The sequence below is a fragment of the Opisthocomus hoazin genome, chromosome 22, assembly GCF_030867145.1.
Source record: "Opisthocomus hoazin isolate bOpiHoa1 chromosome 22, bOpiHoa1.hap1, whole genome shotgun sequence".
NCBI classification, from domain to species: Eukaryota; Metazoa; Chordata; class Aves; order Opisthocomiformes; family Opisthocomidae; genus Opisthocomus; species Opisthocomus hoazin.
In genome coordinates, this window is record NC_134435.1 from 11,071,242 (window position 1) to 11,215,420 (window position 144,179).

General features: G+C 42.8%; 3 protein-coding genes across 4 annotated transcripts; all 3 read right to left on the reverse strand.

Moving 5' to 3' along the window:
- Positions 1 to 1,229: 1,229 nt before the first annotated feature.
- On the reverse strand, positions 1,230 to 40,105 carry NSG2 (neuronal vesicle trafficking associated 2). The gene is made up of 5 exons (XM_075441764.1): positions 39,895 to 40,105; positions 39,282 to 39,432; positions 24,995 to 25,114; positions 4,714 to 4,824; positions 1,230 to 3,194 (listed from the first exon to the last, which is right to left on the reverse strand). The coding sequence occupies exons 2-5, from the start codon at positions 39,408 to 39,410 to the stop codon at positions 3,003 to 3,005; spliced, it is 552 nt and encodes a 183-aa protein (XP_075297879.1). The 5' UTR covers positions 39,411 to 39,432; positions 39,895 to 40,105; the 3' UTR covers positions 1,230 to 3,002.
- Positions 40,106 to 49,401: 9,296 nt separating this feature from the next.
- On the reverse strand, positions 49,402 to 57,805 carry C22H5orf47 (chromosome 22 C5orf47 homolog). Its single transcript, XM_075441637.1, has 5 exons — positions 57,544 to 57,805; positions 55,859 to 55,947; positions 54,292 to 54,394; positions 51,720 to 51,769; positions 49,402 to 51,337 (listed from the first exon to the last, which is right to left on the reverse strand). Exons 1-5 carry the CDS (start codon positions 57,803 to 57,805, stop codon positions 51,311 to 51,313), a joined length of 531 nt encoding a protein of 176 aa, XP_075297752.1. The 3' UTR covers positions 49,402 to 51,310.
- An 8,159-nt stretch (positions 57,806 to 65,964) lies between these two features.
- CPEB4 (cytoplasmic polyadenylation element binding protein 4) lies at positions 65,965 to 110,369 on the reverse strand. Of its 2 annotated transcripts, XM_009931122.2 has the most exons (9): positions 107,417 to 110,369; positions 97,340 to 97,421; positions 80,530 to 80,553; positions 78,348 to 78,521; positions 75,916 to 76,005; positions 75,170 to 75,288; positions 74,139 to 74,253; positions 73,747 to 73,928; positions 65,965 to 70,391 (listed from the first exon to the last, which is right to left on the reverse strand). In XM_009931122.2, the coding sequence occupies exons 1-9, from the start codon at positions 108,536 to 108,538 to the stop codon at positions 70,164 to 70,166; spliced, it is 2,136 nt and encodes a 711-aa protein (XP_009929424.2). In that variant the 5' UTR covers positions 108,539 to 110,369; the 3' UTR covers positions 65,965 to 70,163. The 2 variants fall into 2 exon arrangements, with proteins under 2 accessions (XP_009929424.2, XP_075297771.1); XM_075441656.1 differs by lacking the exon at positions 80,530 to 80,553 and having other exon boundaries at positions 107,417 to 110,368.
- Between the last annotated feature and the right edge of the window lie 33,810 nt (positions 110,370 to 144,179).

The following is a 144,179-nucleotide window of genomic DNA, read 5'->3' on the forward strand; positions in this document are numbered from 1 at the left end:
AAGGCTTTTGAAATCTGAAATAAGAAGAAGATGTACTACAATTTCAATTTACTCTCTCTCTTTGTTACTGTGATTAAAAGACGTGGTTGATCTTGGAAGCTCTACTGCAGCTTGCACAAAAAGTGTAATAACAACATGCACAGTAATGGAACTTGCAGCTGGAGTTGGGTTGTTTGGTTTCTTTTGCTCTCCCATGAGTCTTCCTTGGGTCTTTTTTTTTCCATTCTGCGCCATACAGATTTTGATCTTTCCTTTATTAAATAGGAATGGTTATCCCTACTGACTCACTTGTCTAATAATAGCTAGAACCTTTTAATGGAAATGATTTGATTCCTGGGTTTTTTAGATTTAAGTAAACATATGGTTAGAGTATTACTGGGAAAATGGCAATAGAAATACCATGGTCAAATTATCCTGTGACTCAATTCTGCAAAGCGTGATGAATCCTTTTTAATACATTTCACAAGTACTCGGTGGTGACCTCTAACACCAGAGTGGTTTCTCCCCTATGGCAGCTCAATTTCACAACTCTGAATACACTTCTTTTTTGAAGGAAAACCATCCAAAGGTTTTTATAAAACATTCTTTAGCCTTTGGGAATGAGCCAATTTAATGCCAGGGTATCACTCCATTTCAGAGAGTTGAAGGGTTTGAGGAAACACAATCTGCTTTCTGAACAATGTGAGATGAACATAGTTGTGGGCTTGTTAGAAATCAAGCTGCAGAGTTTGGATACAGAGGTCAACTTCTTCAAAGTTCAGACACGGCTCTTGGTCTGTCACCTGTATTTCCCTGCAGCGCTCCTTTTTGTAACAGCCTTCTTATGGAGCCTGCTCCAGCATATATGAACACTTCCACCAGGAGAAGATGACAAAGGAGACATTACTGCCAGCCAAAGTTTCTATCATTTGTTGGCCTTAAAATGGGAAGGGAGGGGAGGTGCCTCCATAAAGTCCAGCATCACCGATAGAGTATCAGCTTGGTTTTACTTACTGTTCATCTATTTGCAATTGAAAAATGGGCAGGAACTTAGGCAATAAACCCCCAGCCATTAAATGGGAAAATAGCAAGCTCTGAAAATGCCTCCTGAGTCACCTGGGGTCCCGTGCAAAGGCGCAGTCTCCGCTGCAGCCACACTCGGCAGCACCAGGCATGCACACATCACCACTCACCACCTCCCAGCCCATGGCACGAGTCACCAGAAGAAACCTGCTGGAGCCACAGAGACACTCAGTCACATCTAGCTTTATTTTAATCCCGTCAGAAAAGTTCAAGAATTACACCAAAAAATACTTCAGTCTCTTCTACCTACTGACAAAAAATACACCACAAAATTATAAACTGTTCAGTGGTTTGCTGGAGTTCTGATTGTTGGTGGAGGGGGTGGTTTGTACATTTTGAGTGAGAAATGAATTTACAGGTGGAAGGAGAAGGAAGGATAGGAAATCAGACAATGGCATTTGGCACTACATTTTTAGCTACACTATACAGTTATTTATCATGATGCCTGTTAGGACTGAGGAGTTCTGCCCTCATTTACACCCTCTAGTGTCTACGTATGCGAAATGGAGGACAAAACTGCCCAATGCGGAGGAAGAAGGGGCCAGTTACTAATTTCCATCCCAGTCTAGCCACAAATCTGAAAAAGCAGCCTTAGCCAAACGTGAACCTGTGCACTCTGCTCCTGCTGCTCAGTCTTACCCTGCCTGCGCTGCCAAGGAGCAGAGCTGCTTTACAGCAACGGCTTACAGCTCTGAAAAAAAGAGAACCCTTTTTTTTAAAATCCCACCAGTCTGCACTAATTGCACACACCATTTCTGGGGAGAGGATGTTTTACATTGGCCAGGACTGGATTAAGCTTGGGGTCTGGACTGCGTTTGCAAGCAGAGATTTGATGGGACCCTTGTACTCTGAGAGCATGCTACGGCCATCCCTCTCTAATTACCTAGAATGACATTAAATACTTCAGTACCTGAAGCTAAAGCAGGGAAGCAGGAGCATCCCATTTCATGGGTGAGGGAAAATTAGGGGCTAAAAAGTTAGGGGCTCAATAATGCTCTATACCATCAGCACTCTTGAGAGGCTCCTCAACTCGTAATGGTATTTCTTTGTCTCTTGGTGACCCTCAGGAGAGAGGTCCCAAAGGATGAAACCTCACATAACTTGCCAAAGATCATGCAGGAAATCTGTGCCAGAAGCAGAGATAAAGCCCGGATCTCCTGACTCCTAGCCCTGTGCTCAGAAGTATATTCATGATTTCACCATAGCAGCCTCTGTCTGCTTCCATCCTGCTCCATATCCAAATAGCAAGCAGGATTTCAGGCTCAGAGCCCAGCCAAGCTCACCAGTACAGTGGCAGCTCATTATGAATATCTACATCTTTCTGGATTTACTTAGGCCACTGCGCAGGGGAGTGTGTGCACATGTGTGTGCACGTGTGTATGTCTGAGGGAGGAGGGGATGCTTGTATTTCTCTATCAGCAAACAAACACTGAGGCTAGATCCAATTTGACAGCAAAATATCCTCCCTTTGGCAAGCTAAACACCACCACAATGTCTTTGTATTGGGTTCTTTCTACCCCTCTCTTGAAAGCATTTCAGCTGTTGCTTCACTGCACGTTAATCCTCTGTCACAGCTTTCCAGCAATGATAAAACTTTGCAGGATTCTCTGTGCTGCTTTTATCCTCTCTGGCTGTTTATCTAATTTGCTTTTTTTGTTTTTTAATTTCTTTTTCTAACAAATAGTTAAGCAATGATTTAAAAATATTTTTACATCGTAAGGTACAGTCAACATCAAACATGCCTTTGTACAAGAGCTCGACTCGGTTACAAATCAACAAGAACAATGCACGAAAAGAAATATCCATTAAGATGACTCCTGCACTTGGGTTTTATTTATTCCTGTTGTGCTGTTAGCACAGCACCCTCAGCTAGAGCAACGCAGTATAGACACGGTGTTTTCCCCCCACCCTCCCACTTTGCCCATCACCACTTGTTAAATTTAATGACCTTCTGTCTTGGCAGCCTTGGCTTCATGGTTTACCGATCCTGAAGACAGCCAGGGAGATACGGCCCGGGAGCTGGTCTGCTTGGCCATGCTGTAGTGGCTGATGACGGTGTAGAACCTGCCCCGAGAGTTGGAATCCTGTGCAGAGTAGTACGCATCCAGCGAGGCTGGGATGCACCGCTTGTGCTGGAAAGGGGAAGAAAGCAAGAGAAGTAAAGAGTGGTCCCATCAGCCTCAGGCTCTCACTCTAAAAATCTCAGCTTAGCTGTTTGCACGGATGACGTTTGACTCCGACTTGCTGCAGTGAGAGCATCTGCGGTGCAGCCCCGACTGCCTTTCAGCGCCATGGGAATGCACAAAGTTTAGAGTCAGGCAGCAGCCTTCAAAACCTGTTGCTATTGGCAACCCTGATTGCAGGCTGATTTCATCTGTGGATGGGAAATGGGGACTGTAAAATGAAGGTCCGACTGCTTGGGTACGTTACCGGCACTCACAGAGACCGAGGCCCCTTGCTGGAGTCCTAGCAGGGCTGGCCGACCAGCTCTTACCACATGCTGGACTGAAAGCTCTGTAGAGCGAAGTCCAGAGTTAATCTCCAGGCAAGCAGAGAACGGGCAGAGGCGGAGTAAACTGCTTGCTGCTCTGCTACAGCGTCTTAGCTACGACCTGTAGGATGACCGCCTTGGTCGGAGATGGCAGGGAGCGCAGCCCAGCTGGCCAGCCCCTGTCAGAGCTTCCTGCCCGTGCAGACACTGCCCCTGCGCCTCCGCTGCGCTAGCGCGGACACTTGTGTGCTAAGAACTGCACAGACAAAAAACAACTCACTTTGCAACAGCTGTAAAAGAGCAATCAAACGGTAACACATGACAAAGGGCCCCAGTAAAATTATTATTAAATTATGAGATATCCCAACTCCCAGTTCAATGTGACTAGCTGAAATCTGAGTCCAAAACCTTCCATCTTTTCAGAAGTTCAGGTTTGGATCTGATTCTGAACTTCATGACTCCGTCCTAACTTCATTTTTATATAACCTAAGAGAATAATTCACGCTGACTAATATACATTCTTACCCTATTTTCCACCCCACAGACCCCAGTGTGGTCAAGACTCCTGTGAGTTTCTGAGTTTATTCACAGTAAGGAGTCAGTGAACTATTTTGCAAACTTTATTTTTTTTTAAATCTCAACAGACCAGGCAAACAGTTGCCAGTGAATATTCCATATAAAATCACTGGGCAGCAGGGTTTTAGCAATTAAGTTACGTGGGTTTGTTCCTGACAGAGGCTCGAAAGCACCTAAAAATTAACTACATGGCCAAATTCAGATTTCTTTCACAAAGGACAGAAGTGCCAGCACTCTGGAAGTTTGCTTTGCATTAAAATGTATGCCAGTAAACCTCAGTCACTTAAACGTGTGGGAAGCAAATGCAGGATTACAGCGGCAATAAATCCATTCACAAATATGACAGATTGTTCCTGAACATCTGTCTGTAGTGTTCACCAAATGCTAATCCCAACAATTACAGTGTAACAGTAGCTGATGGAGGCAGATGCAAGTTCACATTTCCCATAACGCTTTTCCTTTTTCAACACATTCTTGCCAAATGTTCTGTTTGGCCTGGTCAAACAAGCAGACTAGACTGTAACCATGTAGTCAATTAGAGTCTATCATTATCTCAGGCAATTCATCCGTCTGAAGTTTCTTACCTTATAAACAAATCCATCTGGGCAACTGTGGTCATAAGTAAAGGCTTTGTATACCACAAGAAACACTATGCAGGCAAGGAATGCAAGAGCCAGACTTATGAGAATAGTGACCTACAAAAGAAGGATAATGTTACTCTACATATGTTAAAATGGCATATGAGCGACCTCGTAATTAAATGACTCATAGTAGCAGCCATCCTAACAGACTGCAGTCTTCACTCCACTGTGCAGTACTTAACTAAGCATGGTAATTGAATGAATGCTAGATCCAATAGCCCTGAATTCTCACATCATTTCCGTCTCCCCACAGACCTTCAGGAGTGCACATTCCTGTGTTTAACCCCTTGTAAATGTATGGATTTTGCTGAGGCATTTGATGTTCTCGGTGGCTTTGTGTTTCCATCCTCTCAGCTGTCCAACCAGCATCACCATCTGCTGGCCCAGCAGGATCTGCCAGCGGTCAGAGTCCGCATCCAGGGTTTAATCTGGGCAAATAAGGTGCCTTACAAAGATGGTGAGATCCTGCTTTTCTGATAGCAGAGGTAGGTGAGCAAGCAGGAGGAACGAAGCCTTTGTAACACACATCCTTTGGGCCTTCTGGGCAATGTGACAAGGATAAGCTGTGCCTTGGAGAAGGGAGGGCGGGAGAAAGGGAATCCTGTATTTACAAAGCTGTAAAAGGAGAATACCCCAACCACTGACAAAGGCCAGCATGTAAATCCTGCAGCATGTCCAGGAGCAGATGCTGCTGTTGAAGGTACCAGACACAACACCTTCTTCTGGGCCCAGTTCTTCCCCCTCTTCTCATTCCCAAGCAGGGAATCCAAAGTACTGCTGCACCGTTCTGTTTCTTTGTGGTCACTCCCTTCTCTCCAGCCCTTCCAGGTCCCTCATAAATTGGTCATTAAACAGCATCTCCTGGCCCCATTCAGACGTCTCGACTGAGGCCCTGATCCTTGATTTTAGCCAAGCTGTGTCCTCTGTAAGGACTGAGCAAGGGTCCCAAATGGACTCTCGTTCTCTCCTTCCCCAAAGCTTCCTTGGTCCCAGCTGGTAATTCAACTAATGCAGCATAAAAGGCTGTGGACTTCTACTGCCTAAATTACAGCAACCCATCCTGTCGAGACTGCTGTCTCGCACTGATCCGGATTGTCATGAAAAAATATCATAAACCCTGGGGCTGCAGTGTTTTTGTGCTTGGTGAGCCTACACAAGAGCTCACGTTGAGGAAGCTCCTACGGCAAAAGTTTGAGGTCAGGCATGGCTTTACAGGAGGGACAGTGATCAACGAGGCTTTTTCCTACCCACAACCTCAATCTGTTTGCTTCAGGATCCCACTTTCCCATCACGGCACCAGAAGCTGAGACCAGGGCTGCACATTCTCCCTGGTCACATCAAAACCCATCCACTGAGAGAACCGCAGTGGCAGGACGTGGCAGCGACTGTTTGCCTGCAGGCATGCTGCCACCATACCATGCATGTGCTCATCCTCCCAGACCTGCTCCTGCCCCAATACCAGGGCTGCACCTACCTGTACTGAAGGTAATCATTGTCATTTACTGCCCCAGCAAGGGAAAAACACAATTTTTTCATCTCTGTCTAGTCCTTCAGGGTTCATCCACCCTTTTTTTGTTACAGTTATCTAGCTCACAAACCTCTTTATTTTCTTGAATGGGTGTTCAAAGAAATTGAAGAGTAGGTACAGGCAGAAGTTGTTCCTTACCTAATGTATAGGAGACTGGGAGTGGTAGAAAGTGGGGAAATACAGAGGTAATTCCTACAGTACAGTGGACAGACTTGTCAGGAACAGCAGCTAATAAAGAGCAAGCTAGCCACGCCTGGTAATTCATCACTGTACGATTAGTAATATTGTATCAATAAAGAGATACTAACTGCTTAATATAGGTTCACACTGAATTTTGTTCTAATTCTCTCCTCCAGTCATCGCAGCAGCTGTAATTCTGAGAACCTGTATGATATGCAATCCCTGCAGACTCAAAGGGGCCACTGTAATTGCTTGCAGCGCAGAAAAGACTTCTCATCCTCCTCAATCCTGCAGAAAGATACACTGCCTGGTGAGATGTATCCCTACATCTCACACAGCACATTAGGACTATTACTCAGAGAAACTAAAGCAGCCCTGGCAATGCCACCTGCAATGCTGGAAGATCCAGATATAGAATTTTGGTGGCTGTTTTGAGACAAAAAGCAAGAGTGAACATAAATCTGCATGTATGGTGTTAAATCTCATGCAACACATCCAGCTCAAAACTCAGGAAAGAGAGAGGTGTGGAGAGTATAACTATAACTAGCAGCAGAGATTCATAAGTTCATTGTTAAGTCAGAATATTTTAGAATAAAGTATAAAAAGGTACGAAAATTGGGGCTAACAGGCTTCTCCAGTGATGATCAGTTCACTGAGGCCCCGACCTGCCTTTTAGAGTAACTGCTCATATTAACCTCCTCCTTGGGGCCTAATCTGCTGCAAAATGGGTCAATTAAGCAAAAGGCAGCTGCAGAGGGAGAAGCACTTACTATGGGACCTCATCAGCGAACATGTGTAAGACTTCTGGTGTGCTGAAAAGGTAGCTGGTAGAAAAGGAGTGCAGATGTATGAATTGCACTAATCTGACCAAGAAAATACGGGCTCCACCTCCTCTCCATCACAGCACACTTGCCCACAAGTTTGAATGGAAATATTTCAGATCAGCTTTACGGCAGCCCATGGGTTCCCAACCTGGTGAAGCCACATCCCTTTTCATAGTGTTGAAGAATAATAAGTCTTATTTGGACTTAAGCGAGATGGAAATGAAATTTGCCATGATTTGTGCCCCGAAGAGAAGTCCTATCACACCTAAAAAAACTGTTCAAATGTCACTTTGAAAAAGTATAGCCAAAAGGAGAGACTTTGTGGATTAATTACACTAACACTTTACTTTTTCTAGTAGGAGACCTGGAAGAAAACCCTCTCCAACAACACCCATCACAACCCAGCTCTGGCAGACCAATGTGGAAGAGCATTTCCCACTGGAGAATAAATGTCCATCAACTGTTCTCCATTTAAAAGAGGAACATATTAGGCCTGGTACTTCCTTTGATAACAATTTACACAGTAGTGCAAAGGCGACAAAGACACAAGTCCCCTTTGAGGTTACTTTGAAAACACTAAAGCAAGATGTACATCTTACTCTACTAAAGCCAGTTCTTAGAGAGCAGCCCTGGCTAGAAATTCAGAAAATAAGAAATGCTCGGCTCTCCAGCTTGGTTGCTCTGTCATAAATATAACGTACAGTGAAAAAAGAAATCTTGCTTAGGTTAATCTAAAGGAACAAACTTGTGCTCAGGGCAAAGGAAGACACAAAGGGCAATGAAATTACACCAAACACCACCTGGGAATGCATAAAGCGTAACTCAGTGAGAAAGCACCTCTCGTTCCTGAACAATAAGAAGCTGCTCAGCCTCTAGCTTTCGTTAGCAAATACAACCTTCATCATCAAGGCTAGCAAGAGCTTCACACCAGCAGGACGCACACGCCCTGCACACATGATTCCTCCTGCCCGAATGTCTACCTACTTCCTTTCTGCCCCTCTGCATCCCTGTTTCCTCCACCCCAGAGGGATCCCTCAGGGCTGACTACACCCAGAGAAGAGGCTGTGAAAGGGAAACACCCCTGAGCAGTGGGATGTGTCCCTCACCCAGAATGACTCTGTGCCTGCGGTCCCCAAGAGTTGCCATCAAAGCTGCTTTGAAGGCTCCTCACTCCGAGCCAGTTAAAATGGCGAAGTTCTTCCTTCAGCCTTCAGAAACAGAAAGCACCAAGTTGTCTGGAGCGAGAATGAGTGTCCCTTGTTTTGTTAAATCCCACATACGTGCACAGCCTATGGAAATGACCATTAGTAATGTGATTTGACTGGTTCCTTTCCTCTTGTCTGCCCACTGAGCCCCTAAAAATAATAAATTCCCCTCTGCTCTGTCACTCTGCTCCAGCAAAGTGCAGACATCCAATTCATTAGCTCCCAGGAGCAGGTCCCTCCGCTCAGCTCCACCCTCCCTCCAGGGTGTAATTGAGCCCATTCTCACCTCTCTCCTGCCGTTTCATGCACTTGCAAAATTACAGCGTGACACAGTATTACACATGATGATACATAGTGTAAAATTGCTCTGGGATGAAATGTCAGGTAAGATGTTAAAACCCAGAGGGAAGGGAAAAAAAAATCCACCATCCCACCCCCCCCCACCCCTTTGCCATGCCAGAGGTAGGATCCACCTCTTTAGCTATTTCAGGGCATACAGAGCTTCATTAACATTCAAACACCAAAGAATCACAGAGCTGCAATACCTAATAAACCTCCACTTTTTTTTATGATTAACATGAACCTTGGCAGTCTCTAAGCAATATAAACACTCACAGAGGGGAAATAAAATTTAGTGAGCAGATAAAAACTAGAAGTGCTGCAGGCATGAATCTGTCATGTGTGACTGCTCGAGTGGGTAAAAGCAGGGGGGATTCGCCCACCTCTTCCCCAAACTCTTATATGGTTCCCAAAGGTTCCCTTAAGAGGGGAGTGTCTGCTGGAATGGAGAAGAGAGAACATCATTACCACACCAAAAAACTCCCCATCCTCCACAAAACATGGAAAGAGGCCCTTAACATCCGTGAAAGATGATGTCAACCTCCCACCAACACCAGTGCACTTGGCTTGGTTCCTCCCCACCTTTCCCACAGATTTAGTACATGTTGCATTTTCACAACAGCACAGATAAAAAAAAAGATACAGCCTCATCAAGCAACAGGACATCAGTTGCCACTAGGTTTTGTTCCAGTGAGATCATATCTAATTGCAATGGTGTTCCAGTTAACCTGGATTTCATGGTGTCCATTGAACCACCCTTCCTACTCTCTTTGATTTCAAGAGCTGCCCACGATTTTTCTTTTCATCAAATATTCCCTTTTTCCCTCTCTAGCTACAATGAAAAGCCTTATTGAAAAGCAAACCAGAGAACAATGCCACATCCAAACAGCAGGGCATTCTTTTAATAGCCTTTTCCATTGCAAGGTTTCTACATTTTTACTCCTTATTGTTTTCCTTGGCAAAAATTTTTGAGCTTGTTCCCTTAGTTTTCAGAGAGGGGGTGCACCCTTCACACTCCATGGAAGTCCACACCAGCAAGGAGCTGCTGGTCCCTCCAAAAATCGAGCCTGAGTAGCTTTGACAGCAATACTGAAAACCTGCTGAGCTACAGAGCCTGGAGGTAGCTTCACACCAGCGCTGGGCTGGTACTGCACATAAACCAGAGAGGCATTTCGGTGCCTTAGAGTTCTGGGAAACCTGAACTCTCTGGAAATACCTGGGGGAAAAAAGGAGGTGGAGAAAGGTGGATTCTGAACGGAGGTTGATGGGAATGCTACTGCGCAGAGCAGATATTCATAAGGAAGGATTTTCAGGCAGCGCATGTGGGGGAAGGGTCCGTCAGCAGATGGCAGTTCCCTCAAATTTATGCACTGTTTGAACTGAGTTGACAAATATTTTTTTTTCCCAGTGGGGACTGGATGCAGACGGCTCGCTATTAGTATTCAGCATCCAACCTGTACTGGTGAGTTGTGGGGGGTGTGGTTTTGTTCCCACTCAAGCCACATATTACTTGCGCTAGCAGCTGGAGGAACATAACTTATAATCATGGCCCTGGTGACTGGGCTTGTCATTCTACCTTTATGTTTTGTTCACAGGCTCTGCTGATGGTGGCACACACTGCGAGGACTCAGCATAAAAAATGGTATTAAAAAAATTGGATAGGGAGAGAAAATAACATGGGCATTCAAATGCAAGCCACCTCACAGTGAAATACAGAAGACATCCTACAAAACTAACTGCAAAGCAACACCTTTTGAAGAAGGGTTGTTTTTTCTAACCTAAACCACAATTAGTCTATGAAATTAATCACAATTAATCTAACAAATTTACTCTGTACACCATGGTTGGCAGAAGGAGCTCACTAAGACTCCAAAAAGATTAGACATTCATATGGAGAACCTCCACATGGCTCGAAGTAGGGCTTAAGTCAAAAGGCACAGTCCCCTCTTCCCCCACTGAACTGACGGCACGAACCAGCCATTCACACCCAGATCCACAAAGGCAGTCAGGTGTCTAAATCTCCTTTAATATGCTACAGGACACTAAAATCAGTAGGCACAGTTTTTAGGCTCAGATGTCTACAGACGGGTAAGACATCATCCACTTCGGGTATTCACACATTGCTCTGACACATCTGCCTCTAAAATGGGTTTCCAAATGAGATGGTCAGCTAGTCTGGTACAGCTCTGCAATCCTTGTGCTCCACTCAAACCAGCTCAAACCTATCACTGCTCATACTCAAGCAGCAGCCTTATCTTCTGCTGTCTAAAATTCACTTGGAAAATCATCGTGCTGCCCTTTCACTGGGGGGAAAATAGCTGCATTCCGTCCAGCTTTGGAGGAACTTGGCAAGAACTGCCTGCTGTTTGTGGATGAAGCACAAGCCCCAGGTGCCCAGGCATTTGAAATCACACTCCACTTTCCCCGTAAGTGGAGTAATTCTCAGGATGAAAACAGCTGATGTGATCTCTATCAATCTGCCTGAAGAAAACAGTGCAGAATATCTCTTCTCTGCTCATGCAACCCTTGTGAGAGGCTAGCAAGCAGGGATTGTCATCATCGTGGGTGGCACTTCTTATATACCAAGCATGATTTTTTTTCTGAACCTGGCAAATAAATGTTTGATTCTGGACACCTTTCCCACTGCTCAGAGCACACAATATATATGCTTATATATGCTCAAAATAGGAGCACAGCCAAGAAGGTGCCACAACCAGGAAAAGCATTGCTGTCTATAGAAAAGAACAGCCAGACAAGCAGCACCCAGAGAAGAGTTAATGCTCTCAGAGTGTAGAGTTGAGTGTTGCTGTGAAGGAGATCAGTTTAATTCTCAGGTAAAGATCATTTACCATGGAAAAATCCCTACAAAATTCTGCACAGTTTTCGTAGTCTTAGCAGGTGTAACGGGAATAAGGGACCTCAGAAGCCAGATGCCTCTGTCCGTTCCTGCAGTCTCACCCTCTTCACATTCAAGTTTGTCAGCAAACGATGTCACCGCTGTCACCATGTCTGGTTTTCCAAGATACCTTCAATGTTGCTAGGTAGTGGGAAATCTTACGACCTTTAACAGACAATTCCATTGAATAAACTCTCTTGGTTTTAACATTTTTTTGTAGAAGAAGAAAGACACTGAATGAGGCAAAAATTGTTATAAACAAAATTGGCAGAAATTGTTATTTTCACACAAGGGCATAAGACCTATGCTTGGATACGCAACAAGGGTCTTTCTGTAGATAATGGCAATGCCATTACACCTGGAAACCTATCAATCCATTGACAACCTAGTCAACTTCTATGCGAGAAAATAAAATATCACAAAATCATCAATCCATTTGCCACAGGGCCAGTCCCAGAGGTCCTGCTGCTCAGTAGAAAGGTTTCAGCTGTAAAGGCATCTCTGTATATGTTCACACACTCATGATCTCATTATAAGGATTTCAGCTTGACCGTGAAAAATTCAGGAGGGTAATTTTTTTTCCCCTTCATCCCATAACTTCTTCCAGCTGATAATTAGATACAAGACTGACAACACTAGATCTCACCATGAAAGCTATAGCTAAAGTGAAAGACTCAGAAGCACTTCCCAGCGCCCAGATCCAGCTGTCTATCCTGGATGCCTCCTACCTGTATGCCAGGATGAAATCCAAGTGTGAACCACCCCATCATTCGAATCCGGGTTGATAATGTAAGAAAACCCAGGCGTGTAGGCAGAGAGGGAGTCACAGGCTGACAGGTCACTCAGATGGATCCACCAAGGGGATAAGGACTCTGGAACACTGCAGGAAGAGCTGCCGCCCTGCTCAGACTCAGTCTGAGAAACGGTACAGTGTGATGCCCAGCACCCTGTTACATAGCCCGATCTGCTCTGCAGTTGAAACTGATTAGGCTGCATTTTATTCGAAAATGGCATTTCACTCCTGATTTTTAACAATCTTTTTGTAATAAGTTGCTGGTTTTGCTGATTTTATGGCAACAGCTTCGCCTCCAAAATTTTGGAAGGCTAACTGGAAAAAGTGACACAACTGGGTATTTGTATTTGCTTGGTACTGTTCAAGAGGATACAGGATTTGTCCTTTATTATTGTAGCACAGCTTTATTCCAGATGGTTTCCAGACTCTTAAGTAGCATCTCTTAGGATGCTACTCTTAGGATACTATCTCTTAGGAGATGCTTTGTTGTCATGAATAGGTGATTTAGATCTCTTAAAGAATCACCATCAAAGGTATTAGCAAAAGTGGTTTTAACATGATGTTGTAAAAGTGCGACTTAACAAAGTTCGATGGCAAGGTTCACTCTATTACTGTACAGCACAATAATTTGAACAATGATTCAAAGGCACCAAGGCACAAACCAAAGTTACGAAGAGAAAATCAAAATTACGGAGACACAAGTCAAAGTTACCATACTACAACGTTATGCGTGATATTGGTAGCTTACCAACGATCTGCCATTGGTAAAAGGTCTCTCTGCCTCGAGGAGCAATCTTGAGAGGTGTCAGCTCAAGAGACCACCGTCATGCAGTCAGGCTGCTTAGCCACGAGAGCTCAGAGAATGCTCACTTGGCTGTCATATTTATGGAGTAAAGTGGTTCACTTGTAGCCAAACTGCATGTGATGGGAAAGGTATGCATGAGACTCCTTGTACCCACAACTTTATTCCTTGATAAATGAGCCTTGGAAAAGCCACCCTCTATTCATGTGTTAATCGCATGATCAGTGTTCCAATCTCATACACATCGATGCTTACAGTGTCACTCTGCTCCTCTGTGGGTTTTCATAGAACAGGTTGAAACTAGAGGAGTTGTTGGCCCATTTACAGCTTAGGCCTTTACATCCTTTGGAGCCTGTACCAAATTACCACTAGTTTGGTTAAGGGGTTGAATGTATCCGTCTCATTTGTAAGAGGGAAATGTCCTTAGCTATGTACCTAAATCTTCAGAGCTATAGGAAAATACTCCTTAGTAATGCATGGCTTCTTACATAAAGCTCAAGGTTTGGGGTTTTTTTTGTCCTTTATCTTAGAATCCATAACCATAAACCAACTGGGTCCCAATTCTCCTAGGAACACTGAACACCATCCATGAGGATGGTATCATCTTGTGGTCCAAAAACATCTCACATTTGCTCCACTATTTCCTGGGTTCCTTTCAGCCCACACAGCTCAGCAATCAAAGTCCAAAAGACTCGCAGAACAGAGACAAAGAAAAGAAAGAGCCATTTCTCCAACTACCCTAAAACCTCAAAGGTATCCACCTGAAACAGCACTAGCTGTCTCTGAGCCAATTTGCTATCCCAGCCATGTCCCTGTTGGCTCTACCCATCTCTGCATACACCACCCCACCATGCCTACACGAGTGAACCTCTCCAGGTTTGCAGATCTTAAATTTAAATAAAAAGAGAAGTGCCTGTCTTCTGAGATGACTACTCACCCACCAGCAAGTCCTCTGCTCTGCACCTTTTAATACTGTGAGTGCAGCACAAGTGTGGAACAAGAACACCATGTTTCTAAGCAATTTGTCAAATAATTAAATTATGCACACAATAACTAGCTGGCTCAATTATATTAGCCAGTCTCCATCATGTAATATAATTTCTAGTGGCTGTTTAGGGACTAATAGCCTCAGATCTTTTTAACTGTGTCTGGTGCCAGCTGCGGTCTGCATCACATCTTTCTGTGCCAAGTCAAACCCCTTGAATGGAAAGTTCACGGCTTGGTTTCCAAGCCCCCATTCCTTATGGAAGTTCTAAAACGCCATTTTCAATAAAGATGCTTCCACCATTAAATATTAGTGAATTTCCACTTAGGTAAATAAAAAGCTTTTTTTGGTTTGCTTTTTCTTTTCTGCCATTTAATGCCATAAAAAAAAAATATATTGAGATGCTATAATATTGCTTCCAGGATCACCAAATAAATACATGGCCTTTTTGGCAAACCATACAGATGTTTAAAGGTCTTTTCCCCCTTCTCCTACATGAATATTTTCTTCCTTTTTCAACTGTCATAAGCCTTCCCTCCTTATTTCTGTGAGTCGGCTACCTTCAAAAGAAAAGAAGCAAAACCCCTAAACGAAACAAGTGGGCTGATTCAGGAACACTTCTTATAAAGGTGCTTTTCTTCCCAAACCCATGGTCCTAATAACACCCAACACACCATTTCATGAGCTGAGCAATGCTGGAAGAGGCTTCCTTCTAGATCACTAATTCGAGATGTTTTTTCAATTAATCAGGCTGCAGCAGACAGATACATCATCTCCACAGCTACCTCTTCATTAGTGACACGCTGCAGTTTCCCACTGCATTGTGCAAAGCCTTGACTGTGACAGTTCCTCCCGGTCACTTCACGTGGGACATGACAACGGATGCCTCAGCTCATCAAGGGCCCTTTTTAAATGCATTAAAAGGAATACAAGATAAACCAAGTCATCAATAAAATGTCTCCTTGCCTACCCTTTGCCTGCCACGAGTCAACCTCTGAAGAGTCTCCTACATGTCAAATCATCCCCTGTCCCCACTTCCCTCACATCGGGTTTGGGGCAGGGAAAGCATTAGAGGCCCTGAATAAGAACAGGTCCAGGGATCAGCACACAGCAACAGACTTGGGAAATGCAGGTCGAGTTCTTTGCTCTGCTGCTGCCTTTCTTCAACACCTGACACATGCTCAGGCCCAGCTCGCTCCCCACTGGCACTCACAAACACTCCAGCAAGATCCACCCAAAGCTGCAAGCATCTCAGTCCCCAAAGGCTTGGCTTTTTCTGGGCCCGTGTGTGCAAAACACCCAAGCACCAACACCATCCCACAGCCAAGGATCAGACTGATTCTAGGGGAGAGCTGAGGTCTGTTTGCTTTATGAAATTACCACAGGGAGGGTGAATTTCAAAGCAAACTATTCAGACCTGAGTATCAACGTACTGGGCTAAGGCACAAAATGGTATTCCTCCAGGCATGTTTTCTTGTGTATTTGCCTCTCCCATCACTTTCTTGTATTTTGATTTTACATGTGACACTACCATTTTCTTCATCAGCCATCAACAACAGAAGACTGGATTTAAAAATCCTCAGAATAATTTAAGCTCTTTATATGCCAGGGCACAAGATAACTTTCCCCTACCACTCCCCAGTCCCACAGACTTCTTAGATAAAATGAAGTTGAAGGTCAACCTTGCACAAATTAAAACACTTTTGTTCAGTGCATTCTTGTGGTTAAGAAAAAAAATCAATTAGAAGTTCATTCCTTCAGGAAGGTCAACATATTCACACATATTTCAGCATCTATGTCTACCATCATGGGTCAGGAAATAAAGCCAATAATACGGTAGCATTCATGGTCCAGTACACTCACTTCTCTTAACTTGTTATGTAGGTGCTTCATACAAGGACAAAGCGAGGACTTGGCGAGCAAAGTGTCCCCTGGGTAATTTAAGAATTAAAAGTCTTTCTATTTTAAATTAGAAATGTGAAGCTTTATTGCTGCAAGTGACTTATAAAAGCCACTCTTTTAAAAACAAACAACAAAAATGAATAATCTAGATGATTATGATGACTTCTAAGGCGTGAGGCCAGTTCCATTAGCTGTGGATCTGACCCAACAGGCTTAATACACCTGCCAGTACTAGCAAGAGGGAGCTCAGGTCTGTTTAACATTCAATCAGCAGCCTGTGCTGCTTTATAAATAGAGAGAATGAAACATTCCATGGAAAAAAAAAAATGTATGAGTGAAGCGTTTCACTTCCCTGATTTTTTTTTTTAGCATTCTGTGGTTTGGCTACAAGACTCAAAATGCACTTCATCACAGTTAATGAACTTTGCCTTGGCTTCAGTCAGCTGAAAACTCTTTCCTCCTCCATCCCATTTGGTCCCTCTTGCTACATTAGCCAAACTAGCGTTAAGCATATTCCATTCCACCTCAAATGCTGACAAGAAAATTACCCAACAAATAGGGTTTACCATGGGGTGGCAGAGGTACCAGAACGACACAGGTCACTGTGTTGTTGAAGAGAAAGATGCAGTGTAAGAAATCATTCAGACTACATGGAAACTGCGATTACATTTTGTAGTTAGCGGAACGGGTATCTCCATGCAGTCGCTGATGAAAATATTTTTCAAGCATTTTGTTCCAAAGCAAAGGGTCAGTCGAGGTTTCTGCTCTGCATCTCCTTTCTTCCTCCAATATATCATGGTTTGGAGAATTTAGATTCAGCAGGTCTACCCCACAAACCCTTAGTCATGTGAATATTCTTTGTGACTTCCATTTTTAGACATGCTCTGCATAGCAATTAATTTTCTTCTCTCCAAAAATCAATTAAAGGAAAAAAATAACCCTGAACAAATCTCTTCAGCTGACTAGTCTGTCAGTGCTCACAGATGGCAAAAAGAAAATGTATTTGAGGTGATCTTCTGACTTTGCAAAAGAGTATGTGCATCCTAATACAAAATAAGAATACACTTTAAGGAATGATCCATTTCATACAAAAGCCATGTCTTTTTTTTGTTTTCTTTGCTTTGCTAGGGGGTCCCTGAGCCAGTCATATAGAGCATTCTAGTTAAATCAAAATATACTTCTCTTGTTTGTGTTTTAGCCATGGACAGTCTGCCTGGCTTACCTTTTTGGGATCTACTCTGTACCAGAAAGTCAGGTATTTAGCTGGGAACTCTTACAAAAAATGCAGACTTTTACCCAAACAATGGGAAACCTTGCAGGGTTTATAGTACCATACCTGGGGATGTGATCAGAAATATCTGTTTTCTGGCAGCTGAGCCACAAATCCACGTTCGGTTCATCCTCACAGCTCCGAATTGTCACTGATGATCACAAAAGGCTCCATCAATCTACCTCTGTGCAAGCTGTGAGACCAGCTAGGACAGATATGACCTATCCTCTTCTTTTCCCATTACAGCCAGAGGAAGAGAAGAATTATTTCTGAGCTCAGGCAGAAAGATGATGAGCAACATTTCTCACTTTCTTTCATACACACCATAAGCAAGAGTCTGAATCCATGCAGTTGTTAGTTTGCGTCAGACGTAAGTAGACGCAAGGCCAGGCAGGGTTGGGCAGCGGATTTTTGAGAAAGGAGAAACTGTGACCCTCTGCATCGCAGTGGAAAATATTCAGCCTCCAAAGACAAGGCAAAGCCTGGGTTCCAGAGATAAGTCACTCCATCACTGTCTGGAGGAGACTTCAGGTGTAGTGAGAGCTGCCTGACACCCTGCAAGAAGAACATACCCACCGCACCTCAGCCCACTGGGAAATGAGATTGCCTGATGATAGTTGAGAATTCCCAAAGGAAGTGATAAACCTCCAAATAAGTCCCTGGAGACTGAAATCAACCCTTTCACACCGACACCTCTCCAAGCCCCTCTTCGAATGCAAGGCTCCACAGGTAACCACCATACCATCCCCGATGCTGGTGCCAGTGCAAGATGTCTAAATGCTACTGCCACTGCTCCCCTGTGCCTGCCACCTTTCTGATTTTCCTCTGTTTTGTCCCTTGTTCTCCTGGATCACACAGCTCATCTGAGTGCTGTGCAGCCTGGAAACAACCTCAGACACATTAGCAATTATCAACAAAGTGAGAAAAATCTCTGTGTATTAGAACGTGTTCCCTCCCTCGAGCACCACTCACATTAGTCAGTGTAATGGGATCTTTCAGCAGCCACTCTGCATCTTCCAGATAACTGATGTGATGTGGCAGTCACCATGGTAACATTGTTATTGTTCGCATTAAAAAGCAGTAAGGAAAATTGTCCTGCTCGCACTCAGAGGAGTCCTTTCTCCATGAGTTACTCCTGCCCTGTGGTACCTTAACAATTAAAGGAACCTTGAAATTTATTTAGGTATTGAACAGGCAGAATGAAAAGCCCCGTGCTATTTTTCAGGGATTGATTCCTTTGCAGGTTAGAGGAAGAACTATGAGCATAAAGCAACAGCCTACAGGTGAAAACAGAACATCCTATGGAGAAGTTTGCAGGAACCGTGGCAGAGAAGGGGAGTTTGGGAAGGGGGAGTGGGGGGAGCAGAAAGAGAGGAATGCCACGTTTGGGGCTGGGTGTGTGTGCAGCAGATCAAGGGAGAGTTGCCAGCCAAACAGCTGCAATGGTGACATACCCTTTAGAAACAAGGGCAGAGCGGCAGGTAGATAAACCAACGCATTCAGGGAAATGAGGTGTTTCTCAAAGCTATGCTTATGGTGCAGTCATTTGACAATCCAGAGGCCACACAGCGATTCTCTGCACCACATTGTGCAAGACACCTTGCGCTCACATCTCAGTGGCTCTTACCCACAGAAATAAAGTGATCAGGACGGGCTCCCCACCTTCCTCCACAAGCATACAAGCCTGGGACTTTCCTTTCCTCTGAATTGCAGTGCCTGTGACACAAGGATCCTTCCACCACAAGGCCTAGCTGAATACTCTGGGTACTTGATGGGTCAGATTCTAGTGGTGCAAGCAGGGGAAGCATCGTCCATTTCAGCAAAGCTGTTACCAGCAGGAAAACAAGCTCTGGCCCTGGCCCAGAAAAGTCTTTCTTAATTAAGAGCCAAGCATTTCAGATACTGGCTTGTTTTTGATAATGAACAATTATTGCATCAATGCCTGTTTTGTCGGGTGTGGCTGGAGACAAACCGATTTTGTTCTAAGTCCTTCACATTAGGTCAGAGGAGAATAATTGTTTCAGTATGAGCATTTTAATAACAGAAACCTTTGAATGGGTTCCACTATATTTTAAGAACCTGATGAAAACCATGGTGAATAGTTACATCCACTGGATATTGGATCTACATGTATCAGAGCCGTTTCAGGGTGGAGGGATGAGAGGGTTGAGCTAATGGTAAGAAATATATTGTCATTGCATACTCAACAGGAACAGATTACACAGCCAGTAACTCTGAAAACAGATCTAACCAACTTGTAGCAAAAAGAGTGAAGTTCCCAGTCTTCATCAGTGAAGTAATGATCAATACTTGCAGATTATTTTTCCAGGTAGATAAATTGCTCACAAGAAAACATCTTAAATATCTCATTTTCTCCCACATACACCCACTCCCAACTTGGTCAGTTAATGACAAGTAGATAGTTTAATTATAGTAACTCTGAAAGACCGGTAACTTCAGCTTTCTTAAGAAAATGATCCATGAAAAGGAAAGAACTGTGGAAGACTTGAGAAGTCAGAAAACTGTGGTAGGTAGCTATCACCCAGCTAACAGCCATTAAACCATTGTCTCCCTGAAAAGGCAGCAATGAATAGCTCTACAGCACTGAGTGATAACAGAGGTCAAACTGGTTGTGCGTAAACTTACTTGTGTAATAAATAGAGGAATTTGCACAAAACCAGTGACTGACAGGCAGTTACATGTTTCAACCCAATGCTCTATGTCATAAGCCTACGCTGAAAGGCCACTCCAGTACCTTTTCCGGTGCTCTTCAGAGATAGAAAAATCTGGGCACACTCAGGGCTAGCACAGGTCTACCTACACTCATTGGGTCTGACTGGATCAAGCACAAAATCCATCAACAACTATTCTCCAGCTTGCTTCTTCTTAAGCAGGGTGCTGATGTCTTGAACACAAGCTCCAGCTTGTGACAGTCAAGAAAGTGGGTAGAAACCCATTCTTCACCTTATAAATGTCTGTGTTACCTGGACTGGTTGAAAGACAAAAGGAGTCACTGGACAATGTGTCCTCCAGATGTAACAAGATTCTTCATTCAATGGATAATCTGCTTGAAAAGCAAAAGAGCATTTGATCTCATTTCAGTATTGACAGAAAGAAATAAGGGCAGAAACTCACAAGAATGAAGATACTTGCATATGACAGATTGTTCTTAAAAGCTGTAATGTAGGATATCACTGGCAAAAAGCAGCAGCACCCACCTCAAATGCAAAGGGTGAGATCTGTTGCCCCACAAAGGAACATGATTGTATGATAGAGTCATTACATTTGCAGACCTTTTCTAATGCACCTCAGTGACGTAACTGGATGGCAAAGCATGGTAACATGCACTACCTTCAGACCACACAAAATGGAAGGCAGACACCAGACACTGTTCCCCTCCAGACTGAGAAACCTCGATATACATCGTTACTGCAAAATAAGAACTTTGCAGTTCCAAAACTTCCTAGAGGGACACACTCAAAAGGCATAAACAGTCTGGAGGAGGCAAGGTCTAAATTCACTGCCAGTCAGCTTAGAAAAAAAAAGTTGTCATTGCTTTTCTGTGGAGGAGTAAAACAACAAAAGAAATTTCTTTTGTGTATGGATGGCTCAACCATAACACTATTTTAACATCATTTTGTTGTAACCCATCTACACACAACTATTTAAACATCTGCTGTGTGTATGAACGTATGAATGTATGGGGTGACTCATCCAGCTGAAGAATAAGCCTAATTGGTCAAACTTCCAGGACACTGTGTGCTGAGCTACAGAGAATCATAATCTCATCTATTAGGAGATGTGACAAGTTGCAGAAGCTATCTAAAATTCCTGGAAGAGATAGTGTCAAATAAGAACCGTTGCCTAGGGACGGTCTCATCTTTACGATAATTTAAGAGCTCAGATCTGTGCTGTTCTGGACGGATGAAAAATATGCATGCATAAGCTTAGATTGTGGCTTTGGCTTGCTCATGCAAGAAAGTTGTCTAATAATTCATTAGCCTCTTCAATAAAAGATACCCCAAAGGCAGAATAAAGGGCATCCGTGGATTTGACTGTCATGTTCATATGGTCCCAAAATCTCCCCCAGAGATCCTGCTCTTCTGTATAATGCAGCTACATGACTCAGAAAAAAAACACAAGAACTTGGAAAGAGTTTCCTTCTTCCCTGAGAACATTCCCATACCAAGGGACCAGAAGCAGAGGAAAGAAAAGCACGTCATTGATTGAAACAGGCATGTTAAAAACCCCTTCAGAGAGCTCATTAGTGGGTGGGGAGCACAGTCATAAACATGGAGTCCCAGCAGCATTCTTCCACAAATACTTAGTAATGACAGAGATTCACTTTGCCATTATTTCTGTTTGAATTGACGATAATTCCACTCTTTTGCTGAAAAATAAAATACAAGACATCTCACTTTGTATTCTCCAGGATGCCACAGTAGTGCAATAGCAAACAGGAAAGGACCTCCTGGCTATTTCTTTGCACCCTCTTACTGTCCTGTCGCTTTCCCCAGCATACAGGTACCACATACTGAGATATGTTGCTCCTCATACACAGATTAGTTGAGCAATAGTAGCAAAACTGCTCCCTATAAAAACCCTTGTATTCAAGCACTGCTGTGGAATCATACTAGTTGTGCATGCATCTCCCATACAGATCTCACATATTTGGAGTGCACTAAACCAATGGACCACCTAGACTTGCATGGACTTTTTGCCTTTCCCTCCATCATTTCACTTGCAGAAATCAATGGGATGATTTACTTTCTTCTGCCAGTGTATAGCTACCAACAGCCCGGCTCAAGCATAGATGAATACTTTGATTTTAATCAGTGTGTCAGCAAGAAGATGTGGATGATATTTCCAAGGCACCACATACAGGAAGGCTATACAGAGCAACCAGCCAGCAAAAGAAAATATGATGATCTCATTTATATTATCTTTTTTTAAGCTTTTAATAGTGTAGGCAAACTCAGATAATAAAAGTTAAGTATTTACTATGACTTCCTCTTACAAAAAACAAATGGAAAATTATTTCCTCTGTACCAGATAATAGGCCTGCTTATAACCAGAGGGCAGTATTTTTAATAACTTCACTAAAAATATGCACTGGTATAAAAATGTGGTGCAATAAAAAAAAAAAAGTACAAAAGATAATGAAATATTACCCATTATCTCAGCACATTTTTGTCAGGAAATACTACTACAAACTTAATACAATACATGGAATCCTTATGAAAATCAGGCAGGGAGAGGCTTATAGTCTTATCCAGTATTAGAAGAGAGGCTGAGTGATTAATAAGTTGACACTGAAGAGCAGAGAATGGAAATCCTATGGACTTTAGGGAAAGGAAATAGCTTAAAAATGAAACTGTCCCGCTGCCAGGCTGCATGGGAAGAGGCAGAGCTCCCACAGCCATCCCCACCGCGCAGCGAAGGGGAAAGCAGCTCAAACCCCCACCAGTGCTGCGCCCGCAGCCGAGCTCCCGGCTGCCCCGCGCCTGCTGCTGTGCGGTCTTTGTGCACGCACAGGTGAGAGCAATGGGAGAACTGCACCGAAAACTGGGAGGGGAGAGGAAAAAATACAACAAAAGGAGAGGTTGGAACGCAACAGTAAGTTGAGGGTTTGAAGAATGGGAAAAATAAGATACTCTGTAGAAGGAGTAGATGAAAGGAGATTTATCCATAGCAGTGGATGAGCTATATCTCTGACTTACGGGCCTACCGCATGCACAGTGTGGAAGGATGAGAAGTTCTTGACTGCTTTTTTAAATAACAGAGCCAGATCTTTCGATGGGATTAAAACTTCATTTTACACTGACCTTAACAGTGTTCAGGGCTGCAGGATTAAGTTTTAAATACCCAGTGAAGCACCGTTTCTTACAATATAAACAATAATGCCATTTATTGCGGGTCACAAGCCAACACTACACTTCCAGGAGACTCTACATTTACTGTTGTTTCTCAGGCACGTTGTCTCTGGTTCCAATTTGTACGTTGCTCACACTGGAAAAAGTCTGCTGCAGTTTCCAAGACTGGGGATTTAACTGTGGCTCATTTGCTGTTTACTTTACTAGTGGTACCAGCAGAGAGGTGGTAAGTAGGTACTACACACTCAATAAGATCTGTGAAGAACTTGTCAAAACCAACAGAATGTAAGCCCCCAGCAAATAGTTTAGATCAAAACATGTGATGTCCACTGAAAAAACCCCAAGAAGCTGTAAACACTTCTTCACAGACCTCTTAAGCATAAATGATGGCTTTAAATATCCTGGATGAAAGCAACAGAATTGTCCTTGTGAAATCTATGTTAGTGAATTTCTGGAAAAAACAGAAACAGTGGCATTCTACAGTGCTTCAGAAGAGAGCAGCTAAACATTTCTCCTTTCAGTAAGTTGAACAAGCCTTATCTTGAAGTTTACCAAGGATGAATGGGAACAATCTTTCCTGGATCACACTGCAATTTTAAAAGTGATTGCTTTCTTCTAAATTACTAAGAAAACAATTATAATGAAATTTCTTATTTCTTGCAAAACTAAGAACAACTGGGCCAAATGAAAGACAATTCAGTTCCTTGAGTCAATACCTGTTAATTGTCGAGGATGATACCCTTTCACAAAAATTTATAAGCCCAATCCTAGCTTTTCAAGGAGCACGACTACAGCTGGGCACCGCCTAGCCTCTGTGTTTTCTACTCAAATTGATATTTCCTCTGAGTTTGGAAATGTGAAATGAGATCTCAGATTGTTCTCACTCCTGTGCTCTGCGGTTTAGGAAAAGCACTGTATCTTCTCAATGAAAAGGGAGAAAATACTAGCAACTACATGCTTGGAGTCTAATTTTAGGAGGAACTGAGCCATTCTGATATGCTGCAGTCAACAGGAACTGAGGGCACTCAATAATTCATTAGGTTCTTTCCATGTTTGAGTACAGCCTGTTGAAAATACCTCAAAGGAACATTTTTTGTCAGAAAATTCCAATTCCTGTGAACCAAAACTGCTTAAAGGACAGGATATGCTTGGATATGTGTCTCATATCTCTTTTTTTAATCCATGTTGAAACGGCTTTTAATCTATAATAATATAATTATATAATAATAAAATATTATAAATATGAAAAGGGTTGTTTGACTACAAGATAAAAGAATTTTTAAAAGGCAAAACAAACTGGTTCAAACAATCTTCACTGATTTTTTTATTCTTTTTAAACACAAATGTTTGAGAATAAAAAAGATTTGAACTTGTTTTACTTGGGCTGGAAAATATTTTTAGAACTTTTCCTGGAAAAAGGAAAACATTTCCTACTTTAGATCTAGTTATGAAGGCATTTTCATGCCTGACCTAAAAAAAAGCTTTCATATTCATGCAGATAAACCTCTCTTTGACCCTAACGCTGAGTGGAGTGTTAAAATTGTTATGTCTTTACCTTCACTTTGATTCAGTTATTTTAAAATGAATGGCATTTACATCAGAAGGCAGCAGAATAACCATTTCTTACCTTTAGTCTTTCTGTTACACCATCAGTGAAACTGACTGTGAATTCAGCAATTTTGGGCACTCTGAGTTTTCCTTTGTTCTTCTGGTCAGGCTGATATTCTGTTCTTGTTTTCACAATTACCTGGAAAATAACAACAATTTTAAGGTTTCTGCACACAGCATATATTTTTTGTTATCTAAGCTTTTCTATTAAAAAAAATAAACATTCCCTAGACCTACACAAGTATCTTCGAACAATAAATTAACACAAACTCTTCATACCCTCAGGAACTATGAGAGGTGGATAAACAGTCAGGCACATACGCAGACCTAGGACAGTGAGCTTATCACACGGAGTCTTAAAATAGCTGACAGCAAAATGTTCGACACCCGCTTTTGTTTAGGAAGAGGCATATAATTTTTATGTCATATTCAACAGGCAGAACACGCAGAATAACAGCCCATCCTAAAGAAGAGCCTCATTTATCAAACGTCCCATCCTAACAAGTTCCACTGAAGCCAATTTAAATTTAGGCCATTTGGTGTCTCATTTATTCAGGCTCCGGGTTATCAATATTAATCTCATACTATCACCTTGGGTTTTCGCCAGAAGTCCTCAGTGTCATTTGCTGACTAATCCAGGTCATACTAATCTTATAAAAATGAGGTGTCTTACGGCAATGGAGAAGCCATAAGTGGCTTTTAAAAGGGTACAGTCAAATTACCAAAATTGCATTGTCAATCTACATCAAATTTATTTGTAATCTACAATGATCGTAAATATTTTGGGCAAAATGCACCCACTGCAAACACAGAAAAGGTTACACCTAATGCCAACTGCTCCCAGAGGGGACGACCATCGGAGCTGCACCGTGAAACTAACAGCCCTTCAGTGGAGTGTATCCATCCCATCATACACGAGAATCTTGAGACTACCCATCCATGAGCCTATGCAGCTAAACAGCATCGTGAGAGCATGCCACCACAGCCACACCATCTTGCTACAGCTCAAAAACGCAAGAGAAGACAACATGGCCCTGTCTTCGGCACTGGTCAAGAGCCGGAGCTCATCCCTGGAGAGGGGACTGTGGCTGCCAGCGCACACTCCCACTGCGCTTCTGCACAGGATTCCCAACTCAGGGACCCGGTCCATAAAGCATACAATGGTTTGGTGTGCTTTGCAAGGTTTGGATAGTTTAAACACAAAAGGATAGGAAGAACATCGAAGCTCTCAATCTCAGGGCCAACACTTCCACTTTTTGGCCTCCCATTCTGAATCGCATGACTACGCAGCCGACAGCCTTGCCAAGGTGAAAATTAAATACTCCAGGAGTGGTGACTGGTTCACATGAGAGTGACAAGAGTGATCCTGAAGCTCTTTGTTAGGAACAAAAATTCACGAAGGATTGAAAAAATCAGGCGATGCACAAGGTTGAGGTACCAGCTAATGAAGAACTTATTTCCAAATGAAGATAGCAAAGTCTGGTTCGGATCAGAGAAAACCCCAGGTATTTAATCCTCCTGCACTTAACGCCATGTGAAATCAGAGTGAGAGAAAATCAGCGTGGAGTCATAAGCCAATTTTCTGGATTCAAATACAAATCATTAAAAACTGATGAATATTTACATCCTTCAGTGAATCCCTCTCAATAACATTTATTACAGTAGCATTTGCAACATTAAGACTCGGCAAGAAGAGGGGACAAAAAGCCACCCAAACACATTTACATTAGCATTTTGGAACTCAGGATTTCTGACGACACAACAAAGATGATGGGAAATGGCACACGGGGACAAGCTTGATTCAGCGGGTTTGGGATGAAGCCTAACCCTGCTCTGAACTTGCCATTGAGTCAAACCCCACTGTGCTCTGAAATGCAGCCCAGCAGACTGTGGACCAAATAACGCACAGCTCCCTCTCCAGCCAAGACAAACTGGCCCGGGTTAGCTCTGCGTTATGACCAAGCAACAAGCTCATTTTCTCCCTCAAAAGGAGGCAAGCACACTCAGGATTCCATGCAGCTGGCCCCTAGCCTTCCAGTCTCCTTGCTGGCCTTTTGTAAACCTAGTTCAGTACATTACAGAATGTCAGCCATCAACACCTGCCAACCAGTGTTCAGAAATTGCACTCATTCTGTTTTCAAACCTACGAGTCACAGTATCCAGGTCTCCCAAATTCATGCTTTCTGCTTCAGTTAAATCTGAGCTGCAGTCAAAATTTTTAAATATACATGAGGGCTTTTCCACAAACTCTAACGTTAGGTCTTAATGAAGGACCATGAAGCCAGAATATAAGAAAAAAAAAATTTAAAAGCCTTACTTTATTGTAGATATAATTTAACTTTCTTCCACTCTTTCTCATTAACACCAGTTTTCCTGTAGGTATTTTTTAACTGTTATTATATTCAACCAATATTCTATAAAGCAGGAAAGCTTGAATTATGCTGTCTACAGGGACACAGTATGAGATTGAAAATGAACCCACACAGCCCTTCATACGGCATTAGATTCAAGTCCAGTAGCAATGTCTATCACATCTAAGAATAAATAAGTAAGCTCAGTCCCCAGGCAGATTGGAAGCTACCTGAAGCCCAATTTGCTGACTGTGCCCGCAGTGAACCGTGTGCGCACGCAGAGCCATAGTCATCCTGCTGGTCAGTGCTGTGCAGAGAAATTTTGCAGAGGTATCAAAAAGCTTTAGTAAAGGAGCTAAGAAGTACCTTTGCTAAATACCTTTTGGCATTGCTAAGCTAAATATCTGCTCTCCAGAAGTATCTTTGTCAGACACCTGGTGGAATTACTCAGCAGAAGAAAGACAGGGCAGTCAGTAAGGTCTCATCTTTAAAGGAGAGCACAGAAATAAAATGACAAAGGACAAACAGAAAACTGAAAACCTGTAGTGTGGGGGTAGCATTCAATATTGTGGCAGTAACGATAAAAATGCAATTTTGCTGAGAGCACAGGGTGCGCATTTAGAAGAAACGAGCTACCTCTTCTTCAGTCGCCTACAGTCTAAACAAATAAGCCTGAGCACAGATCCCACGCCTGCAGCAACGTTCACCCCCTCTGCATCCACCAAGCTGCCATCAGGATGCCCACGCGAAAGCTTCCAGAAATTGAGTTGTGTTCATCACACTCCTCGACCTCCTGCGCTAGTGAGACCACCCCAGCCAGGGCTGCCCTGGCAGCAGCCAGGGACAGGAGTGGGCACTGTCAGTGACAAGACACAGATACACACACACACACACACACACAGAGTTTTTAGCGGAGCATTTGCTACGGGGACAGCCTCCCATCCATGTGTCAGTTCTGAGCGTCTCTGAAACAAGTTTAAATGAGAGCTGGTCAAAACCCAGAAGAACTTGCCTAAATCACAAAGTATTTATCTACAGTGCAAATTTAGAAAAGGAATAATTAATCTTATGAAGATTTTTTTCTAAAGTTTTAGCATTATAGGGTCTTTGCTATTATGGTTGGTTGTTCTGTTCTCCTACGAGGAAAGGCTGAAGGAGCTGGGCTTGTTCAGCCTGAAGAAGAGAAGGCTGCGAGGGGACCTAATAAATGTTTATAAATATCTGCAGGGTGGGTGTCAGCAGGATGGGGCCAAACTCTTTTCAGTGGTGCCCAGCGACAGGACAAGGGACAATGGGCACAAACTGAAGCAGAGGAAGTTCCGTCTGAACACGAGGAAGAACTTCTTCCCTCTGAGGGTGACAGAGCACTGGAACAGGCTGCCCAGGGAGGTTGTGGAGTCTCCTTCTCTGGAGATATTCAAGACCCACCTGGACAAGGTCCTGTGCAGCCTGCTGTAGGTGACCCTGCTTCGGCAGGAGGGTTGGACTGGGTGACCCACAGAGGTCCCTTCCAACCCCGAACATTCTGTGATTCTGTGATTCCAGCCTTCTGACTTGGGTTGGGTGGAAAAGAAGATTTGCCTTCCCTTGTTCCCTGCCATCACTCCTTTTTCACCTTTTCTTTCCATTTTGTCACTGAGAAAAAATCCCTGGCAGTACAGTCTTCCAGAAATTACAACCAAATTGCTGTTGGATGTACAGTAATAAATACCCCACTGACTCCACAGTCAGCGCAATGATCAGTGTTCATTTATCACCCGCTGCCCCAGAGCAGTTCCATCAGAGCTCAGGATCCCACTGTTTCCATGCAAACAAGGTACATTCATCTCACGCCAGGACAGGTTTCCTGGGAGAGCTACTGGCGTCTATTGCAAACCACAGCAAACAGAACGATCCCCATTCCCTCTTCTTGTCCGTTTTGCAGCTTTGCTGACTTTAGTAGAGGTATTCTTGATTGAAACCAGTGAAAGGGAGTATAAAATTGGGGTCCTGTGTAGGCTGCAATTCAAAGCAAACTGAAGTGAAGGAAACGCTCCTCTCCCCTTTCCCTTCTCTGCAACGCTGTTAGGGTGGAAATGAACTGCTGTAAGGGGACAACTTCCAGAGCTGGCAGCACTGCTTGGCTGTGCTCTGGCCTCATGAGCACAGACAATCAATGCAAACAAGCAAACCAGTGCTTAAAGGGACAAGCAGTCTCTTGAATACTCCCCCCAAAAAGACAACTAAACCCCTCTCCACCCCCACTGCAGCGCTACCATTCTGCTCATTCTCTGCCCTTGCCTCCTTAGTGCTCGCCTCCTCCTGCACGCTCCCTAAGGCTTGTCTGAACTCACAGTCCTCACGGGGAGAAGGATCTGGCTGTTTTCGGATGGCATCCCTAACCATGAGCTTACCGGGGCCGAGAATAATAATAATAATAATAATTATTATTATTAATCTCATGAGGCAACCTGCACACCTGCAAATGAATATTAAAAAGCAGGAACAGTCCCCTCAGCTTTTTGGATTGTCTGAACCTCTGCAAGTGCTGGATGAATACCCTTTGAAATTTTTTGGACACTTGTCAGCCTTTGTGTTCCGCTGTCTAGACCCGGATTCAGCACCAGCTTATGCCCTTGCCTCACTGTTTGCATTGTGACCATCCGCCACAGACAGCAGCCTCCCTGCCAGCTCAGTCCAGCCTAGCCATAGCTCTTTAAAGCCAGTACTGTGGACGGAGTCTAGAAGAATACTAGCTCACGGGATCTCCCTGCAAATTATGCTGCTGCTGTAACCTGTTCTTAAAGTTTTCACACCATTTCCCAGAGACCCTCCACCTCTAAACTGCAGAGACTGTGCTGTTTGTGGCAGATGCAATAAAGGGGACACAAATAAATCCTGGGACTTTCTCCATTTTACATCAAAAACAAAACTGTTATTTGAAAGTTACTTCCCAGCTGAAGTCTGCAGACTGATTGTAAGAATACAAGAAAAGAGAAAAGGGCTTCCACAGAGCAGCAAAAAGACACATCTAATTATGGGAATCCACACTGCCAGTCCTTGCAGCTTCCTCCTAAACTAAGTTTATCTAGCATTTGAGCTCATTAACTTCCAATTCAGTGAAGCACTTAAGTATGCAAGTAGTCCTATTACCATCAGCAGGATTAGTCAGATATTTAAAGTTAAGTGTGCATTTAAGCGCTTTGGCCAGATCAGAGCTTAGGCTGGCTTCAATCACCTTCCCACAGCCAGTTACAGTACTGATGCTCAGGCTCCTGTGGCATTCTTCTGCAAGACCTCTCAAAGTGCTCATACATACCAGCATGACCCCAGTATCCCCACATTACTGATGGGGGAGTAGGAAAAAGAAAGAAAGAAAGAAAAAAAGAAGCTTAGTAATGTGCTGAGTCACACCAGCAATCGGTGTTGGAGTCAGGAAGACAGACCATGGCTCGCTGCTCCTGACAGTGCACGGAGTTTTCTCGGGTCTTCATTCACTGAGTGGTAACAGTAGCTCCAGCATATTCTCCACATGAATATAACATTTTTGGGATTAGGGGCTAGCAAGAGATATGGCTGGAGTGGGTCATAAGTCAGATGCTCCATGGAAAATGGCAGCTCACTGCAGAATTGCTGTCCTCAGTCACCCTAGGTTCGCAGATGCAATAACACTCTCCATGTCTTCAAAGGTTTTTACTTTCTGCCCTCTTTCTTCCATCTTCTGCTCCTCATTCCAATCCCTCAAAAGCTTTTCTGCAAGAGCTCAGTAGCAGACTATAGGGAACGGCCTGTAAAAGTTACGAAAACCCAAACACGACAGGACAACAAGCCGTATCTATCATGCTGCTCCACACAAGCAAAATTTTTCTACTGAGGCTGCTTGCTAAAACATTTATTGAGTCCTAAACCTAAATGCACTTATTATTCCAGGCTTAAAGCTAGTGACACCACTGGAATCAATAGGAAACCTTTCCTCGGCTTTAATGAATGCAGGACCAGGCACCTTCTCTGGAGTGATGCTTTGGAAAATTATAGGTGTGCTGAGGTGAGAAACAACAGATGAGAGTCTGTGTACACCAGCAGGAAATCCATCATCGACAACCTTGAGAGAGTAAACAGCAGGAGAGTGCTGGGAAATCTAGAGATTTTGGATGCTGAAAGAAAAATGAAAGCAAGCTTCTAACCAAGTGGACTATATTAAAAGCATTTGCTTTCAGGAGGAAGGAGCAGAGTAGACGTGAAATGTGACAAAGCGAAAAATATCACATTAAGCATAGAACCTTAAAAAGGATTTTCCCTCAATGGGATGAAGTAAGTGTTTCAGAAAATGAACTGATATGAATTGAGTCTTGTCTCAGACTGGCTAAATGTAACATCATTTATTGCCACTTTATATTTGCGTTTCAGCTCTATGGTTTTCCCTGAAGAAATGACTAATAATATTTAACATAACTGGCATTGTGAAAACTTTAAATTATTCATTTGGAAAAGGACATGCAGCCCTGCTGTAATTCCCACTTCACTGCCACAGTGCATGTAATATATTGTGGTTCAGGTGCTGCAAAGTGCAAACCATAAAAATTTAAAATACTGCTTCCCAGGATTATTAATAATGAAGAGTCTCTCACCCAAAGCGTCTTTCAGATTGACAGAAGAGATAAACAAAATGTGTTTCTCCTACCAAGGAGAAAGATTTCCTCCAGGTTCAAAGCTGGACTTTGTAGTCCCACAAAATGGTTGTAACACACCCATCACTTTCCATATGGATTAGTCATGCTCACTTTTAAATGAAAATGAGACTCTCGGCTTCCAAAGTCATGCCTTTGCTCCTCGCACAGAGAGATCAGAAGATATAAACCCATCACTGGAGCAGACATCGTGATTTCCTTCGCCTTCATCACCCAACTGAGCATCAATAGCTGAGAAAGACCTTAGACTGAGTCCCAGTTGTAGCATGCTGTCCAGGCTACTGATGACAGCAAAATCGTGACCCTCAGTCTTGGCACTACATCTGCTGTGACTGAGCTGGTTTCTACGCTTACGTGCTACAAGCCAAGCGACAGCTAAAATTCACCACCTGCTTGCACACAAAATTCTCCAGTGACCTACAAGCTCTAATCCTCACACAGAGCCAGCTTCAAAGACCAAATGAAATGTGCACATTGCCAACAGTAGTTGAAGTTAAAATACTTAGCAGTAAAAGAGTATAGGAAAACAGATGGAAAAATCATGTTTCAGAGCTTAAAACAATCTCTTTGCAGGTTTAGGATGAAACACTCATAGACTTGAGCAGCTCCACGCCTACTGCAGCATCTCCTGTACCTCCTTCCGACTCTCGCACTTGGCTACTGCTAGAAAGAGGACACATTGGACTGGGTGGACCAGTAATCTCAGACTACCTAGCAATCACCATGCTGCAGATTTCCAGATTTTTAGACAATCAGGTCTTTGAAAATTCTCCCAAATAATTATGACTATGTCCCATCCCACAGGAGAGGCAGCTATGCTTCCAAATCTACAGGATGAACACATCTCAGCAGGCAGACTTCCCAGAGATTAGTACTAAAATTGGCATTTGGGATGTATGTAGCGGTAGCTCCCATGGCACCCTAGTCACTATCTGACTATGTGGAATGAAATGTCAAGCAGCAAAAAGAAGGGGGGGGGGGGGGGGAGAGGAGAAGATGCCCTGGGATCAAATCCATAGCCAATGGAGAAAGGCACAGTCAGTAGAAACGCTCTGGTTTTTTTTTCCTGTATCAGCTCATCTAATGGGTGTTGTGCTGGAAATTAGTTTCACAGAGGGTGGTAGAAAAAAAGTGGTCCCCTGAATCAGTGCCAGGAGGACATTCCAGGCATAAGGAACATCACAAAAGGACAAAGACAGCAAATGTAATCAGCCCTGGCATCACCGCTGAAAGGCAGCATAGAATGCAAAGGCTGCATTGGGAGCTGAAAGCAGCAGAGAAGGGAAAAGCATAGCTCACAAGCACAAAGGGAGCTTGGAAATTATGCAGCTAAGTCTCCCTACAAATCCCTAGGTGACCGTAACCATCAGGAGCCCGCAGGAGCCTGCAAAGGGGTGACAAAAATTGATTTCAGTAGGTCTAGCCAGGGGAGGGTACAGCAAAGCAGACAAAAGAATCAATCACTCAGCTGTAGTGATGGTTAATTGGCCAGTGTAAATTAGCAGAGCTCCACTGAATTCATCTAAACTAGACTGATTTACACTAGTCAAGAATCCTGCCCAGTCTTCCTTTCCAGACCAGTCAGTGACTGGTATGCGGGGTTCACACCACGGTCTTGCTGATAGTAACTTCCACCTGCAGCAACGGCTTTAACGTTAGAACAAAGAACAGATTGCAACAGGCTTAGCCAAACACCCAAACCCTGACACGCTTTTCCTGCGTCCATTTCTGCTGTTTCTGCAAAATCCAGCTCCAGGAATTGCAGTGCAGACGTAACTGGGTTTAAGAGAAGCAATGGAGCTCACAAAACCAGACAAGAGCTAGCTTTAAACAACCTAATTCAGAGCCTGATAGAAGTGCAGTCAAGGAGAGAAATTTCGGCACAGGCTACACAAATCCTGAGACTTTCCACGCTCGAGAGCTGCAAGCAGCAACGTGTTATCTGCATGCAGGCGAGGCAGCTGCATGCCACCCCGGGGTCTGCGAGGGCTGCGGGCACACGCCGGGACTGCAGCACGGCCCTGCCACGACTGAGTGCCCCGGCACAGAGGTGTTCAGTGGGCTGCAGGGAAGGCTAGCCCGACTGCAGCCATGTAGACAGAGGAGGATCATGAACTGCCGAGAGTGTCCAGAAGGGCTGTCCAAGACATGCAAACAAAATCAGAAAGGTTACCCCAGAAACCCTGCACTGCCAGAGTGAGCGTCGCTGCAAATATCTATTACAGCTTAAGGAGCAGAGGTGGTGTTTACATTCAAATACATCATTTAGAGGACAAATGGACTTGCAGAGTGTAGGAGGGGGACAAATGTCACAGAAGAGGAAGGCTCAGCCTTTGGTATTTGAGGGGATTAGGCAGAGTATCCCAAGTGGAGAAAGGAAAGGATGGCGAAAGGCAGCACAGCCTGCCCGTTCCTTCAAATTTGCAATGCTCTCTTTTTATTCCCTTCCTTTCTTTCATTCACGCTTTCTTCCCCTTTGCATCATCCTCCTCCCTTTCACTCTTCCTTCCTTCAACTGCCACGATTGCTAGCCCTGCCCCTCTCTCCTTTTGCCTTTGCTCCATTCCACCGAACCCACTGGCAGCGTGGGCAGGAGCACAGACGCCTGTCCCCAGCTGCATCAGGAGCCCCCCCGAGAGCGGCAGGGAAGGCTGAGCTGCCTCTGGCTGCACCACGCGTGGCAGCACCCCGAAACCAGCTCCATGCTGCCCGTGTGCCTTCAGGCTGGCTACGGCGGCCATGCACCGCGGGCTTCGCAGGCGCGGACTGACAGCAGGATTTCAGGACTGAGCCACAAGTAGTCCCCCAGGTACAAAAGCACTCATCCAGTGTACTATTAATTATGCCTGCTCAGCTGGCCAGGACAAAACATTATTTTCTGTTAAACCGATGGGGACAGGCTGTGAACACAAGGGACCCTCTGGATTTTCAGGAACTCTTTATTACTCTGCGTAAATGCGTGGCCTCAGACACTCAGAGCGCGGTGCGGCCAGGGAGAGCCAGAGGCAGGAGCATGGGGTGGGAAAAGCATTTGAAGAGAGCAGTGACTTTTTTTTTTTTGTTTCTTGGGTTGGATGGCAGGAATTTGTCAACCAAAGAAATTATTTCTCAAGACTCCAGAGGCATTCAAAATAAAGAACAATGGACCACATGATAAGCCTTCTGCAGCCTTCACCACAAAAGAGATGCCGGATGTTTTTTTTCAGCCCTGACAATAGCTTTCGTGCACTTTTGTGTTATGTAAAATTAGGATTTTTACTGCCAGAACAGAGGCATTTCCTGCTGGATTATACTGAAGCGAGCCTATGAGACCAAGGGGTCCCCAGTTGTCGGTCTCATTTAAAATTTCAGTGAAACAGTACGTGCCCTGAAAAGCCGCGTATCTTTTAGAATTATCCTTGCAGAGACAAGTAACAATTACAGCCAAAGCACTTTGTCTACACCTAGGAAAACAAATGAACAGCCAGCCTTTTCCCCTTTGGTCTTCAAAGAAAAAAGGCTTTTTTTTTTTTTTTTTGCTTTTTGAATACAGAAGAAATTAAATTCAGAGACATAAAAAGCCAGGTCAAGGGCTTGTCACCGGTGATGGCAATTACTCCTGTTACATGGATGGACTTCACCAAAAAGGACACGGAAAAATGATTTAAGAGCATCTGTCTCTGCCTCTGCAAATGCCGCCCCAGCAAGAGAACAGGGGGCAAGGAAAATGCTTGAAGATAGTCAATAAATATAAATACACAGCAGGCTTAGCACCCTAGGGGAGAAATTACTGTCCCGGGTACATTTCCCCCCTTGCAGCCATACAACTGCTGACAGAACAACGAGAATGCTGATGCGGCAGGAGGAATAGCACGAGCCTTGGGAGGAGACATCCTTGTTCGGTGGAAAAAGAAACAGTCAGTCCAGCGGCCAATAATTTTAAAAAAAGGTTGCTAAATTCCAGCCTCCTGAATTCCTGCCTGGATTTTTCCAACAGGATCAAGGTGGAAGTCAGGGGGAGCTGCTAAGCTCGCAGCGCTTCGAAAAACAAGCCTGTTGGGAAGGTGCTCCCAAAAGGACAGCCAGTAAGTTTAAGCATGGCTTTAAGAAAGTCTTTCCCCCTACCACACCCCACAAGATTCCATATAATCAAAGAACTATCTGAAAAGAGATGGGCTTCGGGTATTACATCACATGAGCAAAAGCCTTCATTTTTTAATTTTTTCTCTGTATCCTTTCTCTGAAAGGGGAGCCAGGCACAGAAAACACTTTGAAAGAGATGAAGCTATGGTGAAACACCTACAGAGGTTAAAGCTGACAGTCACTTCAAGTGACTCTCAAGTAATCTCAGTTACAAAAATATCCTTAAAATGAAGAAAAATCAGGTATTTAAAGCCCTTAAAACACTATTGTCTGTAGATTCCATAGGCTTTGTGGGGTGCTTTTAAGGATCTGCAAAGGTAAATACACTGATGAACAACAGGTTTATTTTCTTCAACTTGTATGCAGGTGTCAAAGACTCAACTGGAAAAAGCCTATAAATTGACCTTTGCCACACCATATATATGCACCAGGTGAAGGCATTATTGCAGGCTGGCAGTAACAGCAGCTGGGCTGCCCAGCACAAACCTCGTTTACTCTTGGATTGCTAGCCGAAGCCTGTACTACACCTCCCTTACCAGACAGACTGAAGCTAAGTACACAGCCCCACGCTGCAGTCAAACCTCCTTGCTCTGGTTTTGATGCACCTTGGATTGCTCCACACCCAAGGTTAGATCCAGGTTGAGAGCTCACATAGTCTCAGATGAAGATATCCTCTAAGGGTCAAGAGAAGCCCAGAAAAGGCAGTATTTAACAGAGGTTTTTTTCCTTTATTTTTCCCCCCTAGATTTCACTTACAGGAAAATGCCAGGGCGCAGCAGCTCTTTGTTGCGGTGGCAAAGGCGATGGAGTCGCAGCAGCAGCGGGGCCGGGATCATTGCCTCCCTGCGGTTACCAAGGAGCAGCGATGGCTTTGCAGTCAAGAAAACGAGTGAGCAAAGCCCTTCTGAGCTGTTGCACACAGACCCCGACACCAAACCTCATTTGGCTCTGGTCATGTATGTGACATGCCATGCACGAGGCACAGAAGGCACCTTGGCTTATGTTCTCACTCTCCACAGCTAAAAATCAACTGCTGGCTGGTTTTAGGAATAGATAGAAAAAAAGTCAAATCGATTTAGGGGTTTTTTTAACCCTGCCTCCTGACTGCAAGACAAGTCCAAACAAGAAAACACTCTGCAAGACTTGAAATCCATGTCTACTCTTCCTCAGGCTCACAGTCTGACTGAATTCAGTAGCAGCTTTGCTCTCCTAAGTACAAAGCTGAAATTTCCCCCTATCATTTAACCTTTGCCCAAGCTTTTCACCTGAGGCTCAACTCCTTATTAGAGGGTCTTTAAACAGACCCTCTGCCCTAGGGTGAACTCACCCCAACAGAATCTGTTCTACAAAAAGCAAAGGAAACAGACTGTGAATTATTTTGCTTTTATCACAAATAACCTGTACTTCTTGTAAAGGGATCGCCAGTCGCCGTTAACTCCAGGCCTACTGCACATAGGAGCTGAACCACAGCCTGCAGAAATCAATACCATTGACTCTAATGAGTTCTGAATCACGCTTAGCACTCCTGGAGGTACATCCCACTCTTCCAGCAAAGAAAAATACGGATGTCAGTAGATGCACTGACAGTAATGTATGCTAATGAAGGTAATATAACCTAACAACATGTGAATTATTGATGTAGGCATGTTTAAACAGAAAAATCAGCAAGGAATCACACCAGACCAATACACTCCACTGTTTGTTCACCAACAGGCAATTGGAACGTGGTGGTCACAAGAACACTCATTACCACTTTATTTGCTTGAAATGATTTTCGTTAGGTTATGCATGTCTCACCTGGTACATGAGTCATTTAGATTCCACATCATGTGACACTGCATGATGTCAATAAGCCATTTGTACTAGCATCAAATGAGCCACTTTTACACATCTATAGCTTCCTCTGAGCTTTTCAGACATTTGTGATAAATCATACAGCTTTGCCTCAATTATTTTGCTTAATCTGATTTATCAGAGTCATAGATAAGGGCCAGTTCAGTCTCTCCTTTACAACAATTCATGGAAGTGTAACTCTCCCGAAGGCAGTGAAGTTGCTCCCGATTGCCATGAGGCACATGGGGAATGAAACTAGCTCCTTTGTCTGGCACGGCTCTGGTTCCCAGGATGCCAAGGCAGTTGACTCAGCTGTATCATAAAATAAACATAGTCTGTCTATCTAGACAGTTTTATCACATCCATCATGATGCTCTCCTAACGTATTTAGAGAAAATTCATTTTGTACCACAGTAAAAACAGGATATATGTTCAATAATCATCAGTGTTAATTTTACTATTATTCCATTATCCTGTGAGATCTAATCATTCTGTCTGTACTTTCGGGTGAGTTGGCTCCATCTCTGTGATATCTGGGAACTACACTGCAGACAGGCTTTGTTTGCGTAAGGACTGTTGGGGCATACGGATTTTTACGGTCTCATCATGTCCTCACCAGGTTATATTGGTATGCATCATCACTGCATCGATACAGACAAAAGATTTCTTAGTACATGCTGCATCTAAAAAATCCCAACCACCACGCCGCAGCCAATCGTCAATGCACATTTCTGGACATTTCAGTGCTGCATTCAGTTCTGAGAGTGTTGAGTGGGCAGGGGAGAAAGCTGTCCCCTGGCTGGGGCCAACGGGGGAAACGAATCCCTGGATCGCTCCATCACCACCCCGTGCACAGGGGAATTCAGCCGCTCTCCTCAGAGAAAGCGGCGTCCTCCATGCCCAGATAAGCTTTGCAAAGCCACGGAGAAGAAAACAAGCCTTAACTGCGATAATTAAAATAGCTGCTTATTTCAGAAGAGTTATCACATTACTCTCGACGCAGGCAATTAATCTTACTGATAATAATGCATGGTAAACTGCTCCTCAGTTTCTCCAGAGCTCGCAAGAGAAACACACTAAGCCTTTTCCAGTCGTATTTATGAAGGAATATTTGGGGCTTTTGAGGAGGGAAGGAGTTGGGGGACAGCTGGGTGCTTATTTGCCGTGTTAAAACAGATAAGCACGCTACGAAAGATAACCCCTTTTTATTTATTGAACAAACACACTATGTGCCAGTTTGTACCATCAGCGAGCAGCAAGCCACCGCGGCAGCAACACCACGGGCATGCAGGTGTGCGCAGTCATGCAGGAGCACCGCTCGGGTCTGGTTTACCTTTTCCGGAGCTGGGAACTGCAGGTGATTTACTTCCAAAGGCGTGATCAAAGGAACTGTCTGAAAACCATCTTCGCTGGATGGCTGTTTGCTGGTCTTGTCGTTCAAATTACTCCCCAGCTTCACCATCCTCGGACCTTGCTTTCCAGACCTAAAGCCAGGGAGACGCCGGGCGTCACGAGGGGAGCGGGCAGGGGAGGGTTTGGCTCGGCGTCCCGGTTACCGGGGCGGTGACGCCGGGGTTCGCGGGCACCCGGCACCCGCCTTCTGCCTTCCCTTGCGCGGACAGACACCCCCCCGCCCCGAGCCCCGGCACGGCCGCTCCCACCGCCCCGGCACCGCGACGGCTGGCGGGCACGGGGCGCCCCTGCTGCTGGCCCCAGGGTGCTTTAGATCCCCCCTCCCCTTTTCCTTTTCGCAGCCCCCGTGAGGGTACAGCCACGCTCCCTTGCAAACCCCTCAGCCCGGGGGACCTGGGGATCCCCTCCTCCCAGCTCCCCCGGGGGCGGCGGGCCAAGGGGTCGCGCCGGGGGGGGGGGGGGGGGGGGGGGAGACGCCGGGGGCTGCGGGCACCCCCCCTGCGCCCCTCCCGCCGCCCGGAGCCCCTACTTACTGCAAACCACGCGGTCACCGGCGGCGGCTCGGCCCGGGCGCTGCGGCGGGGGGGGGGGGAGGGAGGGAGGGGCGGGGGCAGGCGTGAGGCGCGGGGGGCGGGGGGAGGTTTCCGCTAGCGTCCGCGCGCGGTGCTGAAGGGACAGCGCTGCGCCCTGCGCTCGGCTGCGGCTCCGCAAGCGCGACTGAGGGCGGGCGCGGGCGGCGGCTCCCCCTCCCGCCACCGCCCGCCCGCCCGCCGCGCGCGCGCACGCCCCGCGCGGCCTCGGGCACCCCCTGGCGTCCCCGCCGCGCACGGCCGCGCGCCCCGGCGGGCTGCGGCGCCCCCTGCAGGCGCCGCAGGGATCCCGGGTCGGTCGCCTCTCGCCGGTGCCCGCCCGAGCGGGTGCGGGCCGCCGGCCCTGCCGGGCTCCGTGCGGGACCGTCCTCCCGCCGCCGCCCCCGCCGCAGAGCCTGCCCCAAACCCGCTGCCGCCCACCAGCGTCCCCGGGCCCGCCGGGCCCTGCGGGGCGAGGCCGCAGCGCTCTGCCTGCAGGCGGAGGATGCTTCGGGACGACTCTAGCCCGATTTGTTTAGAAATACAGAACTGGCCTCCAGAGTTCGCAGCTTGGCATCTTGTTGTTGTCTACAAGATGGATGTTGTCTACCTCGACTTCAGCAAGGCTTTCGACACGGTCTCCCATGACATCCTCCTAGGGAAGCTCAGGAAGTGTGGGCTGGATGAGTGGTCGGTGAGGTGGATTGAGAACTGGCTGAATGGCAGAGCTCAGAGGGTTGTCATCAGCGGCGCTGAGTCTAGTTGGAGGCCGGTAACTAGTGGTGTCCCTCAGGGGTCAGTACTGGGCCCAGTCTGGTTCAACTTCTTCATCAATGACCTGGATGAAGAGTTAGAGTGCACCCTCAGCAAGTTTGCTGATGACACAAAACTGAGAGGAGTGGTGGATACACCGGCAGGCTGTGCTGCCATTCAGCGTGACCTGGACAGGCTGGAGAGTTGGGCAGAGAGGAACCTGATGAGGTTCAACAAGGGCAAGTGCAGGGTCCTGCAGCTGGGGAGGAACAACCCCATGCATCAGCACAGGCTTGGGGTGGACCTGCTGGAGAGCAGCTCTGTGGAGGGGGACCTGGATGTCCTGGGGGACGACAGGTTGACCATGAGCCACCAGTGTGCCCTGGCTGCCAAGAAGGCCAAAGGGATCCTGGAGTGCATTTAGTGTGGCCAGAGCTACTACCACCCCTCTACTCTGCCCTAGTGAGGCCCCATCTGGAGTCCTGTGTCCAGTTCTGGGCTCCCCAGTTCAAGAAAGATGAGCAACTACTGGAGAGAGTCCAGTGGAGGGCTAAAAAGACGATGAGGGGGCTGGAGCATCTGTCCTATGACGAAAGGCTGAGGGAGCTGGACTTGTTCAGCCTGGAGAAGAGAAGGCTGAGAGGGGACCTAATAAATGTTTACAAATATCTCAAGGGTGGGTGTCAGGAGGATGAGGCCAGACTCTTTTCAGTGGTGCCCAGCGACAGGACAAGGGGCAATGGGCACAAACTGAAGCAGAGGAAGTTCCGTCTGAACACAAGGAAGAACTTCTTCCCTCTGAGGGTGACAGAGCCCTGGAACAGGCTGCCCAGGGAGGTTGTGGAGTCTCCTTCTCTGGAGATCTTCAAGACCCGCCCAGACAAGGTCCTGTGCAGCCTGCTCTGGGTGACCCTGCTTCGGCAGGGGGGTTGGACTGGGTGACCCACAGAGGTCCCTTCCAACCCCTGCCATTCTGTGATTCTGTGATCTTTTGCAAGACCCAGATATGCTCCTAAAGGGCGTGGACTGAAGCCTTTCAGAGCTCACTGGTGAAAATCCATTCCCAGCCGTCCTTCGGCAGCGCGAGCGCCGAATGCTCGGGTTCGAGCCTGCCCGCAGTGCCACGGCTCAGTGTCCAGAGCAAGGAGTGCGGAGAGGCAGGCGGCAGAGGTGGGGCAGATAAAACTGCCTGCTACTAACGGCACCTCGCGTGGCCCAGTGACGAGCCTGTTTCCGACAGCTCCACCAGCTTTTAACGCTTGGATTGGCATTTTCTCTGTCACTGTTCCGCTTAAGGCCAAACTTCTGCAGCAAATTTCATCCAAGAGAGTTTTTCTGGTTTTAAGAATAAGGTTCTGCCATACAAAAAACCTGAACTTTGAATACACTTTTGCTCAGTGTTCAAAATTGTTCACAGGTAGCTTTTTTATGTTCTCAGAACCATCTGCAAAAAAAATCAACAACATCATAAGGTTTTGGGAGTGCACATTCAGGAAACTCAGGAAAGATTTCTTCAGCTGAGCAGCAGAGATCCCCCCAGATCCCACCCATCAGAGACACATTCGGCTCAAGACTCCACAAGATTTTCACTGTAGCTACAGCTCCAGGTTGCTGCAGACTGGACCAGGAGCAGACACCTACAAAGAGAGCTGGCAGGCTGCATCCCGCAGAAAAGGGAAGGTGTAGGACTTACACTCTCTACGTCTGAAGAAGCATGTAAAAACTCTCACTAAGGATGACTGATTAAATTACTACAGTATAATGTTTTAATATTGTAGCAACACCAGAAATCAACCATCTGTAGTAACACCAGAAATCAACCATCAATACCCATCGGGCTGGGATCTGTGCAAATGTATAGCAAGTTATAAAGCCAGCAAAGTCCTTTTCTTGTGCTCTGCGCAGAGGTGAATGTCACTAATATTTTGGCTCAGGATGATAATTAGGACCTGCAAAATGTGGAGGCTGTAAGAAAATCCAAAGCACATACTTTGCAAATGGTGACAGGAGCCCAGTCTCGTCCGAGACACTGCCCACCCTCCAGATCCTGAGCCAGAGTCCTCTGGCCAAAAGGGGCACTGGACCTGGCTCCTACCAGAGCATTTCGTATCATTCCTGTACAGCATCACCAGGGCTGCAGGAACCTCTGGAGACCACCCAGTGCAAACCCCCCGCCTAGAGCAGGGACAGCAACAGCAGGTTGCTCACGGCCGTGTCCAGCTGGGGTTTGAATATCTCCAAGGATGGAGACACCACAAATGCTCCGGTAAACCTGTTCCAGTGAGCAGCCACCCTCATAGTAAAATAGTTTTCTTATATTTAAATGAAATTTCCTGTGTTTCAGTTCGGGCCTGTTGCCCCTTGTCCTGTCACGGGGCACAGCTGAGAAGAGGCTGGCTCTGAGCCACCTGAGCCTTCTCCAGGCTGAACAATCCCGACTCTCTCAGCCTCTCCCCGTATGTCAGATGCTCCAAGCAAGAAAGTGCAACTGCAGCAACACTCTCCCCAACTTTCAATATTTTACAGATTATATCATCTGAAGTGATTTGACCATCCAAAGAGATTCACATACTCTATAATTATCTTCCGCTGAATGCATATATTTGCACTACTCTAGCTCTGCTGTCATCAAAACGGCTATTTTCAACTAAGGAGCTAGGAAATGTTATTGAAAAATGCAAAGGAAACATTGCATTGCAACTCCATAGAAATAGCATTGTGGTTTTCCACCTTTATCTGGTCATTACCAAGGGATGTGAGAGCTCTTTGTCGAAAAGCAAGGAGATGTCTTTCATAGCTTGCAAATGCATTCTGTGATCTGAAAACCAAATCATTTTCACGTACATCATCATTAGTAATGAATATCCTGCTAGCCAAAATACTACCTCAGCAACACCTAGGCAGATCCTCTGACTTAAGAGATGTCTTAAGCAACACTTCACAAACACAGTGATGTTAAATCTCCAGATTTACTTGTGCAAACCCATGGAAAGTCTGGTTACACAATGAAAAATAAGGTTACAACTAAGGTTATCTGCTTGCTCAGCATGTCTACTTGCAGAGTTCAACATATTCACTTTTGCTGGTTATACTTCAATACTCTGCAGAGTAACAGAGCTAAGGGACAAAGAAATCAATCCCATTCCTTCTTGTGCATTGCTACGACTGTAAAATACCTTTCCTGTAGCTGCAAATCTACTGACAACTGAACAGAACTAAATGCTGCTGGAGATACTCCATACAATCCAGAGAACGCAGCTCAGCGTTGCCAGCACTCGAGCACTGGCAGTGAGCAACACTTTTGCACTAGAAGACTTTTGGTTGTGAGTACCAGCAGCGAGAACCTGCCAAAAGTGAGTGGATGCTGCCCTTACCTTACGAGTTTTCAGGGTAGAAGCACATTTTAAGCGAGAATTTTGGCAGTGTGGTGCAGGGAGATGTGAGGAGACACGTTGAATCTCTCAAAGCCCTCCTTGGCGTTACATCAGGCAACTCCAATTCCTCCCTGAGACTGAACTAGCCCTGTAACTACCCAGGGTCACTATGCCCCATTTCAGTTTGAAAATACCTCTTTGCGAAATGCCTGTTTCAAAACCAGGTAAGCTACCAGGAGTAAATTTATGTAGCAGGATGCTCTATGGAAAAAATAGATGCCTAAAGTTGCCAGCAAGATCCTAAAACTGCACGTTCTCTAGGGACAACATCAAAGCAAACCCAACTGAATATGAGAAATCAGAGGGTAACACACAGATTGTCTTACGGAGCGAATACAGTCTGACATTTCCACCCACGCAGAGCAGCTCAGTGACTGGCAATGAGACAAAGCAGCAATGTGAGCAACATGAGACCCCAGAGGAATGCACAATATATTTCTTCTGTCAACAAAAATATATACCTCTTTTTATTATTTTAATAAGACTCCCACGATACATTATTTTCTATTGCCAGTTAAACAAATCAGAGCAGAATTACTGTTTTCATTATCAGTTTACACTTAAGATTATTGGCTGGCGTTAAGACGCATAATATTTGTGACAGGGCTTGGGTATAACATTTCACTGGATTGTAAATTCTGCAACTTGTAAACAAAATGTCAGTTACAGAATAGTTCAATCTCTACCCACTTCAAGCCTGAACATATAAATCTTCTTCTCTTCAATGTTAATGAATAAGACTTGCTTCTTGATCTATGAATTTCTTATGCTCATCTCTCATCATGTATTTCCTGCACATCATGCATTTTCCCCTATAGTGTTCTTGCTCATTATTATTTTTATTTGTTTACATATGTCAAAAGACTGGGATCAGGCTTTCAACGGAAGTATTTGAAAAGATGTGAACAGGCAATAGCAATTACTAGGAAGAGAAACAACAAAACTTCAAGGCACAAAGTGAGGAGAAAGTCTCAGGAAGTCAGATCGGTCACGGCAGTCAAGGTAGGGCAATCCTAGGAGGGACATCAGACACCTCAGACTCTTCCACCAAAAAATCAGGTTTGTTTCTCAAACATTCACATTAATTTCAAAATTAGCCTAACACAACAATGAAAACCAGTATAGAAGTTCAGGAGACATTTTAGGCCAAATCCAGCCCTGGTCTGAGTCCTGTGACTTCACAAATCTATACAGCCAGAATTCAGAGCTGTGTTTTCCTGGAGAAAACGCCATGATGTGGATGGAAATCAACATTCAGACAGAGCACATCAACATGGGAAGGAATCTCACCACAACCTCAACCTAACACCAAATGTGGGACTATTGCCACTAAAATGCTTGCCTTAGGGAACTGCGGACCCACAGATGTTGTGAAAGGACAAGTCTCTGCTCCCTGTCCATGCTCCAAACTGCTCCTCGCTGCTCATCCCCCGCTGATTTGCTCAGGCTGGGACAACAGAGTCAAGCAAGGAGGGCATTTCTGTTCTTTTCCTTGGGAGATCACTCACCTACAAATTAGCACCGTAGTCAGGAATTTTTACTCTACATGTAGTTAAAGGAATTTAAAATACTAAGGGATGTAAAAAGCAATCAGGTACATTTTAAGTTGGGGGTTAACTACTTGTAGTCATTGCTAGGAAGGATCTCATCCATTATACAGAATTACATCGGCGCCACTGAGTTCCTGTCACACACACATTAGCAACAAGAAAATAAGCACACAGCAGAACAGGAAAAAATGCCATGTTAGTTTATTATTCATTTCAAAATACAAGAGGTTACAAAGATTCTGGAAGAGAGAGAGCATTTGTCACTGCCTTAGTGAGCCTTGCTGCACAGCTCTTCTAATCTGCCTCCATTCTGTGTCTACGCAGGAATGCCTGGCATGCAATAAATTTTACACATTCCCAGCATGAACGTATTCTTGTCATGATCTCTGGGAGACTACACAAATCAGACATGTTCACAAGCAGCCCAGCAACATCCGCAGTTCAGCTGAACCGCTCGGATGAGACACACACATGGGTTCACAATTTAGAGAAAGGAGATCCTCTCATTAATATGTCCCATGCACACAGCACCGAAGAGGCAATAGAGCCCATTCTAAGAGGTGCCACAGTCAATGAGAGGTGAAAGTACTCAGCATCTTCCAGGAGGTACTCAGCCTCTCTCTGGATCAAGGAATACTCCCTTTTTCCTTAGGAGTCTCCATATTTTTTTTAACAAAATGAAACTGCACACATTGATTTTCCCTAGCTACAAGGCAGGCAGAATATTTCAAACATTATTTTTGTCTGCATCAGATCCAATGGCTGCAATGCTGTCACTAACAAGTGAACAACTTCCTGTGAATATTTGTTAAAAATTCACTGTGGCCTTAATACGCTTCAGTAAATTTTGCTCTTTTCCTCGTAAAGTAAGATTCCATTTAAGTGATAGGTTCCCCTGCTACTTCAATTTGCTGGAAAGCCTATAATGTTAAACTCATCAAAGTATGGCTGCTTTGTTTTTTATGCAAATTCCTATCATCATAGTTATGTAAGTGCTTATGCAATGTAAATATACATAATACACAAACCTACCCATGTCACTGAGAATTATTTACAAAAGCTATAAATCAAAGTCGCATCCTGTTTTGTTTTATATTTAAGAACCTAATGCACACATAAAATGTCACATATGCCCAAAATTTGCTTTCAGTCACTTACCCCCCAAAAAACCCCAAACTGAACTGCCTGCTAAAGGCTATTCTTTAGTCAGAGTCCATGCAAAATTGTATTAGAAGCTTTGAAGTTAAAACATGAACTTTGACTACCAGAGATGGCCCTAAAGACAAAGACATTTACTGGATGTAAATGTTCAGTGAAGACAAAGGTCACCTTATACTTTCCCGAAATCAGACCATGTTAGAAACTCCACATCCTGTTCTCAAGTTTTGGTTAAGAGTCGAGATCATTTCATGGAAGGAATTAGCAATGAAATATTATTAATTTTGGTGATTGATTACATTGTAATGGCCAAGTTATGATAACCTCACAGGCCATGGGACTGCAGAACCTCTGCTGTTAGGGCAGAGGGATGTGATTCATCACAACACCAGAGCAGATGGGGCACAAGCAGAAGAACTGCCTGACAAGCCAAGGCCCCAGTTTGCAGGAAATGGGACTTCATCTGAATTGGTGGCTTTGGTCCAAAGCAAGCAGGAAAGAAACTCTTTTGAAAATGCCCACAAACTGGAAATTCCCAGAAAGGTCACTTCAGAAACATCAAAACACATCCAAAATGCAATTGTCAAGTTCCCAAGCCTGCGGCCGACCAGTGCCGTAGTCTCTGGCAATAGCAGCAGCATCTACGAATGCCAGCTCCACACAGTAGCTGTGGGAGCTCCCAAGACCCTCTGGCTCCAGTGCAGCCTTGATGCTGAGGACTACCCCGGGAAGCCTGCCCAAAGTCACAGCTCCACGTCAGGGAGCTCCAGCAGTCCTGCTTCAGCCAAGCCTCTTAGCGCTTCCAGACATGGAAATCAAAGTGGTGTTCAAGCTCCCAGGACTGTCTCGCTTTTAGCTTTGCTGCAGGTTGGAAGTGGTAGCCCAAGATGACCGGCTGGCCTCTCAAGCCCCCAAGCCCCGGGCAGTCCTCAGTGCCAGTGAACAGACTACTCCAAGGCAGAGGAGGCTGCATTGCCTGGGCTGCCAAGAAGTGCTCCAGGAACCAGGACAGCTCAGTTTGGCAAGAACCCACCGAACGGGGTAACTTCAGTCAAAACACTTCAGGCCTCACAGATGTGCCTGTTCCAGCTAAACTTTGTTTTACCAGTAAATGTCTAACTAGCATGGAACAGCAATATAAAAAAACAAAGGCCTTACTCTCCATTGCTTAGCTTCATGTAGAGTCATTTGTATTTATGAAACCATGGTACTAAAGAACACTTACTCAGACCAACTCTAAGATCTCGAGACAGGCGGCTGACACTGTTATTTACAGATAATAAGAATTCAGCAGCTACTCTGTGTGCGCTTGACTGCTCCCTCCCACCTCTGTGCCACAAGGTACCTCCTCAGATCTCTTGGCAACTGTTCATAGGGTTGAGATGAAAAATTTTCAAACTTTTAGAATGAGCTAGAGTTTTTGTTTTATGTAGAAAGGTAAATCATGTACTGAGAACAAGGCAAAGCAAAGACAAAGCATGACCTCTACATTTGCACATCTGCTTCGGTTCACACTCCAAGTGAGATTTGTTATTAAAAACTTCAGGTAGCTGATACGCGTTTTGAAGAATGTGAAAGAACAACACTGCTTCCCAGGAACCACAGCGGGATGGTATGACACTTGCTTTTGGTTCTGCAGTGATGATTAAAGACTTCAGAGGAGGATCAGTTGTTTTCTGAATCTCAAGTATATGGTCTAGCGCCCTGAGGTTCCCTTATTTATTTCTCACTCCTTTTAACAAAGAGGGTTTAAATAAAGTTTTTCCTATATAAACTAACCCTTTTTTTTTTTTCCTTGTTGAAGATGTTACTTACTTGGATCATACAAGCATATTTAAATGTAACACAACAATTACTTGCTCTTCTGCAGTTTATGCTTAAACGGTCACATGAAGAAAAAAAAATAATGCATTACTACAGGGGTCTGAGCAGATGGTGATGGTATCTGTGTCAGCTGGTCTGGTTTGTATATCTTAAGCTAGGTTTTTCTCCAGACTCTTTTTTCAGCAGCTTAACTGCTCTGACCACCCTTGTTCACAACAGTACCTTTGAAATCTGGTCCCTACATTAACAAGCTAGACTTCATCACCCAAAGAGTTAGAAAATGAATATAAATCAGCATACATATTTTTGCCCCACTGCATTAGCTGTTCTGGCCCAAAGTGATTTGAAATGTAAGCCCTTTCAAAATACAGCCAACTGAAAGTTCTTGTCTATTAATAGATCCTAACCAACTAATTGTATCATCACCACCCCAGGGTTTCTGGGGAAGGGGATGCTGGCTCTTACTCGCAGTTTCACACACCTTGCAGGCTGAGAAGCACTGCTGCCCACCAGCCTCTGCTCTGGACACACACTGCATTCTGGAGTGAGCTGGAAGTGAGGCCAAAGCAGAACAGAGGCATGTCGGACAAGGGCTAAGACAAGTAGGCAAGAAGACAGATTTGCGGGGATTAATAAGGAAGACAGTAGTTATTTCTTTCTCTTGACTAGCAGGATGTTAAGAAGTATAAAGCCATATGGCAAGGCTGATGCTGCATAGGCCCTCCACCTCAAATCACAGCTGGATGAAAATGGAGCAGCACAGCACATAAAAGTCCAGGGGACTCCGTGTCCCCACCAAATCCAGCAAAGACGCTGAAGCTGGGCGATGCTGTGGCTAGACTATCACACCTCCCTGGTCCCTGAACACACAAAGGGGAAGCTACCATCCCTCCATTCCCACATGTGTACCAATAAAAGATCAAATCTGTTTCACAGGGCCTGAGCCTTCCCCTGCACCTTCTGGTCATTTACACACATGAAGTGGCTGCAGCAAGCAGGTGAAACACTATCTGGTAGCCCTGGCAGCTACTGACAACCACCCGTACAGACTTTTCAGACTGTAAGAGGTAAACGGGTAGTGATGACCTAGGGTCACATTTATTTTCTATAATTTCTTCCTTTTAAAATGATTTCGCATAGTCCCACAGAAAAAAAGGTCTATATTTATCCAAAGAATCTTAACGAGTTGGCTGAACTTCATTTAGAGATTTAGGCTAATGCATATCATCTATCCTGTAAAAGTAGCAATTATGCACCTGGAAGAAAAGCTTTGTTTCCAGGGCCCCTTAAGTCTGCGCCTGTAGAGCTACCAACTGCAGCTGTAGTTTAAAAGACAAGAAATATTACAGCAACAACTCTACAATTTAGAATCCAGGGATATAAACTAAATACTCTCCATGCAAACATTTCATTGATAGAACTGTGGGAACAGGGAGATAATCTCCCTTAGTACAAAAAAAAACCCAAAAATACATGTGACTCCAAACATGTATTTTGAAAATACCAAAGAACTATGACATTTTTGCTCTGCCAGAAAAATTATCACATCTTGATTGAATACTTTGCTTTCTCACTTCCTTTTCCAAGCTGAAATGTCAACTATTTTAAGTAAAATTGAAATATTACTGAACCACAAATCAGAAAAGAACCTTGATGCCACAGCTGTCATCAAAAAGTCACATTCCAGTTATACACTTGCAGTTTTACTATTAAGAAAACAAATTAAACCCTTCCAAATGTTTTGCTGCTTAATGGCACAATCACTAGCATGTTATTAAAGCTCAACACTCTGACATTCCAGCCATTATATCTGCAAACACTAAGACATTATGCAATGAGAAAACACTCCATTTATTGAAACCAAGGATGTCTAACTGTGACAGGTGAACGGTTTATCTACAGGAATGAAATCCATATATACACTATTTTTATGCAGTCTTCATGTTCCATTTACACAATTTGCTAGTCTGAAAGGGTTTAACAGTCAATCAAGAGTTCAAGTGTGAAAACTCGTAACAGAAGAAAATTACATTGTGTTATGGAAGTCAGCTAGATAAACAATACCTTCTGATTATGATGATATCATTATGTGCTTCACGATGAACAGTAAGACAGAAAACATTCACCTGGTTTCATATTCAAAGTACTTGCTGAGATTCATGTATAAATGGATGAAGGAACAGAAGGGTAATTGTGTATTATTTCGATATAATAAAGTCAAATTTATTCAAATCAGTAAGAAAAAAAGTGTTTCTTTATATCTTGTGTGGACTTCTGCCTTACTGAATTCGTGTTTGTTTACGATACTGACAAGCTACAAAAAAAACAGATACAAACACAGTCAAAGCTAAATGTGTCTCTATTCTTTTGCAAGAAAACTGTCACAATATTATGCTCATTAAAAAGCTTTTGAAAACTAATAGCTAAGTGAAACACTAGACTTAATGACTTGAAATAAATATCTTGCAACAGAGCTGTTTAAGCCACTGTAAAAACAAACTTGTTAAACAGTAGAAGCACAGATGCCAAACAAGCAAGAGAACCTCCGTCCACTGAAATCACCTGCAGTCTTGCCACCAACTTCAGTAAGAAGTGGATCAAAATAAAAACCTTCACTACTTTTATATTTCCTTTTGGATTGAATCTTCCTTTATCTTCTTGCTATACCCAGCCAAAGATGGATGACTCCTAGAGAAAAAAGATGACAGAAGTAAAATGGTGCATTCCCTTTATTATAAAAAAGTCAGACATCAGGTGTGACAAAGACTCTATTCACATTCTTCAGATTTTACTTTAGACCATAACCAAAGGATTTAGCTCAATAAAAAGGCAAAAATCCACCTCCCAGCCTTGGCAATGCACCAGCCCTCTCTGCTGAGAACAGAGCTATTCTGCTTCCCAAACATGACTGAAATCTTGAAAAACATTTGAGCTCAGTGTCAGTCATACTGAAGTATACAACTGGTACTTATTAATAACGTTAAACAATATCAGTGCGTCTTTTTATTATGATTATTTTGTTTATTTTAGCATTTAAGCCCGCTTGGCAATTAATGGGCTACATACATACCCTGTCCAGGTAGGATGCTTCATTCTGTGAACTTTGGTTCATATCATTGCCTGTGGGAGAACATTATGTGGAAGCACATCGTCATTATCAGTTACATTGAATCTAATTTTAATTGCAGGATCCAAGGATCAAATAGGTAGCATTAGACTTCAAATAGATTTTTGTTCTCACAAGAAAACTATTTATAGAGGCAATAAAATGTAGCATTAATTTTTTAGTTTTATTAATCTAGTAAAAAAAAAGATAAAAATGAACCCAGTTTGTTCAGATTTGTTGATCCATATCTAAATGTCTGCTAGAATTATTCCATTTGCTTCTTGTTTAATGAAAAATTCAGATGAATAGGAGACTTATCTCCTTGACTTGATGCTGTGCAAAATTTGCTAATTAGAAAGCAGGTATTTGAATTGATGGTTTTCACCTAAATAGAGCTTAATAGTAGATTCTCAATTAAAGCTCCTGAAAAATGAAGTACAGTTACAATTAAGGATAGAGCAAAAGCGGGGGAGGGGAGGGCGGTTTGGTCGGTTGGTTGGGCTGGGGTTTTTTTCAAGTCGCTGGAAATTACATAAAGATGATGCTGTCCTTCCAGATGACAAAAAGAAATAAGTATCTGAGAAGCGAATGGGCCCTGTCCATAAATTCAAGCTTGACAGAGCAGCACATTGCATATCCGTAACAAACAGAAAAGCAGATTAGCAGCCATTATGTTGAGATGGTAAATGCACCTAGGAGGAGATCTTCTGTATCAGCAGAATTCTTGACTTTGTACAATAATCAGAAATTTTGGAGGCAAACACATATTATAGATTTTTTTCTTGTATCTCATTTTCCTTTTTCTTAAAAGCAAGCAAATAAAAATCCTGGAAGACTTATTTTTTTCTTCAGTGACTGCTAAGTCCCACATATATACTAATAGGTGTGCACAAAATCTTCTGCAATGATCTAAGCTGCAGGAGAAAGTACGTGGAAGCTGCTACATCAAAACCTTGAGATCAGGCAGAGAAGCACGGTGTTACAACGGCTTCTGCAACAGGTGTTAGAGAGGGAAAAGTCCTGCGAAAGACACGCAGCCCCTCCACCAAACCTCTCCTGGCTAGGATGAGTTCAGGAGGAAGGGTACCTCAGCCCTGAGGAATGCTGACTTTTCACAGGTGCTCTCTTGTATAGGCATTAGTCAGATATAGTGTTACAGTTGCAAATAATTACTCTCATTACCACAAACAAATGAACAATAATATGGATGAACTCTGCACTGTATAGAGAAGTAGATAGCATTTTAATTGATGACGAAGATAAGGAAATAAGGATTATCAGAGCCGAGAAACAGTTTCCATCTGAGGAGAGATTTAGTAGACTGGAACTTCTCAGCTTCAGCAACAGAGAACTAAATGGAAATACGACAGAGGCCAATGGAATCACGATCGGTATAAAGAACATGAATAGCACATAATTAATACCCAGCACCTCATAATAACAGAATTAATCAGAAATTGGTTTTAAAGCAAACAGAAGAAGTGCTTTTCCCCATAATGCAGAATATTTGCAGAGTATGTTGTTGCAGCATCTTGTGGAATTTCTTCTGCTGTTCCAGTAACACCCGCTGTAGTTCGCAGCAGACATCCATTGGGGTAGACAGATTTCTGTTTTGACTGAGAATTGCACTTCTTTTGTTCTCATGAAGAAGATTTTTGAGGGAGTATTTTCTTGTCGTGGAAATCTAATCAGTATGCAACATAAAACGTTCTACAAAAATAAGATACTGGCAACAACAGACATACATTTTGGTATATACTCTAACATGCCTGCACATGGAAAACTTCCATCAACACAAATGTAAGTCAGGCAGAAGTGCTGCAGGTGAATATGCCATTTTTTAACTTGCCTAGTAACTCTTCATGGATTAGTATATTCTTTTTTCCTAAAAACTCATCAGACTGTGAGGCCAGAAGTTCCAATTACATTTGTAAGCATACACTGTATTATCTTAAATTGTGCAGCAACTACAATGTCTCTAATTGAAGTTGTCTCAATGCAGAGCACCAGTTTTAATTCCTGAGTCATTTTCCAGTAATGAAATAGCTGTATTCAGGACACAGTGTGAGAACATGTTCGATGGTTATATTGTGTTACAGCTACCTTTGGGAAGAATCTGATTTATTTACTTGTCTGCATGAAACCAACCACTATTTTTCTACGTGAAAAAATAAATTATTATTCACAGAAGTACTGCCTTAGACCCATCTGTGAATAATAGTTTAATTACTTATTTCATGTGTTCAGAAAAACTTGCAAGTATTTTATGTTCATATCTTTAATGTTAGACTGCAGAAAACACTTCTGCCATCATTTCACCAAATTAACACATAGAAGACCCTCGATGAAATGCAAGAGTTTTTCAGATATGGCTACAAGTGTCTAAATCATGCAATGAATTCCGTAACTTATGATTTGTAAAACCTACTACTCAAACAGCTGAATGGACCTTACACCTCGGTATCTTAAGTCAAAGCACTTGCATTAGTAATTTGTCTTCTCTAGTAAAATAAAACTTTATCAGTTCATTGCCTACCTTCTCCATTAAACTGACTGCAAGTCGAGAGTCGACTTCTGAACTTTTCATTTTCTTCAAGCATCTTTGAAATTACTTTCCAGACCTTAAGCCAGACTTTGGACTGAAAGATAAAACTGAAATTTCTTGGTGAAGCATACAAAAATTTGCATTAAAACATCTATAGGGCAGAACTCTGAACTCTCCAGCATGACTATGAAGTTCAGCTGGGTTTTTTTGTTGAGGATTGGGAAGGGGGAGATGTGGAGGAGGGATATACACGTGGGATATACTGCAAGAATCACCTCTATTTAAAAGTAAAAAATTACGGATTACTCCACGATTTTGCATACGAGATATCCTTCTCCTTTCTTGCCTACAACTCTTGTTTATCCAGGACTTGTGAAGTGCCCTTCTAGATAAGAAGAGCTTATGAAAACGTGTGTAGAGCCATTAAACTCTCTTCAGTCATCCAGAATGGGGTAAAAAAAAGATTTCTTGTTTTTGCAGGATGAAAAGCTTTCCCATGTAATCCCTCAACAGCAGCATAATTCAGACTCCATTCTCAGAGTCCAGAATAGCAACGGCCTTGCCTATTTCATATCAAAACCATATCAACCTGTTTTACAGATATTGATGACCTTTATTTCAGAGGCAAAAAGCTCCGTCTACCGTGGGCACATTTCAAACTTCTGCGCTGAAAATATTAAATTGGAACTGTTGACAAAGGCAATCGGACAGAGAGGCAGCCTAACAAATATAAATGGCTGTTAACATGCTAACGTTATGAGTTTTGCTGGACCCCATCTGTGAAACTAGTTTAAATCTAAAGATAATTCCTTTCTCATGGACATTTATTGCTAAAACATAATACATATTCCTCATTCATTTTGAAGACTATTTAATGTACTAGAAGAATGATATTATAGTATGTTATTAGCTGTTCCTCTGAAGTCAGTAGTATTGTGCTGGGTTTTGAATCAAGTATCTGTGACATTACCATATTATGGTCTAGCTGATTACTTGTACTTCACACATTACAAAATCTTACAATGAGTTACTGTTTTAATAAATGTGCCTTTTAAAATTTCAAGCGTTTGTTGAACTACTGAACAGGAACAGAAATGCATTTGTGAAACAGAAAGCAATTTCGTATTGCTACTAGTATGCTGTTAATACCTCTGATTCTTGCCTTCGCTTATTTGTAACCTGTGGGATTTCTTTGCTTAAAACATGAGCAGAAGAGGAGCTGCAGAGATTTCCCTGCTGGGTTTCACCCAGCAAGGTGTGCAGCACCCTGGCCCCAATCCAGGAAAGCATTTCAGTACAGGCTTTAAGTCAACAGCATATTCTCATTTTTCAAGGTAAGCACACGCTTAAGTGCTTTATTGAATGAGAGCCAGAATTTTGAAGCCTCCAGAGAGGGAAAATAGTACCATTTTTCTTTTCCCTAAGTAAGATTTTTGGTAACAGACTACAAATTCAATCTTTTAATCTCCCTCATGCTCTCACATAGACATACACAGAACAAGCAGGAAGCAATTTTCTCAGATGCAAAGGCAGCTAATTCAGCTCCCACACTTCATACCTTTTGCTTCTTTCGTTTAATTACTTTACCAACATTTCTTGAAGGGAAGGGAAAGTCAAAGGTGTCAGCCTTAGCCTCTTGAAGGTTCCCTAGGAAGAGAGTGCAGAAAGCATATTTGGGGTGTTTACAATGTATTTCTGAGGAAGTTGTAGATCTTCCAGAGGGATATTTATTTCTGGTCCCAGCAGGTTACAGGATATCAGTGCATAGTACTATCGCCTTGCTTATTTTCTCCATTATAACCATGGGACACGTGGGTGCCTCACAAACTCCACAAAACAGATTTCAAAACCATACAGCAACTAAAAATTAAGACAACAGGCTTCTGGGCAATATAAATTATCTTTTGAGTCCATCTTTTCCCTCTTGCTATGGCAGCTGCTAAAATTCTGCCTGAGCTCAAAGAGGAAATGGTGAGTAGACCGAGGCAAGAATCCAGACAAATCATCTCTGCTAGCACTAGAAACCAGAAGCAAGAAGGGCAGGTTGGTCTTGTGGGCTCAAGACGCACATCGCCACAAGGAGGAAGGACTCGGGTGAGTTCCCAGCAGGGTGAGGAGGGTGGATTTCCGAGGAGCTGCTGGACAGGCTGGCATGGCGTGCAGCTGAGCGAAAGGGTGACCTGTGTGGGGATGCTGAACGTGGCCACAGCCGTGGGCTCGTCCCCTGCCGCAGCAGGACTTTGGGCAAACCAGCCCCCTCCGGGCCACCACAGCCCCGCCACCGGATACCCCAGGCAGCCACATCACCGGAGCAAGGCTTCCAGTTCCCAACAGTCACCAGCTGCCTCTGAGCCGCAGGCTGGCATCGCTTAGATAATAACCCAGCAGAACTGGTACTTTTAATTACAGACTAATGTAACATTTCACTTTGTCATCTTTGGAAAAATGGCTTTTAGGAGGAGGAAAAAAATACAAGAAAATGAAAACATCTTCAGAGCAACAAGTTCATAAAATTCAGGACCACCCTATCTGTGTCACCCATCGTTTCCAGCTCACACCCCGGCTTGTCCTCCGGGAACCAGGTCACGTTTCTCCATCTTCACTCCACTCCATCTTGTGCAGCAGAGCTGTGTTTCATAACAGATCATGACCAGTGGAAAACCGCCTAATCTTTTTTGTTTTCTTTTATAAAAAAAGGCACCCACACCCATGCCCGTCCCAACTTCCTTTGGTCCCAGCCACAAAGAAAGAAAATTAAGAAACATCTTTGGGCTGCTGCAGCGAGGAGGGAGCCAGCAGCACAGCGGCTCTTCGGTCGGGAGGGCATCTCCTGAGAAGGGGTGGAAGGGTTACAGAGCAGCCCTGCCAGACGCAGCTCACAGCTGGCCTCACTGCTACCACAGACGCGGGAAGGCCGCGCCGCAGGCAGCCACCTCGCCTTACAGGGTGGAGACGCTGCAGCTCAACAGTGACAGAGTTTGGGGCGAAAATACTTCAGTCAGTTTTTCAGTCATCTGAGTTTAATGCCGTGTTCCACTTTCTGCCTAAACACGCAGACCGACCGTACCGGGGGCACGGTAACAACAACCCAGTGCCGCGTTCACCCCTCAGCGCGCACGGCCTGACCGAGAGGGCATCAGCAACCGCGGGGAAATGGCTTCCCGCCAGGAGACGTGGCGGGGGGCTCCAGCTCAGCCCTGCGCCCTCCCGCGCCCAGGGCCCGCGGGGCGCAGCCACACGCACCGCCACGGCGCCTGGCAGGCCTCGTCCCGCCGCAGCTCCGCGCCGCCTGCGCCCTCTCACCGGCGGCGGGCGGCCCGCGGCCGGCCTGGTCCCGCGGCGCGGCCCTCGGCGCCCCGGGCTCCCCCGCGGGGCCGGGCCGGCCCGGCCCCGCCCGCCGCCGGCCGCCGCCGTAGCGGATGACGGAGCCGCAGCGGTGGGAGCCGAAGCTGTTGACGTAGACGAGCGGCAGGCGCGGGCTGCCCCGGCCCCGGGCGGCCTCCATCGCGGGGCGCGGGCGGGCGCCGGCGGCGCAGGGCCTGAGGGGAGGCGGGCGGGGGCGCGGCGTGCGCAGGGGAGCTGCCCCGTGTCCCGGCGGGGCGGTGAGGGGGGCAGAGCCGTTCTCTGAGCCCGGCGCAGTGGCAGCGGGCCCTTTGGCCAGCGTTAGTTCGGGTTTAACACAAAACCTGCCGTCTGCAGGCATGCGTTGACAGATGTCATGCGCGTTATTGATAAAGCGACACAGGGGACTCCGGTCTGAAGGCAGCGACGTGTGGTCTGTCTCTGCCGCGGGCAAGGAACGAGCGGCCTCTCTGACACTTGTTGCTGTGCTGATACAAGGAGTTTTCACACCGGTGCTCCCGGCAGCTCACCGCCAGCGCACGCGTGGGCGGCTGCGGCCGCCTGCGCAACAGGGGCCGTGAAACTGCTTCGAACACCCGCGGTCACTGTGTCCTTCAGGCAGCAGCAAGCGTGCAGCTGCGCTGTGTGACACCCGGAGGACGCCTGTCTTGGCCGGGAGGCCTTCCCGTGAAGGTGCTGCTCTCAGGAGACGTGTCCTTCCCGTGAAGGTGCTGCTCTCAGGAGACGTGTCCCGCTGCAGCAGCGACTGGGGCCTCTCAAACTGCTCAGGAGCGCAAGTCCCATCGGTTTTTGCTTTGGCGCTCAAATTCTGCTCCGTATTATTCCCCAGAGCTTCAGCACACTTCGCTGCTCAGAGGAGGGGAAGCGTTACGAATTAGAAGGAATAAATTCTGCAGAAAGACTTCTTTTTTACTGTTGTAGCAGCCCCAGCAATATGAGCGGCGCTGACAACTCGTCGCTCTGGCGCACGGATCTGGAAAGACCCCGGAGCAAACCGGGGCCTTCCCCCAGCCTTCGGAGGAGGCGGGGAGGCCCGGAGGCCGTCGGGGCCGGGGCCGCTGTCCTGTCCTCGCTGTCCCCGGGGCCAGGCCGCCGTCCTCTCGCCGCTGTCGCCGGGGCTGGGCCGGGTGCGCTGCGGCGGGCCGCCGCCAGGTGGCAGGCTTACCTGCGGAACGGGCCGCGGCCGGGCGGGGCGGGGGGCCGGGCCGGGACGAGCCCACCGCCCTCGCCTGCGAAGCGTCCCAGGGTTTGGCGGTATTTCCTACGCCGTTAGCAAAAGGTGTTTTGTGTGCGCGGTTCACAGAATCCCAGCATGGTCGGGGGTGGAAGGGACCTCTGTGGGTCACCCAGTCCAACCCCCCTACCGAAGCAGGGTCACCCAGAGCAGGCTGCACAGGGCCTTGTCTGGGCGGGTCTTGAATATCTCCAGAGAAGGAGACTCCACAGCCTCCCTGGGCAGCCTGTTCCAGGGCTCTGTCACCCTCAGAGGGAAGAAGTTCTTCCTCATGTTCAGCTGGAACTTCCTCTGCTTCAGTTTGTGCCCACTGCCCCTTGTCCTGTCGCTGGGCACTACTGAAAAGAGTCTGGCCCCATCCTCCTGACACCCACCCTTAAGATATTTATAAGCATTTATAAGGTCCCCTCTCAGCCTTCTCTTCTCCAGGCTGAACAAGCCCAGCTCCCTCAGCCTTTCCTCATAGGACAGATGCTCCAGTCCCCTCATCATCTTTGTAGCCCTCCGCTGGACTCTCTCCGGTAGCTCCTCAACACACTCCTTTTGCTGAAATGCACGAGACTCGGTCCACACCACAAAATAACGCCGAACACACGCGCACAAACCTCAACAGCACCGTTCTCCCCCCGTGACTGTCCTCGCACCATGCGTGACCGCTTGCCGCTGTGTCTTCCTGACCAGGAGCTCCCTTTGCCAACTGGCAGGCTGCTTCCTTCGTACGGCCCCATCAGGGCTGCCACATCAGGGCCTTTCCTCAGCATCTGTATTTACGGGATATGCTTCTGCCCTGCTAATATCAATACACAGGCCCTGGGTGGCATGTTTTGTCCACTTTTCCCAACAGCACATTGCCACGACTTCGACTTCAAATGCAAATTCAGCTCAGAGCCCTTTTAGTATGGGTTGCTACTGGCAAAAATCAATGCCACCTAAAATCTGTGAGCAACCTGCGGAACTGAAAAATTCAGCTATTTCAGCTGCACGCTGGTCTTCATCCTCCGTCCCACACGTGTGAACTGACTGCCAGCTAGCCACTACCTCTGTGTTTGTCACTTTGAACAAACATCTGTTTTCCACCACATCTTCAACTTCGTTAAAAATAGACCAGATTCTAGCTTTCAGTCCGCACCTCATCATGCCATTTGTTTTGTATTCAAATGTCAGCTTCTCCATCTCAGAACTTGCATTGTTTCCTGAATTCTGTTGTTTCAGATTTACTTTGGTCAAGCATGCGTCGTCTTCTATTAACCCTGAATATTGTTTTAAAACGAGGTAGGTTTTGGTGGTAGCATGCCTACAGCTTACGCCAAGCAGAAGGAAGGAAGGAAGGGGCCGACGGGACATCACGGCACGCACGCTTAGTGATTCCCTGATTCCCCAGTGATTCCCTGCAAAAAGGAAACTCCTTCTGCTGTTGGAGGTTTGCTTTTCTATGAGGACTCTTTACAATGGAGTCAACAAAGTGCTCACATGATTCAACACAATTCGGGCAAGGCAGATTGCTTACTAAGTATTACATTGTCTTGATCAACTGCAAATTGTGACTACATCTGCAACACGAATCTTAACACTGTTAACAGGGATTTTTTACGTGAAAAGTATGCTAATTCTGACAACAACTACAGTCAAACCTTGTCAATTATACCCTCAGCAGTAGCACAAACAATTACTGTATCTCCTTCATTTTCACAGAATATGTAATGAGTCGCTGGAGTGAGGTATTTTACTGGAATGTGGTTACTTTACAGAATACACTGGGGATCATTTATTAGTATAACTAGGAATGATTATAAAAACAAAACTCACCACTTCTGGTAAATCGAAGCAATGCATTGTGCCTTCAGTTTTTGCTTACTTGTAAAATTTCGTAATTTACAATGGATCTCACAGTTAATTATGTAAGCAACAACAGAGTGCAGCAGAGAGATAAAATGGCCAGCTGCCATTTTAACACACCTGCATTTCATATTAATGAACCTGCATATCTCGGATTGCTTTACAAACCATACATGTGGGAATCACTTCGTCCACCCCACATAAAGAGAGGCATATTTTCCCATTTCTCCATGCTGCGCATAAAAATATTTAGCAGACTATAAACTAAGTTTGTTACATAAAAGCCCGAGCCTCCCCTTGAGAGATTTTGAAATCACTGAGAAGATCCATAGACTTTACAATCAAAACCCAAGTCAATGAGACTGAAAGCTTTGGCTTAGAAGAACTTCGTGTTACAGTATTTAAATAGAGATTGCCCATCTGAAATAAAACTATGGGGGAACTCAAAAAGGCAAAATGATCACTGAAAACAACACAGAATTAAACAGCCTTATTTCTGGGAAAGATTTGTAGTCTAGTCAATACAGCAAAAGGCAGGCAAGGACTTGTTTCTCCAATTCATTTTTCCACACAAATGTGCAAGTTATTGGTATTTAATGATGGCGTCCTTTGTTTGCAAATCAGAGAGAGTAAAACTTCACCTTGGCTCTTTCAAATTTCAGTCTGCAGGGACTATGGTATTGAATGTTACTACTGTTATGCTGGGGAATGAGCAGCTAGACCCTACGTGAACACACAGATGGGGAAGTTTGGTCCTACCTGCGATAAGTTTCCAGATACCGTTTTCTCATATCCTGGAAGAATACTAGTTTGGCACAGGATATAAAAAGCAAAAATTCCCCAAATCATCCTCAGATTCAGCAGTAACGTAGGTCTTCCAAGACCTTCTGTCCAAGCACAGAAAGCTCACATGTTCTTAGCCTCTCTTCTGGAATCTAACATGACCTCAGGCCAAAGTGTACCTGCAGGTCAACATACATACATCTGTCTGCGTAGGAGACAGTCCTATTTAACTACAGTCCAAATACCACTGACCATACTCATTCCTCAGCAGTAAGTCCACTTTGCAATGGCACTAGGGTCTTCACAGAACTGTTCCAGAACCTGAACACTCCTTCCCTCCCTGTCCCCAGACATAAGGATGCTGCCAGAAAAGGAACAGAGCAGGGCTTCTGTCTCGAAGGATTGCTAGCTCTGCAGAGAAAACTGAAGCAGTTACTGCTTTGTTCTGCCATCACATTCCTCCAAAGACATCCATCCCCCTGCAAAAGCAACCCTTGAGCAAATTTTCTTGCCACTGACTGAAGAGCTGAGTTGATTCTGCCAGTGTGCACAGAGCAACATCTGCCTGTTAACAGCTGGCCTGCTGAAGCAAAGCTGGGGGCTACTGCCTGCTGCTTACAATAAGAACGTTCCTCAAAAACCTAAAAAAAAATTAAAAAAATCGCATTTAACTCACTGAAAAAAAATTCAGAAACACTTGGCATGAACGTACTCCATACACAAACCAGTACTGGGCATGTGCTTAAAGCGACAAGAACTGTCTTGAAAAATGACACTTTGCTAAATTGACGACTTAATGCTTTCACATGCATAGCAAGGCATAAACAATCACTAAGCAAACGGACCCTGGCTCATGAGTCAGCAGCAGTGGGAGATGGTGATTTAGACTGAGCAAACATTTTCTCAAACGTTGGGTTGGAAGAGGTTGGCAGAGACTTTTTTTTTTTTAAATGCATTGCTCTATGTGTAGATTGCTACCCTTCCACAGATTACAAAACTGTGTGAAGAGTCGCTAAGGCACACAGCGTGTGTCAACTACCTCTACGCTGTCAGTCTGCCATTTAAGTAAAATCAACGTTCTTTACTCACATGAAAAGCAAAGCAACTCACCCTGCTATACAGTTTTGGAATAAAAAAGATGCCACATAGCTGAGCAATAAAACTAAGTCCACTTTAAACATTAAGATTAATGCAAAACCAAAAATGTGTTCTCACAGTTACCCTTTACCTGCATTGTGTCCAGAGGATTTAATCTCAGCTTTCGTGACTCACCAAAATTAAATTTCAGGAAGAAAAACACAATCAAACACAGACCTTACATATTTCCGTATTTATACATACAAGAAGGACAGACAACTTTTGCCTAGCAAATTTTGTGAAGGAACCTTAACAGAATAGCACCACTCTATGGTATCTCAAGCTCCATACACAAGGCGACTGAGGCAGCTTCCCTTAGTGATAAATTCAAATAAATTAAGATTTAGTATCAAATTGTCTCTCTGACAAGCCCTACAAAAAGTTAGCAAATTGTAGTTCATGTGTCATGAAAACAGGTGATATCCGACAGCATTAATCAGAGCATCACATTTCAGACTGACTTTCTCCCCATCTTAAACGGGGAGTTCAGTAATGTGTTTCGAGCACCAATTCAATCCCTCTGCCTGCTTCAATTTCTATGACTGGAAAGACAGCTGCAAGTATATTCTTATCCCAGAGGCTGTTTTTCATACTGACAGACTGAATCAGCTTATTTTACACAGAGGAAGAGATGTCAGTGTTTCTTCCTCATCTGTCCTTTCTGAGGCCATTATTTGCCTCTGATTTCCTGTAGGCAAGCAATGTGCATTTTGGACTGTGGCTGAGCAGGCTTTCATAGCACTAAACAGCAGTTGGAGAATCAGGACAGACAGCAGAAACTGTCCAACAACAACATGACAGCTAAGAGACTCTCTTTAAAATGTACCTTAGCCTTTAAATCTATACTAGATGGGTTATATCCATCTCCACCCAAGTGGAGTTTCTTCACTGATGTGGAACGTAGCAGCTCATTTAGTGAAAGTAGCACCCAAGAGAAAGCTGGTGGCTGACTGTGCTCGACGAGCAGTTTGCGCTGAAAGAAAATAGTTGAGATTCATGTACTGTGGAAATTCTGAAATTCCACCCAGCAGCCATACTTCCATCTTCTGGAGTCTGCCTGTAGCACTTACAGTTTCAGGACAAACCAAAACCCGAAAGGGATTAGTTATATCATTTTTCCTAGAAAGTTACTTCTCAGCAATTCAGAATCAGCCAAGGCCATCGCTACCAAGAGTGAGCTATTTTTAGTTTTGAACACTCCAGACTTTTGAGGTGAATTTTTTAGATTCTGCCTATGTAGGAAAATTTCATTTATTAAACATTCAACAAAGTATTTTGCAATCCTCAGAACAGGAGAATTTTAGAATGAATACACACAACTCCAGCTATAATTCATGTATGCTGTATCTTGATAAACGCCTCAAAGTTCATATCATTTTAAGTTTAAAATCAGTCAGGGAATGCCTTGTTTCTGAAGGATATCACTAGTTCCACCACCATGGCATCAAAGGACTTGCACTCCCCATATTCCAGGACCAAATTTCAAGCCTATCATACTGGTTAAAAAACCTTACCAGATAAACCACTGATAAACACATGCTTTCTAAAAGACCATTTGCACTTAAAAACAATGTCAAGGACTTACCACATTGGGAGAGGCTGAACTATGACTATTTCCTAACAATACCAATGCAGAGAACGGAGAGATAACGCTTCCGTTACCAGTCAAGTCACACACTAAAATCTGGTCAACACTGTACGGTGCAGTTTGGCTGGCACAGAACACAGCACTGAGGAATTCACTATTCGCTGGGCAGGCAACCCACCTCGAGCCTCTGTATTTTTGATCCAAAGCGTAGCAACACTTTCTGTTTATTTTTAAATATCCATTTTAAGGGATTGGAAGTATACGCACTGAGTCACCAGAGAAACTTTTCATTCTTGTTAAAAACCAGTTTATAATGGCATTAGCTTCTAAGCTTGCATCGTCTGAAGCCAATGGGAATTGCAGCAATTAGCAACGTGCAGAACTAATCCCATTACAGTTCAGTGCTGTAAGATCTGCATTTCCTGAAGCACCCACAGAAAAAAACGATACTCGACATCTATTTAACATTTACACCACCATTCCTTAGATGATGGCACAAGAGATTAGCAGCTCCGATGCCAACAGCAAAGTGCTGGTCAGTGCAGCAGTTTGATTCCTACTGCAGTACTGTATTTTGGGCTTTTTCTCACAAGGTACATGTGCATATTCCAACTCCTGGTTCCACTTAGCAGAGCTACTTCCAGACCAGTCAGAATTATACTTCATTGAAGCTTAACTCTTTGTATCAAAATAAGAAATCCAACAAAGTTCGGGGAATTCCTAGCTACTGAGGATGCAAAACTCTCGAATCCTTTATGCTTGGTTCCTGCTGAATAGTCCTTGGAAGCGCAGACACATGAAGTTGTAACAGTTCATGACACTTTTTAGACATTTCAAGTTCAGGTATTTTAAATCAAAGGCTGACACTAGCAAGCTCTTTAAAATGCCAGACTTTTTCCTTTCGTTAGTATCAGATCACAATCATGAGACAATTAAAAAAGAATCCTTGTCTGTCCACACCTTGCTTGGCTCTGCTCTGGCCCTGGTCTGGTTATCTTTCTGCCCCAGCTGCACAGTGGTTTCTGGCTCACATGATGCATTACACACGCCTCAGTGGTATTCCTCTCCTTTAACACGCCACCTGCCCAGTTAGCTTGATTTCGCAGCTGTGTATTGGTTTCCATCTTTGTCCTGATGAATTAGCCACAGAGAGCACTAAGCAGAAACAAGTGATCAAACTACAATTCTTTGGCTAGGTTGACATGCTTAAGGCTGTGCAAAAAAATAGAAACGGCAGTGCTGAAACTGCTGAAAGGCCGTTCCAAGCTACACACAATTTCTAACAAATACTCAACAAGCACCAAATTCACAAAATTAAGCAGTTAGCATTCAACATTCTCAAAAGACGGCTTGTGTCCAAATGTTGCAAGAAGGGTTCTTCGTACACCCCGATTCAACAGAGAGCAGTTCTACAGTCCTCTAGACATTGCCCTTTCCATTTCTGCAGCATTGCACGTTGATTTGGTACCAGTTTAACCCAGTGTTCAGGGTACTCGGCATCTCTCAAGTGGTTATGCCCTCCCTCACACACCCCCTACAAAACCATGCTCTACGTTTTGACCAGAACAGGACGACAGAATTTAGCCTAAAGCACTTTACACCTCATATAGCCAGACATGTGCCATACACTTCATCAAAATCGCTTCCCCAGGCTCCATGAGCTTCAGCCACAAAGGAACATGTTTCTACAGAAAGCTTAAAATAAAAAGGTTAAGAAGAAACACTGAGTTAAAAGTTTTATTCATTCAACATCTCACATTACAAATATTTAAAAATTATATGCATACTGGTATAAATAGTCATTTGCAAACTATTTAATAACATTAATTTTCACTAGCACTTCAACAAATGAACTCTTTAAAAAAAGTAACTTGTGTTATATAACTTAGAGAAGAACATACAAAAATATGAACTTAAACGTGAAAATGACTTTAATAAAAAATGAATTACCCTTATTTAAAATGCTATAATAAATACTACAACCTCCCCATACACAGTAAAAACTATATGGAAATTCAGCCAAGTAGTACAATTAACTGACATACTTAAATAACTTTTCCTTCTGATAATATGAGCAATACATTGGGGGGAAAAAAACATATTAGGGATTAGTAAAAACTAGACACCCACTTGCTAAAAGTTTCACTTCCAAAAAATATAACAAAAAAATCTGATGAAAATTATAAAAACTAATTATATTTTAAAATTTAAAAATATAAAAAATAAAACAGTTGAATACAATATTGTCCCAATTCTTACAATGCTATCACAGTAGCTTTAAAATAAGATAATAAAATAAAGCAAATGACCAAAACCTTTTATTCCATTTTTTTTAAAAATAATCTCAAATTTACATTAGTAGAAAGATTGATTTCTGATTCTTTTCTTTAGAAACACCAGCAAGAAAGAGGATTTACTAGAACAGTAGAAAATGACATTTTTAAATGTCTGCAATTAAAAACAAAGAATTACACTGCAAAGATCTTCCAGAAGTCTGAAATAGGTATTGCACATAACTTGAAGTTAACTTGCCACAATTCATCACATTCAAGTTTTAAATCACCTTTTAACAGAAGGCTTTAACTCTTCAAAAACAAAAGGGGTGAATTATCAAGTCTTTCCAACAGCATCCTTATAAAACGCTAAATTCATTCACTGCAAGTTTTAAATTTGCATTCTGCAGAGGTCTGTGTATGGAGAAGTATATACTATACCAAAAAGCACGGGGCCGTGGGGTTCCTTTACATATAAAATAACCAGAAACACTTTATTTTACATTGCAAAAATAACCATGTAATTACTCTGTAACTACATTGTAAATACATGGCCAGTGCCATGCTAGTGTGATAAAACTACATGCTTATTAACCCCTTTGCAAATTGAAGTGATACCCTAAGACTGGTAACCTAACTACATGTTCATTATGCTTGGAGCTACATGGTAACCCCAACTACAAATCCCATGTAATCACTATTTAAGTACAGAGTAATGTATGTAATTGTTTATGCCCTGTAAATCGAAGTGTAACCAAATAATCTGTAAACACGCTTGTCACACAATCACAAGTGAATATTAGTAGAATAACAATTTCTTACATTAGTCATGCATACTAACATTACATGCCTGCCACTTAGCAGGCTCTCTTTGATTCTTTAAATATAATTTAAAAGAGCAGACACATTTCTGCATCAAACACCTAACATCAATTTTTTATTAATATTAAAAATGGCTAAACATTCACCAAAAATGTCTGCGTTTGTGTATAATTTTTAAAAACTTAGTAAGAAGCAGTAGACAATTGTGATGTTTCTTTACTTTTAAATTTCTACACTATATTTATGCATTTAAATTTCATGGGTCTAAAGACAGTGTCATTTGTCACTTTCATGCTTTTCTTCTTTAATTCTCAACTTTACATATACTATTTCTTAAATTATATGTACACCAAATACCTGGTGCTGGGCTAAGATGTTTAAGCAACATGCTTTCTTTTCTCTGCAGATTCTAAAATAGCATTGCCAGTGCACAACATCCATAATTCAAAATGTATGCAGAGCACTGAAATGTATAAAAAGCAGAATATAAGAAAATAAAATTTATTAAAATTATTTATATTAAAAAATGAAGTATATGAAGATCTCTCAGTAATAAAAGTACAAAAAGCTACTCTTTGCAATATGAAAAATTGAGGTATTGCATAAAGAGATATCCCGTCAGTGAAAAGTGTGCCTAAAAATGCTCACTGTTGGAAAAACAAGATATACAAAAGTAGTGCATAACAAATATACATTATGTGCATGACAAAATAAGTTAGCTACAAAAACACTGTACCGAAATTCAGCAGGTCATGTACAAAGGGAAAATTATTATTCAAAGCTAGTTCTCAAACAGTGTTATTTCTTGTAATGGTAACCCATCTCACCTGTTTACTGGGTAGGATCGGCACAATAGCACACCCCAAGCCACCTACAAGCATTAAAAAAATTAAAGGAACATTCCAACTATAATTATGTACTTCAGAGAAAAAAAAGTCCCTGACAATCTACACAAGAGCACTCTGCATTTGCATTACTGTTGTCAATATTTTCAGGGATTTCATTAAAAGCAGCTCCCTTTCTATACTTGACTAGTAGACAGCAAATGTCTCCATTTTGACCTTTGGAACTTGGTAAGGTATAGTTCATTAAAGCCTGTATTGAAAATAAAAACTGCTTCTCATAAAGATAATCTGGGCTGGGGGAACAGGACGAGGGGCGCCAACAAAGGCTTTTAACAGAGCAGGTGTTTTCCAAGCAGTGCTGAGGCAAGTCTTTGGTTTGAGAGAATCTAGGATGGTACCAAGCCACTCGGGCAGTTCAGAAGATTGCCAGTGAATTTGTTTGTTTGCGCACTGCTAAATCATCAGTTGAGAAGTTGGCCAGGGCATTAGTTCAAAAGTAATAAAAATAATTTTCAGAACTACTCCTTCATTCAACTATTTCAAACTAAACCCCTGCACCCACTCTTTATCATTCAGTTCACATGTACTGTGTTAATGCTTCTCAAGGTAGACCTTATTTATAACAAAGCAGGTACTAACTTAGCAATGTTGGCACTTCAAATACCTGCGTTTCTTTATTTCCCCATATTAAGTTCTGAAGAGGTGGAATCTTCGGTGGGATTCTTTCTACAGGAAGAGTAAGAAAGGCATATGCATGCTTGCACCATTTCCTGCACAAATTCAGAAAATAGTGCAAAACAAGACTTGGAAACTACTTAGGTTCATGCCTTCTGTTACAACTAAGTTAGAGGGTATTTAAAATTAACTTTACATCCAAGATGGGAAACGAATAAGCAGCCAATTTTAGTTTGTGTGACACAATGGAATATCAAAACTTCAGTAAAAATCAGCGATATCCTTGAGGTATCTTTAGGTTTTCTACTTTTTCACGTCAAAATGGAGAGCAAAGGCTGGCCCCTGATGAATGTTAGTATATTAGGATATAGAGTTATATATAGCCATCAAAAATAAAATCTATATATTTATCCTTCAGGAGAGGAAATGCCAGTTAACTAGTTGTCATTAACTCTAGCTTTGGTAGGATTTCTAGGGCTGTAACCAGACAATTGAGTTCTCTTGAAGAAAAAAAAAGTGCACTCCCCCCTCAGTAGTAACTTTACTCAACTTTTACATTCAGGAATTCTTAAAATGTAATCATTCTGATGAAAATATAGTAAGCTCTGCCTATCTCATTAGTAATTTGGATGTGGGTGGTAGTCAGAGGCACGGTCAGATACACACCGAGCTAAAATTTCTGCCTCAAAACCCTTTACAGATTTTTAAAAAAAGATCATTATTATAATGCTGCTTCAACTTTGCTCATGCATTTTTGTTGCTTTAAACATGCTCTTTCCTGTTGGTAGGTAAACACTAACATCATCTGTTGCTGGAAAAACCCAAAGTCGAAACAAAGAGGCAAAAAACAGGCTTCCCTGGGGGAAAAGTGTCACAACAGACTGATAGTGTTATTGTTACACGGTCATTTTAATAAAAGTATTCTTATGTTCTTTATTAACAATAATTTAATTAAAAAACCAAAATACTCTATTGTTTCAATTATCTTCTCTTAATATTTTTCTCTCCTCTAAGAAAATGTTGCATGAAATTAAGTGTTCTCTCGATAGTAAAGACAAGAGAATGCAACTCACTTGCAACATGTTATCAATACGAAAAGGAGTTCCCAATACAGTTTTCAATGACAAGGTTCTACAAAATACCCATATTATAGGTCATTCTTTCATTATACTATTGTTAAATTACAGACTACTACAAAAGGACATGCTATCTTGAATAAGAGAAAGGGAAGGGTGGGGTAGGGACAATCAGGATAACAGAAGAGTGCACTTAATTTGAGGCCTGCATATGAGCACTGCAGTGATCATTTAGTTCCAGCGGAATGAAATATGTCTTGGGCGATCTCCTCCCTCCTTCACCAGGGGCTTGTGGAATTCCCTGCCAGCGCGTGAATGGATAGCAGCCCAGCAATATTCACAGTAATACTGCAGACAGGTAACATTAGCACAGAAAAATGGAGCAAACTTTCCACCGCAACGGGCCCCCTGACATTCATCACACAGCTGATCATCCAAGACATATGGCTTAACTTCCACCTGTGTGCAGAAAATGAGAAGAAAGTTTACAATTCTTAATAACAATGCAGATAATGACAACTCCACACTACTTACGATCTGCGTTCTAGCAGGATTGCAATCACAGTTCTGAAGTAGGGAACATCCCGCTCAAGAATTTTCCCCCTCATTACACATGATCATCGCCATTAAACACCCAAAACTACAGGCACTTAACCTGAGAACAGCCCTGCTCCCACTGTCCTCCACCCTTAAAAAAGCCCCAGAAATCAATGGTGACCATCAGTATCACGTATCGACCTGCTGTCACTGATTTACAGAAAGGACCAATCAACCTATTGTTACAGAACTGATACACAGACTCCCATCAAAACTCTGGAGAATTCTGGGGGTTTATTTTGAAGTATGGTGATGCACAATTAAGCTCCCACCTTTTCATGCAGGAATGTAAACTGTTCACACAACACCGTAACTGCATATTAAATATGCACATGATCTGCAAATTTCAATGTCTGAAATTCCAACTTTAAAAAATTTCATTTATTATCTTAATAAATAGCACATTTCTGTTTTCTTTTTCTGTGACTTAGTCCTCACAGCAAAAGGAAACTACCTAATCTTGCTGGTATCAAATGAGAAGCTTAAAATGGGACTGATGGCCACCTACTCTGTTGGCATTAAGGGCCAGATGATGAGCAGTAATTCAGTATAGCAGAAGAGAAGAAAAATTTCTTTGAGTTCTTGACTGACAATGACTCACAGGAACTAACCAGCTGGTGCTCCAAGGATACATCTACACTGCAACATCTGCAGGCTACTAGCTTTTAATCTAGGTATTTGCATACCAAAACCAAGCGTGCTGTACTGGGGGCTACAAACCCCTGCTCACAGCACTCCAGAGCGCTTTCTCTGTGGCAGCAAGGCAAAGCTTGCTGCTCACAGTATCCAAGCTGGCTAGAGCACAGCTCGTTGAGACACGCCTATGTGCTTCAATCACAACTGCAGCACTGCCATCCCCTAAAGGCTCAGTTTCACCTCAAAACCAGTAATCACCTCCACTCCCATTCCTTCGCTCCATGGAACTGTGAAAGGTCCATATCAGAAGTGCAACACAAAACTTCATGTTAAAAACATATGAGTACAAGTTCCTGTTCCAGAAGCGTTTGTGAGCCTTGTCTGAGCTCATTTAATTAGGCATTTTCACAAACGTTTCCAAATATCCAGACTGTGACTGATGTCTCCACTGTTAACCTGTTATCTCTGCATCCGACCTTAGGGATGCTCCTTTCTTTATCTCACAAACCTCAGAGGTATGGCAGCTCATTTCAGGAAGGACATTCACAAGTCCCGGTGTTTTTAAACTTACCCAATTTTATCACAGTCCAGACAGGGCACTGCAGTAGTTTGATGCCATTTGTGCTTATAGTACATATAAACTACTTGGAGACAGTACAGCAGCCTTTTTTTGGCCCCAGTTTTTCCTCCTCTTCCACTGCTAGAGTTGTGTTTCTCAAACACACCTCCATGTCAACTCAGAAGAATGAAATTGTAAAAGAGCAGAGGCAGACAAATATTCCTAACACTACATTCTCCCTTCACCACCTAGTTTCCTATGTAGTTTGAGGTTGGGTATTCATTGATGAGTGCAGTCTTCTACAAGTGCTAAGAGGAGAATCTACAAACATGCCATGCATGCCTCCTTAACGTGGCAATTCTGCTGCTCTATTATGTCTACTCAGAGATATTCAGAGGCCAAACTACAGCACAGGTAATTACACCTCTGCCTGCTTTAGCCTGTTACTGCGGCACTGGTTTTTGTGCTAGTTTGCAATCCACAGATAATAGTCCTCAGCTCATCTATTCAGTGTGTGCTGAAGCGCATGTGCCAAACGTGGCCTGCAACTGTTACTTGTGCTAGGTGTATCAAGGTTTCCCAACTACAGAGAAATAGCTTAAACTACAGCAACTTCATCAGGCACGCTTAGGGTGGCAGCACTCATCAGAAGCTTTGCAGTGGTGGGTGCTGCAGGCCACTGAGCATTTAATTTGCATTATCTCTTTGAAGGGCACACCCTTTAGCAGCACCTCCTTGCCTAATTTTACAGGAAATCCCTTCTTGTTACTCATTTTATTTTTCTTTTTACAGAAAAAGTTTATTAGAAAAAATTGTTAATAAGCGTAGTACTGCCACTATTGTACTTTTTCTATCTCTCAGGCAGCCAGCCCCTCTTATAATGAATCTTCTGAGCACTTACCTCCCCACATTTGTTCTTAACTATACACAAAATGGGGAAATAAGGAGGAGTGGGAGGAGAGGAAAGGGAAATAGATTGCAAAATCTTTGCTAGAGTTGACAAGTACTTAAATTTGTAGTCCCACCAGCTTCAATGGACCTATTCACCCAAGCGTCTGATTATGCAAGCTGAAGTTGCACAAGGGCGGCCCAAATTATTTGTTCAAAGCCATACAGAACTTCTTTCAGAGCCAAGATTAGAACAAAGACATTTCAATTCACAGGCCCACAGTCAAACTGTTGTTACAATTCTCCTACCCAAGCTTTATAGCCAAAGCAGACATGAAATTATAACCGGCTAATCAGCCAAGTTTGGGGGTTTTCCTCTGTAGTAATTAAAAAATTAAGATCAATAATGACAGTCACGTAAGAAAAATCCAGAGACAAAGCATAGTAGATGTAAGGATCGGAGTTTCTCAACATTGTGGCTCAAAGATCACTGTAATTGGCAAAGTCATATTTCATATAGATGAGAGGGTAGAGGCAAGCAAACTGCAGATCCATTTGGCATATTCCTTTAATTTATAACAATAAAGGATTAAAGTAACTGGACACAGCCTTTACGCAGGCTGTGGAGGATGACTGTGAGGCTGTAGTGCACACAAACAAGTTTACAGTGCATTACTATGATGCTCTTCAGGAACACCCAGCACACGATGTGTAACAGTAGGGGCCAGATTCTGCCCACTCTCTCAAAAGATGCAGAACAGGAGTAAGAACTGCTCCATCCTTGGCAGGTACCTTACTCCCTGACATTATACAAACACTGCAAGTGCAAATACTTGCCGTGGGAGTATATGACGAGTGCAATATTCTTATAAAAGGGCAAGGCAGCTGACATGCTTCCCATTATGCTAAGCAATTTGAGAAAGTCTGCTTCGCAGTTCCCTCCCACGTTCCAGAAGCAACAGCTCTGTACCACTCCATTTTTATTCTGTGTTGTATCTAAGCGGCACAATCTAGCCCTAAATATGCAATTAATCTGATATAACATTTACAGTCTTCACAATGACATACAATTACACGGAAAAGCATTTCTAGAGAAAGCACTGAACAAAAACAGAGCATGCTTGAAGACCTTACCCGTTTATCTATCTCTCCATGCTGCAGCTGAACAAAGCGAGCACTGATAGCAGCTATGTAACTCTGTTGATTAGAAAACGCAACCCGCCCAGCTCCTTTTGGGTACTTCAGCTCAGGGTCTGTGTCAATTCCAGCATAGCACACCCCTCCATACAGCCGATCCATTATCATTGCAAGTTCCACTAAACCAGAAAGGAAAACGGAACAGTGGTGTACACTTGGTAATTTTTTCTAAAAGCATCAAATGAAAGAGTCCATTTGTATTTATAGCCCCCGCTATAAGTGTCAAGAACACTTAATACTTCCCTTGCTGAAATAACTTGTTTCCCCCATTGCTCCCCAAATCAGACTGCATATTCAACATGCCCAGTGCGGCGGAACACGCAGTGTACCTGCTCGTAAAGGCCGAGGAACACCACCAACAAAAATGGTTTTTCGTGGGTCAAGAGGCTGTGAACCATCCATAACAAAATCACTATCACTAAGGTTCCAAGGCCGGATCTGAACCTATGAACAAAAAGCCTTTTTTTTTCAACCATTCACAATTCAAAGTATCTCAGTAATATAAATTCAAACAGTAATCTACAAAGGAGAAAAACCTCTTAAATGGATGTACCTTCTAAACTCATTTTCTACTTGTTCAGCAATCATTTTTCAAAATGAAACGGTAACAAGCTCTGTTAAGACAGACCACTTGATCATGCTAAATTTCACCACTTCCTTGTTACCCAAATTTCTGGGAAAAAAACCACCCTCTGCTTACACATTTACTTAATCATGACTGAACTGTGCTGTATAAACCACACTGGTGCATACGTATCTACACTATTTGTGTTTTTCTAGCCAAGTGTAAGCACTGGACTAGCGTTATCTCAATGCAACAGGTTCCAGTGTCAAAGTTGCCTGTTCATTTACTATGCAAAACTAGCTGCTCTATATTTGCTTACAGCTAGCCAAATTTGAAGTACAGGAATATAGCAGAAGTCTCTCAAACTATTAACAGACTCACATCAGCCCCAAAACCATTTGTCCTAATAATTCACAGTTCAATGCCACGTTATGGGTTTTTTTATTTGTCTCTGTCAAAACATGTTACACGCAACACTCAGACAATACAAATTCTACATTTTAATCAATAATAAGCATAAAATACCTGTCCAGAAATATATTTATTACATTGGTAATGGTGAAATTTAGCAAACCTTTGTCTAACAAAAATACGAATTGTAGCTAGACTAAAAAACTTCATAACGTTTAGTTTAAAAATAAGTAAGTTGGTCTTCTCTGAGAACTTAATTTGATACCTTCTAGAAATTTAAACATTAGCACTCTGAAGAGAGAAAAATTGAAAATAAAGGCATCTGAAGAGAACAATTTCTGGTTATCACACAGATATTGTGTAGGCCCTGACAATTCTACTTACCGGTTTGTCTTTGATAGTGGGGCTGGAAACACAAAGATACAGCTTTCCATCTTCTTCAATACATGCATCAATCAGTGCCTGTACAGAGCTTTCATCTTGGAACAGCAAAAATGCATATCCTACAGAAGGGAAAACAAACACATAATTTCTTCTGTCTACTTTCTTGTAGGATAATAATTTAACTCAGAATTTTGCTTGGCACTGCATCACCATGCTACCGTACAGTAAGGGACAAACTTGCAGATGCTCTCACACATTTCCAACCCAGCCTCCTGCAAGGCCTCTGCAGAGACTTGAGGAAAGCAGGGAGCCTGCTGATTAGCACACTCCCCGCCCATTTCCTCTGACAAGGATAAGCCAGCAGTAGCAACTGAACAAAAGCCACAGCTGTAGAGGCAAACCTGCCAGGATGGTTGTTAATATAAGGTACAAATCATTCCCAGCTTCTGTGGAGGGCATTTAGTCAATTTAAAGAGGACTGGTCTTGACTATTATTATGAAATTGAGGAACAATGGGGAGAAAAAGGAAAATGGAATAAAGTAAAAACAGGAAGTTATGGAAGAATTCTTTTTGTGCACAATAATTGCAAAGCCACATTCTAAATTCAATCAGTTTATAACAATCCTAAGGATTCAACTTGTTTTCCACTAAGTATTTGGTCACTCACAAAAATCTTGTCTAAAATGGAGTCTTATCAAAGATATCTCTATCTTCTTCCAAAACGCTCATATGTTATTTGTTTTACCTTTAGGAGGAAAGTAAGATTTACTCTCTGCCTTGTGTGGCCAGTCTACAATCAAAGGTCCAAAGCGACGAAAACTAGCAGTGATCTCATCTAAAAAGAGAGATGGGAAAAGGCACAAAACAAAATTAAAATAAATTGAATGGAAGACAATTTGAAGAACACAAATTTCAGGTAGCTTCACCCTATAAATAAACATTCTGTGACCCTAAAGGTTCAGCAGCTCATAGCAATGTTTACTAACTGATGGGGAATATTTATGACAAGTCAGAACACATTAGAAAACCACACAGGTCAAAGATCAAGCTTTTCTTTCTACTGATGATTATAAGCAAAAGCTCGTAACCCTCTAATCCACAGAAATTGAGTCACTGCATCTATACAGCTATCGTAAGCCAGCTTCAACTACTCTCCCATAAAGAGTTTAGAGACAATTTGCTGGCTTGCTAGTAAGTTATCAGCTCTGCCAGTACGCCTCATAATTGCAAAGACCGAAAAAATGAAGGACCTATCACAAGACCCAGCCATGCCTGTTCACGTCACATGCCAGGGCCACATGTGCAAACACTGTCTGAGCTTGACCTCAAACTAATATAGAGTACACTTGCAGGACACAGTTATGTAATTTTACAGATAAGATGGCAAGAACATATTACTATATCAAGAAGCAATTCTTGCATCCATTTCAATTCTACCTTTGATCTCAAAATACTGGTATAAATTTACATATGCTAGTCTCAGAAGTTAAAGTGCTAGTTAAAGTTCTCTGGACAAGAACTTTTCACTAAAATACTGAAACATAAAGAACAATTGCTCGAGCATCATCTAAACTGGCACACTGCTCAGCTGTGTTCTGTTTATGATATTACAGAACTTTCTATACTAGCACACTGTTGGGCGTTCTTAATACACAATTTAGATGATCTTCCCCATCCTCAAATTTGGTTAGAAATCTGAAAAGGTGTTACTAATTATGCCTTTTTTTCAGTTTGTTTACACTCTTTGATGACATTGCTAATAAAATAGCAACTCACAATCCACTGTACTGACAGCTTTGTGCACTACAGATCATCAGGAAAGTATACAGCAATGGTAGTGTGACAAGGTTACACGCTGATGACGATATAAACCAAGGAGAACAATACTTACTACATATCTGTTCTTAAAATAGAACTCCATTCAGAACAGCACTTACACAAATTTAATGTTGAAGCACATACATCAAATGCTTTCTAGAAACAGGATCAGAAAACCCTTAAAAATGCAGCTGTGATATAGATTTTAGATTGTATTCTCCTTATTCTAATTCACTCTTGTGCATTTAACAGGAAGAGTGCTGACACAAGCAACTCTGCAAAATTTAAGCTACCCTCCTAGCACAGGTTTAGGAAAAAGTCTTATTCTTCTATAACTAGGGTCCACAGAGACCAAACTATTCATGTGCTCACCTGCTTTCAAAATCAAAGAGGTAACAAAGTTAAAAACCAAACAAACCCCCAACAACAGAGAGACTATAAGCTCATTTTTCCTCTTGTAAACTCCATGTTATATTTGACCGTAATAAAGTAGCTCTTCTGTCTGACATGAAAGTCACATTGTCACATCACAGTAGTACACACTGCAGTGCATTACAATCAACTCTCCCTGACACAAGAAGTATTAAAATGATTCAGTGATTAAGAAAAAGCAGCTTCTCAGATTTACAGTTGCTGTAGGTCTTTTAACCACTATCCCAGCACATTCATACAGATAGAATACAGAACTTTGGTGAAATGGAGCTTCACAACACTTGTGCATGATTTTTTTATTTTAATAACAACTGCAGTATTCTGTCACCTTTGTCTGTATGACGGACCCACCACAAATTCCTGGTTCCTCAATGTATGCAACTGCCTCTACACAGATTCGTTCCTGTCTGAGCCCTCACCATGCACACATTAGAAGCTACCACAGGACATAATCATTGTTGAAAACAACCTCTGAGAACTACACATAAGCATCCAAATAAAGAGCTATGACTTACTATGCTACAAAAACTTTATAAAACTACTGGTAGTACTTTTCCTACTACTGGCTTCTGGTATCTATAAAATTATTACAATGGATTCATGAGTTTCAACAGGTGATATTTACTTGTCAATTTTTGCACAACTATCTCTTTTTTATAATTTTTATACTGTAAAAGTCAGTTAAACGTGTGGTAACATATGATTTTATTCTTCAATGGCAGAACAATGCTACAGCCTGAACTAGTTTGAATTATCTCACGTTTTCCATGGACTGAAAGTGGTAACATGCAAAGACCTATTCACATATCAAAGCCTTTCTGCAGAGTTTGGAAAACAATCTTTCATTAGCTAACAGACAAAAGGTTTTACACCAGTTTTGTCCTTAAGCCAGAAAAAGCTTTTCTGGGTGAGATTTTCTGGGCATACCTTCATCAATATCTGGTGGCAGTCCACCGACAAAAACTTTACGGGAATACCGTTCCACTCTTTCCCCATTCTGATGCGAGAAGCAGTGAGGTGATCCTAAACCACTGTGAAGAGTCTGATCCCCACGTCCATCATCCAAGAACCCGTCTTCCATTGGAAACAGTGAAGACTGACCTGAAGATGGGTTAAAAAAACAAGAAGGAAAAAAAACCATACTAACAGAACAAAGCGCACACTGTTTAAATAATTTTAAAAAATACACTAGTTGCTGCATTAGCAGTAGAACTCTTTGCAGTCTTCCCTTTTAATGAGCAGTTATGTTCTCAATTTCATATGACCCTTACAGTTTTCAGTATCACTCAGTAACTCAAAAGCATTATTTCAGAGAAAAGATTGATACCTTCTTCATAACTTCACTATAACTAATGAAAATTTGAAAGAAAACAGTATTTCTAATGGATGCTCAGGTTGACCATTTTCCATAACATTTTGTGTTTCCAATTAGATTTCTTTTAAAAAGGTGTAAAACTAGAAGACAATATAAGCCAAATCTTTTTTACTGGGACTTTCCCAATATCAGACATCATTAAAACCTAACCCGTATGTATTATTTTCCAGTGAACAGGTTCTTACAATGAGTAGATACAATTTCACAGTGCAGATGAGAAAACAAGAATTCTACCAGCTAAATATATTACACATTTAAATTACTTGATATCAAAATGTATCATAAACCACCCACTTATAAATAACAAAAATATCCTAATAAAAACAGGAAGACCCACTGTAATTTACTGCAAATGAAGACTGAAAACTAGGCAATACTGTGTCGTTCCAAGTTTACTTCGATGTTACAACAAAGTTTTGTTAATGGACTCACTCTAAGAGAAAACATTGTAAGCATTCGTCCCCTCAAAGCTCCATGTTCTTCTATGACAATCCTTTATCACAGATTTCCTCAATAGTATTATTTTAAGTAACATTCTTTGATTTATAAATGCAACTGTATAATATCATAAATAGAGCGCACAAGCTGATCTCTTTCACGAATTCACCCTTTAGTTACAGTATTCAAGATCCAGACAACAAACTGAAAAGACCTCTACTCATTTAAGGAACACTTTAGGAATAAATAACTACATATAGGGAAAGTACACAAATAAATGAGGTGTGCTACAGGTTTTAGGACACAATTCTTTTCACCTAAGATGCTATATACTATGTCTGCTTTTTCAGAATTCATTACAATCTACCACAGTAATGTACTGGTAAGGCTAATTTATCCTTCTCTTACTTCCTTCCTTTGAAATAAATTTATTTTTAAAAAGAAAACATCTTGAAAACAGAAAATTCGACCAGTTCCAATATCCAAGACATTTTCCATGCAAAAATCAAACAGCTAACAAGTTGAAAGAGAAAAATACAATAAAATCTACAGTCCACAGGATTTATACAAGTAAAAAATTGAAGGCTTGGTCAGCTTGCTTTATTTGAAATTTCAAGAACCTCTGTACACCTCTACAATAAAAAACAACTATAACCAAGCCTATTTCTGTAGCTAGGCAAACCTGATTCCTACTATGATTAAAATATTGTAATATAGACTTAAACATTATTTTGTTTTCCCCCAATGAACTGATGCACATGTCTTTTGTTTCATCTCTTAAGACCCCAATCCTGCAGGTACTGTTGGAAGGGAGCAATTCTCCACACCTGAACAACCTTTTCAGGTTCATCAGCATTACCGCTGCTGTTAGGTAATTCAACATGCATGCTTGCAGGATGCTGGTTCTTTAAACCAGCAGGCCAGGACATACATTCACTATAGTCTATGCTGCACCAAGAAAACCATCAGCACCCAAAAGAACCAAAATAAACTTCTCCAGCATTAGCATTCATAACATACACACAAACACAGCAACACAGCCCTTCAGTGTAACACATCGTATAGATGATGTCCACTGTAAGGACTGTGATCATTTCAGCCTGAATAGTAGTAATACTGTGAAGTACTACCTAATTCGGTTAAGATGTTTATTTATAGCATGCAGACTATGAAAACTTATGTGAAACTGATGCTTTATAATCTTAAATTTTGGAGTTTGCCCTCTAGTAACAACTTAATGTTATTCCTCCCATGAGACATTGTCAACATTAGAAAATTAAATAGGAATATTGTTACCTCGCCTTCTCCCATATGTCCTTGCTGCATGTTAAATGAGAAAGAAAACAGCCTTTCAAACATTGTTATAAGGACCAAAAGACCTTGTTTTATCGCCTTTATACTAACTCCGTGATTCTCAAGCCTTTTCATACTCCAGATCATTTAAAACGATGTTCACAAGCTGACCTCCCCCACCGCCCACAATACCGTGCCTTCCTTGCACCATCTCTGTTACTTATTGATAGAACATGTTGATACAAGGCTGACAAAGTATATATGTATACTCAAAGAGACTTTTTGAAAACAATTTTAGTTCTTAATTTGCACATTTATTTTCTAATCTGTTCCTTAATCCTCTGCTGGGTGTACATCCATAAATAAATGGATCTTTTCTCCTGCACCAGGTCTCCTGACACATTCTGCAACGCATTAAGCTCTCTACGTGGCCAAGCTGAGGCATACTGATCTTCTTCTGAACTGCAGAAAAGCCCTAACACAAGGAAAGCAGAGGACTATTGTGTTAATTTCTGTTTTCAGATTAGGTTGCTATAAAAGCTTTGCACAACCCACAAAATCCTTGGTTACATTATTATTAGCAAATAACCAGCTGAAAAACTTAAAAAGTCAAGGAGAAATGTCTGGGCCATTAAAACTGCCTTTCAGACCTCCTGCTGTCTGCGTACAACAGTATAGATTCTCTCATACTAACGTAGCACACTTCGCTGTAATTACTTGACAGCTAACCACTGCTTCCTACTTTTCATTTGCCAAAACAAATCAACCACTAAAAAAGCCAACATTTTTCTGTCCTGGCTTCCAGGAGCCATTGTCAGAACTTTCTAATCAAACTTGCACATTCTTTCTCTTTTAATCTCATTAAAATCTATGTCTGAAAGCGGGCCAACTGTTTTCAAAACTTGGTTTCTCCTGGCAAGTACTATGAGAAACTCTGAGCACAACATGTATTTTATTTTGCTTCCTCATTCAAGATTGAGGCTGACAATTAGTTTAAGCATTTAAATATTTGTAAACCACAACAGCAGTTGTTTCCTCTTTCAAAATGAAAATCACATCAATCCAATTTACTTCATGATTATATAATATCTGTAAGATCATTTTACTTCTCTGATCTTTTTCCGATAGAGATACTCACAACGAACACCAAGAACACAAAATAACGAAGCCCTAGTCTTCAGACTGCAGCATACTCTTGAGTGTTCACACAGGTACCGGCTTTATGGGAGAATCCTAAAGACTGAGGGCCTTTATGAATATTATTTTTCCAGGATATTTTTGAATTTAGAAATCCAAGATGCTCATGAAGTTCTCGAAGTAGAAAGTTTTAAGGAACTTGTCTTTCGTGGAAAACAGTCAGCATCTTACTGCATTTCTGACAAAGCTCAGAAGCCTTTGCACGTTTTAGAAAACATCAAGCACTTTCAAAAACAGCTCTGCCTATAAAGCCATAAAAATCTTGCTTGTGATTTCTAAACTACTAACAAACCCACACATACTCCTTCACTTGATACACGCATTCTTGGCAACAAAGCATGTGGCACAGATATGATTCCCACTGTGGATCTGTGACCACAATTTAGGTCAGCAGACTCCTCACTGGTTTGCCACCTGTGTCACCCAAGGCAATACAATTTTTCTCCTTTACCAGCATGGAAAACTACCAAAGCAGCTCAGCCACTAGCCAGAAAGTACTTCTAGCGCCAAATACTACTGAAGAGGTTTTGAGAACCAAATACTAAATTTTTTTCTTTTTCTTCCCAATTTGCTTCTTGTTTTCTGCATTTGCTTCATCTAACCCACAAAATACCAACATTTGACATTTCAAAACATTTCTCAGGAGCCAGAGTTTATAAACTATCCCAGTGCAGCACAGATACAAACTTTCTCTGCTCATTGAATTCAGAGCTCATCCCACGCCATTAATTTCACACAATGCAATATACAACACTGAAACTAAAGAATGCTCTTTTGGCAGGCCAGGAAGACTGCTAACTGTGATTTACCAATTCCGTCTCTGGCTTTCACAATTTCATATTAAGAGAAATCTTTGCTATGGGACTACTCCAGCCAAGGTGCAACATAAATGAAGCCTTAAGATAACTGTTACCAACCAGAGAAAAAGATTTAATACTGAAGATCAGGATGCTTGCCTATCCCCTGCTGAGAAGTGAGACAACTACAAAGTTGGTTCGGATTCCTCAAATCTATTTTTCCTTTCCCCGTTTCTTCAACATTTCAGATAATTGCATAAAGGGCCTAGGACAGATTTACTAATCTCACAAGATATTTGAGCAAGAATTATGTTACAAAACCTAATACAAAATGTTTATGCAACTGGTTCAACTGCTTAGTAATAACCTATGCAGAGATATTTTTCCAATAAAATCAGTCTGAAATTTAAAATGCTATTAGCAGCTGCTTCCATTATTTTGTCATCTCAGCCCTCCCTGCAACAGTCCTTTCTATGTAATAAATAAAGCCATACAGAAAGTCAATGATCTTTTGCAAAAATCTGCTACTTTTACTGTCTTTCAAGGAACTTAATGAGTAAGCAACCCACTGAAATTTTGGGGTCTTCTCTCCCTTTGAGACACTTAATAGGCTCTTGGCCATCTCCTTCTGTAATTTTTTTTTTCCAGTCACTTCTTTTGTGTCTAACGTTCCTCCAATTAAATGTGTTGAGCTTTCTTCTCTCTATAGGAAGCACCACAAAGACTGTCAGCATGTTGTGTAAAATCACACATGCAAGTCTGTATAAAGCAAACAGTTCCCAATAACTAAGATACTCTGCTGAAGATCCATGAAGAATGTATGCAGGAGTCCTAAATCACTCAAGCCCCAAACTTACTACAAGCTTGTCCTGCAAAACCTGTGCCCAGACCGAGCTCATGCAGTTCTTTAATGGTTCTTGCTGCCTTCCAATCACGGTAGCAATTTCAGGTGTATTTTGTGCCATTAACTGTGGAAGCTTTACATAAAAAGGTCAGCTCAAGAGCAAGCTGTTTAAAGCAAAGGGACCAGCAAGCAAGAAGATCTGTATCTTCTGTGAACGTCATCCAAACTTTCAAGGTCATGTTACAACTAGGAGAATTATACAAGCATCCATTGTTAATATTAATATCAACATCATAAAACCCTGGAACGGACAGAGCAACTGAATGCTCAAAGTTAAATTACAGTTGTACCTTCATTCTCACTACCTTGCTATAGTTGTACATCATGCAAAGCCTAGGGCGATGTTAACACCTGTCTAGTTCTGTATCTAATTCGTATCTTTGGTCCAAGAGCTGGCTCCTCAAGGCAGGGATTCTGTTCTTTACCTTTGCACAGAGGCCAATACAGTAACAGACTGCAATCTTTTACATCAGTCATTGACAATGCTCTCCTTTCTTTCCTCTCTAAGATCAAGCTAGACCAGCTTCATTAGTGAGTTCCAAGGAATTTCAGGTTTCTATGCACATTAATCAATGAAGTTACCAGAGAAATATTTTTGAAATTTAAAAATTTTAATTTTAGAATACTCATGCTGACTTTTTACATAACCTGACTGTGAGAACAAGGTGAGACCAAATCACACCCTTCCATCAGGCATTAGCTCTACCACTGAGACAGCTTCCCACCATCCAGCTCCAGAAAAGCTAGGACACTTGTGTCAATTTACATACACTCTTTCATATTCTACACCAATCATACAGGCTCTGGGAAAAATATTCAAGCTGAGCAAGATTTTGCTGAAGTGATTACAACTTCATAAGCTTTCATGAACAAAGTAATGATTTTAACTGCTGATTTTTAGGGACAAAAAGTGACAAAAAGAACCCATGGTACAAATGAAGGAACCACTACAGGGGAAACAGGCTACAACTCTGGCAAACGAAAGCAGTAAATAGTAGAAGGGAAAACAAAGCCTCTATACCACTATCAGCTATTTGTTTAATATTATATAAATGGAGAAAAGTAAGAGTCCAGATTTTTTAAAAAAGGAGGATAATAAGGTTTTCTCTAAGACTATATTGAAACCTATACATATTATTCAAAAAACTTTCAACTGTAGATGGTCATGCGTGGCCAATTTCTTATGTTGGAAGGCAAATATGATCAACACACAGTTTCAACCTTTCATTGAAACTGTTTACTCATTTTCTCCCCCTAAACAGAAGGTAGGGAGGTGATTTGGTGCTGGTCTGTCTTGTGTTTCACTTAGAACTCAATTTTAGAGAAACAGGAGTATCAAAGTTTCATGAGATTATTTCTAAATGTGAGCTAGATATCCTTGAATCTATTACAGAAAATGTTTATGCTTTAATGAGTTTTTTTTAAATTATAGAAAAATAATTGAAGTACAATCTAGTTTTGCCATTCCAACAGCAAAGCCTTACTTCTAAATTACGCTAAACTATATTTTGTAGCAAGATTGACAAAGCTGTGCACAAGTCCATTAAAATACGAACTATAGTATTTTATTACGTTTTTTCCCCTACTATCCCTGAGGGCAAGCAGGGTTGATTACAACTCAAGAGTTAGATTTTATCATCACTTCATGTTTCACAACGCATTTTATACCTAATGCATGGACCACATGTTTCTACCACAGGTAACAGTACATTTCACAAGAAGTTCTGTAAGGTCATCTCAAGCCCCATTTCACTAGCAAAGAATCTAATTGTATCCTTAAGCAAAGCAAAAGCAGAAAAAACAAAGTTATAAAGAACATCTATATTTAAACTACCTTTGGTTAAATTATCTCTATGAAGGAGCAATTCACAGACCAAGGCACGTACTTGCACAGAGGTATACATACATTCTCAAATTAGAACATAAAAACCCTATCTACCTATATGTATTATACACAAAGGTATTTCTTCCTATTTAAAAGAGCCTTACAACTGAAGTCTTAGATGACATTTTCAGTAGGAAAGCACATAGTGTCATAAAGTGTTGCATGGCAGGCAAAAAAGTACTGGGTTTTATGCACTCCTTGATTTTAGTTCTAAAATATTAAAGACAAAAGAAGTAGGCTACAGTTCCATGATTGTTAACATAAGACGTGCACATGTGCAAAAATTTTGCCTAGTTCAAGGACATAATCTCATTTCTGTTAAATTATCCCAAGCACATCATATGTTGACTGTGGAACAATGGCCGGTGCGTAACAGAGTGGCACAGGTAGGTGATACCTGATCCAGGATAAATTCTGTCAATATAGAACAAACCAATCAAACTTTTAACAAACCTACACTGACAGTGAACACATTCCATGTCCAGACTTTGCATCTCAGTCACAGCCACCTTTATGATACTATCCAATGAGATGCCTGGTTTAAAAATTGTTTTCAAAAATAACCTACTAAAAAGGGCTATGAGAGATTCCCTATTTTGTGGATTTCAAACACTACCGAACTTCAAAGAATGAAAAACATTCAAATAGTATCTTCTTCATCTAAGACAATCCTACAAAAATTAAACACCTCTACAGAGACATCTGGAGAATTTACATTTGTCACACTTTTAGCAATGTCAAAGTCAACATGAAACCACAAAAGTAGACTACATTTGGCTGCAAAGTAAAATAAAGGATTAACAGATTAAGCGGCAGAGATGCAAAAACCTGCATTTTTTCCTCCTAATTTAGTTTTAAAGAAACACAATGTTAAAAAAAAAAGCATGTGATGAAAAATATAGCTATAGTTTACACTCAAAATGTCTAAACAAATGCTGAAAAAGAAGACTACTACTGTAGATGTAAGTATTATGCTTTATTTCAAGTAAAGCCAGATGTCTGAAGACAAGTATTCACCCATTCCTTCTGTTGAGAACACTAACAAAATGAAGTTTCTGGTATTCCATACAGGTCTGACTACAATCTTTCATCTGAAATTCCAGGTTGCTGTCACAAAACACAACTAATACACAACAAGCAAACAGGTTTCATTCTAAAACCCTGAAGAGAATCTACCTATAAAAGCCTTTTTAGCGCAGGCTCTTCTGATGGTAATACTGTTTTACCTGTGATTTTGTTGAATTTATTGGGTTCACAAGGTAACAAGGTAGAACCTGACTGTATGGCACTAAGCAGATTATCAGCATAATAACTTCCAATAGTTTGATTGTTGACAACTTTATACATCAAATAACCAGGGGGGAGAATCTGAGAAACAGTGAAAGTGAAAGCTACGGTTTCCAAGGCCTGTGCAATGAGCTCCAAGTTTTCAGGGCTTTAACCTGCCTAAAGCAAAACTGCCACGCTGAAGAGATCGTGCAGTTATACTCTGAAAAGAATAATCTTCAGGAAAAAACAAAAGCCCACTAATGGCTCTCATTCCCATGCACTGCACAAATCCAGCTGTTGTGGTACCCAGAGACACTGTCACTGGATGACCCAGGGCAAAGGCGCACGTGCTTTCAACTCAGCCAGTCCAGCGCAGCACTGCTTCAAATCCACCTTTGTGAGAAGCTCCAGCTAACTCCCAGATTGGGCAACTGAGACAAAAAGTCCTAGACATGCCTCCAGCATGCTATTTCAAGCATAAGTCTGAAGGGAAAATGGAAAAAAAAAAAAGAAGAAAATATGGTTAAGAAGGAATACACTGCAGTTCGGTTTGCGTGAGAGCTTTAAAAACCACCACCATTATTATTCCTTTACTGCTGATGCTCTCAGGTAGTCTGCCAGACTAGCACAGTGCCACGTGGACTGAACCTCAAGAGATGATCTCTCATACATTTCAAGAACTACTCATGAAAGGTGACTAACCAAATCCAGTCTCACTCCTCTCAAAAATACAAAAGCTTCAAAGCTAACTTTGAAGTTTTCTCCGTTATCAAACAGCAGAATACAGGGACATCTTCTCCTAAACAAACCTGCTATAAATCCTAAACATAGCTACCGCTTTGTCTACAAGGTATCAATATTTTTTTCCGTAATTCCAATTATGTTACACTGGGTAACTGCAAATCAATATAAGTGGAACCCTTAAATATCATACATATTTGAATATAACTCTTCCCTCTCCTCCAGGAACCCCCACAGGGTCAGAGACAAGAAACCAAAAGCAGGAAAACAAATCATAGAGCGCAACCCTCTGGACTGGATGTTAGTTGGAATTATACACGTATTTCAGAAAAGCAGGCACCCTACTGCTGGTGGCTCTGAGCCTTGTTTTATATTAATGTCTGACTTCTGGAGAACAGACAAGAAGTTACAAAAGCATCCAATCTTTTCCCTCCATACATCTACCAGTTTATGATATGGAATAATTGGCTGCATTTATCTTCTGAGCACTTAAACTATTACTACATTCACTTGAAAAATGAAAAATGAAAGGCAGAGTTTGCAACTGGGAGAAGGAAAAGCATTACACAGCTTTGCCTGCAAAGAGCAAATTAGGTTCTCAGCCACAGAACTACTTCAAATGTGGTAATTTCAGTAAATTCCAAAACACATCCTAATGATGGACTTTCTGACAGAAGGGAAGGAAAGAATGGGATGTCATATACTACAAATCGCTAGACAGAATTTATTTTTTAAGTGACAAGAATTATTTATTGAAACTATTATAGATTTTATTGAACAACTTACGAAAACATACAGAAAAGGTGCAAAAACTTCACACACCTCCCACTCCAGTCATGGTTCATAGGCACTGCGTTCCTGGATTCTTTATACATAGCATTTCACCTCAAGAAATGCTGGTGTCTGCCTATACCATCATACCTATACCATGAATTCTGCCCGTGCTTTAACGAATAACCTGAAATGCAATTCTTGCATGGGACTTGGAAGAACTGGGTTTACACTGGCATACACTTACATGCTGCAAGATTTAAAACCAGAGTTCCTGAAGTACAATAATAGGTTCAAAGCAACTTATTTTTGTCTGTGGAAGGAACGATCACAAGACAGCCCGGAATGCAACATGAGGCCTTTGTTCTTTTTTTAAGCATCCTCTTACTTCACTCCCAAACAATAAGGAAATAGTAACTTAGCAAGTCAACATGAGGCACGCTCAAGTCTCTGCAGCATAACATCTCCCCATTCTTCATTTTTACAGTAAACAGCATAGATAAGACACTAATTTTTCCAGTAATATATGTGAAAAAACTGTACTACGCATTTCTCCACACACAATCCAAATGGGAAGAGAAACAGAAAACTTTATTTTAAATGAATCAGGACTCCATTTCCTCTGTCTAGATTCAAAATGGTATACAGGACCAGACACCAACACTATTTATTGTAACAATTTAAAATTAAACATGCACAACCAAGACATTCTTTAGAATGCCTTCAGAAAGCTATCCCCATCTCCCTCATCATTTGTGCACCAACACGAATGACAGTATGAAGATTTGTATGTAACATTATTATAAATTACTGGGAATTTATTCATGTATTATAAATTGGTTTACATATTTGATTTTATCTATCACAAGCATGTCCACATACCATACATAAAATTTATCCTTTTCTTGTACCTATCCAGCCTGACTGCTGAGCTGGGATTCTTGTTAATAGGATTTCTAAGCTGAAAGAATACCACTCCCTGCACCTCTAAAGACACTTGACATTTGCATATCTAGAGGCAGCATATGACTGCTCCACTCACCTGAAAGTCCAACTACCAACATTATAGTGAAAAAAAATAAAAACCCCAACCAAAAAACTAGCATCACAGCTAAGCAATCTGCATTCCAACAAACAATACATTAAGCCAAGTATGGATAAATCTACTGTAAGATGTATTTTCAGATTCACCTCGTATTCTACCTAATGCTGAATCAGAACATACTTCTTACTGAAATAATACTGATACTGAATATAATACTGACTACACAAATCCCTTATGTGTCACAGTTCTTTCTCAACATAACTTCAGTAATTGATACAAATATCAGATTTCAGGCTGATCTTGGCAGTATGCAAAGACTGCCAACTACTAAAAAGAGTTTCTGTATGATTATCCTAGGAGCTTGTTCCCCTTTACACTTACACCTCATTTGTCATCCCCTTATCTTTTCTCAAAACTCATCCCCTTTCTCATTATACCTCCCATTTCTTCTTTATCTCCAGGTTTAAGAGAAGCACTTCAGGCTTTTCTTTCTGCTCCTTTCATGCCATTTCTAGCCTGATGAACATGATGGTAGAGGGTATGCAAGACGTGGCTAACAAAAGACTCAGAAAGTTAATAATTTAATATCAAGGAAAAAAAGTGTACAAGGTCAGCAAAAAGACAAAAGACAGGTAGCTTCGGCAGTTTGGGAGGGGAGGCGGATGAACTCTCTGTCTTCTAAAACAAGGAACAGACATTACTCATGGCATACAGCTCCAAATTAAAGGCTGCTTTGAAGATAATCCAGAATGGTCAGAGATTATCAAAGTGAGAGCTCAGAAAAGAAAAAAAAAAAAAGCACTTGGTGGACAGTGATACTGAACAAGGCAGAAGATTAAACACAGTTCTAAAAAAAGGGATGGAATTAATTTAACAATGACAAAGATACAAAAAAGAAAGCAAGAAAGCCGTACAAAGGTTTTAATCAGATTAGTAAGGCTGCTGTCATGGAATTCAGCACAATTTTGTTGGTTGTAACACTTGAAGATCAAATCACTGATTTAGACATGAAAATTTTCTAGCAGTATTTCAGTGTTTTGTTGCGTTTTAAAAATCTCTAACTGCCGCATCATTTGCAGCATATACATTCCTAGGAAATACCTCGTCTAAGGAGTATGAAAGGCATTTGATTTTCCATAAAGACTCTGGAGAGGGGATGGCGTGGCAAGGGGCCTGTGGAAATGTTTCAAGATTGGACAAAAAAAATGTAGGTCTCATACTCCATTGAAGTTAACAGGAATCCTAACACTGATTTCAAAGCTGGACCAGGATCAGAAAACCCTGGGATATTTGTACTGCTCTGTGCTGGCAGGGGAAGGAATTTCCTGGCCTCAAAGGGTGGTTACATTAATACCCTCTAGCTTATTGCTCAATGGCTCCGTTTTAGACAGACAGCATAAATCAAGGTGTTGTTCTCCCTCAGCTGAATTAATATCCCACCTCAAAATCCTGCAGTAGTGAAGTATAAACATCTAGTTGTTTGTTTGACGCCTGCATTATCAAGACCTGCATTTCTATAAAAATGCAGGTATTATCACAAAGTTCAAACTACTCAGTAATTCTTGTGTAAAAGTAGTACCCAGATAGGTAACCAACTGTAGCTGTTTCCTTACTTTACTTTCTTCCAGTACTATATTTAACATTATATATATATTGAACATAAATCAAACTCAAGTTCTGAATGCAATTCCAAAGGCACATAAATGTCAACATTTTGAAAAATTCCCCAATCTCTGAGCAGCACCATGACCTACAGACTACTTCCCACACACTTAAAATTAAGAATACCAATAAATCCAAGGGAATTAATTTAATGTCAACAGTAATACACTTCTTCCAACTGACGTTTTCCATCACTGACAACAAATACTAAACTGCTACATTTCAGTACATAATTTGGATTGTGCTGTAATTTCCCAAATTATTCCAGATGATTGTAAAAATGTTTGTTATACCACCTTAAATGCTGCATCCCTGTCCTGGGATTATTGCAGTTTTCATCGTAGTAAGAGAATTTGCAGCAAACAGTAAATCAAACAGCAGTAACTTCATTACTGCTTTATTTTTTTTAAATCACATGCATCAGTGTACACAGATACAAACATCTTAAATTATTTATTAGATTACAAAGTTTTCTGAGACAGTATAAATGGCTCTTGGCTTTTCGCAGTTGATAACAGAAAATTAAGGTGCCAAAGTCAAGGAATAATCAAGCAAAAAAATCTGAAAAGTCTTAATCTAAATTACACTCCACCTTTGCCTCAGGGCCACCTGTGCTCAGTTCATGTTTTCCAAAGAATGGGCAAATTCTCGTTCCACTTACATCCACCTACATGCTGCCAATTCCAGACTGCTACAAATTAACAACTTTTCTTTAAACTGACCCCGTTGTCTTCTGGCATACAGGGCCACAAAACCAGGCAATCACCTGACAGCCGAGAAACCAGCCCAGTTTCCAGGCTCTGACCCTCACAGTCACCCTGTCTACACATTCAGGTTCCCCCCCGGGCTACACAAACAGCCCCAGCCGGTGGCTCGCGCTGCGACGGGCCTGCGGGGTTTGCGGGCGAGGAATCAGCAGCCAGAGTTACGGGGGGGGCGTGAGGGGAAGCGGGGGCCTGCCTGCGTCTTTAAGAATCCAGCCATATTTAACGTCTCCACTGTTGTTTAACACCGGTACCTCACGCACCGAGCAGAGCACGCAGGCTTCAGCACGCCTTCAGGAAGCACAGCCCAAGCGGTGGCCTTCACATCGGAGCTCAACGACCGACCAGAGTCGCCGGGCCCCGCGGTCCGGGCAGCGCTCTCCTCCCCTCCCCCCCACCACAGAAGCCCCGTCCGCCCGCCCGCAGCAGCGCGAGCACCGAGCACACGGCCCAGCGCCGAGGCGCGGCCCTCACGCGGGCAGCCCGCCGGGAGCGCGCAGGTACCTCGCGCCGCCGATCCTCACCTCCCAGCGCGGGCGGCCCCGGCGCGGCCGCGGCCCGAGGGGCGCGCAGGCAGCGGTCGGGTCAGTCCACGCAGGCAACAGCGGCAGGGCGGTGTGTAGAGCCCCGCCTCTCCGAGGGCCCCCTCTGAGCCAGAACCCGGCCGTGCAGGAGGGAGCTGGCTTCCAAACCCGAGTGCTGTAACCCGCGTTTCAGTGCGCTGCCGCTGCGAAACAGCCGCTCTTCACCCCCGTCGGAACGCGGAACGGCGCTCACCTCCACTTCGGAGCACTTGGTAGTGCCAGGTGAGGCTGCTCGGGCGCCGCGGCAGGGACCGTCGGTAAACACAGCGCCCGCCCTCACGAGCAGCGTGGCTTCTCACTGCGTACCCGCTGTGGTCAAGTCCTCCTGTTTCTGTGCAAGTTTGAGGCATGATTTCTTCCTTCCTAATCAAGTTGTCCCTTTCTAAGCCTCATCAAGTTACGCATCTCTGAGAGGCATTTAGTTCAAGCCGCAAAGCCAAATGTCAATTTAAAGGAGAAAGCTGGAAGTTTATTAGATATCAGCCAATGAATGTAAAATCGTGCGTTATGTATAGTTGTGATTACGTCTACGTAAGGTTAGAATCCAATCTACGGGCTGATCTCAGTCCCGATTAACGGCAGGTTTCTGTTCGTCCCTGTTGCCCAGGTGATGGCATTTTCTCCGTAGGTGGCTGGCCATTGCCAAAGGCAGGCTCCGGAGAAGCCCAGGTGCAGGAAAGGCAGGGATAAACCCAACAAACGCTTCAGCTGCCGAGAGAGGAACTGGGGAAAACAGCATACCCAACCACTGAAAAATCAAAATATTGACTATTGCCCCAGAAATTTGAATATTAGCTGCATCTGGAAACAAAGCACACCCTTGCTTGTTAATAGGAGTTACACCACTTCTACTCCAACCCAGCTGAAAACAGCGGATTGCAGCAGGAATGGGAGCTGCTGATCTCGCATGAAATTCACACAGACTGCGCTTCCCCCGTCACAGCTCCATCAGCACAGGCTGTGGTTTATTGATACGAGACCCAGCTCAGCAATATTTTGAGATAGTAAACCAGTTGGTTTTCCTCTTAATTAATATGCACTCAAGTCTGCAAAACCCCCTAGCCTTTCCTGGTTACTGTACAGGAGGCAAAATTCAAGAAGATCCTGAGAAGGAAACACTCAACACATTGACTGACAGTTTGCAAAGACAATTACAGCAAACCATAACTGTCTACCAAAAATTGTCTACAGCCTGGTGCAGCAGAAGTGACAGTTTTTGTGCATTGTATCCTAAGTTGAATACATTAAAAAGCTGCAAATGAGTAATCTTTAGATAAGACTGTTCTGAGATAAGGCACACAAACAGGATCAACGGTTGATGCTGCTCTCAGAAGTCTGAGGTACGAGCACCGGGTCCCGCTGCAAGAGCTCAGTCTCATACACGAGGCAGCAGAGGGGTGAAGACGGCAGCAGCACAGACGTACGCATTTGCCAGAGGCCTCCGAGAGCTCGGTAACCAGATCATCTGACTCCTCATACAGACCAAGAATAGGGAAGAAAGGTTGATCTTAGCCACCAACCTCAGGCATTCCTCATTGCTATGAAACAAAGACAGTTTTAAAATTTAAGAAAAAAACCCTTGAAATCTATTATATTACATTTTAAAATAGCTCAGATTTTGTCCTGTGCATATATAAAGGATCACTTCCCTAGAAAGAATTGTAGCCTTTGTTATTGAGCCGTTGGCAGAAATCCGGTCTGATTCTCACCATATTCTCATTAACTTTCTGGATCATACAGAAAACCAAATGGCCCATTCTACTCAATTAGTATGAACATGCTGCATAATCCCTACAGCTAGAAAAGAAACAACTACTTCAGTTTCTTATCCAGTATTCAGAAAATGCTGTCAAAACTATTTTGATCCCTTTCATGAAAGAACATTTAAGAACATTTTATAAGGTTTACCTACTTTCTTCACATCTGAAATAGTTTTTCAGATCAATATTACGGGGCTGATGATTGCTTTAAAAATACAATTAGGTACATCCACTTCCTCAAAGAAATCCTGAATGATGCCAGTTCTCATTCTTCGGACTTTCCACCTCTAAAATTTAGAGCTGCTGTTTGACTCTCTCTCCCAGTGTCTGTACGTATACTCTGACCTTACCCTACTTCTAAAACCCTTCTTTCTGTGCATACGTATGTTTAGTCTTTAGAGCCAATTTCACACTCATAGCATTCATACAGATACTGAGCTATTCACACCCAAATTTTACCAGAGTGCTTTGCAGTTCTAGAAGCAGATGTACTGGCCTGCTTCTTTAATCCATTTCACCTTGCATAATTTCCAGGCAATAATCTTATATTCTGAACTGAACCATAGGATATTTCAGTAATAAAACTGAAGAACTGAAGTCTGTGGTTCTAAAGTATTTATTAACAAGGAAATATTTAGTCAATCTACTACTATTACAGTAATGCTCAAATTGCCATCTGGAAGACCCAGATTCAAAAATCAGTCTCTGGATCCCAGGCTCAGCTCACGAAGGCCAAACACATTGTAAAGAAGATGCAATTAGTCTCCAGGGAAAGGCTTCTGCAGGCTGTCATTGGCTATGCAGCATGCAGCACACTCACTCATGTGGATAAAAATAACATATTGAAATGGCAGCTGCTCAGCAAAGGAAGAGGATTTGAGCAGGGATAAAAATATACCTTAAAAAGAGAGGAAAAAAATGTAAAATGCCTATCAAAAGAATTGAAAGGTAATAGTGAATGTATTGAATCAATGATACTTAAGATTCACCTTTGAATCTCAAGCAGAAAAACACTATTTATTTCATATAGCAAGACAACCCAAGAACATAATTACTACTGTCCTAAACAAATCCAAGGCTAGCACAGCCTCATCACCTCAGTCAAGAAGTACACACTGTGAATGTTTTTTGTTAAATTTTGAAGAATTAGTACTTATACTATGACTGGTATCTATCATCATTTCCATTCTCTTTAAGTTGTTTTGAAGGTATATTTTAACATAGTACCCATTTCTCTTAAAGTCCATTACAGTATGAAGGGGGGTGGTGTTAGTGTTATATACTGAACTCATGTTGAGTCAATATTAAAGCCTCTCAAAAAATCACAAGATAGCAGTGCGACCTATTAGATCATCTAAATTATTTCCATGCCATTCTGAGATTGCTCTCAGCGTGTTTTATTAGTGTCTTGCCTGGGCTATTTTTAAAGTCTCAAACCCAGAAGCTTTTCCTTTCTGAGCGTATCCAACTTCAGTTTAAAAGCACTGTATGCACTGATTAACCCAGATAAGCAGCAGTCAAATTCAGTATACTGCGTATTTCACTATAAGCAAACAATGCTTTTGCTGAGGAAATCCTTGAAAAATGAGACTTCACAACAAAGTATTTCATGTAGAATCACTGAAATTTTTCACCTCAATTTTAAGGCTTTTTCTTTATAGTTTTCTAACTATTAACCATGAAACAGAACAATTTTTAAAGAACTTAAGAAATAATTACCAGAACAATATCTGATTGATATTACTGTGTTCCAATCAGTATGATACAACATATACAAAACTCTAGACAAACCATAGATGACTCTGCAGAGGGGATTAACAATCAAGCTCAAGCAGGAATTAACATGTATCAGAACAACGCATATTCTTTGCTGAAACACTTCTTCCATCATTCTTAAAACACGGTAAGTGCTCAAAAAAATGTATTTCAATTGCAAAAAATCTTTTCAAAGCATTTAAACTAAAAATCATACTACTGTACAGAACTACCCTTGTTCAGTTGCTGAATACATATGAACCTGACTTTGTTACATTCAAATGTAAAGGGAAATTTTATTTTTTCTGCAGCCACGTCACCTTGGGTTGTTATCTTGCCAGATTTCAGCAGCTAAAAGCTGGGCTGAGCTGGCCTGACAGTTGAACAGAAGGTCTCAGGGCCAATCCCAGGTGCTGCAGTCAAGGAAGAGTACCTGATTCTTGATTCAGTATACAATGTTGGGGGCATGGGATGTTGTCAGACAGCATATAAAACAAATGAAAGCTAGTACTACCTGTCATTAATAAAAGCCTGGCCCCCACCACAGAAGAAGGGAATGTATTTTGGGTTTTTAATTAATTTGGTATTACTTTTATCTACACCAAGCTCTCCTTGTCATTTCAATAGGAAAGTGTATTGCTTGGTGTTTCTCAACACCCTGAATTGCTGCACAGTACTGGGGATGTGAAACACAAGCTGCATTTCAGACCACAGTGAATGCAACAAATGCAACTTATTGCCAGTTTAACAAAGGTTGGTCTTCTGAGCAAGAACCACTATTAAAACAAGCCAGATTTCATTAATACCACAAGCCTTGATACCAAAATAAATTTGCTTTCAGAAACCACAAATGCAGGTTTGTTTTTTTAGTGGTCTCATGACTGGTAATGGAACTGAATACTTAGATAATGAGCATAAGTAAGAGTTTGACTACTTTTACTTACACAAGTAATCATCAAACTGAAATAGATTACTCATCATACTGAACAAGAACGAGAAACTAGACTTCCGAATTATATACCATAAGCAATTTCTATTCAGGTTTAGATAAAATATGTAGACAATGCTTTGAATACTTTGTAAGTTGAGGTATTTTCAAAGAAAGATTACCTTTGGAGAAAAAAAAAAATCCCAACTCGAAGTCAGTCCAACCCCCCTTTTCCTTTCCCAGTGGTACAAAGAATTCTGCAATTCAAGGCAGCAACAGAAAGAGAGCTAAAGAACTAAAAAAAATTATGAAGTACTCAGTGTTCTTCTCAAAATGACATCGATAAACCCCATTCTTCCCCAAGACAGAAAGAACTATGACTTCAGCAGGAAAACACTATTAAGCAGAAAGTTATGTCTCACTGAGCTGCACAAGATTCCTGAACTTGATCATTTTTACAGGCTACACACATTGTATCTGTCAAAAACAACACTGGCAACTTACACAAAAGATCAGCTTATGTTTGTGTTTCGCATTGTGTTGTGTAAAGACAACACACACCAAGTGCTCAGGTGTTGCAACAGCTTCATCTAGAGACAACTGAAAAAAAGGAGGCTTACCCAAGCTGACTGACATGCATTAGGTGCACAACGCAACTTTATTTTTCCTAACCAAAACTGAAGTTTCTTATTCTAAGTAAGCACCTCTTCCCAATTATTTACTGCAGGAAATAGTCTCTTTCTAAATTTACCTTTCAGTGAATCATTTTCAGCTCTCATTATGTCAATTAGCGAGTTCTCCAGTGAATGCATGTCAAAAGTCCTTGTGCGATCCTGCAAGCAAATACAAACAAAGCCAGTTTAGGCAACACACAGTGTTAAACAAGACCATCCGAAACATAAAAAACTTCAGTTTTGTTCGACGTTACTACAGCAGAATTAAACAAAACCACATACACCACTAAAGTCAGTCTGATATAGGAATATTAAAAATTAGAATATTCTGAAATATGAATCTGATCTATATTTATCATAACCAACCATCTAAGAACCCCAATTCAGTATTTAGTTGGTATTCCTTGCTATGCAATTAAACTTTGTTAAAAATAATTTCACAGTCAGGAAGTAAAGATCCCATCCTGGGAGACAGAACTGCAAAGAGAACTCAGAAAATAGGTATTTCAGCCTGAATTTAAGAAAATCTACATTCCAGAGACACACAGAATTTCCTTCACTTAAACTACTACCTCAACGACTGAAATAATCTAATTCTGCACAGCCAGTTCAAATTCTGTGTAATTATAAAGTATTTCACAATACAAGCAGTAGTGTTCCAAATAGTCTGGTTTACTAGGTGACAACTTTGCTCTGATTTAATTGCCTGAATTTGCAAGTTTGCTATTCCAAGCATTACTAGAATTGAAGGAGGACTCCACAAATGGGAGGCAAGATGTCTCACGTACCTTACTGTTTCATTATCGCAAGCTATTTGAAGTATACTTACCAATTATTTCTCCTTCATATTAACCAAAGCCATCATTTAACACATGTATGGTTTAGACTTTCCCAACTAAAACAATAAATTCCACATCTAAACAAATCTGATGTTACAGTAGCGTAAGACAACATAAAATATCGTGGCACTGCATTATTTTAATTAGCAAATTCAGAATAACTGAAATTATATATAAATTTTGAAATCTTTACAGTATCATAAAAGGTCACTAATGGAGGCAAAAAACCACTCTCATTCCCACAATGTCCATGTTACCTATGTATTTGTCCATTTGCACATTTGTAGAAACACTTGGATAGAACTTTATACAATTAATCCACCTTGAATTTAATTTTTCTGTGTCCAAGAGGAACTCTAACATCAGTTCTAAAGATTTTATTTCATTCATGTTCTAACAGTCACCTCTGAACTGAGATCAAACATGGAAAGTATCTGCTCAGATAAGAAAGCAAAACGTGAGCAGTTGAAGACAGACATTTGCTCTAAACTGCATCTCTACAATTATTGTTATTACAGCAGTGAATATAAGTGGTTTTTTGTCCCTAAATCCAGCTGTGAAGCCAAAATTTCTCCAAAGCACACAGATCCAGCTTTGATGATTTTTAAAACCAGTGGTGAAGTAAAAAAGGGTATTGTGCAAAGACTGTTGTGTATCAAGTTATAATGTCCCTTACTTCCAGTGATGAAGTGCTAAAGCAGTATTGATTGCAGTGGTGCAAGAGGCATTCTTTATATCAGGCAATGATCAGTCATCTTGGACTTTAAACACCCAACACTGTTTTTAGAGCAGGAACCCACTAGCTCCTAGAGTGCTGATCCATGTACAAGTTCAAAAGTTACATTCTGACCACTAAAAAACCCACTATTTTTCAGTGAAATTTTCTGATATTTTTCCTTTCTTCAAAACAGTTTATTATTGACAGAGAACAGATATTCTACTCGGATGTGCTACATTTCAAATAGTGTTAGAAAGACCAGAGTTTGGAACCATTTGCTTTATTAGTCTAGCCCAACATCAAATTTGCGATAAAAAGCATAGTGATGCTGTGTCTCTCCACAGTATTTATTTCCATGGTCATTTATATTACAAGGTAATTGAAGTACCTTAGAGAAACTATCGTGAGCACTTAAATTCTTAAATTTTGTGGTTTACTTTCACGCATTTCCTACAGGTTTCTTTCTTTCCTAGTGGTATTTAGTTTATTGTTTCAGTTTGTACATTACTAGTTCATAACTATTTCAAACTCCAGTTACACTAAAGTACCTTAGCAGGATTGAGTAAAAGTCCTTGGGTCTGCATCCTGGACCCATGTGGATCTAACAGCTGCGTAACTCAGGAACGGACACTAGAAAACAATCTTTGCATGTCCAGCAGTCCTCACAACGTGACAAAAATAGCCTAAAACACAGGTGGGAGCATGTTCTGAAAACCTGACATCCCTCAGTAGGTGCTCCTTCCATTCTGGCTTTCATACTGCATTGCGTTTCTCTGTGTGGAATTAACCTCCAGTCCAACCCATGAACAGCTACACAATTCTTATTTCAAAGTGCAGAACCTCAGTAGTTCCAAGTCTTTGCTGAATTTGTGGCACTTAACGTGTCAGTTGTCTGAGACACAGGGAGGGAGAAACCCAAGCCGCATAATTTCTAGTTTATTGTGCTGCATGTGCTCTGGAGTACGTGAGCCCAAAGATAGTCTCTTGTCTCTAAAATGTCTGTGTTATGTTGGGTTGAGCTACAGTAACAAACAGAGGGTTTTCTTGCAAGTTCAAGTTTTCAATATTGAGAACAGAGAGTTTAAACATTTGAGAAAAAATATGTAATTGAACTGGTTAGCTGGTAGGGACACCACATTCTCCAGTGGAAGCTTTTTGTGGTGCGGAGCTCATAGTTTTCTCCTAGCTAGCTAGCTCTCATTTCTGTAGTACATGGTCCATAAGCTTCTAAGCATCCTGCAAACATTTTAAAACACGACCCTGCACACCAATATGAAAGATAAACTGCTCATGTTCCTACCTGCAGCTATTAGTAATCACATAAAAAGGAGGACTGGTTAAAATATGGCCCACATTCATACTCACACTCTCCAGTGGTTCCAGTAACTTGTCATAGCAATGGAGAAGACTGCCATAGGACCCTCAAAACACTGATATGTTACTATTTCTTGCCTGCCTTTCCAACAAAAGGTCTTTGTGCTTACAGCATATCTAATCATCATGGCCAATTCATGGTGCCGAACTGCCCCAGTCTCAACACCCTCGGAAGATCAGTCTTAGCCCTGGGTCGTTTGAAACAGTTTGCTCTTCCGTGCCTCTGCTTATTAATTAGAAGATAGCAAATCGCCTTAAGCTTAACACTAAGAGCCACTACTGCTGTTACATTAAATTTGGATATATTCCTGAAACTAATGCAGCAGTCCACCTCTCTGGAAATGCAGAGTAATTAAAGAACTTGGTGTATAAGTAAATCTGTACACATCTATCCAATGAAAAGATGTCAGTCATGTATGGCCTAAATAAAGGCCACCCAAAATGTAATGCGCAACTGGTTCTAAGGTTTGCACAGTCTTATTATAAAAGAACTCCATTAATTGACTTCTTGCCCTGATACTGAACAGGTCCACACTACAAAGAAACTCTCCATTAGTAGTTTTTTAGAATTTTTATACAATTTAAAGGCCCTTTATTCTGAGACGGCTTTGAAAACAGTAGCACAAAATTTGCCAGTCTTCACTCCCAAGATGGCCAGCACATTTTGTCAGAAACATGTATTATATCTGAAATATATATATTATACACCTAACATAAAGACTGATGAGACAGGTTAGTGGCAGTGACCGTAGTGCTGAAGAATTATCTAACTATACATTTAATTCCATAACATCAAAAAAAGCTGGCAACTAAGTGTGAGCTATTTTCAGATGCACATTACTTAAGAGTTATAAAGCATGTAAGCCATGCTGTACTTAGGAAAAAAAATGATGTTTTCTTCAACAGATTTCACGTAGAGAGAATTTATAGCAATTTGGTGGTGGGTTTAATGGATCAATTCACAAAGTTTCAGTGCTTTCCGTGGAGCTGGATTGCTTACTGTATACTTTTAAATTTATTTATAAAGAAAATATATTGGGGTAATGACTACCCTGGAATAAAGCAGAGTATGTACGCTTCAGTAACAAAATAAATTAATTACAGCCTGATATTATCTACCCAGGTTGATCAAAAAAACTGGGCTTTATATGACTTTGTTTACAGCATCTAAAATTTTGCTTTATCAGAGGGCTCAAAGGGCACACACATCTATCCTTGGGAAACGGAACTGAGGCAGAAGGACATCAGGTTGAACACAAGGCCACAAAAAAAAATGCAACCAAAATGAAATTGACTTGAAGTCTTAATGCATGACTCTTTAAAATGTCAGCCAAGACTTCAAAAGACATTTCATTAAACATAATATTGAATAAGCAGTATTGTTTTCACAATAATATACAAGAGGTGGCAGCTAGCAGATCTGCTTAAGAGAGCGCTATTGAGACTAAATACAACAGCAAACAACAGTTTTGACATATACACTGGCCAGCTCTGTCTACAGAAAATTAAAATTACTCAGATTCTCCTACTGTCTAGAAATCATTTATAAGTACGTAGAGTGCTCATAATAATGCAATCTCATTGTTAAAGCATAGAGAATAGGACTCAGGAGTTCACGTCACAACTTTGTCACTGGCTTCATACAGTCTGGGCAAACCACTTCACCTCTGTGACTACAGGGGTTTCCCCACTAGCACCAGACAATTTTATGTTTAGAGGTCTGTAGAAAATAGAGCCACTCGTAAACAGGAAATCACTAAATTCTAATTCCTATTCCAATTTTATTTTTCAAAGTCCAAAGACATTTCATTCCAAAAGAAAGTCATTCAGTACTAAGCATGTGCAATATATACTGGCACATCCTTCTATGCAAAAGAAATTAAACATTAATTTTTCATGCACAGGAAGACCATACTTTCCACTTAAAAATCCCATACCTAAATTCTCTTGCACATCAGAAAAACGTACATCTAACTTAACTATTAAAGTGCAGATTCTTTATGTTTAATCTGCACCCACAGCATTATCATCACCCGAACAACTCAGATTCCAGAACATGAGAGTTTTTATTTGGCGCTTCCCACAATGAGCCTCCCAATGCTACAAACCCAAACTGCACAAGCAGTAAAACCTGGCAAGGTATGAGCACTAGCTGGTAGCTAAGGCTGTGCCTAATCTTATAAAATATGATTTCTCTGAAGACAGAGGCATCAATAATAATGCAAATTATGCCATTGCGTTAAGCAATTTACTGAAGGTGATTAAGCAGCATTTATGGAGTAGGTGTGGTTGGGAGACTGGGGCTTATTTTATATATTTAAATCTTTGTCAGTCCAGAACACGTGTGAAAATTAGAAAACTCACAACTACAGTTTGCTACCCCCATTACAGCACAGGAAGCCTGAAACTTTCTGAAACCTTGTACATATTTCCCACAACTAAAAAACCTTGTGTCTCAGACAAAGTGTGTAGGGAGGGGTAATATTGTAGGTACTAAGTACAAGTTCCACATTTTTCTTCTAATTGAGAAGCAAATTTGGATTTGATTATGCTTCTGGGTAAGCTTCTCCTCCTTCCTATCACCCTGCAAATGCTGTATTCCAGCTCCCAGTCCAGTATCCAGTGAATTAAAGGCTTTGAATAAACAGGTTTTTCCTGAAAGGATGTTGCTGTATGCTGCCCTGATCATCTTTTATAGCTTCATCAGGCAACAGTAAGAAAAAGCTGGAAAAGTTAAGTGACACATAACATAGGAGGGTTTTTTGGGAGGGAGCCCTTCTGGTTTAGTCAAACTTTTTTTTTTTTTTTTTTTAAGTGTTAGGAATTACAGACCTTTATAAAAATTTCCAGTAACATGTCTGATTCTATTTTAGCCACATATTAAGTTTCTTATGTATCTTCTAGAAATTATTTTCCAGAATATCTTGTGTTCTCAATTTTTGTGCTGAGCTGCTAAGCATGCAATTTTCTAAGCAAAATGCTTAATAAGAGTACTCCTTTTAATCTTAGGAAAATACAAACATAATTCAAATAGCTTCTAACAAAAGCTCTCTTTAAAAAGAAATCCTGAGGTCAAAAACGCACAGGAGGGCCAAAGCCGAAGTATTAACGTCAGTATTAAGTTTATAAAACAAGAACAGTGTTAACTTCTATAGTACTTAACTTGTGCACGTCATACCACATTAGAGTGCTTCTAATTCCACAGATCAGTAGCTGTGGGGAACAGCATACAAAACACTAATTACTACGCAGCTGATGTAGTTACAGAAAAATGGGTGAACAGACATTTAAAAATCCAACTTTAAGTATTTATTCTATTTTTAAATGACAGCTTGAAATTTCTTGGAATAATTGCAGTTGCTAGAATCAAAATAAAATTTTCTAGAACTTTCTGCAAAACAAGTAGCCTCATTTTATGCAACCAGCCATCATAATTTACAAAAAGGTTCCTCAAAAACAAAGAACAAATATTAAAGAGGCATGGTAAAGATATTTATTTGCGAAATTCCTTCAAGAAGAAAGACTGGCAAATGCATTCAAGAGATTATTTTTTAATTGCAATTCCCCATGAATTTGTTTAACGCACTTGTTAAACCAACCCATTTCTATGGGCAAACAAATCATGACGTATAGCTCAGAATTGAAACACATTCTGTAATCACGTATGTGTTTTCTCAAACATTGCATATCTGCCTGGGGGAAGAGAAAGTCTCTCTGGCACAGACCCTCAGTGGATTTGGAAGGGGTTATATACCTGGAAACTAGCCACTGTAGAAGAAAGGAAAAAACATTTTGAACAAGTGGATATAATGAACTGCTCTCATGTACAAAATTCTTTGAAATGGCTGTTATTTTCAAGCCTGATTCCAGGAAGAAACACAATTTTTTTTTAAGCGTTTTTACAGAAACCTGAACACTATTGCTTAACTTGGTGTTTTAAAAATTGGTCTTTGAAGGCAAAAGCGTCACATCTGAAGATGAGATCTGGAAACCTGGAAATGCCTATCAAAGCAAGATTCATGCATTGCATAACAGGCAGGATGTTCCACTCTCATGAGGAAGTGCAAGTACACAGCAAAAGGAAAGCCAAAACAATCTTGAGGGCTATGCTGCAGTAAAATGCAATTACTGAGCACTTAGTTTGTCAGTGCTGCTGGGAGAGAAGTAGAAGGAGATATTTAAAAAAAATTAGTAACTTTGTAAGATGCCATAGTCACAGTCAAATCGTTTTCATTTATTAATTCTCAGGGAACGCTGTTACATCCAAGAGACTAAATTTTTTTTTTTTTTTTTAATTCAGGAACCATTTTTTCATTTGGAGACCATTTCCTTTTCAAATGAACGCACAAAGAACAATGGCTTTTCTCTTTTCAAAAGATCTTTGAAAGGAGAAGCCTGCTCAGTGGCTAAAGCACAATATCAAAACTTAATTTCATTAACAGATCTGGTAACAGTCTTCTCCGACCTTGCTTCCTATTCCATCTCTGCAACAAGAGGTTCCTACAGACATGCTACTTTTGAGGTGTTATGAGACAGAATTCGAAATAAATAACACAACAAAAAGCACAATGTTTTGCATGGAGCTATCAATACCAAGCAAGGAATCATCAAATTGCAAGATTATCAGACAGACTGCTGCAGTATTTTCCTTTTATCTGCGCCATTTGGAATGCCCACTTCATCGCAAGTGTCTAAGAGCCACGGGCAGAAATATTTGAAGTGAGCAGTAGTTCACACTGCTGGCTTATAGGGACATTATGCAATGTGGTCCTCTCTGAAGAGGAAACGAGCACTTACACTTAGTTACCCTAAGATTTCCATCAAAACACAGACTTCTGTGTTTCACCAAGCTTTGGAGTAGAGAAAACCTTTGAGGAAAAGAAACAGTGATCCCCAAATACGTGCAATTGTGGGTTTACATCCTGCCTTCCAGAGAAACTAATTTTCACTAGATCGCAGCAACACTTGTTAATGATTTAAGCAGCAAAACATAAATATTAAATGGAAGGGAGAGTTGTATCAAATTACTCCATTATGTTGCCGCAGCAAAGACAGCTTTCAATTATTTCCTAAATAGGAATCTAAGAAGATTCCAGTAACAATATAGCCTTATCCAGTATATGATTGCACCATCAAGGATACTTCATCTATATATATGCATGAACACAAATACACAATATGCAAAACTCCTTATTTCTGCTTTGAGTCAGGCACACAATCAGCATAATCAAGAAAAAAAAAGGTCAAATTTTAGATTGTTTCCAGCAATTAAAAAATTCAGTATGCTTTCAACACACAAATAACTAAGTGACCAAAGGAGCTAAAGATTTTATACAACAAAAGTTATAAAAAGCAGCTGCCCAAGATGGCTTCAAAATTAATCAGCATCTCTCTAGGTCTGCAGTGCTGAAGTCCTGTTTTGCTGCCCTGCCCTTTTCTTCACAGAAGTGATAGTAACAGACTGGAAAGCACTTCACTCCAACACTTTCCTTTTCTTGGCATGAAGAAGTGTCAGACTTGGTCTTGACATGTACAGCTTCATCTTAGTGTTTATGTAAACAGATACCAACATACTACACAAAAAATATTTCTTTACCATCATCAAAACACGTGTGTATGATATTTTATGTTTGGAACATAACCCAGAAGTCAAGGTTGACTTTGCCAATTTCCTGAAATTCCCTTGATGTCAAACCAAGCACGTTTCTATCACTGCGTATATATTTGGGCCTTATACACAGCAGCAAGGACACACTTGATCTCATTCTGTCACTCTGAACATCAGCTACGTGTCAGGGTACAGAATGAATTAAACTGTGAGCCAAGTCTCGCTGCAGTGAGGCTGAAAAAAGATCGACTCCAGCTGTGTCACTTTTTCTAATGGTTTCAGTGTATAAATTTGGTATGGTGGACACAGGTTCATTATATTAATTACAAACCCTGACATTATAATCAATTATTGCTGTGCATTCTAAATTTACAAGGGCTCTACCTGATACTGAACCAGCCAGTAGCTCTGCAGTAGAAGAGGTCTCTAATGGAAAGTTATTGCCAGCAGCTGCTCTGTTGTCAGAAGGCTGCATAGGCAGGGCCCTGCAAACCAAACAGAAACTGAACACTTTACAAAGAAGAACTGAACTGTTCCTATGTCTGAATCCACAATGTCATTGTTAAATATATTTATATTTCTCTAGTGTGGTTTATTACATGAGATACATTGCACGGCTTTTATCTACAGATCTTTCAAATTATTTTAAACTAGGTCATGCTGGTTCTTACAGCATGGCTAAAAATACTGCAATCATTTTGAAATTTTTACTTTTGCCCTCATTTGAAAATTTTGAAAAGCAATCCACTAAATGTAAAAGCAATCTTGGCTTTTGGGATTTGCCCTAAAGGAGTTTAGAAAAAGCACATACACACATAAAAGCTGGGTTTAACTAGTGGTCAGATGAAGAGTGGAGTACTTCTGTTTTAATTATTACTGCAAATTAGGTTCAACATTATATGGTTCTTTTCAAATTTATTAAAAGTCAGCCTAGAAGGAGAGGCTGAACTGCCAGACAACCTGCCTCCTGCCAGGATAAAGCCATATTAAAATATAGGAGACCACCAACTGAAACTCATCCAGATCTATTTTTGGTGATGATTTAACGGCCTGCAACCAAAATTTGCTGCCATTACTGACGAAAGCAAACTGCGTTCATTACCATCACGTTAAAAGTTTCCAAAAGATGCTACAAAAATTATGTTGCACTACAAGTCCATACGGTACTGTAAACCAAAATACAATCACTTAATACTTTTTCTCAGGTGTGGTACATTCTTGAACACTTTAGAAGGCCTCACATCTTTCATCCTTCATCAGGCAGCCCTTTCTTCCTTACTCCGTTTTGTAGATATACTTGCCACTTGTAACTAAATTTGTTCATCGGCTATTTATAAATGTGTGTAAGTATTAAGCTGAAGGAAACTGGCTAATACAGATGTCTGGTGGGCAACAGATATTTATATGATCACCACTATTAGAAAAACCAAACCCACGATTCACAGCTCAGAGCATAATTCACACTATGGCATTTTAAGTTAGCCATGTAGATTTTTTGGTTGCGAGCACAGAATTCGTGCAATCAGACTGTGCTGTTCAAACCCCCGACCCTTTCTAGAGCATTTTAATGCACTCAGGTGTTCTTTTTCTTATGGATGTAACAGAGCACACTCACCTGAAAAGGAAAAATGTTGTCAGCTCTATTCAAACTGTCTTCCATCCACGATTTTGGAGCAAAGGCTGAGCTGGGTCGAGCGTATTTCTGCAACTGGATATGATTGCTTGCAAAATTCTTCTTTAAGGGCGAGATGGAGTTCAGGGGTGTTATCCCTCCGTTCAGTCCCCTGCGGTGGTCTCGACCTTGGGACCCACCCCACCCACCGTATCCACCGCCACCAGGGCTCCATGAAGATGGTGTAGGCGATGGACTTTGGTAGCTGCTCCATGGAGAAGGTGGCTTGTTAAGATTATTAGCCAAATGAGGCAACTGATTAAAAGCAGCATTTCTATGTGTGAATGGAGGTGGATGAGGACTTGCAGGAGACCTCCTCTGTTGCTGATGCTGATTGTGATGGTGCTGAAAATGGGGGTGATGAGGGTGGTGTTGAGAGAGGGGTCCAATTTGGGGGGAAAAGCTACCACCAAAGCCAGGGCTGACGTGATGTGGAAAATTCTGAAACAGCAGAGCACCATTATTAGCTGAGGCAGTAGGGACCCCTCCCTGGTGAAAAAAACTTGCATCTTCATTGATTATTGTAGAAGAAGAAGGAGCTATAGCTGCAGACCAGTTACTAAAACCAGTCAGAGAAGATGCAGTGGATGTCAAGGGCTGCGTTGAAGTACCTAGCCCCGAAGCCTCTTGATAATCAAATCCTGTTAACACCGGCGATTCTATTCTTATTTTCTCCTTTCCGTTGCCATTCTCTGAAGAATTATCGCCCTGATTTTCTTCAGTTTTAGCTTTCTCAGGTTCCGAGAGCATGCCTGCTTCCTGACTTTGACCAGGGGAAAGCTGCTGTTTTTCTAGGGACTCTTGCTTTTCCTGTTGCTGAGTTTTAGATTTTTCTGACCCCAGAATCTCATCCTGAATATTATGGGCAGCTGGAGCAGGAAAGAGCCAAGCTGACCCAGCACTACTGCCATTGGCAGCTGTGTTATTATTTATAAAAGCAGCAGGGCTGGGGGTTGCATTTTGATGATGGTGTGGAGGCTGCAGATGTGGATGAAATCTGACTGGAAAAGCTGACTTATTTCCAGTGTTGTTTTGCACTAACACTCCAAACCCGTAATCCCCCATTTATTATATTTAGCGTTTGAATCCTCCCTGTAAGAACAAGTCGATGTTTAGTGTTTACCTCGTCCTCTTCGGAGGCGAGATTAGCAAGTATCCTGGTTTTAGCTAGATATTCCAGTTTCTCCCTCCACGCTATTTATTTCAGATTTGGATAAAGATGGTTGGTTTTTTGCAAAAGACAGATCTCAAACTATTTAAAATGTGTCAATTTGTGTCTGTTTCCTTCCTTTGGCCAGGAGGAAGGGAAAAATAAATCTTTGGTTCACAAAATAAGAGGTTTCCTTTTTCTAAAGGAAATGCACAGCAATGAGAGAAAAAGCTTCTGGGCAGTAAGGATAAAGAGATTCTAACTATCCTGTTTTTTTCCTCCTCAGCAGCCTTGACTCGCCCATAAATGAGTTAAGAGGGAAGGAGGAAAAAAAAAATATACAATGACGTCTGGTCCCCCGACCCCTTGGCAGCAAAAAATAGATTTAAATCTGGAATAATTTAATACATCTCTATAATCTAATATATATTTGTGTCCTGTTCAAAAAGAGTCTTTGCTGTGGGTAAAGGAAAAATTTACCTCAGGATCTCAGCATTCAGAAGGGTGAAAAGGGGGAGCGAGTTGCAGAAGAGGCTTTCTCCCGTACTGCTGGGTTTAACCTATTATATTTAGCAATAATATACACTCTGTGTGTGTGTGTATGCGCGTGTGTGGTTGTTTAAATGGATAAGATCTTATCTCAGGAAATTAGTATTCTATGTGTGCTGGGTGGGGAGTGAGTTGTGCAGGAGAAGGGTGGATTCTTGATGCTGCTCCTTTCGGGCTGGGTTTCTGAGCTCGCCAGACTCGCTTCTTATTTATGATCCAGTATTTGCGTGTCCTTCAAAGGAGTCCTGGCTGTCCGAAGAGGAAGATTTTCATCTCAGAAATCAGCATTCGGGAGAAGGGAAGGGAGGGGGCAGCGGGCTGCGCAGGAGGAAGGGGAAGCACTCCTTGCTCTCCCCGCTGCCGGGAGGGCGGCTGCCGGTGCGGGGCTCGCCTCCTTCCCCCGCGATCCGCCGGTTCCCGCGACGAGCGAGCCCCGGGCCGGGCGGCTCCGCGCTGCTCCTCCTCAGGGACGCGGCATCCAGCGGGGCAGGGGCGGGCGGCGCGGGCAGGCTCGGCTCGCCAGGCCCCGGCTCTCTGTGGGGGCCCCCCGCGGTGTCCCCCCCTCCCTCGCAAGAGTCCTGGCGCCGGGGAAGGCAGGAGGGATCGGGTTGTTTTGGTTTTGTTTTTTTTTTACCTCAGGAGAGGAGCAGCCTCCGGCAGGGAGGGGAAGGTGCAGGCGGCGGGGGGCCGGGCTCCTCTCTCCCCCATGGAAGGTGTTTAACCGGTTCTCCCAAATCGCCCGGAGGTTACGGGACAGGGTCCCGGCCGCCGGGCGCAGCGGAGCGGGGGCCGGGCGCACTGACCGGGGCGCGGGGTCCGGCGGCGGCGGCGGCTCCTCGGAGCAGTCCTTCCCCTGCTGCGCGTCTTCTAGGCTCCAGGCGGGCTTCCTTCCCCCTCATGTAAACCGGCCGGGCACCGGGAGGGTCGCCGCGGGGGACGCTGCTGCCGGGAGGTGCGGGGAGGGGTGGGGAGAGCTGCCGCGACACCGGCTCCGGGGAGTCGGGAGGCGCTTCGGTAGCCGGCGAGCCTGGCCGCGACGGGTCCTCCGCGCGGAGCCGCCTCCTCCGCTGCTGCTGCTGCTGCCTTGTTTTGCCTCTTTTTCTCTCTTTTTTTTTTTTTTTTTTTCCCCTGCCTCCTTCCCCTCCCCCCACCCCCCAGCGGCCGCCGCTTCCTGCCTCGGTGCCGCAGCCGGTGCCTCCCTCCTCCGCCTCCTCCTCCTCCCCGCCCGGCCGCTGCCGAGCCCCGTCTCCTCAGGACCGAGCCGCCGCACGAAATGACAACCAGCTGGAGGAGGCAGCGCGGCGCTTCCGGTTCGGCGGCGGGCGCGCCCCCGCCCCGCCCCCGGGCCCGGCTCCCCGGGCCGAGGCCCCGCCCCGCCCCGCCCGCCGGCTGCCGCTTAGCGCCGCCATTTTTGGTAGGGGCAGGGAACGCCCTGGCTGGGGCGGCCATCTTTGTTTTGGGCACGTCGCCCAGAGCTTGGTAGCCATCCTAAGTAAGGGCAAAAAGGTCAGAGGGATGCCGGCGGGGCGGCCATCTTGGGCTGAGGAGCGCCATTCCCGCCGCCAGCGGCCATCTTTGTGCAGGGCAGGTCGTGCTCGGCCGCGGGTCCGGGCCCTGACAGGCCGGGCTGGCCCGGGGCACGCCGCGCCGGTGGTCGTGAAGTCATTCGCCGCTGTCATATCCTGGCTAATACCTAAAAAACAAATCCTACCCAAAATGCCGCCTGTTTGTAACAAGCCGAGGGCGAGGCCCCTCTAGTGAACCTTCCCCTCCCTAAATCGGCCAGGCCCAGGCCGCTGCATTCGAGCCATCGCACTCCTGGCATGGAAAGTCAGCAAAACAATGTAACGAAATGTTCAGACGGCGACTGATGTGGCGAAAAATACGACAATGCCGGACTTCTGCTTGGCTTTTTAGCTCTCGAAACGTGGAAATCGGATACAATGACAAAGGGTCTTTATAAAAACATGTGAAAAATTTTGGGAGCTTTCCGAGACTGTCATTCTGAAAGTCTTGAAACTCCAGCTCACTTAGGTATTCTAAAGGCTTTCCCAAATAACTTGTGCTATGTTGGTTTTAAAAAAGGCAAAAAACCAATCAGTGGAAGATAAGAACAGGTGGAAGCAAATCAATGGGCAGTAAATTGGCATTATTCCGGGACGGTCCTCCCCATCCAGTGCAAGGGGAATCGCCGCCTGTCACACGGCCTGAGGGGGGATTTGTCTGATCCTCAGCCATATTTATCGAGGAAGGGACAGGAGGTTTGAGCTGTGACAGCAAGTTTCGTCTTTCGGGATGACGGATGAGGCCATAACAACCTTTTAAGCACTATAAATAGAGGTTTTTATGGGGCAGGGATTACAGACACACACTGGCAATGAAGTGCAGCTCTCAGAGCTGGAGTGGTGGTGGGAAGAGAGGACCTTGGTCGCGTTACTCTGATACCTTGAACTTTCTTGTGGCTCATGTAGTGCCTCCGGGACCACCACACCTTCACCTCAGCCTGGTGTAAAACTGCCTCGAGCGTGTGGCACTTTAGGACGGGATTGCCCCAGCAAGAAATTCTGTCCCAGTAACCAATACGAAATCCGTAGTTTCTAGTATACTTTAGGAAGTTCTGGATTGAAATTAAATGCGTATTACAGCAAGCTGTACAACGTAAAATAGCAATTCAGCATGCATTTTATATAGCACTGTTATTTATTAAACATTCAGTGATTATTACTTCATCACGCGTAGCAAATCTGTATAAAAGCAAAGGGCTTGGTTGTCCCCAGCTGCCAGGCATACAAAGTGAAACTCCAGTTCTACTTCTACCGCGGTTACCAGATGGCTAACACCACACACCGCATATCTGACTGTTTTTTTGTATATACAGTTATGTGGTCTATGGGCACAACCATAGGTCCAAAACTGACGTGTGCTTTAAAATTTATTCTTGCACGGGAATGTGGATTGTTCAAGAGCAATCATCAAAGCTTTCATCTTCTACAGATCTGTTCTGTAAAAATTGCTCTTTTCTGGGATGGGTGCCCTTTTTGCACATCTACAAATAAAATATAGTTCAAAATTAAATAGCTAAAAATAGTGACATTAAAATAGCTTTATGTAGATACACCAGTAGAAAAATCAAGTGGAAAAGGAAACAGGCAGAAACATTTCCTGAACAGTTTTCTTTTAGTAGTGGAATGTCCACTACTACTTCCTCCAAGACTCTTTCCAACCTACTCAGTCACCTGATTGTAAGTTTGGATGATACAGATATTTTCACTAAAACCAGCATTTCTCAACAATTTTATGAAACTTTTTTCTTCACAGTCATATATACCTTGTTTCCATGTGTGCAAATAGACTTGTTTACACATGTTGAAAACATCATTGTTTGTGAACATGTAATTACTGGGTTATAATTTCCCCTTTTGTTTACTGTTTGCAACCTATGTGAGCCCATCTGATACTAAGTATTATTTTCCTCTGTATTTTTCTAGTCATACTGTTGTTGTTATCATCACCATCAGATTCAGGGTTAACAAGTGCTTCTGTCAAGAAGCTATGAACCTGGCTGCAGCAGTAGATAGCTATTACATTAATAGTTTGGGAAAGACTGAGTAGATGGCCTTAATTTAATTTCAGGCACACCCTTGCAATGCATTAGGACAGAGGCAGATCAACTAGAGTGATATAAGCAGAACTTCCAAAATCTGACTTTAATCACTTTGCCTGACAAAGGTGGTTTGCTGAAACCATGGGAGGTTTCTTAACGGCTGACATTTTGATGGCATCAGCTGCCCAGCAGGATTGGTGTCATTTTATTCAGCCCATTTGAGGAAAAGTGCCTGAACAATACACAGTGACTGGCAGTCACTACCTTTAGTTGCAAAGAAGAATAATCACTAAAGAAAGTGAATAGTGTGTATAAATAAGTGCATTTAACAACCTGTGAGGAAGTTGCCACTTTGATGGCTGGATGACGTAAAGAGAGTCTGAAATCATGTGTCTGAGCTTTATTTGGAATGCATGAAAAACAGCAGGACTTTTTTTTTAATTGTTGCACAAGTTTTGCAGAAACTAATCATCAACTACATGATTAGCTTAAAAAGTTGTCAAACATTTTAAAATTAATGATGTTTAATAGCAATAGAATTTCAGTTGCCACCTTCTTTTACAGGACAGAATCTTGCTGTCCCGGCTGTCTAACAATGCAAAACCAAGCTAGTTTCCATGGACTGATGAAGATGTTAATGTTGTTGCTTTTCATTACAGACACACAAAAACAGTGACAAGGATTCCTAAAAACGTTCTTACTGCTGTAATTCAACATATAGCTAACAGTATAAGGAAGAATTTTTAAATCACTCAAGTCATAAGCTCAAATCTTTGCGCAGTCAGACCAGCCCTTTATGTGTAGCAAGTGACACACTGATTTTCCTAACTTTTGGATCAACTTGAAACATAAGATCCAAACAATAAAAAACCCCCAGCCCTTGGGCATCTAAATACTACGAAACGAACTAATTTAGAAATTTCATCCTAAATTTCCCTTCCTCTCAACAATAAATATCCAAGAATATTTTCAATGGGAAGAAAGGGGGAGAGTTTTCTCAGCAGCATTTGCTCACATCCAGCGATGAGATTCAGTGTCCAGATTTGCCGCCACATCCCCCAGACCCACCTGCGGCTCGGTCGTGTTGTATCTAACACCTTGCACCTGAAAGGGGTTTCAGACTGAATTACACTTGAAGTATTTTTAGTCATTGTGGTACCTTACACTAGTCACTGTCAGCACCTAACGGATTCATTTTTGGAAGCAGTTTAACTCCTCTGGCTACCTTACAGGAGAGGATTCCCCTGGCCACTCTGGCTGACATCATTAGGCAGCTCTAGCAGATGATTGCCAGTGGCACTGTGCACTAAGCAGGCTCCCCCCAGAATCAATCTCCAGGATCGCAGCCCCCTTGACAACCTCTTCACTATGAGACTAAATCACAAGTGGGAACATATTGCCCTCCTCTGAGGATTAGATCTCTTAGCCTGCCTTTATTCTGACAGTCTCACTGTAACACGTCACCCAATAAGTGCTCGATTGTGACTCAGGTCACAGCAAAAATTGAGGATGACTGAGCTGGTGTAGAGAAATTTGTTTGCGTACTTTCCGTCAGAAACAATCCTGAGATCTGTGGTTTGCTTGGGTCTGGTGCAGTGCCCATTCAACCCGTCAGTATTACACACCCAGTGAAACACAGCACAGGGGAAAATCTTCAGGGCCAAACAGAATAATCTTGTCAGATGGACCATATAGCCTTGGTAAGGTCATATGACCCATAAGACGTGGAATCATTAACGATAATTTACTAGAGCTAGCTCACAGATAAACTAAACCAGAATAAAATGGAATCCCTGAGCAGAAGCCTCTGCAGCTTAGTCGCAGCCCTCATCCTGGGAGACTCTGGGAGAGCAGATGTGCGGTGTGCGATATACCCTAAGTGTTATCAAATCAAGGTCCTATTGAGCTAAGAAGTGAAATGACTTACAGAGCTTAGAAGGAACTCCTTATGGAAAATGTCTTGCCAGCAACCCTCTTTTTTAAAAATCAAAGGACTGTCATCTCTCGTGCATCTGCGATCGCAGCTGTCACGGTGTCATCTGGAAAGAAAGGTGAACCCCCGGCGACTCAGCGCACGAGCTTCACACGTTAGCCCTGCACGCGTTGTCAATTACGGAAACGTCAGGCTGATGCACCTACTTCACGCTGTTGGTGGGGAAACTGAGAATTCAAGTCTCACTGCCATACATGTAAAGTCATTTTCTGCCTTAAAAAAAAAAAAGGAGCAGAAAGAGGATAAGGATCTCTTTACTAGGAGCAGAATTATCAACTGGATCTTACGTATCAAAAACTGTAACAAGGCCTGATGTCTTCTTGAATGTCAAAAGCCCTATCAGGGTGTCCAGGTCTCCAGTTTTATATTAAAAATGGTTGTTGTATCTTGTCCATGCAACAGTTTACAGCATATTAACACAGTTTAGTAAATCAAATAAAGAGTCAAAATTAACACTATACATACAGCACAAGGACTTTAGAAATGGTGCACCAGGCTGTGCTAAAATTCAAAGGGACCATTAATGGGATTATTAATCACTCAGGTGTTCCTCCACAGTACTTTACGTCTAATGTGTCACAGAAGACACAGGACTTGCTCACGTTCAATGGTAATAAAGGCAACTACCAGACCTGAAAAGCTGCATCAGCATTTTATCCTAACCAATTGCTCCAAGGAGGCTGAGCTAAAAACTCTAGGCAAGCTGTCAGTAGCTAATATTAGCCTACACATAGAGAGATTTTTTTTATTTCAGAACAATTTTCAAAGACTGCAGAAAATGTTCTCTAGGCCGCAGAGAAAATCCAACAGTCCATTTTTTTGCTGATGCAGCTGCAACTGCTGTTTTCTGGATCATATCTCAGTTTGGTCATTGCAGTATCAAAGTATGAATTTAGGAACCCGGTAAACCATTTACTCTTGTGTAAAACACATTATACATGCTAATAGCTTCATTTGGCTACGCTGGCTTCGTCATTTTTCTGCAACTGGATGAAGATACTATATATTGATACACTCTCATACGTTAAGCAACCCCTTAATAGAATACATTGCCTTGGAGTCTTTAGTCTTTATGAGAAAAAAACCTTATCACTGCCCAGAGAACTATTTTGTGTGCAGTAATTATGTAATATTAATGAACAATATTACGTCTAACTGTATTTTCCAGCCCTATTCTTTGTATGGAATGTACTTTAGAATGACCTGACACTGCAAAAATGCCTCTATCTTCCACGGCTCATGTAAAATACAATAAATACATAAATAATTTAGAAGAGGAAATAGGTAGCGTTGCAAAGGCGGTGGCATTCTTACCACTGTACTTCAAACCCTGGCGATGTGGCCTTTGGAAATTTTTTTTCATTTAAGGATACTGTTCCCTCAATCTGGACAAAAAATTCCACACAGATACAGAGCTTTAAAAAGCAAATATGAAAGCTAATTTTATAATTTTGTTTCTGAAATTGTAGAAGGAAAAAAATACACGAGGGTTATCTGTTTGCCCACTGCATGCTTTCACACAGAGCCTCACATGTCTCTGTGCTAAGATGGGAATTCTGAGGCTGAAAGTTCCTCAATTTTGATCACAGCTGCATCATGGCATTACATCCACGGGGGAAACGAGGGAGATACGGCCCTGGCGCCCGGTCTGTATGCTAAGGGCTGCCCCAAAACCCTTTCAAGACAGGCTTGTCTGCCAGGAGCGCCGTTGGCCTGCACGCATGGCCTCGGGCACAGCCACGTTGCCCTTTTCCCAGTATCTGGGAGCCTGAGCATGGTGGGTGAGCCAGCCCCAGGCGTGCCAGGACAGCCTGTCCACGGGCACCCACCATCGTCCTCATCTGGAAGGCAGTAATCGTTCAGTAAATTTAATGGGAAAGGACATGTTTATGCTATGGACACTTAGCTTCTCGATCTCTCTGGTTTTTTTGTTGTTGGTTTGGGGCTTTTTTCACTTCTAAAATAAAACAACTTGTATTTCATGCCTATTAATAAAGGAGGAATGCATCAGGGCTGTTGCAAGGGCCAATTAGTCAGGGCTTACAAAGTGCACTGGTGCTAAGTATAATTTTTACTGCAACTCGTTGACACCTTCATTTCTCAAAATAAGATTTCATAGCCTGTTCATTTACTAAGTGGGCTAGTGCCTTTGGGTATTTGGGAAGGGCAAAAAGACAAATTGAAAAGCACCAAATAATTTAATTTCAAAGTGCATTAAGCACACACCTTCCAATTTTGTGACTAAAATGTTCATCAGCTTTTTCCAAAGAGGTTTGTATTCAGGGCACAGAAACAGTTTGTGGATTTTAGATTCCTGAAATACTTAACAGTGCTATTCAGGGGAAAAAACACTGGCTTCTTGTCCCAAAAAAACAGATTCACATGCAAAGTGTTAATGACTCCAAGTGACAGTTTAAGGATAAAAATAGCATAAACCCCCCCAAATGTTAGCTAATCCAGCATTTTCAAGAACAGAATTTCTGACAAATGTAGGATATAATAATAAAAACAGCAAGGAAAACAATATTGAGAGTCTAAATCAGAGTGCCCAAGATGCGATTGGCCTTTTTTTCCCAGCTGGGTGTCCCAGTGCCCCTCAGTGTAGCTTTTCGAGGGCTGGGTCCCAGTGCAATGCTGTCTCCAGTGCAGCAGTGCCTGGGCTGCCTGGCTCGGTCTGGAGCAGTGCTTGCTGGAATCTGTAGTCTCCAGGCTGCATCTCCACTATTAAAAAAGAGAACAGTGGTAATCTGCTCCATTTAAGGCAAATTAAGTGCAGCTCTCTGGCTCCTGGCACATTCCCAACATGGCTCTGAGATGAGCATAATTCCACAAAATCCATAAAATTCAGAGTTTAAGACTGCTGCTGTTCCCCCTTCCCCATGCCTTGCAGATAAAGTAAAGTCCTCTGCTGGGGTACATCACAGGGGAGAGACGTATTCTGTATGTGCCTAATGAATATTGGTTTTCTGTGTGCTAAGGGGATGAGTTAAGAAGCAAGTTTCGGTCTTACCTTGGAGTTCTCTACCTTATGGGTTTCATGTCATATTTCCACTGGCAAGGGAGGGGGGGCATATTGCCTATTCAATGTTCCCCTCCTTCTGCCTTGCTGGGGAAAGAGGGTGTGCTTCCACCGACAGAGTAGAATGAACTCATGCTTTCCAATTTTTCCCCATGTTAGGAAATAGGTCCTGTCTCATTACTGGTGACAGCACATATTGGTAGGTCGTAGAGCAAAGGGAGAGCCTTGCGTAGAACAGCTGGGGCCCAGAGCCAGAAATCTCATTAAAGTAAGCTGCTGCTATTTCCAGCCTGTAATAGAGCTTTGGAGCTTGATTATATTCAGTGAAAGCAGGTCATTACAAACACAGTGCTTTTTGCATATTATCTAAATTGAAATAATAATACGTTCTCTCCTTTCATGTGCTATATTGATAAATCCCAACTTATGAATGAAACATGTTGATTAGTTAGTTAAAAATAATTAGTTCCACATTATGCCTCTAAGTTTAAGGCTTGATTAGTGCAAACAAATAACTTTTCTTGATAATAAGTCATTTACAGATTATTCTCTTAAGTGGAGCACACAGGCATAAAAATAATCTGCAGCAATAAATTGTGTTATTTGTTCTCTCTTTTCTCTTTGACTTGAAATATAACAGTACTTTTAGAACTTGAGAGACAGAATATCTATATGCAGATTCTGATCTCAACAGCAATTGCCGCAATGCAACTCTGGTGTTACTTGATTGAGGTAGCAATGTACTAGATAAGAATGTGACCCATAAGTGTTCTTTGATTCAGTCTTTCTGGCCATGTAGTCCCAAAAGAACAACAATTATTCCTTACAGTGCCTGAGAATATTGTTCTGTTTAGCTTCTTGTTATTTAACTTGTATTTAAATTTTCTGGTATTTACATTAGAACTGAACTAATGAGTGGTTGGTGGTGGTGGTGGTGGTGGTGGTGGTGGTGGTGGTTCAAGGTTTTCCATAGTAGTGGCAGCACTAAGTAACTTTTTCAGATCTTCTGAAGGAAAACAAAACCCTGCATGAACATTTTTTTCTAGTCATCAGTTCACTGAAGCCAGCACAATTCAACAATGTCCATAAAGCTTAAGCACAGTTCTGAATATGAATATTTTCCTGAACCAGGGCTTAGGGTAGTCATAAGGACAAAGTCTTTTTCTTAGCTGCCCTAGGGTTCTTCTCACACTGGCAAAAGATGGGTCTGTAACTGTGTGCAGGAGATAGCCACTAAAGAAAGGCTATATATTGATAGGATTATGGTATATATGCTATAATAAATTTACATAACACCCTGATAAAAAGCCTCAGCTCTGTTGATACTACTGTCTCTGCGGTTGCTCCCACCTACAGAGCCTCCCTGGTGGAAATCACTGTGAAAATCCAGCCCTATTTTGGGAGCGCTTATAACCTGTAGCCGTCATCTATGGTGTGGGAGTTTGATGGGGTTGTTAGAGAATTTCAGCCTTCGTATTTAGGCACCGGAGCATGACAATTCTGGATGAGGCAAATAATACACTTTTGTAAAGCACTTCTATAAAATATTTTCCTTCCTGGTTGACAGGACAACTTGCAAAGCCTGGGAGGAGAACCAGACCCGTGCTCCCTTCACCCTCTTTCCAGATGGCCAGCAAGGGATCTAATTCGATTAGCAGCGGTTGTGGTACAGAGACTTGTCCACCAGTGGCTGAGACCACCAGCTTACCGGCTGTACGTAATCACCAAATAGCAGTGGCTAGAAATGGCTAAATCTCTAATGTTTTGTGAAAGATCTGAAGTAACTTACTGGTTAAAAATTCTTCAATCCTTCCCAATCCTCTCAGAGGGCACTTACTGAGAAATGGTAATGGGTTACAGTCTCAGAGTGCTTTTAAAGCACTCAGCGTCAGAAAAAATGGCATTAACCCACTCTCCTCCCCATATTCCGGACCTGATTCTCAATGCTAATCAGGAGTAATTTCACTGAAGTGAAGGCAGTTATACAAGACCTGGGTAAAAGTGGAATCAGATCCATGTATCATATGTTTAAGATTCCTGGCAAAATACGCTCTATTTACTTGAGGAAATTAAAACATTTCAAAGAGTGCAGATGATTTAAGGGCGATGGTCTTACTTCCTAGAAATTAGATCAGTACATCAGGTAATCAATAAGTGTATAAAACTGTCTAAAATGCAAGCGTTGCAGAGGTCAGGAATGGAAAAAACTCACCTGAAATCACTTTACATGATATACTGCAAAAGCAATGTTATTTTTACCAACAGCACTGAGAAGCCATAGCAAAAGACAAGAAACTGATTTAATAGCATGGCAAACAATATTTGTTTCATAAAGCAAATTTTGCCACTTCCATGACAAATAAAACTGGACACAAAATTAGACTGTTCAGTTAAGCACTTTGGCTCCAACCTCCCTTGAACTTCAAGAAATTCAGGGAAACAAGCTCTTGCGTTTGGCCTGTCTGTATCGGAAACACAGCACTGCATTCACACCACATCATCCATATTTTTTTCACTTCACATCACAAGCACCAGGCAGTGTGGGGCATATATCTCCTCGATGGTCTGTAATAGAAATTCCCATTACATGCAAAGCCTTTCCAGTGACTTCTACAAGAAGAGGGTCCGTTAAGACTAATGAAAGTGCTGATTCTGCACAACAGACGCCACGGATCCTCCAGGAGAGCTGTACGAAAGAAATGGGCTCTTAAACAGGTAGGAAGTCACTCAGCTTCTACGCTCCAATCTGAAGGAGCTGCTTGATGAGGCTTGATGAGGCTTAGAGGTAAGAAAGGAATTCAAGAAGGAAATGTCCAGGACTTTGAAAGCAGAAAGAAGCTGCACATAGTTTTCTGACTTGTAATAACTCACAGATCACTGTATCAGCTCCCGGGCTGCTGCAGGGGTACAAAGAGGCTGCTAGAAAGAGGAACAAACACTCCTCTATGCTGCTCCTTCCCCCTGCGTTACAATAAGCCAAGGCTTGTGATGTTTGGCCAAAGAATGGGGAAACCTGGGAGTGACTTTGGACAATACGTGCTGGTGGTCATGAGTCACTGACGAATGTTAAAGACAGATCTACAGTCAGATGCGGTGTGTGTAACAGTGGCTTTGTTTGCCGTCCATGGAGTTCCCGTTTGCTTTATGCCTGATCTGAATTTTGCATCATGTATGCTCCTAATGGCATTAAAAAGAATTTTTGTGAACATACTGTGAGGGGAATAGACCCCTCCAGTGTCACCCTCAGTTGTGAATGGGTTGACTTTTTTGGCTTGTCACATCTTTCTAGTCTCTAATCTTCTGCCTTTGTATTGTAATATGGCATGCCATAAATATTTGTAATGGAGCGGATTACATCAGCTAACTTAGTGCTGCCAATCTCAATATTAAACTCTGCAGTAGCAAGGAGCCCTGCCCAAAGGACTATGACAAGTATTTGACTCCATTTATATTAGAATACAAAGTACAGAATAAACCCACATCGTTTCTGGCAACTGATACTACCTGACAGATAAGAATGGCACAGGGCAAAACAATGCCAGAGCATTGAAGTTGCTTCTCAGAATCAAGAGCTGTGCAGTACTTGATACGTGCCCTTCCTGAATTTGCTGTAGGTTAGTTTGTTGGGTTTTTTTAAATAGTATCTCCCCATCTCCAATACCCAAGCAAAAGCAAAAAGTAGTTTCCTATTTCTACACCCGCTGACTCTGTTAAGGGCATGCTGGCTGCAACAAGGTGAGAGAGATCTGCTGGGATTTTAACATGTTATCACATCATTTCACACACACAAAAGGCACTGGTTAAAATGCTTAAAAATATGTTCAACATTTTCTTGCAGTTGCTATATGCTCAGTCACCTGCATGTTGACTGTACTGTTCTCACAGCAATTTCGAGTTTGCTTGAGGTTGTTTGGGGCCAAATAAAATTGCATTCCTATGAAATAAGTCAACATTAGGTTCCAGTGAGCTTGACCAGAACTGTTGTCCCCATGTTGGCCTGTTCGTCAGAACTTTCTCTTTTTCAGCCCTCACTGTGAGTATTCTTGAAGACACTGCTCAAAGATTTATGTAGCAAGTGTGAAATAATTAGACTCGGTGGAACACAAGTTCTAAAGTGTGGGAGGCATGATTCAGCACTTCATCTTTCCAACATTAATGATTTGTTGTTTATTTTTTGGAGATTTCCAAGGGAAAAACTGGACTGACTTCTCTGCATAGGACTTAAAGATTCTGTAACTGGAAAGGTAAAGAAGTTGGCAGGAACTTCCTTTATCCACCATGCTGTTTTCTGACTGCATCTAGCCCCACAGAGATGGCTTCATTCTGTTAATATTTACTGCATATAAATTGCAAACAGCACATTGAGATGCTCTGAGGAAAGAAGCAATAAAACCCCAGAAAATATGAATGCTCAAAAATTGTATTGTCTGTTGTAGGAATAAGGAACCAAACCGTCTGGTCCTGTGCCTTTATTTCAGCGAAGGAGCTGGTCTATTGTTTCTATTTAAAATTGGTTGCCATGGTGGTATCATCCGGGCTTTTACCCTGATGAAAATGGTTTGCATCTGTGACGCAGTAGCGCTGGCAACCCAATGTTTGCATCTACCTCTAACACAGGAGTAATTGTGAAAATGGAACCTGACTGTTTACCTTCGCACGGTAAGTAGGTTCCTTAAACATGCACGTAGCTCTTGCAGTTAAAACTGCATGGAAGTGGAAAAGCAGTTGGTTTGACAGTTTCTGAGGCTGCAGAGACCTCAGACAAAATGGAAGTGCTGAAGTGAAACACCATGGCCAGGCTGACCCTTGCCCAGGCATGACACTGGTGCAGGGCTGTGATTTTGCAGCACCGCCTGGAATTTCTGGGAAGTTACAGGTCTCACGTTTTCAAACTGATGGGAAGCCCTGCCTGACATTCAGATCTGCTGATACGAGAGTCTCTCTCTTCCATTTCCTAATGAGTCTCAATCATTAGCCTCCTTACTTCACAGGCAGCTAGCGATCTCATTAGTTCGGTGAATGGCAGCCACTACCAGGAGACTCAGAAATGTCTATGAACAATAAAACAGGTTAAAAAAGGGACTCTCCATACACATTTATTTTAGGTGGCAGTTCAACTTCTGGTCCAAACTCACTATGGGTTCAGGTTTAAGAGTGCCAGAATCTCATGAGGGTCCCCGAAAATTTCACCCTGCTTCCCCCTTGGTGCTGATTCTGTAGGGTGTGTTCACAGAAACAAACCCAAGACAGTCCCAGGTCTCAAAGGGACACTTACGCTTAAAGCTTTTTCTCTAGTTAAAAAAAAGTTCTCTTGGAATACTAAACCTCTTACAAGGAACAGATGGGGTTAATGCTCCTCCATGCATAAGCTGTCAGCACTATACTTTGAACAAAACAGCAGCAGCTTTACTAGCTAGAGTAGTGCTTGTTAAATTGAATTAAATCGGGAGCATTCGTATCAGTCCCTTCTCTTTACCTTTATTGGGAAATCCTCCTTTCCAGCATATGTGATAAGTGGGGGAGGAGGAACTCAAGAGCAGCTCTGAACAATGAACAAGGACCAAATGTTATCAGCAGGAAAGAAAACCTGGTAGTGCCAGCTCCATAATGGCAGTTAGCATTTTGCAGAGCAGAATCGACCCAGGGTGCCGGCTCTATATTCCTTTCTAGTTTGCAAATGAAAAAGCTGGGCAGTCGCCTGTCTGTCTTTCCAGCATGCATATTGTATTTCAGCTGATGTGTCTGCAATGCCAATTCTGCTGAGCTGTAACTGAAAGAACTGCTGAGTAAAAAATTATTAAAGGCAAGCAAGAGCCTCGTTGTCTTTTGGTGACGTCAGTGCGACCCTTATCAATAATTGAACGGCTTTTCCAGGAACACAATCTAGAGAGACCAGAGCCTGTATTACCACGTCGCTGCTTCAGTCAAATGTTCCAGGAAAAGCTGCTCTTCACGGAGGCGATATCGTGCCGTGTCTTTATTGTGCAGGCTCACGATGCTGAGAGCTGAGGCAGTACTCCATCTGATACACCACTTCCCGCCCACATACTGTCAAAAGCATCAGGGGCTTGAATCAGGGACCAATTTAAAAGGGATTGGCCTGTCTGCTGCAGACAGGAGCCCGGTGTGGTGTTTGGAGGGAGAGCTGTGGGTCTTTCACAGTCCCGTGAACCTTCACTGCTGACTTGTCCATTGGAAAGAGGAAAGCTGCAGGTCAGAGCTTCACCCCATCGCTATGAGAAGGACTTGGCACGGGGAGCAATGGTCATATCAGAGCACCTGGATACTAAAGCCAGGAGCTTTGTGTAAAAACTGAGAAGTGGATTCCTGAAAACTCCCTGTTAAAAAGCTGACACCCAAAGGATGGGAGAAGCCCGGCGATTTTGCAGAAGACCTCTTTCTCTTAAGCCCTCCAAATCAATACACCACACTAACAAGGGGACAACTTGTAATAAATGCGGAAAAAAACCCCCAGCGTGTGAGCAGAGAATATCAGAGGTTGCACTTGGTTAGGCCTCTTATACAGGTATAGCTGTGCTCTCCTGGAAGCAGATTTTGTGGACAGAATCACGCCCTCACCACAGATCTTGCGGGTTACTCCAGTGGCATAAAGGGGCTAGAAACTGCCCTGCAGGGCTCTGCTGCCCAGGCATACCCTGGGTAAGACCCTGGCCCCTTCTCAGGCTCAGCCTTACCATTACACTGCGATCGGGAGAGGCAAGAGAGAGATTTCCACAGTAAATATTGTATCAGGCAGCTGGGCTGCTTTGAATGAGAGCAGCTCATGAGGAGCTACTAAATATAAAATCATCCTCAGGGCAGCTCCAGTTTAAGCCAGGACACGTCAGCCCTTAGAGATGCACCGAATCTCCTGGATGTAAATAAGAGAAAGGCAGGATGAGGAGGAGAATTTGAAGTTTACAGCTGAAATTCTGAAAAACAAATGGGAGTTGTGCCATGTAAAGGGAGAGGAGCAAAAACCATCAGACACATGAAATGTCCAGTATCTGGAGTTTGGAATTTCAAGTGTCCTCCACCACAGCCTCATGCATTGCTCCCTTACACTAATCACCTATTCTGCATACCTCATTGGCCTCTCCACGTTGGAGGATCTCTCAGGTCGTTCTAACCCTTCTCTCCCCTCTGGCTTCTTCAGACCATTTCTCCCCCTGTGTGTGTACAGTACATATTAACATAACATATTGGTGCCCTAAAAGACACTAGTAATAAAAAGAAGTACAATAATTTAATCTTTCAGTAACAGAACTAAGTCTTCCATTGCTGCATTCTGAACTCCACCTACTAAAAAGGCAGAAGATGTTCTCTGTGGATTTCCAGTTTGCATCCCCCAGTTCTGTGGATGGTAGATCTAGGCCCAGTTCTACACTTTACACTGGTGTAACTTGGTCTAATGGGGGTAGAAGTGTACAAGAGAAGCAGATTTCCAAAACCCCCAGAACACTTGAGGTATCTGGTGGGGTCAGCTTCCTGCTGGATACTCATGAACTAGTTCAGTGATTCAAAAGTAGATCTGAACTTCGCTGCTTTGGCCTATATCTGACAGAGATAAAAGATTCTATCTATATCCTTCAGGCCACACAAGCCCATTTCTGAGCACTATTGTGTTTCCAGGTTATATTACAGACAGCTGACTGCTGACTTCTTGTATCTGAATCATTCATCCACTTTCATCCACATTTTCAGCTGCAGAATATAGCTAATTCAACAACATACGGAAATCAACAACTATCAGTGAATGATGAAGTTTAATGAGGTGACAGCAGGATGCACTGACTAGTATTTGATCATGCATGCCAGACCATGCTGACAGGTTTACAAGTACCTTTGCTGAGCTTCAGCGTCAACACGATTGTATATAGTAAAGGCAGGTCCTCTCTTGCAGTGTACTTGCATCGTCCCTGAGGTTGATGGGCTGGTACTTTTTGTATGCATACTCTCTATTCCATAAGCATGCCTCTGAGATGTTTTTCAAGTTCTCACCATATCCGGGCCAATTTCACTGCATGTAATTAATCTGCATTCTGAAAATAATGTTTTAATCATAGCATTAAAGGCATAATTTTAATAGGAAAAAAAAAAATCAAAGAAAGCAGATTCTACAGTACAAGACAAAATTAGTAAGGAAAAGTAGCTACATCCCGGTCTGCTATAAGCCCACCCAATTTAACTTGTGGTTTTGTGATCTCCTGCTTTATTACTTTAGACTTATCAGGGAAAGTGCGCACATCTTCTAAACGGCTGTTTACCACTGAAGCAGGTGCCTCACAGTCTTTTGTCCCTGGCACCCTACGAAAAATGAGCAAGGAAATGGAGCAGGACACATTTGACAGGTAGGAGTGGAGGCAGACTAGGTGGACGTCTAAACAAGAACAGGGAATCTAATTTGTCTTGGTATCAACAGTATTCAAGCATCTAAACATCTTTTAGTACCTCGACCCAATTGACTTGGACACAGTTCACCCAATAAATCTGTAGCAATGCAATTCAAGTGTCCCCAGGTCATCTGCTAGCACCTAAAATAATAAGCTATCTTTCTGCTGTTGTGGTTGGGCATTGTAATAAATGGTTCTTCAGGATCATAGAATAGAATCATAGAATCATAGAATGCTTTGGGTTAGAAGGGACCTTTAAAGGTCATCTTGCCCAAGCCCCCTGCAGTGAACAGGGACATCTTCAACTAGACCAGGTTGCTCAGAGCCCCGTCCAACCTGGCTTTGAATGTTTCCAGGGATGGGGCCTCCACTACTTCTCTGGGCAATCTGTTCCAGTGTTTCACCACCCTTATTGTAAAAAATTTCCTCCTTATATCTAATCTAAATCTACCCTCTCTTCGTTTAAAGCCATTGCTCCTTGTCCTATCGCAACAAGCCCTGTTGAAAATATTTTCCCCATCTTTCCTATAGGCCCCCTTCAGGTACTGGAAGGCTGCTACAAGGTCTCCCTGCAGCCTTCTCTTCTCCAGGCTGAACAGCCCCAACTCTTTCAGCCCTTCCTCATAGGAGAGGTGCTCCAGCCCTTGGATCATCCTTGTGGCCCTCCTCTGGCCCCGCTCCAACACATCCATGTCCTTCTTGTGCTGGGGGCTCCAGCATAAGAAGGACATGGAGCTGTTGGAGCAGATAGTAAAAGTGGTACATTTGACCTGTCAGGCCAGTAAAAACCCACTGGCTTATTTCATATTGTGCAGCCTCGACTTAATTCTGGTAGCTTTTCTGAGGTTTATGTGGCTTGCCCCAGAGTCAACAACTACTGTAGGCTGTGGGCTGAAATTCATCCGAGGTTCCGTAGAGCTTGAAGCCAAACTCTGCTTTGTGCGCAAAATGTGTTGCAACAGTCAGCTCCTGCTGAGCACCAGAAACTGGCCCAGGAATTACGGCCCTGAGCGTTCGGGTTGGTGACAGATTGCTTTACTGATGCTTAAAACAAGAACACCAACCTGCAGAGATAATTAAGCAGTTGTTGCTAGGAGGCTTCAGAGCTGCTTGCTGAAGTTCTCCTAAAATGATGGGTGCTTTGTTTGGATTTTAAAGAAACTTTGAAAGCTAAATACAGCTGGATCAAAATCACTCTAAAAGGGAATTGGATTTGGTGACCCTCCATTTCCTGAGACTGATATTTTCTGGGCACAAACCAGATGTTTGTATCTGTCTCTGAAAGATTCAGGAATGAAAACCAGATTTTTTGATACTGTTCATTTGCACTACGGTTGGAGCAGAACATCACAGTCCAGAATGTATATAGTACACACATAAAAGATATACTTCTAGTCCCATTTAAAGTGATGGGTATGTATATACAGTGTATAGAAACAACCTCCTTTTAGCATTCATGTATGTGGCTTAGCTGTCATAGCACTTGTAATAGAGCTAGGCACCATTTAATTTTTCATAGTCCTTGATCACCAACCCAAAAACATATGATCAATTTACACTTTTAAATGTCTATACCACAACTCAGAATGTTTGTCATTATTTTAAGTTGTTTGAGCACTTCATAAAGTTTCTTTCTATTCTTCTGTTTGGACGGTAGAAACTGAGCACATCTCTGTTTCACAGACAGATTAGAAATGGGTAAAAATAGAGATAGCAATTTGGTTTACTCTGGATCTTTGCTCAAAGGAAGAATCAAACTAAAACCACATCTTTGCTGCAGACAAAATCTAGGGGTTTTTACCCATATAATTAACATACAGTCGTACTGGAGGCAAGGCAGTATCATTTTCTTCCTCAAAACTCAACTGTTTCCTTGTTGACAGTTTTCACAGAGAAGTTATAAATGACATAAGCATGATGGCTAAGGGAGGGAAGAGCACTGGAGTGACTTTAGAGAAAGACATAAACCTTCATGAGGCCAAGAGACCCACTGGCAAGAGAAGCACAAGGGAAGAAAGATGAGAAAGGTCATAAAAGTATGTACCCACATAAGTATTTAAATAATATTACCAAAAAGCAAAATTATCACATAAAGTCCATGCTCTAGAAGTAAGGAACTTCTTTGCACAAAATCCCTTACTATCTGGGATGGATCCACTGGGCCAAGAAGGTAACATTTCCTAGAGTCCTACTGTAGTCTGAGCGCCACTAATTAAAAGTAGATTTTTTGGCCCCATCTCCACAGTAAGTCACCAAGATGAATGGAAAGTGTATTTAAACAAGGTAAAGCAGTGATGAATCACCAAATCTGCTCCCTGCTGAGGTGGGCCACCCCTCCAGGTGGGATCTGCTTCTCTTGCCTCTCGCTGAGGTACCACTGATTCTCAGTGAGAGAAGTCACTGCAGATAAATAAAACCACAGCTTTTCCCGAGTACCTTCAACAGTAATTTGTATATTTGATTCATGTTTCAGAAGCGGAAAAATCATTAAGCCCATTAAAGGAATAATATTAAAAGCCACAGTGCAGGGGGGGTGAAGCCTGATGGCTGGAGCTGGATCGGGAAGAGGGGAAGAAACCAGCATGTGAGCCCCGACTCTTACACGGCATAAAGCACGGCGTGTTTAGCATGGCTAAAGCGTCTGCCTTTGACAGAGATCCTCTCACTGAGGACAGAAAGAAACGTTCATCAACAGCAACAAAAGACCTTGGAGCATCCCTCCTTGGCCCTTTATTTCCTGAGTGTGTAAGCCATGAATGATGAGTATGCTGAGGGTTAAAGTAAAAATAAAAAATCACTCTCTAGGAAAACATACAAGAAAAGGGCAGCTAAATCTCTGACAGATGAGAACACTCTGGGGGTGTCAGCAACAGGAGTTCTGATTTACACTATCTGGAGGGAGAGATAAGGACTCCGCAGTACAGCAGCGTCTAATAAATGATGCCTGCAGCACAACAACGAGAGCGAGCTCTTCATTTTATTTATTTATTTTGCAGTTAATTTAGTGTTCCTGAAAGCAAGGGCTTTTTTGCTCTGGTCACTAACAGTACAGCCAAGTTCTCCCTCACTCACAGCTCTGTCAAAAGACACTTGGTAAATAACTGGAGGGGAGGATCTTCACCCCAACCTGTGGGATCTACCGCTTGAAAAGAAAGATGACCAGCACTGATGCCTGGGCAGACAGAGCATGTCCCTGGCCTGCAGATTGCTCACACAAGTCTACCTAGTTCAGACCTGGTCTTCAGAGCAATGAGTGATGGGGCTGTGTGTACGCGGTAAGCACATGATGTACGTGACCAGCAACTCTGGCTATAAAACGAGTATCATTCTGACTTCTAGGGTTTGTAACAAGAATTTGAAATAAAATCTTGAGACAAGAAGATCAGATCAAAGCTGAAATATGAAATAAGCGTTCCTCCACTCTCACCTCCCCAACCCCCCAAAACTGGAAAAAAACCCCTGCTAATTTGGGTGAGAAATTAAAAAATCATCGAACACCTAATCTAGGGCCATTTCCACTGCTTTGCAGGAAGGATTGCTGAATAACTCCAGTGCACTTGCTCAGAACAAGAGGTGTTGCAAACACCTACTTTGTTTTTGCTGCTGCTGCCATGTTCCTCATTCCCTCCAGACTGTCCCTAGCTGATTAGTCATGTCGGGGCAATGATAAGGTGGAGAATGATTACATAGTTGGCTCAGACTTTTCCCTTCCCAGTACAGAGTGTGCTTGGATCCCTCCTGGGTGGAGACTGACCTGAATCCCTTCTTTGAACCATACACATGCAAGCCTGTTCTGTAATGATTTCCAGTTTGGTTATGTACCCGTTCCTGTTCCCAGGGCCCACCTTTCAAAACAGGATGGTCCTGATTCAGGTCCTGTTGTTGGTTTTGTTGATTTGGGTGAAAAACTGGAGATCTCCACTGAAACAACTCACCTTTTCTCAGTTATCTTCAGAAAAAAACATTACTCTCTGCATTCCTCACCTGTTATTATATGCAAGTGAATTTGGTGAGAGTGTGTTGTGACAGTCCCCTGAGGAATATTGCCTCTGGGAATAAATTTCTGAGCTACTCGGAAAGCTCTTTGTGAGTGACTGCGTTTGGAGATGCTCAGTGGTGAGATGCTGGTTTTGCTTCTGTTGCTTTTGAGCCCTGGGCTCCATGTTAGGACAGTGGTGGTTTTTACCCATCTCAACAACATGTACCTCTTACCCTGAGACAGACCAGGGCTCGCCTTGCTGGGTGACACACAGTCATCACGCAGGACAACTGTTCTCATCTGCCATGCACCCAAGTATGCGCTCGATCCCTGCCCTAAAACCTCTTCTCACATTTTCTTTTGCAGGAAGTGCTGTTGTCCCTTCTCTACCAGCCTGAGCCTTGGCTTCCTCCTTGACTCAGTCTTTGACTCAACATTATGTTGCAGGCTTGTCATTTCTGCTGCTCGATGTTCAGTTTTAGCCTTTCCTCTGTTCCCACACTGAGAAAACTAACGCAAACACAAATCGCCTTGTGACTTGCCTGTAGCAAACTTCTTCTTTCTGCCACAACGCTGCTGGTACTACCTGTTCAAAGCTGTTCAGACTGTTCCTCCTGTTCTTCCACAGCCTCCCACCAACTGTGCCCTCCTGTCCTTGCCTTCGCATGCAGTGCTTACGGAAAAGAAGGTGGAAGATGCATGGTGAGGACAGGGACTTGGGTAGGAGGTTTTGGGCAGTGAAGCACAGAACTGCTGGCAGCAAGGGCTGGCTCAGCCCTGCCAAGGTACCACTGCTCCAGCCCAGAGCTCCTGCACGGCTCTACCTGCTCTTCCAGTTCCCAGCTCCCACAGCTGTCAAAGCACTTCTGCCAGGGAAAGGAATGCTCTCCCTCACCTGCCTCTGGCCATACCTATGTAAGAAGCTTTTATGCCTTAGTCCTTGCCTGGAACGTCTTCTGCATCTGAGTCGACTGCCCACAGGAATGCTCTGCTCTGCCCCAGCCCGGCAGAGGTCTGACCCACTCGTGTCTGTGTCCAGCAGAAGAGGGGCAGCGACAGCTTCTGACACATCTCCGGTCTGTCTGTGGACATGGCAACGGGAAAGAGAAGCAGGTGATACACTTTGCTTGCTCTCCCCCAGTTTTGATTTTTTTTAGACCCAGGCCTTAACATCAACTTCAGTGCCACCAAAAGTGCCACCACTGTTGTCCAAACATCAGCGTAGGTCTGAATCCTGTTGCCAGCCATCCTGGCAGACTGAGTGGTTAACCCAGTTGCTACTGAGGCATCCATCCACTCCACCAAAATACATAAAAAAACAAGGAACTAAAATATTCTAGACATTAAATCCGGCATATCAAGTCATCACCAACTTATTTTGCTTTTAAGTCCCTTTGTGATAAAAGGGACCTCCACATATTTTTCAAAGCTGCTTTGGGATTTAGATTAATCTAATTTTGGGGTTTGTGCACCTACACATCTTGGGCTGTACTGAAAATCCCCAGCTAAACTAATTTTTTCTGTGGGAGAAGATGCTGCTTCCCAATGTGAAGGGAACCGCTTGCCTTGCAGCCAAAGTCCAAAGTCAAAAAGCCTGGGGGAGCCAGGGAGGAAAGAGGGGAGGCACATTCACAGTGGAAAATGCTATTGATCCTTTGCTGTCACAGCAATAGCCAGTAATACTGCAACATGAACTAACCTGCCCACCAAAGAAAAATGCTCAGTGATTTGTAAAAATCCCCTCTAGAATGTAAAGAACAAGACCAGAAAAGCTATTTAAGGTTTGTAGCTTTCCTCGGGCAATGAAAGAAATAAAAGCCTGATTAAGTTTCAGATTTGTTACTCTGCGGGCGAAAAAACACATCCCCTGCGCTTGCACACAAACCTCACTTGGGAAGGGCTGGTGGTTGCGTTTGTCACTGCTGAGGGAGAACATGCAGAGTGAGGGGGAGAGGGAGAAGACGCTTTCTCTCCCACGAGAAACGTGCCCTCAGCTGAGGGGACGGTGCAGTGCTCCCATCTTAGGCTCCTACACCTTACCCAGTCACAGCAACACTGAGCTTAGGGGAACACCCTGACTTGGATGCATTTTGTGATAGAAAGAGATCATCCCAGCTGCCCTGACATTAGTAAAACTTTTTGTTTTCTGTTTCACTGGGCTTCAGAGCTAGAGCTTGCTAGATGTACTGTTAAATAAATGCTAAAGAAGAAATTCCCGTTGGCGCAGAGAAGCCAGTAGCAGGATTTGGTATGATAATGTACTATTCCAGGGACAGGCTGAAATGAGTGTACCACTGTGCAAACAACTGCATGCTCTGAGAAAATACCCTCTGGAGAATTATTGGAAACCATTTCCATCTGACAGGTTGGCACTCAGCCCTTTCCCTGGTCAGCATTCATCTCTGGTAGCAGCTCTGGGCTGAAGCACTGGGCAGCACAGGTTTGGAAAAGCCACAGTAAAGAGAGGATTTCCGAGATCTTCTAACAAGACTTCAAAGAGAAAGAAACACTATGCTGGACATTTACTGACTTCAGAGGGAAGTGGATCAAATAATTCAATATTATTATTGTAATACAACAGTGCCCAATGGGCCTTAGCAACGAAAGAGGCTCCGTCGCGCTGAGCGGTGTATCAGCAGTTTCCAACAAAAATGTGGCGAGGTATGAATGAGAGGAACAAGTGGGTGCAGACTGAGCAGGGAAAGGACCATGAGAGCAAATGAGTTTTTGGTTTGCTGACAATTCTGTAAACATGACTGAGTAATTTTGTTTGTCTGAGATTTTAGAAGTTAAAAAGAAGCAGCTTGGCACTGGACAAAAATGTTTCCCGCTGGACTTCGTAATAACCAAACTCCAGAACATTTTTAAATGAAGAGTCAGACTGAAACAAAACAAGGATTAAAAAAAAATGCCTTGTTTGAAATGTCAAGTGAAATGGTCTGGACATTTCTGCGCCTTTTTTCAAAATGAAACCAAAATGGGTTTTCAGTTTTGGCTTGTGGGTTTGTTTTGTTTTTTTTTTTTTGGCCAAATCTTCTGTTCTTGCCAGAAGGAACAGCTGGGCTGGAGGCAAACCATCTCACCCCACTCCCTGCAAAGACCACGTGGAAACAAGCCCGGTTATCTGGATACCGCATCAGCTGCCAAAACGCTGCTGAGGTTTTCGGTGCACTTCTGGGCTGAGGAGGATTTTGAGGAAGAATGTGGAAGGGGAGAGGACAGCCTTGAAGGTACCTACCAGCATAAGAGATGCTCCAGGGAAGAAAGATGGGGGTGTAGGGTAGAAATGTTTCAGAAATGGAAGAGCAAGGCAAAACACAGAAGGGATCTAAGCACTCTACATCCTAGCAGACATGACAGATAGGACTGGGAGTGTACGAAGGCAATCATTTCTCTGGGATACCCCGGAAAAGGGGGAGCCCAGGGCGAGAGACGCCTCAGCTCAAGTGATGAGCCAGGAAACAGATCCCCGTATCTTGCAGGTTTTGAAACTAAAATACATGCGTCTCAGAAAGCTCAAGAGACTAAGCATCGTTCCCAACCCGAAGCGATGGCACCAGCCAGCACTGTGTGACTCATGCTCAGATCTGACCTCTCGGAGGCTGTGGAGGGTTGTGTGGAAAGTATTATAGTGACACAGACATAGGGAGGTGACCAGGCCATTGGTGGTGAGCAAAGCAAGGAGACACTGTGCTCCTTGACCAGAAGTTTCCTGAAGGCTTAGAAGTGGGCTGAGTGCTGTCACCAGATGTTTTCTAGGAGGGATGGGAAGAGGACCCTTTTCAGAGATGTATGCCAGGGTGAGGAGCTACCAGAGGCATAAGGCTGCTTTGCAAAGTGTTTGCGATCAATTATTTATCAGGCACGTTTGGGACAGATGGCAGGAACACTGCTGCTACAACAGACCACGGCTCCAACCAGGAGCCCCGAGGCAGGACCAGAGGGACCCCTCGGCAGAGAGGGGCATCACCACAGCAGGGTACGGAGCTCAGCACCTGCCTGCTCCACTCCTATTTTCTGCCTCTCTGCACACGGTGGGGAATAGCAGCCCAGCCCAGCACACGGGCAGGAAGGGGTGAACAACCCAGCTGTGGCGTGAAGGGCTCAGGGGAGAGGACAGGAACTTGCAACACACGGAGGCCAAGGGGGAGCTAATTTGGGTGTCATGTGGGAGTTGGCAGTGACCAACGATTTGGGCCCCGATGCTAAGGTCTGACTGGGCTGTCATGGTTTCTCCCTGCACTGGCAAACCCATCGTTGAGCACCCCGCAGAAGTGCTGGCCTGTCGCACATGGGCTGCAAGAGACCTTGGCAAGCAAAGCTCTTTTCTCCCTCCATTTGAAACAGCCCATGAGTGGGCAGCGTTTTTGTCTATTATTCAAAATCTTTTGACAAGCTATTCATTTTTTACCCTCTAATCATTATTTGATATTCAGGTATCCGGCTGGAATTCATTCCTGCTCTTTAATGTGAGAAATAAAACTGCTGGGGAGTTTTCCCACCGTGAAAGCTCACAGGGAGCCCATATAAAATTTGCTCCTCTGCAAGCACTTGTGTACGTGAGCTCAGTATTTCCACCCGTACCGGTGCGAGGACTACTTAACTGTGTGGGAATGCCTGGAGAAGGCCTTTGAAGAGGGCCAGATCAAACTAGAATTTCAGTTTTAATTAATTGCTGTAGAAAATGTCACTGGTATTATTCACCCAGTTGTACTCTTATGTCATGTTTGCCTGAGACAAAGTTCTCCCATGTACTGTGATGAATCATAATATTTAAGATTAATACAGAGCAGCAGTGACATTCACCAGGGCTTTCGGCAGTTGAAGCTCGGGGTGAGCTCCACTAGGCTCCTGTCCCAGCTGGAGCTGGATGTGCTTCAACTTGACCCTGTCCCAAGCTTGCCTGGGTCTCTTTGTGCTCTGCGGCAGGCAGACACCCCACATGCCGCCTTCGCAGGGCGTGAGCCATGGCAGAACCTCTCCGCACCCTCTGTGCTGGGAATTTCACCCCCTGGTAGGACCCGCGCAGCTGGAGTGGGAGGGAAGAAGGAGGTGTTGGTAAGGCTGTAAATCACCTTTTCTTCCTGCTGATCTCCAGAGCTGCCAGAGACCAGTCTGCTTCAAGCTGGAGGAACTGTCTGAGCAAAGGTGGAAAGAGGTTGCTGTTATGTATGACCAGCTTATGCTGCAATTAATGCCTTTTTTTTTTTTTTTTTTTTTAAATAATCCTTTGCAGAGCAGGTTCCTCTCTGTTCTCTCCTTTTAGTTAAACCTTCCACCACTCCCATTCCTGCCAACACCCACTGGTAACGAGTACTGCAGTGAAATCTAATCAGAGCGGAGATCAACTCATTACCCTGAGAAGTAAACGTGTCTCTCAGACAAAGCAGCAATTTTGTCTGAGTCATTGCAGCATCCCTGAGTGTATCCAAAACAATCAAAAGCTGGCTAAACTAGTCCATTAGTAGCAGAGCCATCACCTTTTTCTCCTGCATAGTCCCAAGCAGAAGCTGTGCTCCACTTGCCCTACTCCTGGTGAGGAAATCTCCTGCTCCTTTGTTCCCACGATTAATAATTCAGAGAAATCCCACGGCCCAAGTGTTCATGTTTCCTCTTTGTTACAGGACTTTAACATGTGGCAAGAGAAAGGACACTTTTAATTCCTTGAGCTGTCTGGTGAAGGGCTGAGAATGGTGTAGTTGTTGGTGTGGATGGGGATAAACAACCCAGACTTGTGGGTGCACATGCGGATGAACATAAACAGGAGGAGGAACAGCGTTACCATAGAAATGAAGAGCTGCCTGCGCAGACACCGTTTGTCACATCAGCGTCCCTGCCACGGGGTGCTGCCTCAGCCCCGGAGCTGCACTGAGGGTGGACCTGGTGCCTTCGGGTGCGCAGGGGTTCAGCTGCTCAGTTCCTTCCCAGGGCCATTTGGGAGAGCTGATACTGAACTCTGAAAAGTTTTGGTGAAGGAGCAAAAGCGGTATTTGGGGTCCCGTCCAGGTAACAGGCTTCGGAGCTGCGGCTGGGCACCAGACCAGCCTCCTGCCCCAGAGCCAGGGGATGGAGAAGGCTTGTGGGAGACCGACACGTGAACACCTTGTCGGGCAGTGGATATGCGCAGTGGGGGCGAGGGCTTTAAATTCCTCTCTTGGCATCAGGAAAGGTTTGCCTCTGGACCGGTGCCAGCCTATAATCCAGTTGAGAGCCTGCACTTTCCCTAGGATGGGATTATAACGCTGCAGTGAGTAATACAACCTCATTTACAGAGAGACAGAAAGGTCTGGGGTGTGCTGCTGCCCTGGGAGTTACAAAGCCAACTCTCTTTGTTCCCCTAAAAGATCCTCACTTATTAGAAGCCCCGTCAGTGTTTCCTAACAGCCCTCCCCAGGGGACCGCTGGGGTTGACAACACTAGCAATTTTCCTGCAAGCCTTGAGGAATTTGGTATTTTTCATGAAGTCTAAACTCCTGGACTCTTCTCATTAACTGAAAGTCTTAGCTTTCATTTTTTCCTAGGTCTCATGACTGCAAAGAAAAGCTTAAAAACATGACCCTAAAGCCTCATAAATCAGAAGTTAAATAATTTCTTTTTTAAACTCAGCCCAAACATCCCTACTAAAGAAAAAAAAGAGAGAGAAGCAAAAGCTCATGACATTTTTTAACCAGAAGTCTTTCTTTTTTGGAGGGAGAAGCTGCAGAACCAAGTCTTGATTTTTCGACACTCAGAATATATATAAGTATTACACATAAAAATAAACACAATATACGTAATATATGTTTCAGCTCCGACCTTGCCAGTCCGTCCTAGATGGTGAAGAGAATTTATTGTCAGGACGTGGTCTCCCCTTGGCCTCTGTGAAAACTGCCAGTGAAATAGGACATTCTTGGAGAGGACAGAGGAGCTAAAGTCATAAACATCCATGACGCAGTCAGAACATACAAGCCTATAAATAAATATACCTGAATGCTAACAGTTGGCAAACGGCTGTAGAAAGCAGCCCTGTATCACCCTGCAGTTTGAGGTGCCTCTCAAACCACACAAGCTGTGAACAGGCTACAGAACGTTGTTTTGTCCCTCTGTGGATGCTGCCCCAGTAAATGATTTTCCTTGATCAGGACTTAATCCAATAAGGAAGACACAATAAGAATGTAAATGTCAATTGTAGTTGAGAAATTTGACCTGTTGGTCATAGAAGCAGCTTAATTTAATTAGAGCTACTTATTGGAATAAAATAAATGCCCATTGTAGTAAGACTCACAGACAACTGCGTGAAGATAATGTAGAGAGGAGGAAGAGGGACCTGACCTAAATTGCTAGAAGTGAGAAACTGCAGGGTCACGGGCAGGCCAGACCCTTCCGCTCGCTATTCCTGCCTGCTGGACTGGGCACAGACCCACGGCACCGCTCTGGCACAGCAGCAAGAACACTTCACGTTTGGGAAGTGTTCTTCACCGAGGCTCAAGGAGAGCTTTGCTGGCATTATTTAAGGTTCACGCTAGCACATTACGGATAGAAACGCTGTAGCTCAAAGAGGTGAAGCGGCTTGTCCCACGGTCACCAGTGAGTCGCTGGCAGAGCTGGGAGCAGAGTCCCGCGGGATGCGGGCTGACAGGCAGCATCTGAACACATGCGGTTGCTCTCCGCAGTCGATTCATCTCCCAGTCCAAACTAGACTCTTTAAGTTTTCCTGCTTTCAAATGTATGCGTAGAGTATTTGGGATTGGCTGTAAAAATTTCCTGCTGCATTAAAGATATGGGCTGGTGTGCTTAACACCCTGTGAAGTGCTTTGAATGTTTTAGGCTTGACACTGCTTTGGCAGACCAAGTATTTCAGTGCGAGTAGTGCAAAACCCCAAAACCAAGGGGGTGAACTTCAGGCCAAACAGATTTGGTCTTGTACAGTTGCCTAGAGGTATTAAAGCTTGATCTCCACACCAAAACCCTTAGTTTCTCTCAATCACTGAGACTTTTCAAAGTTTAACTGTTATTTGGCACAACAAATCAGAGCGACTCTTGTAACACTCAGTTTTCAAGTGTTTATAAACAGCCCTTCAAAACCACCTGCAATTAAGTAAGCAAGTTTTCACACTTACAGGTCCAGATCTCTGTTTCGCATTTTGATGTGGTCTCAACAAAACAGCCTCAGAAAATGTGAATGCCAAAGACAAAGTAGTGTTTTGTCTCAGCCTGATGCTTAGCACTCAGGTCTACAAACTTGGTTCAGATTAAACTCCAGAAAGCGGGATGTCTGAATATATATTTAATCAAGGAAGAAAACTGCTTTAAGAAGAGATGCTAAAGGAAAAGGATGGAAAAGGGATAAAAATAATTATTTCAAAGCCAAAAAAATAATGGTAGCAAAGACAACCCTTGCAGAGCACGGTAAGCACTGAAAAACATGCCTGAGAAAGTAATGGGATTCCAAGACATGGCTTCCACCCAAGAATCCTGCAAGCGTGGCACAAGTAAACCCAGATAAAGACATTTTTAAACAGCCCCTCAAAACAAAAATGAACAGAAGGAGCTGAGCTAGAAAATGTTCACATGTAATTCCAGAGCAGATGGACTGTAAGTCTCTGAAACAGAAGGTCTCACCCACGGAAGTTCCTACCCATCCTTAGAGTATGAGCGACAACAAAAGCAGCGTTTATAGATCTGGATGTGCTCGTGTTCGTGTACCTCTATGAGACTGTGAGTCTCAGCACACAGACTTGGAGGTTTAACTCTCCTTGGGCTGAGTGCTGCCAGGCTCACAGATCTCTGGCTGTGATACAGTACGTCACTTAAACCTGGCTGCAGTCAGCTTCAAGGTCTTCTGTAGGACCACGTGCCTAATGGGGCACCCTTCCCGATCAGGCCAGTGGGCAGCGGGACTCTGCGCACTGCGCTTATGTCACCCTGGTACATACAGCTGCCAAACTGAGATACAGATCCAGAGTTCATTGGTATCTGGAGGTGAAGTCATGGTTTAGGTCCACCTCTTCTATTCAGAGAGAGGCATACCGTTGCTAGACAGCCCACTGACGGGTTTGGGGAGGCACAGGCTGGGGAGGAGGCATGGCCAGGTGTCTGAACACTGTCTTGCACAATAACGCTGCACTAGGGCTCAGGCTTGTGCAAACCAGAAAGAAAACATGTTTTCATGCAAGAAGGCTCCGCAGGAACAGTGTTCTGTCAACCTGAAGAGCAACCTCATGAAGTGAAAATTTTTAAGGTGATACATACTTGTATGTGTCTTTACCAGAAGGACAGATGGGTTGTAAAACATCTGAACTTTGCTGGGAAGCTGCCTGGATTTTTGTCTGTCCGGGTAGACCTTTAATTGCGAAAAATTAGGTAACACACAGACCTTTTACCTGTGCTTCAGGAACCCCAAACTCCTGCATGAATTCAGTGCGCTCTGGATATCTTCACCTTTTAACTGACAAAGTTCTGAAAGGGTGAATGAAACATCAATACTGGGGGGCTTGTTGGCATGTGAACAGGCAGGGTCCTCACGAGGGGGAGGAGAGTCTGCAATCTGAAAGGACAGAGGAGCTGGGTTTGAGGACTGCACCGAGAGCAACGGCTCTCCTTGAACCAATAGATACAGATCTATTGAACTAGTTCTTCCAGCACAGCCTGCGTGCCTGGACTCCTGGCATTTTTGTAGCGTAATAGCACACACATGAATGGTAAGGAGTGGCTGAATGAATAAAACACTGCAGTAGGAGCAATAATTTAGGAGTCCATTTAACAGACGATGGCTTTCAGGGCTGTAAATACCTGTGGAGGCTTCTGGTCACAGGGCCAGAAAGCCTCGGCAGGGCTGGCCTAGGCACTGCGGTGGCACTGATACCCCAAAACCGGTGCGGAACGCAGGCAAGCCCGCATGTCCCTGCAGCACCCCGTGCACTGGGACCCTTGCCCAGGCAGTCTCTGCCAGTGCGTCCCATCTCGCACCCAGTGGCCAGGTTTGCAAAAGGACCTTGGGGAAGGGAGTCACGTCCTCCAACATCCAGGATCCTCGAGAGGAGAAGTAATTGTCAAAAGAAATCATTTTATATTTACACATCTAAGTATAGGCTGTTAAATCCACCTGGGAGTCTGGTCCAAAGAACTTCTCCTGTCATCCTGCCTGTCCTCCAGGACGCTGGAGGTACCCATCCCCCTGCCTCGCCACACCTCAATGATTTCAGCTGCCAGCCCTCATAAACATAAACCTGCATAAATCAAGGATTTACTGCTGGGAAGCTGAGCACTGATCACAATTGCTCTAGCTCCATACGGTAGGCCTGGCTAGAACACGGTAAGAATTCTCCCCTGTGGGGAATTTTAAGCAACTGCCAATAATTTCCCATGCTCCCGGTGCCCGTAATAAATAAATAAATAAACAGGGGGAAACGCAAATGGAGGGGACACGTAAAACTGCCAAACCGAATTCAGGACACAAAAGAAAAAAAGGGGGGGGAAGGCATTGAGAAGAGCACAGTCTAGCCAGTAACACTTTCCAGTCCCATCCATAGCTGAGCTCAGAACAGTAATTCCTTGTTTGCAGGCTCCTCTGTTAGAAGCTAAATGTGATTGCAACTGAAGTACATTGATTAACCCAAAATAACTTTCCCTCAATTTGCTGGCTGCTCAAGAATACTCAGGAGACCTGCTTTTGTTCTGAACTAGTCACTCAGGAGCCCTGGCTCCGGTCCTTGTGCATCTATTGAAACTGAGTGAACCAGAAAAACGCCAGGAACTGCGCAAGGACACATAGTACAGTTTAATTAGTTTAGAGAGAAGAGTTTATTTTTTTTCCAAGCATCACTTGGGCAAATTGTTGTTGTTGTTGTTCTCTTTTTTTTTTTTTTATGGTCTTGTTAAAATAATTTCATGGTTGCAGTTTTTGTTCCTGTGCTTAGCAAAGCAAACTGTAGCGGTTACAGCTGGCGGAGGCCTGAGAGGGAGGGCTGGGACAGGCCCTCTCTTCATACAAAAAAAATGTAGCGCAGCATTTTATCACGCTGCTTGCAAAATGATGCGTTTAAAGGGCAAAATTGTCAATGTCAGACGCGAGGCTGAGGTACCTATTAATAAACAGCCTCTGCATAGGAAATTCTTTGCAGACTTTAATCAGGAATTTTCCATAGTAACGCCGTGTTCCTACAGTTAGCTCAGTGACAGCGGTTTAAATTCCACCCAATGGACTTTGCATTCGTCTTTGAAAATAGAAATAATACATGTGAGATCACAAGTGCTTCGTTCCCTTCATTAGCAAACATTTTATGATGGCTTTTTGTTCCTCGGCTTTCCTTCCTGTATGTACGTGTGAGCTGAAAAGGGAAGTTAATTTTAGAATGACTGAAAGATCTGGAACCAAATCTAGCCCAAAAATTCGGGTTCAGATTCAATGCTGTTACTATCATAAAAGTTGATCTAAGAGATCCTTCCACAAAATAATGGAAATCTCACAAGAGTCACTGCTCTTGTAAGTCCCACAATACTGTACATCAAACTCTTGCAGGAGTGGCTGTTATTATAAGTTTTTGGCCACATCTAAACAAGGAAATAAGCAGCTTCTGCTTTGGGATTTAACTCAGAACTGAGAAAATCAAATCTCAAGACTCTAAAGCAAACATCTCCCTTTGATCTGAACTCCAACAACTGCGGGGCTTTTTCCATCTCCGGATTTAGCCATTCAGCCACTCCAGCACTGTTCAGTTCATCGTGAATGCTGGAGGTGGAAGAGCCATCTGCGTAAAACTGCCCGGGAGAACAAATGCCAGCTCTCTTGCCACTGTCTCTTTATTGCCTTTAATCATTTTTAGTTTCTTCAAGCCCGTTTCCTATGTCTGTGTGAATGCTTGCCCTTATCCTCTCCCAGGCCACACACTCCCTTCCCCGGCTCTCTGAGACAGCGTCCCTCAGTTTGGTACTGCAGCAAGGACTGCAACCCCAGTTTACATTCTGCTGTTAGCAGGTGGAGCCTCCTTTCACGTTACGTGTCATTCCCAACAACTGTCTTACCTGCCGCCCTCTGCAAAATTGAGTCCTAAAAGATCAGCACTCCAGCGTCTTCGATCTGACTCCTAAGTTAACTGCCTTATCCCAAAGGCATTTTGTTTGCCAGATAAGGGTCCTTGACTACTTTTCTGCGAAGTTTTACAGATGTGATATGCTATAAATGTCACAGACTAAATAAAAGCTTTAATAACCCTATTACTCCAAGGATAGATGTCTTTCCACTTTATTCAGGTTTTCAGTTTCATAGACTAAAACTATCTCAACTGCAGTGGATTTATGCTTAGGCCACAAATTGCTTGAGGCTAAAAGAATATACCAGGGAGGTATCAATGGCTGTTCAGCTTGTTCATATACTTTTCCCTATATGTTACATCCACTCTGAACCACTGCTGAAGAGAAGATACTGGACTAGACGAACACCTGGTCTGATCCAAACTGCACTCCATTCTTAGGCTTTTATAAAGGTGGTTGCTATATGGCCCAGCAACAAAAGGCTACAAAGTCAACCCATACGGACATCATTCAAATCTACCCGAAGTGCTGAAAAAATTACATCTGTAGGAAATGTTATAACAAAGAATCCAAAATCGTCTGTCTTATCTCATATGCCAGTATCAGTGCATTTGAAACAGGCTGGAAATAACAGCTATTGAGACTACCTAATGGAAGTGCAATAGGCTTCCCGGGGCTTTATTTCTTTTTCAGGAGCAAGTATTAACAAATTCAGCAGCAAACTCAGACCCTGCATTCAGCAAAACTTCCATGAGCAGCTTAAGGAGTGATTGATGGGTAATTTTCCAGATCTCAACAATAATAAGAACAGCAACAAACATGAAAGGATCCAGCAGCATTTTTGTGTAGTAATGTTTAATGGCTCAGTGTCCTATTGTGACGATTGTTTCCCGGGTCTGCGGGGAGAGCCAGTTTTAATCAATGGAGCCCTTTGGAATCAAATGCAGGTATTTACTCGAACGCGACACGCAGACCAGTGTTTGTCTAGCTAGCAGTCTGCCTGTGTCAGCTAATGCTGTGTTTGGAAGAGGTTTCTGACTCTGACAAAGAAATGGGTAACCAGACATTTCCTCATCATCCCATCAAAAAATCTGGGAGTGGACGGCATCCATGAATGAGAGGAGAGACTCTCTGCAATCAGTAAAATGAAGCTAGCCTCTGAATCTCAGCAAATAAACAAATCCATGATCCCAGGTCAGCCCTCAGATTTTCAGCAGTAGAAAGAAGACAGGCTGATGATCTTCAATGTTTGGCTGTGGGTCTGCTTTTTTTCTCCTGGCACCTGTAGCAACTTCACCAGACGAGGAGGTCAGGAGAGGGACCACCACTTAAGTACCTCAGCATCAGGGTGCCCCATCCCTGACCATGGTTAGGGTCTTAAAAACAACTTCAAATTATGACTGTGAGACTCTCAAGGCTCTTCACAGAGGAGAATGATTATCTCCTCTTTCCAAGCGTACTGACATGCCCAAGGTCAAATCCGAAGGGACAGAGCCACAGTTACAAACCCAGACTCTTGAGGAAATGCCTAATCCAATGGATTGCCCCAGCAGATTACCTTCACGTGACACACTGCACAGTTGCCCTGTGTTCCCTGCACAGGGAAACAAACTGAGATGAAGCTGAGTCACAGTTCCTGACATTGATTAGTCCAGTAGTACTATGTAACGATGCTCATTATTACTGGTGCTTGATAAGGACAAGATCCCATTTCACTTGTGAGGCATCTTTGGACTCTGGCTACAAGCAGACAATTTGTAAAATAAAGAAATCATCATCCCTTACACCTCATAAGTGAAATCAAACTGGGGTGAAACCCTGCCTCATTGCAACAGTTGTCACTAGATTTTTAAGCTGTACATTAAACCAGCATTTCTGCAAGTTGGGAGAGGGATATGAACCCGGAATCAGAGGCTATGAAATCCTTTGTATTTGTACAGCCTCTGCCAAAAGTGCTTTATTAGCAGGTCACAAAGTCTCATAGGCTGGAATTCCTGCAGTAAATTG

Coding starts and splice junctions, on each gene's coding strand:
- NSG2 (XM_075441764.1), bottom strand. CDS start 39,410: ATGGTGAAGCTGGGGAGTAATTTGAACGACAAGACCAGCAAACAGCCA. Junction 25,115..39,281: donor AGTTCCCAGCTCCGGAAAAG/GTAAACCAGACC, acceptor GTTATTTTCCAG/GTAATTGTGAAAACAAGAAC. Junction 3,195..4,713: donor CAGATGGATTTGTTTATAAG/GTAAGAAACTTC, acceptor TCCCCTTTCCAG/CACAAGCGGTGCATCCCAGC.
- C22H5orf47 (XM_075441637.1), bottom strand. CDS start 57,805: ATGGAGGCCGCCCGGGGCCGGGGCAGCCCGCGCCTGCCGCTCGTCTAC. Junction 51,770..54,291: donor CAGTCAGTTTAATGGAGAAG/GTAGGCAATGAA, acceptor GTTCTCCCACAG/GCAATGATATGAACCAAAGT. Junction 51,338..51,719: donor AAGCATCCTACCTGGACAGG/GTATGTATGTAG, acceptor TTTTTTCTCTAG/GAGTCATCCATCTTTGGCTG.
- CPEB4 (XM_009931122.2), bottom strand. CDS start 108,538: ATGGGGGATTACGGGTTTGGAGTGTTAGTGCAAAACAACACTGGAAAT. Junction 97,422..107,416: donor ACAACATTTTTCCTTTTCAG/GTGAGTGTGCTC, acceptor ATTTGCTTGCAG/GATCGCACAAGGACTTTTGA. Junction 73,929..74,138: donor TCCTCGGCCTTTACGAGCAG/GTACACTGCGTG, acceptor TTTCTGGTTTAG/TGGAACTTGCAATGATAATG.